Raw genomic sequence first — 144,179 nt, 5'->3', positions numbered from 1 at the left:
GCATTCTGGGTTTATTTTTCCTTTTGTCCATGCATAACCAAATAATAACCAGGGGGGTAGCTCCAGCAGATGAGAACAAGAGGGAGACACTTTCTGCCTGGCCGTGAGCAGATGTGGGGAACAGTTTTCTCTGGTGGGAACGTTCAGGTTCAGTCCCATTGTTTTTGTCTTTCAGGCCACGGGGTTTGAACTCCCTTCTTTGGTAAAAATGCCTTTATCACCAGTGCCATGGGTGTTTCTTCTCTGTCTTATTAGGCACGAGGCTGCTTCTCATACCTGGTAGGATATTTTGACCCAAAACTCATTTAAACCCGAGAGACTCTTTTTTTTTTTTTTTTTTTTTTTTTTTTTTTGGTGTGAAGTCTCAGGTGGGTATCAGCAGAATGTATAACTGGATAAAATCCTCTAGCCTTTCTGGCTGGATAACTAGACCTGTAAGTTAGGAAGTCTACAGGCAAACTCTGCCTTCTCATAAAAGAACAAGCTTCAGCTTAAATTCAGAAATGTGTTGCTTGAAAAGGCTGTACTTCGTCAGTGTAGAAAGTACAGTTTTATGATGATTAACTCTTAGATCTACTTCAGAGCAATTTTAAAAGAGGCAGAATGTGGGCAGGTACCAATTACCTGTCATAATTAGTGTGCATCTTTTGTACATATTTAAGAAATTAATGACAGTGGGTGGTTAGAACTGTCTTGTTACTACTAATTAATATGATAAGTCTTTAGTAGGCCATTGGCAAAATAAGAATACCAATTAAATGTGATGTCAATAGAATCATTAATTATAGGAGAACAGATATACTTGAAGTCCAGTAACAATAGAAGGAAACAATCTGAGCTTTTCTCAGAGACATTTCAGTTCCTCTCCTACTTGAAAAACAAGTGTATATTTTATCTTAAATATTTATTGGAAATCAGGCTTAAGAAGTGTATTCAGTTATTCTTGAATACTAAAAAATGGAATTTTGTGGCTGCTTGATAACTTTCTAATCCTGCTTCCTGTATTCCTTTTTAATGTTTTCATCAATAGCATGGAGTAGCGTATATGGAGAGTTTATACGCATAAGGGTTTAGCTTATATTAACTTAAGATGATGTTTCTCAATGTATCTTGAGTGATGATCTCCTCTTTCTAGTATTCATCTTTTCTTTCTCTACAATAACTGCTATTCAGAGTAGAAGGAACAGACCTATCCCTTCATGTGAACTTTGGGGGAGTATGCATACAGATTGTGTGAATTGGCCAAACATGAAAAAATTACTACAGAAATATTAAAAATCAGAGTAAGACCAAGAATGCTAGGAAAAAAATACTTGGAGTTGTGTGAATTATCTGTTAGCTTTGGATCAGTGGTTTTGAAAAATGAAAAATTTAAAATCAGGTGAAACTGAAATCTAATTTTTATATTTCTTTTGCTAAGCCACAGATTTAGTTAAAATGAAACAATTAATTTAGCTAAAAGTGAGTTACTTTAAGGCAAATTTAAGAATTGTTAAGTCTTCATTTTTAAAGGAAAGGCTAAGATTCAAATCTTTCTTTGTTTCATTCAGAGGTGGGATTTAGATCCAGATTTTCTACCTCCCAAGTTAGTGCTAGGAGTGCAATTGTCTCATTCTGTCTGTTCCTTTGAATAAGCAGCAGGTGAATATTCATTGTTTACAAAGACTATGCCAAGTGAGTTGTCCAAACATGCATGCCACTCGTTCATTGGACAACAGTCACATTCAGGCTGGAAGGGACTGACCGGGGGTCTAATTGAGCCCGCAGCTCAAAGCAGAGCTAGATGTGGGGTCAGATCTGGCTTCATCCAGTTGGGTCATGGAAGTTTCCAAGGATGGAGACTGCTCAGCCTCTCTGGGCAGACTGTCCTACTCCACTATCTTCATAGGGAAAAGGTTTCTCATTATATTCAATCTGAAACTCTCTCAAATCAGTTTGTATCATCTGACTCTTGTCCTACAACTCATGACAGGAGAGTCTTGGCTCCATCATCTTGGTAAGCTCCTTAGAGGTATTGACAAGCTTTTGTTAGGTCCTCTTGAGCCCATCTCTCTCTCAGGTTGAACAAGCCTCTCCTCGACCACCCTGATTGCCTTCTGCTAAACTTGCTCCAGTTTGTCAGTGTGTTGGGTTTTTTTTCTGTGTCTATATGCAGTTACTATTACTAAGTTGAGCGGCTTAACCAGATACCTTTGAAGAATTGGACACTTCCAGTTAGAGTGCCTCTTCAGAGTCATGGGGATTTCAGAGGAGCTTTTAACTTTTTTTTCATCTTCAGTACCCAGCTCAGCATCTCACTGCTGGATGGAGACTTTACATTCTGTGAACAGAACTTAAGTCCCTTTTGGAAGCTTTTGTTCAGTGGACTTTTTCTTTTTTTTTTTTTTTTAAAGTACGGAAAAATCCATTAGCTCAGTATGGTATAGAACTTCAAAGTAACAAAAAATATAATTAATGAGTATTTTTAAAAAAAAAAAAAAAGAAAAAGCTGGCCGTTCTATTGGATATTTTACTTGACTGGTCTCTGTTTTACTATTCTCCAGGATGGAGATTTTGAAATAAAATATCGATTTTTCACCCGTGAGCGATATTTGTGTCTGTTATACAAGTTAAATATCTTTTGCAAGTATGGAGTCTTCATTCAAAGAAGCTGGGGGGGGGGGGGAAATCATCTGGAAAGTCTGAAATTCTACCTAAAAGCGGAAAGTAATTTTTAGCTGTCATGTTGTTTCAGGACTGGAAGCAAGAGCTGTGTTTCTATTGGGAAAATGGAAAACGTCTCCTTTCCAATTATCTGTATTTCCCCAACAGGTCACGGTTTATTGGATTTCAATTTTACCATAATTTTCATACTTCTAATAAATTTTTCAAGGTGGGAGACAGCAATGGAAAGGAAAGGTTTGCAGGTGTCAGGAAGGAGCCAGGGGGTGAGAGAAGTATTTCTTCTGGGTTTGGAAGGTTTTTTCTCCTGTAGCTGCTGCTCCGTCCAGCCCCGTTGGCACCAACTTGAGCAGAGACCTGGGCACAAAGAAAGAGGGAAAACAGCGATTTGGACAGCAGCCTACTTCCGCCAGCTCATGTGGGTCTCTTCCAGCCAGTCCCAGGCAGATGCCTGCTTGTTCAGAGCTAAACATTGGCACCGTCTCATTTTAAACAAAACTGGTATTTGCAGTTGCTTGTGAAATTGAAGAAATCCACAGGCAAGCTATTATTAGGGACCCACCCCTTACCTAATAGTTATTTGTTCTAAAAACTTGGAAAACGACACAGGAAAACAAAGCATTGGAGACAGAGAAGCTTAGGGCTTTAGCATACAGGGGAAAAGACTGTCCGCTGTATTCGCTATCATTATCTAGAAACTGCAGGAACATCTTGCAGGTACTTTTCTGTGAGGGCTGCATGCATGAGTTAAGTGAAACATGGCTGGGAGGAGTTTGGGAGGCTTGTAGGTTGGCCAAAAGGGACCTGCAAGGTGTGTGTGGTGAAGCTGGAGAAACAGCTGCCTGTGCTGGTCTCCATTTACTATTTAGGCGGGTCTTAAGGAGCACAGCCATGTGGGGGGGCTGCAAAGCAGAGTCATGGGCATGCAGGGTGTCCTGGATGCTGCTGTTGGTGCTGGTTTGCACCTGCTTGACCAAACCTGGTGGGTTGGTTCTGCTTGACAGTGTGGGACTCAGCACCTAGAGGGGTGGAGTGTCACCCTTCCGCAGAGGCCTGTACCCTGAGGGAGCTGCCAAGGAAGGACACAGCCCTACAGGGCTGGGGATGCAGAGATGCTCAGGGCCTCTTGCTGAGGCTAGGGCAGAGGAAGATCTTGTCCTTGCCTGCAGGAGGTGTGGACTGATTGAGATGTGTCACCACACTGAGGTCAGTCTGGAGGAGGTCAGCTGATGTGCACCATCAGGAAATGTGAAAAAGCATTTGAGAAGGATCTTTGGAGACCTTGCAGAGATGAGAGCCTGAACTCCCAACTGCACAGAGGAGAGGCAGCCAGAAACTGTTTGGTTTTGGGGTAAATAGAGACTCCAATGATGAGAAGGCTGGAAGCTTGGTACTTTTGGCACCAGGAGAGTGTCAGCTTCTGCACCTGCAGATCTGCAACTGTGGGGCAGGTCCAGTGCCCTAGTAGCTGATGAAGGGCAGAAAGCCACATCTGAGGAAGCATTAGAGTCACCTGAGACTGAGGCAGGCAGTGGCACCAGGCAGAAGCATAGCCATCACTTGTTAGACCAAATCTAGAGTCTCATCTTCCTGCTCCACCTCAAATATAAGAAAGACGTTGATGAACTGGAGCAAGTTTAGCAGAGGGCCTTTAAGATGGTCAGGGCTGCTGCCCTTCTCCTGTGAGGAGAGGCTGAAGGACTGGGCTCTGTGCAGCCTGGAAAAGAGAACTTCATGAGGACCTAATAGCAGCCTGTCAATACATCTGAGGAGCTTATCAAGTTGATGGAGCCAGACTCTTCTCTAGCCAGTCATGTAAGGACAATACAGCAGATATAAAGTGATGTCTCTTCTGATCTTAATTTTCTCATGATCTGTCTTCTGTGATCATAAGCTTCCCCCCCACCCCAAGGACCCATCCTTGACATAGTATGAACTTTTAACTGCGTGCCTTGTGCTGATGTACAGAAGGTGATGGTGGCTCTGACAGAGTATAATAACTGTTGGTTTGGAAGGGAGGAGGAGAAATACTGAGGCAGAAATAGATGGATGAATTGTGAAGTTACAGGGAAAAGACTTGCAAACTGCAGGATTTTGGAGGTAGGAAGAGAGTAGGGTAGTTGAAAGCCATCCAAGGGAAGTGAAGTATTTCCTTTTGAGAAATGCATGCTCACCCCTCAGTCTCTGTGAGTGTTATAATAACCTCAATTGTAATATTTGAGACTGCATTATTAATATTCTGCTGTATGCAAATGATTTGACATGAGAGAAATAATTGAAGAACTGCAAGTAGCATTTCCCGATGGAGGTGGAGAGGCTGCCTGTAAAGCTGCATTCCGGCTGGTGTTATAGATTTTATGAGGGTGTCAGTTCATGTAACGGGGAGATTCTGGGGGTTTGTCAGCTTATTTCATCACTTTGTTTTCATTCAAGAGCCCTCCATTTGGCTTGGTAGAAGACTAATCACCTCTCCCCTTTGGTTACTTACTGCACATGGTTTCGAATGCTGTTGCACAATGTTGATGCCTCTTGTATTAATGAAGTTTCTGCTACAAGGGCAGGCAGCTCTGTCAAGGTGCTTTTTAGCATTTGATTAATTGTCGAGCAGGGCAAAAGCCATACTTTTTCCAAGGGCTCAATGTATAAATTGTCATTCCTTTTCTGCGTTAAATTACAGCAAAGCCATTATTATTGGAAGAGGATCAGCAGCCTCCTCCCAACATCTTGAAGAATTGTTTCTTTACTGCTCTGACCTCAACTACCACCCTCAATCTGTCAGGTTTTAAAGGATCAAGTGTTGCACCACTTTCATGTCTGCTGTTCTGTGCTGCCTTCAGTCTGATGGCTGCAAATATTCCCAAACACTTGCAAGATAGCTGGCTACTGCCATGTTAGACATATGAAGTGAAAGAAGTAGTGAAAACAAGACATGAATAATGTAGGGAAGTAATTTAGGGGACAGATTAGAGAAGAAGATGCATCTTCTCTTATTGCTGTGGCTGCAAGCCCTTCTGTCTGTCTGAGGCTTTGAATGTAGTTCAAATAGAGGCATTGAAAGCGGCAAAATGTGACATGGAATCTGCAGCTTTTGTGACCGCTGTGGAACTTGTTTTGTAGGGCAAATAGTAGGGTAGTATCAGGAAGCAAGGCTGGATGCACAGACATTATTTTTCAAGCAGGAAGTCAAACTCAGATGAAGTTACTTCTTAATGAAGGCAGAAGCCAGTGGACTGCAGGACAGCTGTGGAGATGAAACAGACTGAGACAATATGTCAAAAATATGCTGCTGCTCCCTGGACCAGCTAGAAACCAAACAATGTTGGCTGAAGTTGTTTGACTCTTTCTTACCTCCTTTCTCTTCTTCCACGTGCCTTCCTCCATCCTTCTACTAATCTGCTATTTTGAATTTCAAATCCAAACAACACTTGGGTATAATCTTGTAATTGATTCAATACATCACTTTCAGGGTGACGTATTACCAAATGTTGTTGTTTTCATTGGAACTGCATTTTCTTTGGGGCTCAACCTGAAATACTGGGACTGAGCATCAGACTGGGACTGAGCCAGAAGGATGCTAGCAAAAGGAAAAATTTCAGATAAGACCCTAGGAACACTGAGTTGTTTTTTGGCTTGTTTTGTTTGTTTTGGATTGGTGTTTTACCCCCAGTGCCCCAAACTAAAGATGTGTGTTTGGAAATTCAATGTAGGCAACAATGATAATTTTCTCTAGTAACTAACAGTGTCAGTAATCTCTCATTTAGTCTTAAAATTATATATAAAAGACTTATTTCTGCTTAGTCTCAAAAGCTTTCTTCAGAGATTTCATAACTCTGAACTACATCACATAAGAGTAATATGTTCTATATAATTTGATTTTATATTTTTCTGTAATGCTTGTCTTATGAGTATGCAATAATAACTGTTTCCAGTGTTCCTCAATTCACTCTTCGCCATTTTCTTCCTCCCAACTCAATGCATTTTCCAATCCTACTAGTCACTTAAATCGACAACAATATATTTGTGAAAGGGCATGTCTGTCTCAAGATTGTCAAATGTATCCTTGATGCCAACATAAGAAGTTTCTTGGGAGTATTTTGGACTGGCAGCATAATTAATTTTTTATTGAATAATGTCCAATAGATCACAGTAAATACCTAGTGTGACATATACAATTTCTCAGTGTTAGTGGTAAGACTAATGAAATAAGTAACGCCGCAAAGAGCATTTTGCCACACGGTATATTTACATTGTTCTGCAGCCTCCTGTTCTCATTTGTTCTATTTACCATGCAAACGTGCTTGATTTCAGCCACTTCCATTAACTTAGTTCCCTAATATTTGCTTACATAAATCAATCTATGTACTGTTCTGTTACATGAATTATTTTAAAATGATTTTAAAGCCTTCCCATGGTCTGCATTACTTTCTCCTTTCTCAGAAGGCTCTTCTGATCGTAGGCTGAGTTCTTATGAGTTGCTAATGCTCGGTCTGACCTGAGCTTTTCAGTGTTTCGATTCTTAATAAAGTCAAGCCTAGGCTAAGTGTCTAGCTAACTCGTCCAGTGATGCATTATAGTTTCCATCTCCTAATGTAATCCAGAAGCCTTTAATCTACTTAGCTATTGTACTTATGACCAGTAAAAGATATCGCTGCCTTGCCTTTCTCTCAATCTCTTCCTCTCTATGTGATCTCATTACTCTTACTGAATTGCAGTGCTGAGTCTGTGAATGTTTTGGATCCTTGCCTATTCTTTTATGCTTGTGTGAAGCTGCTTGGACTTCTTGTAAAAAAAAAAAAAAAAAAAAAAAAAAAAAAAAAAAAAAAGGCATTTGTTATAAAGTGACTTAAAGATGGTCTCCTAGGTCATTTAGGGAAGGTTTTTTTTCTCTAGGTCTACGTCACATCTGTCCAATCTATGCCTGATGCTTCTTTCTGTGTGGGCTGGGGGACCCTCACTGGCACTGAGTGACACAAGGCTTTGGCAGGTGGGTCTGACGTGGTTTCTTCACTTGCTTGGTACTTGCTCACTGGGACAAATGAGGATGGTTGCAAGGCAGCCTGCTCTGTGCCGAGCCTGAGGGGAGCTCTCAGAGGCTGTAACCACGTCTTTGAAGGGAGACCATGAGAATTTTTTCCTCTTCCCTTGCATGTAGTGTGGCTTGCTTCTTGTGACCCTTTTAGTTTGGCAGCTTTTTCTGCTCTAAAATGAAAGACTCTTGTGAGATTTCTTTTTCTTCCCTTCATCAGCCAAAAAAAGAAATAATCCTGAGAAGATAAAATACTGTTGGTTAATATGCTTTTCTAATGGGGACTTAGTAAATGGTCTAGAGTGGCATTGTCTTTTACTTAATTTCTACATCCAGTGACTAACAGTTAATAATTTAACTGCTGGACAAAAAAAAAATTACTAGATTTTCCCTAATGTTCTGTCTTTTATAAGTGTGATTTCTTATAAAGATATATTCTCTTGGTGCAGCCATTTTTCTCTGGCTGATTAAGCGATAACATTAGGCTAATGTAAAAATGAGATAATTACATTAATGTTAGCAATGAAAAATCGGTTCCTAAACAGCTTTAGGATAGCTAGTGAGCTTGACTGTGGAGAAGTTTGTGATGTTATTAGCTAAAACTTGAAAATTGTCAAGTGCCTGAACTTTTGCTTGCACATCTAGTGCTAGCCTGGAATTACTGGGTAGCTGATATGACATAAGAAACTGAATCCACTGTAGTCCCTCTTCAACAGAGCTGTGCTCCAAGTGTTGGAATAAAATTGGAATTGAGTCTAAAAATCAGTTAATATTCTGCATAATATTAGCTAGTTAGTGTTGTTATCAGATCCTTCTGTTTCTATTTGTGATTTGTTCTTTTTGGCACTGTTTTCTCTCCAGAAGCTCTTTTAAACTCTCCCAAATCAAAACGTTCTGTGAAGGGCAAAAACTCTCATATCCTGGGCTCAACACTCCCCTTGGCAATTATTCACTGAGTAACTCCTGTAAGGGAGCCCTGGGTTAAAAAAGCACTTAAACATTATTTATATGCTTGAATACTGTCCAAAACAAAAATGCTCATCGTGAGCATCTGAACTGAGAAGATAATCTTTGGTTTGCTCACGAGCCATTGGCACTTCATCAGCGCCCTGGTTGTGAGGAGTGTAGCTGAATGGGTACGTGCTGCTGGCTGGGGGAAGGCGTAGCCTGGCGAGTGCCGCGTTCTACTCGCTAATCTCACAAATATTCTTTGGTGTTAACTTGAATGACTGCAGACATAGTAGTTTGGCCCTCTGCTTGCTATTGGGAATTCACTAAGGCAAAACTTGGTTCAGTGGTGACTGAATTGCCCAACTGATCCTGCTGAGTTGGAGGGGAGAGGCAGGGGTGTTATCTCTGTGCTGACAATGCTGAAGCATGAACCAAGTGTGCATAATACTTTATTGGATTCATATGGGTGCTGAATACAGTGCTTGACAAGATTAAAATGCTCTATTGCTGGAAGGCAGCTGCTCTTAGGGCAGCTGTAAAAATCAGCCAATTTAACCTTTTCTTAGGGAGCAAGACCTGCAAGCATGGACAAATTGACTAGGAATACATTATGATTGATGGCACTTAACAGGTGATTACATGTCTGTCACTGTGTATCGTTGGTCTTCGGGGCTTACTGAAAAGATAAGAGACCTACTGGAATCACTATTGTTTCCAGACATTTTTAGGAAATCTTACTATATATATACACGTATTCAAATCCAATATACATACCGACTGCATCTGCTGCTGCTTTTTTCTTTTTTCTTCTTTCTTTTTTGTTTTTTTCTTCTATAGAAAGAAGTATGAAGTTCCCAGAAAAGTAAAATGGCACCTGGGATAGGGCAAATTAACTTCAGTGGATGTCATTCACTTCGGAATAATGTTATCTCTCTTTTTAATACAAAGTCATTAATAAGTGCTGCAGTTTTCTTGACTGTCGTAGCTTTACTTGGTGCATACTGTTTCTAGGCTGCAAATAAATAACAGGCAAAGAACACATTCTACGCGCACATAATTGACCTCTTTCTGGTGTTAATTAAAACTGGTGACTGAGCTATTGAAATACTATAGAGTATAGAATTCACATTAATCTGTTTAGAGTAATAGCTTTGAATTCTATGCCCATAAGAGGGCAGCGACAATTATACCTCTGCATAAATGGTAACAATTTTTACATGAGTGCATACCAAGATTGTAGTAGAAGTTGCAATAATTCTGTGTGCTTTAAAAAAATTTCTTAGCCTTAGAAACTTTGGACAAGAGAACAGGTGAGTTTTGACTGAATGGGTTTCTACTTCTAGTATGACATCCACAGATACGTATTCCTCATCATAGTAAGCAGTGTTTCTTGCACAATATGCCTGATATATGTTCAGATGTACCAAAGGGAAAAGGATTGATTGGAAACCTTGGCAATACTAAGCCATTATTAAAAAAAAAAAAAAAAAAGAAGAGGGGAAAAAAAACAAACAGTGAAATGTCTGGTTGAAGGTAGACGGAAACATGATCTGCTTTCAGAATAGAAATTAGAGAGATAACCTTTCCAAATGAAATTACTTTCCATGGTCTGGTATATTACACCCAAGTTGACTCACTTGTGAGTTTGAAAAAACCCAGCTATCTGGCAAATATTCGCCAAATGCCTAGAGAGGCAGGATAGAAGATGATGACTGTTGTTGCTATTGTGACAGTAGGAGCTCAGTATTGACCAAAATCCATGGCAGCTCTGAGCTAGGAATGGCTCTATGGCAGCGCAGCTAGTTGGTACTTTGCTGGAGGTCCCTCTGTTCTTGAAGTGTATGCACACACTGAAAAATAAGCAAAATTAATTTTAAAGAAGCTCTTTTAACTCTGCCTTTGTTGTTCTTTTCCTTTTTTCTATTGAATGCACAGGGAGGAGGAGAGGTGGCAAGAAGGCCATAGGTGTTCAGGAGGATGCTTCTTTGGCTCACCCTCTTGCAGAGGACATCGGTGTTTATGAAACTGTTAAAGTACTGCAGCCTGTTCATGACTTTCATTGAGGACTGTGTCCTTGAGCAGTCCAAAACACAGCTTTCTACTATTTGAATTTCTGCAGAAAACTGTTTAAAGCATACTGTTATACCCAGAAAATTTTATTCTACCAGGGCACATAGTCCTTTATTGGACCTCTATTTTAAAGCAATTTAAGACACTTCTGCTTGCTAAGGACACCCAGAACATGCACCGTTTTTTAAAGTATCTGCTTCTGTAACAGGAATTCCTCTGTATGCTATGTAACCCGTTTCTTTAGGAGGTGGAAAGATTGTAAGGACTACCCTAGCACAGAAAGGACAGCTTTTTGCTTTGTTCATAAGTAACATGCCCATTCTTCAGGTGTTGCTGCTTGGGATGGATCTGCGTGCTCATGGCCGCTTTCCACTTTGTTCCAAAAAGCTGTTTCCCTCATGTGCGATGGCTAGAACCCAGCAGGCAGGCTATGATGCCTAAACTTTAATGATTAAACATTATCAGATCAGTAGAAATGCATGGTGAGGGTGGGAACTGAAGTTTCAATTGTTTGTTATTTAGCAGTTTTTGAAAAATGCTCTAAATCCATCTACTATTGCACTGGGGACCCACCTCCTCCACAGGCCAAGGCTGAAAAACCAGCTGTTTGAGTTGCTGCCTAAATCTGAGAGAACTAGTTTTGTTCTCATGCCTCACTGAACTTCTTGCTACATTTTTTGTAATTCCATTTTCCCTTGTATTTTGCTTCTATTCTGCAATTGTGCCTTCTGTTCTTTCTTGTTGCCTTATATGCCTCTTTTTCTGACTCAGCCCATTTATCCCAACCTTTAACATTAGAGGGAGGCCGTATATTGTTTGGGTGTATTTGAGCATGGAGGCACCATTTCATACGAACTCCCATACAATGATATGCATCTGCAGAGACTGCATTAACTGTCTTATGCGAAAGCTGCTTCTAAGTGCATCACACTTGATCCCCAGCTCTTGTTGCCCACCCGTGCCTTCCCTTTCAGTGCCCATGTTACTGCTGGTAGCGCTTGTCCATCACTCGTGATGAACTGAAAACTTAACAAACCTTCTGTTTTATTTCAAGATTTTGCCACAAACCACCTTCATTCTACCAGTGTAAAGTTTCTTTGGTCTGGCATGTCCCCTGAGCATGCCACGCGTGTGTTGATGGAACTAGTGAAGTAACTCAGGCTTCGTCCTCCTTTCTCTTTCTTGCACTGGATATGGTGCAAGCTCGTTTGACTTGCCTTGGCATGCCCAGGTTTGGATGAATACCAGTTCTGAGTCCTCCTTCAGCTTCAGTAGGAACTCTGTGGCTTCTGCTACTCAAATTCCAGTTGTGTGGATCAAGTATTAAAGTTGGAGCTTGGAATTGATCTGCCTGCCAGGTCTGCCATGACGGGGTTTCCCCCTGAGCATGCTCAGCCCTTCTCCTCACTCCCTTTTGCATTTGTGAGATAGGCTCCTAATCTCTGTAACAGTCTGTGTCTGTTTTGTTCTTATTTTGTGTGTGTTTTCTCCGAAATGATTTGTTTTCCAGTAGCGTGCAGTATTCCTCAAATTCCTGTAATTCTGTTGCATAGTTTTGCCTCTTGCCTGACTTAAAAACCTATTAAGAAAAACAAAACAGAGCAAGCTTTTATGCACCAGCTACTATCAGAAATGAAGTTATCTCTGTGTTTTGTTTTTCTTCTTGCTTAAGGGTACAGTGCTGTTCTCAGTCTGTTCTTGCTGTCCTGTATGCTTTCAGAGACCTTCAACTCTCATGAAGGTTTTTACTGCTCAGTGACTCTAATAAAGCTGTTTCCTTGGCTATGTCTAGACTATGCAGCAGGGAGATGCCTCAGAGTCCACCTCTCGTAAGTGAGACTGGTGATGTGGCATGTACCATGTCCTTCTCTTGGCCTAAGAACAGAGGTTTTCCTGACCTTTGAAAACAAAGAAGGTGGGAGAGGGAAGGGGAGGAATGCTGAGTTTTTAGGTTTCATCTCATCAAAGAGTTGGGATGTCCACCCAGAGTTTGGCTGTGTTTCTGGGTTCTGCAGTTAGCTGTAACCCTAATCTTGTGTTAGGCCTACTGTGGTAATTATCCTGGAGCTGGGGACCATTTCCGAGTTTTACTGGGTTATCATTCAGGTACCATCTGCAGAGGGTAACAAGGCTTTCAACTGACTCCTGCTACAACCTTGTGAAGGTAATGTTTCTTCTGACTGTCAAATATGGTCACTGGCAGATCCACAGAAAGAAGTTTCAGAGTTGCCAGTCCTTCAGTGCAGTTTGTAGCTAGTGCAGATGATGAGGCAGGAGCACGACCCGCTCCCTGGGTAAGCTTCAACTTGGCAAGGAGCAGCTTCGTGTGCCCCCTGCATGCTTCATAGACCTTTCAGTCCAGCATGGTGCAAACAGCTTTTGGAGCACTTCCTCAAATCCAGTCTTAAATGAAACTTTAAAAAAATGCTGCTGGTGTTACTCTAATAAAATTAAATTGAATATGTGAGTCTCTTCCCTTTTTGCATGTCCTACAGATATTATTCTTTTTCTTCCATATGGAATGAAAACAGAAATGTGAAGAGCAATTCAGTTCACTTATTTTTTTCTTTATAAGCTGCTGGAATACATATAAAATCACTCTTGAAGAGCACTTTTTGCAATTGAATAAATTTCTGAGCAAAATTGGAGATCTGTTGCAGTACCTGTTAACTTGCAAAAGTTCCATTTGAGGGGAGAGGACAGGCTCAAATTCTTATCTGTTATAGGAAGAGCTATTTGCTGTTCTTGTAGTTAACGTTTCTAACATCTCTCATCAGAAATAATTTTTTTTGCCTTCTCGAGAAGCTTTAATACAACCAGTGTTTGCTACAGCTCTTGTAGCATTGTTTTTAGCTAGAGAAGTACTTTCCCTTGTCCCACAAAATGTTGCTCAGATACAAGTGAGACATGCGCTTATTGCTTCCCTTCTGGCAGTTATATTCTCAGCAGTCTGCGATGCACTGGTTCACTTCACTTCAAGCAGGTACTGAAGTAGAAGTCCATGCTCGTGCCAGACCACGATCATCACTGAAGAGAATCCCACTAGGCTTTTCCTTCTCTTTCACGCAGAAACCTCCCACACCTGCTGCTAGTTCTCTGCATTCTCACAAGAAATAATGGTCTGCTCTTGCTGCTAGTTAACGAGGATAAACCTTGTATCACTTGCTGTTGTGCAACACTCCTCTGCAGGGCATCAAGCCTGTTGATGACTAATGATTAGAGTGTAGTGGGGGTTTTTTGTTTTTTGTGGTTTTTTTTTTTACCTTGTTAGATTGTAGTTCTGCTTAAGGTTGAGAGCACAGAGCACCTTGCTGATGCTGAAGAGAGGACGTCTAACTTTTTCTGGCCGTGCAATTTAGCCTCATCCTTTCTGCAGCAGCCCTGGCGCTCCCTGGATCCTTTGCTGAGGTAACGAAGGGGCAGAAAAATACCTCTTTTCCTTCTTCCTCCCAGATCAGTTTTAATTAAAACAATTTGCTTAATGGGATGAGGGGAGAGGATGGATAATGCCCTTTCACCGTATCTCGTGGCATCTGCAGAGGGTTACATTTTTAAAGAAGCAAAGAACAGTGGGAAAGCATATGCAGGGCAGTATAGGAAAGGAAAGTTATTTACGTTATTAAACCAGTTTTACAAATGTTATGGTATTTAAAGTAGGTTAGCCTAAATCTCAAAAGTTTTCCCCCTTGTGCATGTGCAATGATAAAATTACATGGTCACATACTATGTATTCTGGGGCCTCCTGTTCCATTCAGCGCATGGGACAGGCTAGATAAAATACGACGATTGTACTGGTGAACTATTTTGTACAGTGACTGTATCCTTGAAGGAAAACCAGCACTGAGAACACGCATGGTCTGTTGTGTCCCCCAAAATCTGAGTTTGTTCGCTAGCTAAGTTTGCGGGAAAATTGTGCTTACCTTTATTGCATCATTTACCAGATAAAATGGGGTAAGGGCATTATTCTGCTGACTGCTCATTGCATTATTGTAAACCGTTCAGAGAAAGAAGAGAGCTGCTGCTTAAATATAAAAAAAATTTTTCTTCTAATGTATCATAAACAGCGGTTTTGGGGTAGTCTGAACTACAAACTTAGATCATAATTTATCTGGAAAAGATGCATGTTATATTATTGCAGACTGAAGGTAGATTCAGTGCAAGTGTGCACACATGTAAAATGTTACTCATTCCCCTTACTTGCATGTAATTTGCTTATATATAACTATTTGTATTGATAAATTAATGATATGTTGGAAATCACCAAAAGCAGACTTGACAGGCAAGTGATAAAGATCTCTTACAGATATTTTGTGTGTCCTATTTTCTTTAAGAGCATTTTGATATGGAAGTGATATATGCAAATATTTCAAAATTAGTGAGGCAGAGTTGAATGGCTCTGCTGCTGTTTTCTAATTTTTTGTGCAGTTTTTCAAAAACAGTAAATGTGTTTGGTGGTGTTATGGTATATTTTAGGCTTGGTTCTTCTGCAATTCTTCTCTTGTTATTTTCTTGATTTGGCTTTTAGGCGTCTGCCTTCTCAAAACATGACACAATGCAATATATATCCATTTTGGTTCCTTCCAACTGGCTCCTCGGGGCCCTCTTGCTGGCAGTGACAACATCGGCCAGAGAGATGCTTCATATCTGCCCTGTAGTCTGGTGATCTCCATTTTTCTGGGAGTTTTTCCTGCTTGAGAACTGCTCTAAGCCATACGTTACGTTGATGCTTAGAGTAACTCTGCTGGGGCAGACCTTTAAAATTTAGGTCTAAAGGTCCCCTGTATTGAGAAAGCAGGTAAGAGACGAGTCTTCTCTCCCTTCCCAACCCTCTGATTTGCTGCTGTTGTTTCTCAGTCCCCTCTGGGCTAATTCTGGCCCTGTTCTTCCTGTATCCCAAGCAGCAGAAGACCAAAAGGAGGATGAACAGGTCAGGTCTTGATCTCCCACGAGCACAGCTGTACTTTCCCCCTCCCCAGCCTCCCAGCCAAGTGCCATCACTGTGCCTGTATCACCAGCAATGCCACAATCTGCTGTTTTAATTGAGTCGGAAATGTTGTGTAAAAGACTGTGAATGACTGATTCAAAACCATGGGGGGCCACTGTGGGGTTTATTGCTGTCTTTTGCTAAGCAGAAGCACTTGGTGCCAGAGGCTCCATGGGCTCCTTGCCCATCTCCTGCAAATGCATCCATGGATGTTGCATGCCACTATTAGAATTGGGCAGCAGGTGGTGAATTAAAGGATTCATCTGCCAAGAAGAAAAATGACGTTTTTTTTTTTTCTTTTTCTTATTGCTTTGTGACTGGTGAGGAAAGAAGATGTGGCAGGTGCTAAAGCTGCTACTGCTGTCTTGGGGGCTCTTGTCCTGCTTCTATTACTGCCCTTACTGTCTCTCTTGCTGTTTCCTTGTTCCTCCTGCTTGTACAGCAAAGTCTTGTGCTTTGCTAGGAAATTGTCTAACACATTTTTGGGGGTGGAGAGCTGACAGTATTTTGGAGCTGACTGAAAGGCAAGAAGGTAGTAGTAGCCTTTTCCGCTTGTCTCTCTTTGGTTTTGTGTTTCTCTTTTTATTTTTTTTCTTTCCCCCCATATGTCTCCTCTAGATGTTTTTGTTGTCACAAGACTGTCTCACACTGTCCCCAGCCAAATTCATGTTCTCTTAAGATTTATTTCTCCAGACACAATAATGCAACTGAGAGAGGCTTCCTTATAATTTTGCTTTCCATCTGAACTAATTTCTAAAGGCCAATATCAATGCCGATATTAATTTATCAAATTAAATTCTGTATTTTCACTCCCTTTTCAATGCATGTTTCTGAAATGTTCCCCAATATTCTGAGCAAATGCTCCCTCTCCTTCCCTTCTCTGTTTAGGCTAATGGTTAAATTTCTGAATTCCTTCCTATCAGAATATCTCCAGTCAAGTAAGAAGACTATTTTTTTTCTTAGAACAGCTGTCTGATTGTTTTGGCTGGTGATAGCTATAATTATATTCCGTGGTCACAGTTACAAGTAAGCGTAATTAGATTTCCAGTTCCATGGTATAAGTTCATCACCATAGAAATGAGGAAAGACTTCCTATGTGTAGGATGTTGGGACATTGATTAGAGTAGTATTTTATTAAGTATTTAAATGTGGTAATTCCTGTCCTGTTATAGCTGGTGCACGTATTTATCTTACTGAGTCAGATGCTATAGATGTTTGTGGTGGCGTATTCTCCAGTACTCTTCTGGACCCTGTTTAATTGCTAGTGATCATTTTGGATTGGGATTTTAGGCTTTGCATGAATTGATGTCTTTCTAACATCATCTTCTACAGGAAATTAGCTCTGATTAGTAGCTGATTTAAGTCCATAGAAGGGGTGGAGAAATAGAGGGGTGGAAAATCACAGGAGCTGACACTTTCTTTGTACTGTACAAGCGCAGCTTTCGCCTTGTGCAAAGTAAGTCTGGACTTGACAGAGCCTTGCAGGCATCAAGAGCATAATGCAGAATTAAATCAAACCTTCCACTAATCCTGAGGTTCTGGGATGGATCTGGATTTGAATGTTAAAACCCCAGTGATGTTTAGATGAAGGATTTAGCCCTTTCTGTTTATGGACAGCAATCAAAAATACTCAGTCAAGTTTTTTAAAATTAATAACTCTGCAAGGACACTTAGTTTTTCTATAGCTCTGTTCTAAATGTGCCATTGCACAACTAAGCCTTTGCTTTGTTTCCAACACTCTGCTAACTTAACCTGAGACTAAGATATCCCTTGAAACATCAGGGCAACTTTCCTGCTCTTACTCCAATGAAAAGACTGATAAAATATCTCTGACCCCTCTGACTTAAAAACAAGGCAGCCTGAAAAGAGGTAATATATAGTGTTAGTGTATAGTTTATTGCAGATTTGTTTGTGTTTTAGTGATTGAAGTTTTCAGACTCTTACGGGAACATAAAATGAGCCCCGAGAAAGATGAGAGCTCTGTTTCTCTGATGGGATGAAGTTCCATGCTTTTTTTGGCATTGGTTTTACCAAGGTAATAGTCTTCTGTGGTGGTACGTAATGGCAAAATGAGGAACCTGAAGCCCTGTCTCCAGACCTGTTCAAAGCAGGGGGGCCTGAGGGTTTCCTCCTGCTGCAGTGATGTATTTTCTTGTCTATTGCTGGTACAAATCTTCAGAGCTTTAGCATGCTGATGGTAGTGAAATGAATGCCAAATTGCATGCATGCAGAATTTGTAATGCCCTATAGCATAATTGGCCAGATTGTTAATTTTAAGAATACATAGTGATCTCTTGACATAAACATGCCTTCCACTGAGAGTATCAATGAAAGTAAAATCCCTTTAGGCCTAACTGTAATCTGTTATACCCTAAGGAAATAATAATTTAAAAAAACCCATAAAAAACCCTCAAAATGAACCCCCAAACAAAAATTGGCATTATGAGAGTCCCTGTAAATCGGTACCTGCATGCTTGGGTCTGCTTCAGCATTACTTCCTTGAACTGGCAGATGCCAAGATGTAGGAACAATGGCAGGAACTGTTCCTCCTTTCCCTTGTTCCAAACTACCCTGGCCACCTCTGCTTTAGCGGGCTGCAGGGAATGCGCAGCCTGTGAACTAAAGCTGGTGTATGGTCAGCGAGGGCGCAGGGAATGGCGTCCTAGGTTCGGCTTAGCAGCTCTGCTCACCGGCTGATGAGTATGTGTGCGCTTGTTGTCTCTAGGGGATAAATGGAAATATTGACCCTCATGTTCCCTCCCCATGCTTGCAATCCTGTAAGCGGTGTGACGCCACTAGCGGCTGGAGACCTGTTCCCATGGCACTGCCCACAGAAAGGTCACCTCGAGGAAACCCCTCCTGTGCGCAGACCGGTGCCCGTGCGGTGGAACTCCCCATTGGAGGGGGTAAATAACCAGCGTGCTTATACAGGGCTGACATCGTCTACGTGAATTTTGGTGAGTCCTTATTATAATTATGGAAAGGGAGGTGGTGTGCGGCAGGTGTGAACTTGCGTCTGTCAGGTTTACTGTCTCTGATAAGAGAAAGATTGTGCTTTGGCGGGCTGACGTGCCCGTGTTGGGGAATTAGCATGCTCTACTGTCTGAAGGTGGCAAACAAGCACAACAAAGATACTGCTTTACCAAAAAAAGTCCTGCTTAAGCATTAAAGTGATCACAACAAATATGTCTGTAATGGAAACTTAAGGCTATCTTTCTGTTCCCTGTTCAATATTTTGCCCCTTTCTCAGGGTCTCCTCAAGTGTTCACCCAGGTTGGCACAGGAACTTCTTTCCTGGCCGGTTTTCACAGCAGAGACAAAGCTGGAAGCCAGCTTCAATTATTCTGCATCCAGGTGGAGGCAACAACTATTTTTCCCCTGTTCTCTGTCACCATACTGACCGTTGTCTGTTGCAGTATGAACAGTTTTGCAAATATATTAAATGTATTGGGTTCACAAATTCTGTCTTTTTTTATCTGTTTGAATTTGTGCCAAGTACTACCTGTAGAAAAAAAAATAATTCTCATTTCATAAGGCCATAATTTAATTTTACTTAAGACTACTTTGAAATTATAAAAGTGTTACTGATGTTACTAGCTGAGGGCAAAATTAGGCCTTCAACAAAGCTCTGAAACTTTCGGGAAGAAAGAACGTAATTAGTTTCTCTTTTCTCTTGGTTCTTCTGCAGTAGAAGCAACAACAAAAAAAATCACTTAATTAGAAAATTACATTTTGATTCAAGAGTTTTCAACAGCAATACTGAGCCCATGTCAGTGGACTTCATTGTAGTTTATTGTCGAGAGTGGAAAGAGAAAGGTCTTTTAGGCTTCTCAGCTGCAGAACTGTGACTGGGGGATATCCAGAAAAGCTCACTCATTCAAACACAGTGATGCTATGGGAGGAATAAACAAAAGAATTGTCCCACTGCAGGAAGACTAGGGCAGCTTTGTAGTAAATATTTAGTATTTTTTCATGATTAAATATATTCTTCTTCCTAATGTTGTTTCATAAAAACCCAATAAGCTGGAGTCAGCCCTATTTTAAATAAATTCAACTACAGAGGCAAAGTGAAACAAAACTTTGAGTAACCATTTTATCAAATATAAAAGCTATAAAAAGGACTTAGCTGCTTCTTCAGTATAGGTAGGAGTATCATCAAGGAATATAACTCCTTGAGAATTTGCTTTTGATTGGTACAAGACACTTTCAATTTAACGTACTGGTGTAGCAGAATTTAAGGGCACAATAGATTGTAAAGAACAGATTATTGTTGAGTTTGTTGGCAGATCTGAAAAACAGAAAATACATTTCAGAAATGAACATTTTAAGTGCATTGAAAATTCTTTGTTTCAGGTCCATCAGTGCTTCTTTTGATCTGATATGAATTTTTTGATTCTGATTTTTCTCTTGAGTACTTTTAAAAACAAAGTGAACTGTTTGATGTGAAGAAACTGTTATTTTTGATGGCTTTTTTTCATATGAATAATTGAATAGAATGCTTGAGCTATTCTGCTTGCTCTGTTAAAACTTATTCTCTGCTCACTTGCTTCTGTGAAGGAAAAAAGTGAAGTCAAAGTGAAAGCAATACAGTGGTGCTTCATGGCAAATGGTCACAGAGGACCAAGTTCTGTGCTGGCTCTGTTTAAAACAAAACAAAAAAAAAACCCAAACGGAACAAAAAACAGAACACCACCACCACTCCTCCCCCACCCCCCAAAAAAACCCCCAAACAACAAAACACAACCAAACCGCTAACCACAACCAAAACCAAAAAAACCCCCAAACAAACAAAAAACAAACTACCCCTTAAACCCCCAAGAAAAAATAATCCCTTGTTGTTAGATTTATTTTTTTTTTTTGACCTGTATTTTTGACCTGTATTTTGACCTGACAGTGCCATGTTAGAATATATGGAAAGGATCGAAGTGAGGTAAAATGGAAAAAATATGACTACTGAAAAAAGTGAAGGGTGAAAGGTGAATACCAGAGGGGAATCCTCTCCCTAGGGCAGTAGTTGCTAGTGTTAGATTTGGAGGTCCGCTCAATGCTTAAGAACTGTGGAGTCTGGGATTTGCTCCTGAAATGATTTGGGATAGAAGCCTTTTATTTTAGAAGTGAGTGGAACTACAACCTGTATTTGTGTATGCATAACAAATCAGCTTATTTATAGTGCTTCAGTGTCAGTTATGCTTAAAAAAAAAAAAGCAAGCTTAATTTTCTTGGCTTAAAAACCATTTACTTAACGGATGTCCTGATTCTTAGCTACACAGCCCAGGTTAACTGTTCCAGAGCTCGGAGTGCCATGTGTGTACTTGTAGCAAATGCCCTTTAGCCCTAGAAGGGTACACAATACAATGTCAGTAACACTTATTCACCAAAGTATCTATAATCTTTTGGAAATGGATTTTCTATAGCTTGTAAGGCACAAAATGCATTCCTGCATGGCATGGTGAGAAGGACATGATGACAACTACTTTGTGTGACTTGCCTGTTTTTCTCATGGCTGTACCACTTTTGACTTAGTAAGAGATGGTGAGTCATCCTGTTTCACGTGACCATTAATTACATCTTTGGAGCGCTGCTCTCTGTTACCTGAGCCAGCTTAACATGAACAGCTGTATGACTCTTTCACAGCACCTACCATAGAAGCAAAAATAGTCAGATTTAACCACAAGTTAGCAGAAGTCATGTTAAAAAAAAAAAAAAAAAGTGTAATTTAGTTGAAACTTTGATAACTCTAAGTGGTCTTTTAATTTCACTTGATGCATCCATCTGGATAGATTGAAATCTCAGCTGTAGTTTTCACTACATCTCTCCACATCACTCTGGCTCTCCAAGCACTTCTGGCAAGAGGGGAAAGTCAGCACCCAGAATGTCTGCTCAATAGAAATTGTTGGGTTTGTCATGGTCCTGCCCCAAAAGGATGCTCATATTGCACCAGCAAGCCTGCATATATATATATATGTAAAATATATATGTTTATACACACGCACACTCTGTCTATATACATGTATTTAAAAATGTACTTCAGTTTATTTATCCCTGTTAAAAATAAACCATTTCTGGTAACATAATTTTAAACAGGTGAATTAGAACAATGTGTGTATTTTACAGTACTCTGTGTCAAAAGGAAAGTAATGAAATTCTTCTCATATGTCAATGTTACCAATATTGCATCATTTCTTCAAATAGTTTGTGATATCAGGGGAAGCTGGGATTGGGGAAGAGGGGGGATCTTTTACTGGGATTCTAGGGACAATCGTATGCAACTTTTTTTAGGAAAGGGAAAAAAATCATCCCATTGAGTTTCCCTCATTATCCTTTCTTCAAATGTACCTACAGTTACTTAATCATTGTTATGTATTGTTTCAAAACAATATGTAATTCCTGTGCTGAAGGCTGTTTTTTCTCAACTATGTTTCATGACATTTAATTTAAAAACAATTTGAATATAATTATTACAGATGTTTAAAGTATATCCCTTGTAAAATTGAGAACAGATACAAGAAAATGAAGTTAAGTGCTGCTATTGCATTTTGCATTTGGTTGAAACTTTGCTGTGTGCATTACTCCTGTGGGAGCACACTAAATGGAGTGGAATTTTCATTTCATTCATTCTGATAGACAGTCGGTTCCTCAGATACTTCTCAGTCTACAATATGCTTTGTTTTACCCATTGGAGCTACTGCATTGCTAGAAATAGTGTATTTCGTTTGAACTGTACAATAGAAAAATCATACTTGAGGTCAAAACCACTCCTGATGAAATGATTCTTCTCTCAAAAACCATTGTCAGTAATAAATCTTCCTTCTCCTGCAGGGTTTTAAAAAAAAGGCTCAAACGCCTCCGTGCCCTGGAAGTTGAGAAATCTTACTGCCTGGCTTCTGCAGCAACCGCCTCCATTCCAAAGGTGACTCTGTCTTAGCAGGATGAGCATTTGTCTGTACTCCTCAGTCAGCTACTAGGAAAATAATCAAATTGTATGGCTGCAGATAGGTTTTAAATTCCTGTTTCTAAGTTAAATGAGTATCCCGTTGCATTTGGAAGAAATGCTGGTAGTTACAGCATTTATTACTGTCGTTCTTTTGAAGTGGTGCATACCCTCTATAAAATGGATTCCCTCTCTAACTACCTTTGTGTGCCATAATAGCTCAGACGGAGAGGCATTGTGTAGATGCTGAACCATTGCATGAACAAAGCACTTTCCGGAGACAATATTATCATTCTGTACTAATGGAAAAGTTCTTAAAAATTCACCAGGAAACCTTTATGAAAGGTTATTTTGTAACCATCCTTTTAACTGAACGAGGATTTTTATCTCATCTGTGGAATGGCTCCAAAGATCTTATAAAAGGAATGAATTTTGCATAAAATTCTTTAAGTCTTGATTAATGCTTTTATCCCAGTGGAACTTTATTGTCTTCAGTGGAGTTATCCATATTTATGTTGTGATGATAAGGATAACCTCTTCAGAAATTTCTCGTTTTTATAGCAGGTGATTAGTTACCTCCTTGTTAAATTCTGCAGGACTTCTCCCTGAGGTGTGGGCAGAGGGGGAGGGAGAGGACATTAGTAACTCTGTCTCGCACTCCCGGTACTAAGAGACAGTGCTCTAGAGAATATAAAAGAAACATGTTCTGCATGTCATCTCTGCCTCAGAAAAGGAGAGCTTCCTCTGGCTGTCTGACTGTGACCTGTCTGATACCTGCTTGGGTCATCAATAACAAGAAAGGGCTGATGGGCCTGGATAGACAGACAGACGGGTTGTAACGTTGGTACTTTGCCTTGAAATATAAACATTTTATTTCCAGTGTGTATAGAGACTCACTGGACACAATATGAAAATAATTTGGCTGATGCCTCTTTGGTGCGCTGGCATGTCAGATGTATAATCAGTGGTCTTAGTTTTTAATGTGAGAATAAGGAAGCCTCTGAGCATAGGAAATGAAAGACTATCCCAGTCTTCCCACACTGTGTCCATCTAACAGGAGAGTTTGCTGTGTTGCAATGTGCTTTTCTGACTGAGGTTTGGTTCTGATCAGTCTCTGACATCTCCTGTGTGCGTGAGCCGTTTTCCCTGTAAAGTATTATTTAGTGAGCAGAAACCAGTGGGAGTGAAGGGATGAAATAGGCTGTGGAAGGCTGGTTGCATCTCAGTGACTCCTGTGTAGGACTGCTGAATTGAAAACTCCTTGGAAAATGTGTGCTTTTAAAACATCTCTTACGTTCTTTATTTACTCTCTTCCCTGTACCTTAACCTCACTGGAGTCACCACACGCTGGGCAAAGTGGCAAATCTTTATTACGAAGAGTGGTGTTATTCTGGGTTGTGATAGAGAGAAGACGATGATGGTGTACACCCCCTGACTATCCTGGGAACTACCTCCTGTCTGATATTTTTAAACAGTTAAATGATGATGATCTCTCCTTTCTTGCCCCAGCTCTCTGCTTGTCCTTACGTATTGGAAAGGATCCTTCATGGGCATTGCTCTATGTTCTGTTGACCACTAGCAACCAAGGTACACTGTGGGGAGTGTGGGAGCGGTGTGCTTAAAAGGACATTTGTTTTAGGACACTTGTGCCCTCAAGTGAAGAAACCAAAGGAAGGACAAATGGCAGAACTACTGGGGACCAGGTGTTGCAGTTGTTCATGATGGTGGATATGCTTCTGTTATGAATCCACAAATTAGAATGCTTCTCTGAGAAACAGCATGTGAGATGGAGGCAATTGAATATGGAAGTGTTGCTTAATATGGGTGCCTTGGGCAAGATGACCTTTAAAGAGGGACTTCTGAAGGCTGAACCCAGGCTCTTGCTACTGTAAACGTCTTCCACTGCTTTATTGCAAGGACTAATTGCAGCATGATATCATGCTGTGAATGTAAATCTTTGTGAAATCATTCAAAAATAAAATGTTTTGTTCTAATGTGGGAACCGAGGAGAAAAGAAAAAAAACAAAACCAACAAGAATAGTAAGATGTTTAGAAACCTTGGCCTGATAGGAAAGATGAAAGGAGAATGGGGTTTGTTAGCTAATAGCTCCTTGGCTGTTTCTGTTACAGACTGTTGAACACACAGAGGATACTGAGATGCAATGTTCAATTTTTCTCTCTGCTTATGGGAAGGAGAAATTAGCTTAACTTATATTTGTATGGTAGAAAACAGTACACTTTGATTTAGTTCTGATAGTAGGAAAAAGACCTTTCTACCTATTAGGCTGGTGAAGCACTGAAAAAGGCTACTTTGGGAGTGTTTGGAGAATGTTTCACTGAAAAAAAACCAGGATCATGTTGGACAGATATTTTCTGTGTGTACTGTATACTCCCTCAGAGCAGAGGGGTGCTTGGGTCATGCTTGGGGGCTTTTCCATTTCTCTGAGTCTTTATTTGCTATCTTCTGTACTAGCTGAAGTGGTTAAATCATACTTATTTGACAGCTGTGGCTCTCACCTTCCATTACACTTTGGTGAAAGGAGGAAAGGGCTATGTAGAAAGTCTTTTAGAGAAGACACGTTAAATAAATTCAAACTGTAAAACCAGAAATAATCAACCAGAAATTCAAAATCAAACTTCTCCATCTGAACTGCTGCTTTGTTTGGGATGCACTACTACCAGATAAAATCTTACTTGTGACACTTCTCATCCTAGGTTAAGTTGAAAACCAGGGTCTGTGAAGCATTTTTTTTTTTCTTCCACCAAAATTTAGATTAAATTTGGATTACTGTCTTTGTTGCTAGGGTCCTTCTCTGTAACTGACTAATTGGGCTGACTTGTTTGCCAGATGGTGAAAAAGAGGCAGACTGTGTGCTTAAACTCATCCATTAAAAAAAGGGTAAAGAGAGAGAGAGAACACATTATCTGGGCTCTCAAGAAGAAGAGAAAGTAACGTAAAAAATGTCAGTTGCCTGCTAGTTTTGAAAGGTGAGTGCCTCACACATTCCCAGCAGCTAAAGCCTGATAATGAATTGCATGTGAGGTGCCTTTGGCAAGGCTTGCTTAGAAAGATTATCACTCTGTATTGGATGCTCCGCATGTTTAGTATTGCACAGATGTCGGGAGCACGGAGTTGGGCGGCTGCGGGGGGCATATCAGCGTGCGCATTGCTAACAGTGGCAGAAGAAGGGGTGGGAGAGGAGGTTCAGGGAGGAATGGTGCAAATAAGGATGTAATAGCCTTTGTGTAGAGGCTTCGGATAATTCAGCAGAGTTTGGATGTAAACTAAACGCGGAAAATTGCCAGTTCTCTGGAAGCAAAATAACAATTTGAAGAGGCAGACTAGCTGCTTCTGGGTTACAGTCTGACACGAGTAAATTGCAAGCTGAGATAAATATGCCTAGAACTATCAAAAAGAGAGATGTACAACACGCCTAAGGTATGATTAACCATCGAGTGCAATTCATGCAAGTACTGCAGCAGTGAGAAGGGCATGCTGCTTTTGCAGTCAGTCTGTTTATGGGGAGCAAAATACGAGTGAATGTTTGGTTAGCAACTTAGCCTCTATGTATGTTAAAAATTACAAGGGTTTCCTACAGGGATAGCAATAAGGCAATACTTACTGAGGAAAAGGCAAGTGGCTTTTTTCCGTGGTATTGATAACAGCAAGAGAAAATACCTTATGCCTTGATTCAAAATGCCCGTGACCTGACAGGGCCATCTTAAACAGCACATAATGCTTGTACTGTTTACATGGCAATTTATTTTAGTGAGTATCATTTAGCATAGGTATCTGGGAAATGATTTGGGTTGAAGTGAGGATTTCCACAGGTTTGTAATCAAAAGCAAAAAGATTCACAAAAATATCCTGCAGAAAAGAAGCCTTTTGCTATGAGTATATATGCCTGAACCCACTCTTCACTGCAGTGTGGGCTGTGGTAAAAGAAAAATCTTGGAAACTGCTAAATAGAGTGCTGGAAGAAATTAATGGAATAGAAAAGATGTCAACTACCTTCTTAAGGGAAGCCAAACAATTTTTTCTACCTGAAATAATTTATTTTTTTTCCCCCAGACAGGATGCCAGCTAGACTGAATGAACCATGACCAATTGCAGTGTTTTATTTAAATGAAAAATCCCACAGATTCTTATCAGTACCAAAAAAACCCCCCAAATCCCAGAGCATAGCAATGTTGGGAGCAGGTCTTGCATGCCCTTGGCAGGGGAGCCGGGAGATAGTTTAATTCCATTGCTCTGCAAAAGTCTGTCTTGTTTACTACCCCTTTTAAGTACCCAAATCTGTGCATCGAAGAGGAACTTCAGTTGCTGTGAGCAATCAGATGAAATAATTTTCTTTGCTGGGAATACCAGCAGCTCTGATAATGGACAGCAGGGCAAATCCAAGGTGGGGATCAAAGGTAGCAGGGTAGGAATCATATGACTTCAGGAAAATGGAGCAGAATAAATGGAGGGGCGCAGGTTGCCAAGTTGTTACTGAAAGCATTACATAGAAGTTCAAACATTTGGCAAATAAATCTCTGTCTAGAAAATCTGATTATTGTGTAACCTTGCTTGTAGAGAATGAAAGGAATCTGAAATAATCTAGACCCAGTGCCTTACAGAGGATATAAATTTGCTGCTGCCAGTCAAAGGGAAGGCTTGCCAGGTTTCTTCTGGTACGGTAATCAGACACTTCAGTCTCTAGACAGAACAACTCCATTTTGGTACCAGCAACCTGGGGACTTTTTTGTATTGGATGCAGTAGTTAGAGCTGAGGGGAAAAAATGATTATAATTAGTGTGAGAAGATTATATTAAATTACTTTTCTGTTAATTTATGGCAAAACAGCGTATCTTCATCTTTTGCCATCCTGATGCCTACAAATCTCAGGTTATGTATTGCTTTTGGTTCAGTTGCTTTTCTTTTGCTGACCCTCTGTGGTTTGGAAATTACTGCCTGAAGCAAACATTAAGAATTTAAACTTCTCTTATACCAGAGGAATGGTATCTTGGCAGCAGTGGATAAAAAAGCACCTGGTTTCCAAAGGCTTAATGGATACTCAGGATTTTGGAGTCACTCCAGTATTGGTACGGTTAACCATCGGTGAAGTAACAATCACTTCATTTTATGCAGGTGCAGATGAGATGTATGTACTTGCCTCTCAGTAGCTGATATAGGAGGCTATCAACTTTGACAGAACTAATTTTAAATTATCCCAGTGGCTGAGTGCCTTACCATGCGTATCCCATGCTTTAAATGTCGTGTTTTTTCACAAATCTCCTTCAGTCTAATTCATGAGCTGAAACTGGAAGAGCAGGGTAAGTGAAATCCAAATATAGTCTCTTATTGACCTTTCGAGTACATCTATTTGTAGGTACTGAAAAAAGGAATCAGGACTGACAGGATTCTCTTGCGTTGTCATATGGTTGTCCTGAGTCATGTTAGCAGTCAGGCACTGTAGGTGCTACTGTAACCTGTCGTAATGTTCTAATCCTGAAATAAGAATTGCCATATGTTGTCTTTACTTTAAATATCAACCATTCACAAATGAGACGCATATTTTTCTCAGCTTATTGCCCACAAAATCCAGTGCTAGCTGAGACGATATTCGTATCTGTAGCTCTTCTGAGAACTGTTATCTTTATTTTAGGCAAAATTTGGCAACGTGATCACATTGCAATTTACTTACTAGGGCAGGATACTGACTTTTTTCAGTGCCCTATACTCTTTATATCTAGAAGATATAAAGAGTATGGGGCACTTTTTCTAGCTAAGCTCTTCTAGATATAGAATCTCTTGTGGTAATTTCATCACAAGCTTCTAACCCATCAAGCTGTGAAAGCAATTTTCCACTTTACAACACAGGGTCCTGCTTCCTCTTCCGTAAAATGGCATTGCAAACGTTTGAGGTGCTGAATAAGTGGACAAGCCCCATGGTGGCCTCTGGTGCAGTGGAGGAAGTCTTTAGAAAGTGGGGATTTCTCAGGGTGGCCATATAAGAACTGTGTTTAACTGTAGCTGTCTGAAATCTGTGATTGTTTTGTGGCAAGGGCTATGAGAATCAAGTTATAAATAAAAACATCAAGTTTGTTCTGTTAAAATTGTACCTAGGTAACAGGGCTGTGCCTGTGAGCACACCTGCGCTTAAGTCATTAACAGCCTGGGTGGTCCAAGAGCTCCCTGGCTTGTCATCTGCATGGATGAGATAATGGATTGGTTTGGGACACTGAACTGATTTGAAACTCAGTGATTGACTGAACTCCTGGACATCCTCACAGCAAAGTATCTGACTGATATTTGGAGTAATATTTGACCAAATATTTGAGCCACTGGGTGCAGGAGCTCTCCTCGTCGAAATTTCAGACTGTCCTGAAGATTTTGTTTAGGCAGACTTTTTTGAGCTTTGTCCAGTTCCTCATGTTGAATACAATTATTAACATGCTGACAGGAGAAGCTCGCTGTCCCAGGGACACCCAGGTGGTTCCTACTGCAAAATAGATCAAATTATGGATAGATAAGACGCCTGTACGCAGTCAGTAGAAACTGTTCCTACAGATGCAGAAATGGTCATGCAGTACAGTGTTTTGTATGTAGGTAAGATGGTTGGGGGTCTGCTGTATGCAATTTGAGATAATAGCAATGGATCAGGCATGTACTGGAGTGGTCATGTGGGGCCATGGGCCAGCCAGGTAGAAAGAATCTACAGAACCACAGCTTGGGGAGTCCCACCAGACCCTGGTGAAGGTGTCACTGCAAGGACCCTTGCAACAGAGTGCCATCGCTACTTGGAGAGCGACCAACCAGCCCCTTTGGCAGACTTAATGCCCAAAGTGCGGTTTACCCTATGCCAAAACCCCAGTAGTAAACTAGTATTTTTCTTAACAAACACTCTGTGAGTGTCTGAGCAACAGGTTATTTTTGTGAGTCTCCTTAAATTTCTCAAATTCAGATCAAATCCACAGTTGACAGGTTTGGTTTGTTCCCCCCACCCCCCCGCCACCTTGTCTTGAAGGGAGTTACCAGTGTAGGTTCCAGAGAGGTTGCTCTGAATTTTCTTAAAGGAGATAATAACCTGCTTTCCACCAGCTTTAAAGAAGTAGTGAATTGTTTTAAACTCCAGGTGCTGAGTAATTAAGGAGCAACATTGTACATGTGTAGAAACAGTCTCAGGCTAGAGAAGAAATGGTAGTCGCTGTTTATACAAGTGCTTGCTTAAGTATTCAGACACACAGGTGGAGAAAAAGCATGAAGAACATGAATCTACTTTATAAGCAGGATTATCGTGTTCTGTTCACTGTTGAGAAGATAGACATGACTGACTAGGGACAAAAGTCGAATTCCTATATTTCCAATGAATTTTGCATCTAGACTCCAAGGTGTGGGTTTTATGGTTTATTGCAATTGTATTTTTTTTTCAATTACTAAATACATTTCTGTCCACTTCTAAGTCTTCCTTGTATTCTCAGAGCTTAGCAAAGCTCTGCATCATTTTAACTGAAGGTCTGGTATTCAAGTGAGGGCAGTTTAGTGTATGTTCTTATTTTGGTTTAAATCTGTTTTCTATTTGTCCCAGATAATGCGTTTTAAAATTATAGCTACTAAACATTAATTATTTCTAATGGCTCTAAACATGACAGAATTAGTCATTACAATGGAGCTTGGCAAAGTTGTTGTAAGCAGCAACATAGGAAGTTAGTCATCCAAGTTTTAGATGGAGAAAGCACGGAGAATACACAATCCCATGCTGCTAATCTTCCCATGAGAGTTACTGTTCTTGCAGAAAAAAGGGACCATTTTGTTTTTGGCTTTTGCTAACCTGAGCTGAATTCACAAGAACAGGAGGAGAGACTTTCAGAGAAGGCTTAGATTATGTTTTAATTTTCAAGGCTGTAAATTCCCCAAATGGGCTACAGTGTCTTCAGACAGATTAGGCAAGGACTTTCTGTAGGGGCAGAAGTCAAGAGCAGGACTGGGCTGGAAACCGTAGACTGTTTCTGTGCTTTTTCTTTACTGTCTTTCCTTCAAATAGTCAGTTATTGAGATGCTTTCAGTAACATTCAGATAATAATACTTGTCTCCAAATTGTATGCTTATCCCATTCCATTAACCAAACTCTTGGTAACAAAGGCAGTTGAAATAAACTGCAAACAGATTAAGGTATTTTTAGAATGTTTTTCTATGTGGATTGTTTGTAGACAGACTCCCAGCATTCCTGCAGAGCAATTGTAAATCAGATGTGCACTAGAATGTATAGGGATAGGCTGTCATTTTTTTAATCTTTTTTTAGTCCTTTAGCTGTATCAAATCACTGCTTATGATTTAAACTTAATCCGTATTTGCATAATTCTCTGTGGTAGGTTTTTCTCCATAATGGGAAAATCTAACTTTTGAAACAGGGAGAGAACAAATAAAAAAATCAAACCCGAAACAGCACCATGGAGTTTTACATGTAAGAAATGGATATGTTTTGTTCCTGAATTTGTTAGGTAGGCATGTTGTTAACAGAGGACATGCACGTTTTCAACCAGATCAATTTTTTGACAGGAAAACATTGCCTTCACAGAAAAAAAATCTTTTCACAAGTGTTATGGCTGCATCAGTGCTGGTAGCTATCCAAGACAAAAAATCCTTTCTTATCTGTTAAAAATGTTATCTTACCAAAGAAACTTAAAGAAACCAGAAACATATCAACATCTGTTCTTGACATTCTTTCATCCTGAGGTTGGGATCAAAAACCTGCTGCAAATGCTACGTTTTTCATTGGAAGGGGTTTCCTTTCTCTGTCCAGTTCTGCTGAACAATTTACTGGTAGTGTAAACTGGTTTGTTCAGTGTTCAGACTAGCCAGGCACTGACTCAGGGATGAGACAAAAATGATCAAATCTGTGAAGCTGACTTTCTCACATGGGACATATTAGTTGCAACTTTTCAAATACAGGAGTCTTCACTGAGTGCTCTCTCTTGAATAATTCCTGAGAGATTTGCATCCTGTAGTATAACCTTATAAGCAATCAGTGAAATTGTCTGTGTATAAAATGCAAGGGCAAGGAAAAAGAAATATTACAATTCTTAAATATAGTTTTGCCTCTTCTAAAATTTTTTTCATCCCTATAGTGTGGAATCTCAAACCTCTTCCTTCTTAACTATCTACAAAGAACTTATAAATCTGAGGCAAGAGGAATTCAGAGTAGGAAAACAGTAATGCTGCTTAGACCAAATGTCCATGTAGCAGAATATCCAGTTTCCAATACAGATTAATGATGGGTGCCTTGGAAAGAGTATATGAACTAGACCAGTATATAGTAACAACTCGTTGGCGTATTCTCCCAGCCCTGCTTTGGCTCAAGTTTCAGATTTGTTTCTATTCCTTACATGCTCTACTATCTCCACTTTGATATATGGAGAAGGAACGCAGCACATAATCCAGTAATGCTGTTTGGCATAGTCCATTCAAGTTGAAATTTCTTTATGTTTTTATTTCAGTTGAAGTGATTTTTGTAATTTTTTTTTTTTCCTAATTTCTGTCTTTAAGTACATCTGTTTTCTTTACTCCCTGATAATTTTTCTCATAAATTCTGCTCTGTCCCTGGGGATGTGTTTTGTGTGAAATAGTGGGACTCAGTGTACACTTTTAATATAATCTTCCGTATTACGTGAGCTCAAGAGACTGTCTGTCTTAAAGATGCTCACTGGGAATAGGCAGTCAATGAGTATGTGTGCGTGAGAAACTTTGCAGACTCTCTTGATGTTTGAGACAATTCACATAGGTAATAATGGAAGGCCTGAAGAGAGTGACTAAAACAAGACACCTATTTACCATGGTAATTCTTGAAGTGAATAAAGGACCAGCACGAGTGGGTCAGCACAACAGGCTGATGAAGGTTCAGAGGAGGACAGACTTCTAGGTGATTAGCAAGTATTTTGAAACAGGGGATCCAGGATAAATGTGCCCCTAAATGTAGTAGTGGCAGCTGATGGATTTACTGTGTTCCCTCTGTCATACTCTTAGATGCTGAGGTGCTTTTTGAGTCTTCAGTTTGACTATATGTTTACATATAAATGTGCATTCATTTATTGCCTGCGGCCCTGGGCAAAACAGTCCCCTAGACTTTGTCTTCATTGTATTATGCCAGTCCTACTTATTTATTTTAAAATCGTTAATGTTTGCAAAGTGCTTGGAAGATGACATAAATACCGAGTGAAATGCTATGAACTGAAAGGTGAGAGGCAAGCAAGAGCGCTGTGGAAAGTGTGTAAATGCTGAGCACTGCTACCTGTGATAGGAGCCCTACTTAATTGTGAAATGGTATAATTTAGTAATGGCGGTATTAGTTTAACAGTTGCATGCTGATTTACATTTGCATGATTTTGCATAGTTCAACAAAAGCATCCTGGAGAAGTGGGAGCCCACGCTCTTCTAACTCCATCAGTGAAGGACTGCCCAGTGCTGAACCGACTGTTTGGGGCTTTGTCCAAAGTGTGAAATTCCCACTGCTGGCAATGTAAATCCCACAGATGGGCTATCCCGTGAGAGAGGACATGCATGCTTTCTCATTGATGGTTAACTTTGTGGTTCTTTGGGTTTCGGTGGCAGCTGGAAAAAACTGTAACATGTGCTTTGCGATTTGCCTTGATGTATTGTCTGGTGACGTGCATTGGTTGCCACCTAAGGCTGTGGTGACCTATTCTGTTAACTGTAGAGGCTGTTGCTGCCAGACATGCACCATGCTTGTTTTCCATATGCCACCTTTCCCTCTGATATGTCCGCTCGGTGCTTAGCCCTGCCTAACTGCAGTCCAAATGAGCCAGGGTAGCAGAAACCTAGAGTTTGAAACAGTCTCAGTAAACCTGGCTCATTTGACTGAAACAAGGTTAAGAAGCAGCTCAACAAGTTAAGGTTCCTAGTGCCTCTTTCTTGATTGTCTTTGCTCTCAATCTTCCTTTTTCTTGCCCTTTTTTGGCCATGATTAAGAGAGACCAAGATGAATCTACTCTTTCTTTTAAAGCTTATTTATTTACTGTCAACAAAAAATACTTACAGGACTGGAGGAGTTTTTGATCTTCTGAATGAGAGAAATGGCCTCTTGTTAATTTTGTTAATTAACTCTTGTTAATTTTTTATGTCCGCATCAAAAGTTTTGAAAGCATTACTGCAGCTGTTGAAATGCATCAACGTGGCAGTGCCTTTTTCTGCTTACTTGATGCAACAGTTGCTTTTCCTTCATTACTTTTTATAAAGGATTTTGTTAAATAACAATTATAAACTCATTAGTCTCATTATTCTAAATGGAGCAGATAAAGGGTTATTTCTTCTGACAAGGATGCATGTAGGAAATGACTGATAGATGGAGTTTAGAAGAGGTTTTGGTTGAGATATTTCGTAGTAATTAGGCTACTCGAGAAAATAATTTACTCAGTCTTATCGATGGGAAATTGGAAGCTTCCATTCTACTAATCTATTATGTAATATACTTAGACATGTTGATGGTGAGATTTTGCTTCGTGTGTTTTGTCTAACCATTTATGATTAAATTGTGCAGTAATGAGCTTAATGACGATAATCGAAAGAGATGACCCTTTGCAGGCCAGATAGAGTAAGTAGAATGGTTTAACAGTCTGGGCCTTCTGACTCTTGCAAAATTAGCAGAAACTGATTCATGCAACGTGTTTAAAAAAAGAAAAAAAAAAAATAAATGTGGGGGGGAAGGTTTCTTGCGGAATGTGAATCTGTCTTTTATTGAACTTTGCTGGATTTTAATGGCTTTGGATAGGCTCAAAGGAGAGTCTTCTCATATTTTGATACTCCTTCATCTTTTTAAAACATACCACAGCACCGCCTCTGGGAAGTGCAAAGTCATGTCTAGGCATAGAGTAGACACACAGTAAACAGAAGTGATAAAGAATTCTGCAAAATATCTAGTCAGTGGAGGCAATTGTTGACAACGAGGGAAAACATTTTGTGAGGGGAAAATAGCAGAGAGACTATTTGAATGAAGAGATATAGGGAATGGGCAGCAGTAGTTTTAACCAAGAAGTCTAACGGGGGCTGTAGCCTCCCATTAGCATTGTTATGTGTGCAATATACAGTCTTTTACTGCATATTGTGGGCATGCCTCTGAAGCTCCTGCATCCAGATGTATTGACCTTGCCTTTAAGGCTGAGCCTTTTGATTGATGATTTGGCTGATTTAAAATTGAGCTATTGATATGGCTTTGCATGGATTGAACACTTAACCTTCAGAAATAGAAATAAGCTTTCTTAAAATTTACATACAGACCTAGGTTTATGGCTTCAAAGAGCTATTACTTCAATTTATATAAAAAGATTGTCCTAAGCTAGTGGGATTGCTGAAAATGGCTTATACTGCGAATGAAGAACACGAAACTGAGACCAAGTTGCATATTTACACTGAGACAAGGAGTTTTCTGATATGTTAACTTTTTTTTCATGGGTGCGTGTGGTGGTAGATGTCTGTCTTATGTTCTGCTTGCTACGTTTTCCCTTTGGTAGAGTACGGAAGGTAGAATCCGGACAAGGCCTGGAAATCTACAAACTTAGTGTTTTGCTCCCCAGGTGACAGTCTGAGAGACACCCATCCAGCCCCTGGTCTGACTCTGTCCACTCACACTGGAGAATCGTGTGGATGATCCCAGGCAGCCCTTTGGCTTCCTTTGGTGAGACTGTTGTTCATTAGCGTAGGACTAGGGCAGTGCAACGGGCAATTATGCGCTCTGTCCGTAAAGTGATTGTAAAGTTGAAAGTGTTAGTAGATTTTGTAAACTGGGGGAAATGGGTATAAATAATTGATTTTATACAAAATAAGGGACTGGTTTTGTTCCTGCCTGATTGCTGTGTCCTGAAGGAGACAGAGAAGAGAGGGCAGGCTGGTGGGTACCAGGCGTCGGGGAGTGCTGGCCTCTGAGGCGGGCACCTATGACCAAGCCCTGTGGAAAGGGTTCAAAATTTACCCCCTGGGTGCAGAGGGCATGGAGGGAGCTGTGTGTCTATCTCTGGAGGCAGATGATGACATTTAAAACCCTGATGGCTGAATAACAGAGCCAAGACCGTGCCAAGCTTGACTTTCCTGGTCAAGGAGATTCATGGAGCAAGAAGGCGGCATAAACTCAAACTGCACAACCTGAGTGTGATTTATTAGCACATACTGCTTAAGGCACAGTCAAAACAAAGGTCCACAAACTCTCTTTTTTTCTTAAACAACCTGGTGGATTAGTTTTGCAGATAACCGTTTTTAAGTGATGGTGTTATGCAAGATCCCTTTACAAGAAGGTAAATAAATACCCAACCCTTTTCTTAATTTTGGCCATTGCTGACCTTCTCTGCAAGTGTATGTGCCTGTTTAAGAGGATTGTTTTTGCTCTTGTCCTTCCTGTCTTCCCTTTTCAGAGACAGCAACATTAACTATGTAACTGCTTGTTTACATGCACGGTTTCTTGACCTGGAACAGATATTTTCCAGCTTTTATCAAAGTGATAGAAAGGTCCCCAAAGCCGTAATGGAGTCTGAAAATTCACATGAATGACTTGAAACTGTAACTTAAAGACTGTGGACATTTCTTCCTGAATTTCTGAATCATGTTAAATGCTCTTAGGAAAAAAAAAACCCGACTCTGCTATAACATGGAAGCAGACTATGGCTCTTTTAATCTGAGAAACTGGGAATTTTTTGAGCACTGGGGAAAGAATTCTAAAGGAGGAAAAGCTTCAAGTATTTTCTGTTTGGAATTACAGATGTGTTCATCCTTTCATCTTTGTGATTATATTTTTTAAATTAGCTACTTGGGTTTTTACTCAATTTTTATGCAGTTCTGTTTAGATAGTACTAGGGGAAAATCTTTTCAAATGTGTAAGTTGGAGGGTCTGTTTGCCTGCGATTAAACTGGATTCAGCTAATGAATAGTCAGCGTGCTTTGCAGGACGCTTGGAGTCGCTGCATCCTTGATTTGAGAAAACCGTGTCTGGCCGTGAAAGGCAGGGTGCCAGCAGGTCTTTGAACTCCAGCTCCTGAACCCCCTTTGCTGCCCCTCTCTGCTCTGGGCAGATAAAGGCCCTGCTCTCCGGGCCCCCGCAGCTCCCAGTCCCGCTAGGACTGGGAATACCACTGGATGGCAGCATTTTCCCATGCAACTCCGCAGAAAGGCGGGGGGAGAGATGATCATTAAGGGGGAAAAACGGTTTAAAAAAAAAAAAAAAGTGAGTGGGGAAGGAAGAAGAAACCATGTTGGAGGTTGCCACTTTGAAGACCAGCATGCATCTTTGCTTCAGTGGAACTTATGCAAATCTCCTTTGCAGTATTTGCCTCTCTTCTTTTAATTCCCTTGCAGATAGGATACGTAAATTGAAATGAGGAAATCAAAGGCAGGGTCTGACTTAATCTTTTTTTCAGTGCTTTTCTAATTAGGGGATCCATTCTCAAGCTGGAAGCTGGCTCCTGTCTCTGAGATGATGAGCAGTGTTTGTGGGTTTTCTCCATTCTTTTTCTTTACCATTATAGCCAATACTTTTTCAGCTGTTTTGGCTTATGCTTCAGAGAGCAAATTCACTCGCTTGCCTTCTGGTTTGCCCAGGCAAACTTATATGCATGAACTTTAACGCAAGCAACTCTATTTCATTTCCATCAGCTTTTCTGTTTACCTTGCCAATGACGTGATACGTTCTCTCCCACTCTTGGCACATACTGAGGGCACCACAGCCCTCTTCTTTCTCCCTCTGCCCTTTGGGAACAAACACCTCCAACGTGTCTTGCTTCCAGCCTCCCCTCAGATATATTGCAGGCTATTACCTAAGATGACTTAAAACTCTGACTTAGGATCCCCAGATGGTGGTCCATGGCAGCAGTTCCTCTGTGGTCAGTTCCTGGTTTGCCTTCTGAGGTTGACCCGGCTGCTTCTGCCCAGCTGTGTTTAGCTTTTCTGTAAGCTCCCCATCATGTTGTGAGTTGGAAGGCAGTGTACAAAACAGGAGAGAGCTCACGCTAGTAAACTTAACAAAGGATTGGCAAAATAGATTGTTATAAGCTCTGTGGTGTAATATTCTGCTGAAGATTTATGGAGAGTTAATGATTTGAACTGATTAGATTAGGGGTGTGTGTGTGTATGTATATATATAGAGATATATAAAAATAGATATGTATGTGTAACTAAAAAAAAAAGGATCACATACGCTGACCTAGATAATGGGAAAATAAGTAGCCTCAGAAGGAGTTAGCAAAGTCTTGTGTTTTGAAGGTATTAATTTTTTTATTATTATTATTTATTAATTTTTTTGCACCATCTTGTAGTTGGGAAGATGTAATTTGGTCTAGTCCAGCAGGGGAAAAAGGCAACATTCAGTCAGATCAGCTCTGCTGGCCACGATATCAGGTGTAAATGGCTGTGGCTAATCAGGGGAAAGTATTTCAGAATATGTGATCTTCTCTAGCTTAGGCCCACGCTAACTCGTTTATGAATGCTTGAGCAAAACTGTCTTGCTTCTCTTTGGAGAGCTGGAACTCATGGTCTGTTTCGGCATTACAGAAAAAGCTCTTACACTGTTTTAAGGTGTGGTTTTTTGCTTTTTTCTTGTTTTGTCTCCCCCTACCCCTCACCATGGCCTTCATACACTTGGAAATATTTGGTATTAGACAATGTGGTTTCATTTGTGGTTTAGAGGAATGGCACTGTTTAGTTGTTCAAGGGAAATTGAAAGGTCAGAGAGGGGACATAAATGGTGCCTCCTTGCAAGAGTTTTGGTTTGATTTTATTAATTTTTCTGTGTTCTAGTAAGTTAGCTTTGCCTAGCCAATCTCTGATTCCACAGGTGTACACAACTGATAGGCGTCTGCCAAGCATTCATTCCTTTGTCATCTCCGAAATGCTCTGTTTCTTCATCATGGATACCTACCCTAATTTTAAAGAAAGCTCTGCACATCTTGCTGGTTTCCAGGTTGTGCTGTTCTGTCTGGTGTGGAGAGCATTGCTAGCATTATTGCTGAGCATTCAAGACTGTCAACTTACATTCTCAAGCTCCTTTTATTTTCCTCTTTCATCCTCTGACATGTATTTGGTCTCATTTGCTCTCTGCTCTCCTTTGCTTTCTCTCCAAAGACATGCATGTTGAACTGGCCAGAAGTTATTCTGCTCCTGACCTTATCTGGGCAGCTATTGAATCACAAATACCAGAGAGAGAGTGTGCTGCAAATACCGGCAACAGTGTGCATCTTACTTGATCATTAGGATGAAAAGAGAAATGAGTAGCGTAATGGTACGGGTACCGGCGTTAAAGGGAAGGAGACTGCAATGCATTTCGTGCTTTTTAAAAGTAAAGAGCAGCCCAGGATTGTTTTTTATAGAAATGTCACTTGTGAAAAGAGAAGCCTGTGAATGATGTGTTTGCTGTGCTGCTTGACATCAGCTGTTGGTGGCCCTCAGTTCCTTAAGCACCGCTGGCCAAATAAATGCCATGTGTGAGGGAGCTCCTGTGCCACGATAGGCACTGGCTATTGCAGGGCTTGACTTGCCTTCTGAGAGACCAAGCCACTGATTTCTGAGAAAAGCAAAGGAAAGTGGACAAATCTTGGTCATTAAGGCAGCTTAATGTGTACCTGCCTGTTGTGCCCTTAAAGCGCAGTAGGCTGCTGGAGGGAAAACTAATGATATTTTGGCTGGGCCATTTGTAGAAGAGTGGTTTGTGGTGAAAATAAAACACCGAAGCAGCTGTAAGAAAACTGTGGAGTTAAAAACATCTGCCGTTGTCTGTGTAGTGAAACCCCAGACTGGGAGGAGAAAAATTACAGATACATTCTTGTCTCTAGAAAAGGTTGCTGTTGATATTTAGTGATCAAAATTAAAAAGGAATATACTGGGCATTTTTAAAGAAAAATAAATGATGCCCTATATAGATAGATAGACCACGTTCCTATCAGCCACAATATGGATAAAGCAGGTAAATGTGCACACAGGTGGTTAAAGACTCCTTCTCCTCTCCTCCTCTTCCACCTATCGTGTTGGGGAGGTTTATAAAGCCACATCGCTTGCAAGGGCATGCAGGGAAATTTTTACTGCAAAAGCAAGTGACCTCCAAAAATAAAAAAAAATACTGTAGACTTTGATTACAACAGCACAGTTTCAGGTCTCTGAGACAGCTAATGCTATACCCTGAAAGGATGGTCTGTACATACAGTCAATACTGTCTAGACATTGTACATTAAGTACAAGTGTGATATGATTAACATTTTTGAAGCAGACTCCTCCGCTGTTAGAGTGACCTGCTTTCCACCCCACGATTTAGACAAGGTGACTGGCGTGTATTTGTTCCCCTCGCTGCTCTCTACTGGGTGAGATTAGAATTGTCCAACTTGGCGTCATATTCATAGCCTGCGACTAACGAATCCACCTTTGATTGACGGTGTACAAGGGGTTTGGAGCAGGGCAAAACTAGGTCTGTGCCCAGTATGCGTGGGAGGTATGGAGCAGCCTCAGAGCATGCTGACTGGTGTAACGCCTTGGCAGGGCTAGCTTTATGGCATGGGGTACTGTATTGTTGTGAGTCTGCTTTGTTAGCCAGGCAATCACGCACATGATGATGTCCCCTGTTATAAGGCAGTGTGTGAGCAAATGAATTATCAGCCAAGGCATGGGTGTGATGGTACTTAGGCAGAGACTGCTAAAGCACTTGCATTTGTTTTATTTATGCCTGTTATCTCAGTTTTATTTCTCTCAGTTGTGTGCAAGATCAAAGCAGAAGAGGCAAACATTCTTAAATGGTAGAAAAATGTAAACAAGAAACTTACCCAGTATCACCATACTTACACTGCTCACTTGTCTCTCCTTTTTAAATCTGCAGGGCAGAAATCCCATTTACTGTTCTTGACTATATCTCCACACTTGTTTAATAGCTAGCAAACATCCTAACATGCAGAAATATAAAGACTGAACAGGAAGGCAATGTCACAGAATTTACAGTTTTCTTCCCCTCATATCCACTGCTTTTTTTTTTTTTAACAACAAAAAAACCCCCACTCCAAACAACAAAACAAACCAACCCAGAAAATCCTGATGATTTTTATGGGGCCTGACTAATGACTTTGACCAAGCAAAGTAAATGACACTGGAGCAGGGAGGCACTTTTCTTGTAGCATCCATGTCCCTGGAGTCCAGGTATCCTTGTCTACCAAGGACGCTGCTCTCCCCTTGCAGCCACCTTGAGCCCAATTCCAGAGCCTGGCAGCTCCCAGAAGCATTCACAGCGTGCAGCAGAGGTGATGCTACAAAAGCAATGCCTTGTATTCCTGCTCTTATTGCTAGATGGTGCTCTTTGCATCTAGCACATGCTTTTCGAGCCTTTTTGAAAGCAGAAACTCAGTCAAAAAAAGTATAAGGACTGAAGCGATGGCTGACCTGTGCACTTTTGTGTAAAGGCAGAGAGGTCTGTGCAGCCCCTTCACAGCACAGCTGTAGTCTGTGCCTGAGAGTAAATCAATAAATGCACAGATATAGTAGCAGGCACAAATTCTGTGACTTACTTTAAACCCCTGTTTGTAGCCTTGGCAAAACCTTGTAATGGCTGATTTTCCTAACTCTGGCCTCCCTCTTTTGCTCCCCTTGTGAAAAATGAAGAGAGGGGGTTGGAGCTTGCTGAGAAAGGTTTGTTAGAGGGGAATGTGCCTGTGGCCAGCGTCTGGGAAGCAGCTACAAATGCGGGCTGCTCCTCGTACCGCTCTCTGTGCGGCGGTGCAGCAGCCAGCCGCTGTGCAGCTCTTCAGGAGCCATCCTCGACGTAACGGTATATGATGAAATATCTTGTAGCCTCACTTGGACTCCTAAGCCTGCAATAGTTGTCGGTGACTAGTGAGAAATAAATTACGTGTTTTTCCAGTGCTGCCCTTTATAACAATTATGTCTTAACAGTGGGAGGAAAGGGGATAGTTAAAAGTAGGTTTAATCCCAAAGGGATGGTTCATTTCCTCTAACTACTAGTGCTTGCCAGTAGCCATGTTCTTCTTCCCTCAGCCTCCTTCCCTCCGCTCCTCTCTTTCCCCTCACTCCATCCCTTGGCAAAGTTACCTTTGCAGTCATGGCCTGCTCGTGGCAAGGATTAATGGTTTATTGGAATTTGCACACCTTACAGGAGTGTGGCAGATATTCTTATGAATTTTATTGCAGTGCACCACAGTATATCATTTCATTAAACTGCACGTGTCGTGGTTATTTGCTGTTATTCCCCAGACCTCTATATGCAGTTTTATCAGTCTCAAATGGCAATGAAATAAAAAAAGAAAAAAAAAATGGAATAATGTCTAAATACATGCAGAGGGGTCAAGGGACCCTATATGCTGACTACAACAACAAATTTATCGTCTCATTTATGTGTGGGTAGGGGAAGGGAGCAGTTTCTTCACTGTATTTTAATTAACTGTGTTTCACTGCACGGCAGTAAAGATAATAACCATAACATTAGTGCAACTACTACACTATCAAATGCTTGTCACAGCCTAATATTCTCCAACAATATAGCTTCTACAATGGAAACATGCACAACAAAAGAGCAGCTTGTTTTATTAATTTACTAGGGCTGTATGTTTTTGGAAGGCCAGTATTTATTTCTGGGAGACTGATTAAAATAGAAAGAAGTGTACATGGTAGAGAATAATATTTTTACTGGTGTGGGATTCATTTAACAAAAGTGTTCCTTCAGGAAAACAGAACTAAGATGCTAATGTTATACCTCATTTATTGCCAGCATATTCAGTGACATTTCATAATGTACATCTGTCAGCCAGAGATATAAATGAATGAGGTGAACCATGCAATTTACCCTCAGGAAGTTCCATTAGAGCCCCCAAAGTATAATATTTATGAGGTCAGAATCAATTAATCAGATAGCTGTATTTGCTTTTCAGCTCAGCATGCTCTTCTGCACCAGGCTGTTGCATTGCATTGAGTCTTTCCTATTTGGTAAGAGGAGTCAGTTTGTATGTACTGCGCGTAGTCTGCTTTGTAAATCAATTGCTTTCCCCACACAGCTTATACTCAATACAAATACAAACTATAAGTTAAGGGAATGCAAGCTAAATCTCTGTCAAAATACATATCAGAATAGAAGACTCGTACATCTCCTGCTTATTGCTGCAAATCTGTTGAAAATGAGAAAACAACCTGTGAGAGAAGAGTGAACCTCAACCAAAGATAATTCCAGTAAACAGAAAGTCTTGTTGGTAAAGGAAGAAAAAAAATAGTTAATGTAAAAAAAGTTGAAAACTACTGATTTAATCAAAGGAACTCAACTTTATCAAGAAACCCCCCAGTACATTTTGAGACATGTTACCAAAATGGTTTTCCTTTGCAAGCATGTTCTGAGTGCTCATTTCTCGATTTGATTGACTGGTTGTTTGCACATGTGAGAATGCGTGTGGTATTATTTTTGCTGTAAATTGCAGCCGTTTCCTGGGCTGTATTCAGATGTCTTACAAACGGCTCCTGGCACTCAGACACTGGTGGAGCAGCAGGCTCTTGATCCTGCCAGGCAGATACCTTGTTTTAGGGCTGAGCTGCTGGGAGGTGCAGGCGCGCTGTGGTCCCTCTGAACCACCAGTGATGGGGTGCTCTGGCTTCTGCAGCATGCTTGCTTCTGTGCTGCCTGCCAGGCATCGGCCTGCTCAGGGTCCGAGGTGTGGACTCTGGGTTCTAAAGAAGCGGAGTCTTTCTTTGAGAAGAGATTTTCAAAAACTTAATCATAGTTTAGATCTGGGGAGGTTTCATGCTGCATACGGAATGAATATTGATCATGTTGTGATTTTTCTTTCCTTTTTTTTTTATAGACAACAGATGCAAAAGATAAATTTTGGTTGTAAAATCTGTGTCAATATGTTTGCACTGTCATAACTGATGCCAAGATGTGATCCAGCATTTCTTAGTTCCTTTGAAAAGGAGTTTATTTAAGATAGTTCAAAAATTTCCTGCTATCTAATAAAATAAATTTTCTCTTCCCAGAACTTTCTTGAGGATGAAAGCGAAAGCAGGAAGGGCATATCCAAAATCACTGATAGAATTATTCCTAGCAAAGGATTAACTGGGGAAAAGTCCCAGAACAATGCTTTGCCTTCACAATCTTTGAGTAAAATTCATAACTACTGATGTATTTTGTACGTAAAGCTTCCCATTTTGTTGTGGGGAGTTGAATATTTCATACTTCAGATTTGGTCTATTGCTCTTGAAGAATGAGGACAGCAAGATATAGCTGGGATTTTTTTTTCAACAAAAACTATTATCAGAAAATGCTGATAGATCCCCAAATCAATACACCCCAGGGGTGGGAGTTCTGGGCAGGAGAGGAAGGGGGGCTGAGGTCCCTATGTACCACGTAGCTCCATATTTGTAAGTGCTTGCTTCAGAAATGAAGAGCGATGCTCGACACAAATCGGAAAGCCAGGAGAAGGCCCCGTTTGGAAGAGGAGCTTGAGTCTGAACCTTGCGTACCATGGTTAAGGGCACTCAACTCATCAGATAATTGCTGGCCAAATGGAGAGGAGGGGGGAAAGTGTGAAGTTTACAGTTTTGGTAGCTGAGTGTGACAAGAGAGCTATCAGCCATAGAAGAGATCAGTGGTCTAATTTATCGGGAATATAGAAAAGCAAGTTCGAGTACTTGTTTTATACAAGTCAGTGCCAGTGAACTGAATGCTGCTGCTTCCATTCCTAAGTGAGCATCTCAACCATCCCTTAGGGAGTTTCTCCTTTCTTTTTGGGCTCCTGTGCATCAGAATGAAACAAATGATGAAACCCTGAACCAGAAATCTGTCTCCTTGTGGCAGCAAAAAGTAGAGCTAGGTGTTAAGGCATTCTCCACTGTGGTAGACATGAGTCTCTTTATCAAGCAGCTAGGTTATCAGCAAATGCCGTATTTTTTTAAGCATGACGTGTGCAGGGTCTGATTGTGTATATTCGTTCTCAATACCTAGTTGTATCAAGACACAGTGAGCATCAGTGTGTTTCTGTCTGCTTACTTTGACTTTCTTTGGACTAGCAAGCATTATTGATGGGGTATCATTGACCAGCTGGAATTCATGATGTTTTTCTGCTGTGTGATTTTTGCTAGTGACGCCTTGTAAACAGAGGGCAAACACTTCTGGAACGAGAGTGAATACCCTTGTTTGCATGTGAATGAGTATTTGTATGGCCCCTTGTTCCCAGCATTTATGCAAATACAAACTCATACATGTGAATGCATGTGGAAAATGGAACAAAAAACCAGAATCACAATGAGAGGCTGGATTCGTGAAGATGTTTATTTTCCACTATTTGTCCTGCTCCCTTCATCTCTTCTGTTGGACAAGGGTTTCAAAAATTGCTCACACCAAGTCTGAGAGTGTTTGGGGTATAAGGCTTTCTGACATGACCAGCAAGCAGAAGAACAAAAGAAGGACTAGCTAGATGAGCATGGAAGAAATGTCATGTAATTGTTCCCAGTCAATATTCCAAGTCTTCCTGCACCATCTATCATTGTAGGGCAACTTGGGAGTGCAAAATCATTGACGATTTTGGAACAAAATGAGGAAGTAATCGCTTCCTTGTCAGGAGTATTATTACAGGCGACTCTAGGCTAGTAGAAAAGGCAGTTTGGACTTTGCCCTCTTTTCCTGAAAGTGGCATAGTAAGTACCTTTCTTACCTGTCCTGGTGAACTCTCCTTCTGCAGCCAAGCAGGACTATCTCATCCTCCTGTCCATTGATACAGTCCCTGCCACATACTATCCTGCACCGTGTAGCTGGGACCTGTCTGGGATGCTGCTGGCTGGCTGGGACTCAGGCTGCAGGGTGGTGCCGGAGGGCAGTGTGCTTGATAACCAGTTTTTACAGATCACTGTTCTTGTGCAAGAGCAACGGAATTATGAATTAGCAAAGGAACAAAAGAAGCCACAAGTGACTACACCTGATATTTGCACAACGCTTCATGGCAAGACCTGAAGCAAGTGAGGTAAGGTGTTGCCTCTTGATTTTGTACAGATCCTTCATCTCCCACAGGCCCACTTCTTGGAGGCCTCTTTTAGACTAATTTATATGTACCCCTGTAGGCGTTATGCACATTTATTATGGAAGAGTTTAGTTTTTCTTATCTAGACCTGCCTTTTAGGCTTCTACTTTTAAAATTTTATCTGCTTTAAGTTTTCATGTTAGCATGTGTGGCAATTAATTACTGAGGTACTACCACGGGATTCCATCCAGTAAATGAAGATAGTGCTTCCTCTGTTTAGATCTATTCCCCTTTACCATATTAAAATCCCTAGTTGGCAGTTGATATATCCTGTGACTGGAGATCAGATGCCCATTACTCATGTATGCCATGACCCCTTTTAACACTTGGAATGACTGGTTAGCTGCTTGTGTTACAGCAAAACCTATGACACAGTCACCTTCTCAAATGTCCTCCAGGATCCCCCTTGCATACTGCAAGTAGTTCCTGGTGGCTTCTGCAGAGCCTCTCAAGCTGTATCTTAAACTAATATTTGGCTTATAAATGACAAAGAGGAGAGGCAAAAATGAAACCTCTATAGAGGGAGAGGAAGATAGGAAAATCTGATCATGACACATTCTTTAAACAAGACCCCAGAAGGTTAAATGATTGTATTTTGCTTGACTGAGAAGATTTATGATCTTTGTGTAGAAGAAAATCTTAACAAGACCTTGAAAATTAGATAAGGATATTATTTCTGATCATTTTTCATCCTGAACAAGGATAGCAGTGCTAGAAAGTTTGTGAAGGTAAGAAAAGAAAGCAGCAAGCAACAAAGTTATTGCAAATGAACATATTTTTGGCCATCTGGGATAGGGTATGGTATCATAGAAAAGGAGAATCTGAAGATTGAAAATCAAATAATGCATGACAGCAAGCTGAAAAGAGGAGTCAGGGAGTTGTTAAGAACAATCAAGCAAAACCAGGGAAACTAGTTACTACATGCAGAGAAGGATGCTGAACAAAAAAAAGATATTACTCAAAGGTTCTTTGAAACGAGAGTCACAAAAAAAGCCCTTTCCACATCTAAGGTAGTGTACAATGAGATCTAGGGGGAAGAAGAGGAAAAATAATTCTATGAAATTTTGTGGGGAAGATAATTCACCTGACTGTTCACAAATTGAAGACATTAATACTGTAAGGGAGGATATCAACTCAGTCTTTGTGCTATTGAGGGCAGTCTAGGGGCTCTAGAAGGAAAAACAAACAAAACAAACAATAAAAAAACCTGAACAGGAAAAGAGCATATGGTCTGTCCAACGTGATGAACGCAGGAGAAAGTGCCTGTAGGTTTGCTGTTCTTCAAGTGGTTTGATAGTGGAAAGCCGGAGGGAGTGCCTTTCCATTCCAGTGACTCTAGAGAGACACATGAGGTTGCAGAAAGTGGTAATGAAAGAAAGAATGAAAGAAAACAAATCTAAATGCGATTAACGCTGTGCTAAGAGCTGGAGGGACGTAGTAGGAGAACAGTAACTGCACTAACTAATATGTGGCTTCTTTAGTGGAGCTGATGTGTACCTGGCACAGAGTAAACATAGTCTGTATATACAGTCTGCAAAAAACTGTATGGATTTGTCCTGTATTGTACCTGTATATATACCTGTGTTTATCTAAGATAATTGCAAAAGCAAAATACAAGGGAAGCTCTATGGAAGTTGTGCAGAAAGTTTGTGTCTCTTTTCAGTGAAACGCATACATCTTAATGAAGGCTGTCAAAAATCAACTGTAATGAGATTAGCATATGATATTCTTAAAATTAAGTAAATGAGTTTCTCTTATGCCGATTTATTTGAATTGGGATGTAAATAGAGCTATGTGTTTTCTATACAGGGAGGTGAGTTCAGGTTAGCCTGTAGTTTGAATTTATTCCATGTTCTTTAATGATTTGCTGAAAGAATAACCTTATTCCAAATTTAGTTTAATTCTCTGTGTGAAATAATTCCATGGCTGAAAAAGCTTGTATTTGAATCAGTATTTACTTATTTTTTCAAAAAATTAGACTATATATGAGAATTTCAGTTGTCAGGGGTCAGAGCAGGGTCAAGAAGAATGAACTGATTTGTTGCTTCTCTCCTAGTTGAAGGTAATGTGGAAGGATCTTAATAGTCTAATGAAGGTTTTTATAAAGACTGCTTAAAGCCCATCAAAAAGTGCCATTATTTGATAGCTGGTTGAATGCATTTATTGTCCTGTAAATAAAATTGTTAAGCAATCAGCTAGGTTTTCTGAGTGCTATTATTACCAACTGCTTTTCCTTGAAATGAAGCTCGTTTTAATAAATACTCTCATTCCAGGACTATCTTTCCTCTTTTTTTTTAATGTTTACACTAGCAGAAACTCCATTGAAATCTAAGAAGTCTCTGTATTTAATCTGATGTAAGTAGGAGAATAGAATTGGGCTTGATGTCTTGATGTATCATCTGAGTCCCGTACAACTTGCACTGCTATGTAATACATCAAAATTTGTCCTGCTAGATAAATCAGGAGAGGGGAGGAAAGGCATAATAGATTTCATGTTTCCAATCTGCGTATCCAAATGCAACCTTCTATACCACAGCTGTAGCTGGGTAATCCAGAAGGTTGGTGCACCGCCTCTCTCTCCCAGTATTTTAAAAGAGAAGCTGGTATCAGTGCGATGATACCTTAATGAATGGGACAGTTAATTGTTTTTGACAAAAGCAGGGCAGTGGGGAAGCTTCACTGCAAATGGTTTTTAGCACGTTTGGGTTCTGCGGAAACAGCAAGACCTCTCTCTGTATAACATTACTGACTGAATACTGCAGCCAGTTAATATCGACTCTTATTGGCCACTGAAACTTTTTTTAAAATGTCAAATGCTTGGAAGATTTTGCAGAATACAGATCTTTTGAGAGTCTTCATATACTATTCATTAACTGGTTCATTCTTGATTGCCGAGTTCTTTACCTGGTACTGTATTTTTAACCATTTCTTAAATAAACCTAACATGTCCTGTATCAGCAACTTCCCCTTTAACTTGACTCATACTGTATATTTTTAGATGCTTTTTATATGTATCTATTCCTTTCACAAATAGAAACAATTCCCTTGGCTTTCTAATAAGAGTAAAGGTTTTTAAGTAGACAGAGCTTAGAAACTTGAGTTCATTAAGACTCTAGGTGTGGATACTGCCAAGCTGAATCCCAAGAGGTTTATTTCAAACTGTTTACATATTACTGCTTCAGCTTTAAACTGAGGTGTAATGTTCGTAGTCCTAGTTTCCAGATCCTGAATGGAGCCTGGTTCTCTTTTCTTTTACTTATGTTGATGTGTGCCTTACAGTGGTGGCTCCCCTGATTTCTGAGGTGATTATATGCAGAACAAAGTGGGTTTTGGAAAGTGTGGAGCCGGTGGCGTCAGACCCTTGTGGTGATTTGCTTTTTTTTGTGCAGCCTCCAAGTGCACCACCTGCCTTCCTCCAGCTCTGGAGCCTGGGATGCTACAGCATCGCACAGTTAAACTGAAAGGGGATGGGGGCAGGTCATTTTGCTGATGCTGCAGTGGCACCAGCCACTGTGGATCACTTTGTGGCCTCTGTATGTTGCCAGAGGAACACGTTGCCCAATTCGTGTTGAAGTCACGTGAGGAGGAGGGTAGCACAGAAGCCAAGAGGCAATGGGGCTAGGAAGCATTTCCTGCAAGCTTTTTAATCTGGGCTGTGTGCTGCAGCCTGGGGAGAAGAGTAAACTGCCAGATGGTATGCTTGTCACCATCTTGTCCTCCTTACCCGACTGACAGGAATTCTTTGCGGCTCCTCGCTTCCCTGATGACAGGCTCCTTTGATTTGATCTAGCCTGTTTTAAGGGAGTAGGATGTCTGGGAGGTGGGGTGTGCGTGCCTGTGGGCTGGGTTTTAGTGAACCATATTCAGCATCGTATGGGTATGGTGTGTGTGGTGCCTTTGCCCCTTGAATAGCAGCTTGTATCTGAGACAAAATGCTGGCACCGTGGTTTGGTAATTCATTGTTTTCGTCACCTAGGTAGGATCACTTGCAAATACCAATATTGCAATATCTATTCAGAGTGTAGTCTCAGAAGCTTGCTTTGTGGAAATCTCCTTTTTCCTCTTAGGTTTTCCATGCTTTTAACAGGAAAGTTATCTTGAATGGCTCCCTGTCTGAGGGAGTTTTGGGGTCTGTTTTGGAGAGGCGAGAGGGTAAATGTTTCTGTTCAGGCTTCATTCTTGCTGCTGCTACAAAGCAGATGAAAGCTTGTGTGGAGGCTGAGGAGTGATACCTGGTTCAGTGGACTGTATAGCAAATAGATGAATCTTTTTTTTTTTTTTTTTTTTCATGCAGGGGCTAGCCCTACTGTGGCATACTGTGTAAGGACAATGCTGATGCTATAAAACAGCTTTTAAATTCATGGCCAAGAGGGTTGTAGCACGTGATAGAATCTTGCCAGGTGTTAGGTGAGGCTGAGGGGCTGCTGCTCCCCACATCCCATGGCAGCTGGGGCTGGCTGTCCTCACTCACCCTTCAGTGAATGCCCTGGGCTGTGTACAAAGTGACCCATCTCCTCCTTGCTGTCCTCCTGTTGCATGGCACTCAGATTAAATTGGCCAGGTTCTGCTTTATCAGACATGGAGAAGGAAAGACCTAGAAGCGTGCTGGACGGTGATTAAGCCTTGCTGCAGAGGTTCAAGGAACCTTAACGTTTAAAATAAATTATGTGAATGACATAATTGGTTTCCAGCTTTTCCAAACTTGTAGGAATAAAGGCCTGTGTGTGCAGTGGCTAGAGCAGGGGGTCCTGGTTCATGGTTCAGTCTGCTGTAACGCAAACAAGAGATATTAATGACAGACAAACCGGTCTGGACGTGTTTCAGGCACTCATCTCGCCCATCCCTCACTAACCAGTTCATAAAGCTCTCCAGTGATGGGGATTCCACACGTTAGGCAGGGGTTTTGTGGTCAGGTCCTGGATGATCTGCCCTCCGTATGCTTTACTTTCCTATCTTTTGGCATCCCTGCTAATATTTCCACGTCAGTATTTCTTGGAGACATTGTTGATTTTTCTCAATCTCTTGTAGGGCCGTTTGATCTGTATCTAATTAGAAGGAAACCTGGTGTACATGTTTTATACAGTGTGAACAGCTCAGTGCACTTTAATGATCAAGATAATAGAATGTTTTTCTAAACAGGAAGAAAAGAATAAAGTAACCTCACATTTCTTTTTAATTTCCTTGAAATGTGCCCTCAGAAAGGGTAATAGTGGTCTTAGTGTATATAACTACCTTAAAAAAAAGAAAAAGAAAACACATTATTTCTAATCCTTAGTTTATCCTTGGATTTGTATGATGAGTATTTCAAAGTGTTCTGTCAAAGCTTTTCTGACAAGCAATGATATTTGCTGTGAATCTTAAACTTCAAATGATAGGAGTATTTAGTAAATTAATTCATTTCAAAGGATTAGACTTCCACTGCAGATGTTTTTTTTTCTGCCTTATTTCCCTTGAATCTTATAATTGCATCTCTCTCCTGTACCTGCGACACATTAATAATCTTCGTTTGCTTTCATCACACTCCAGTAGCTCTGGTTTGTTTTTATCAGCTGCTTCTGATCCTTTTGGCTTTCTTTACTTAAATCAGAAATGGAAGCTTCAGTGGCAAGGTAATATAATAAGTGATAATAATATGTAATGATGCCTTCATTCCCCTTTTTCCCCTCACCTCCCCCCTGCTCTAATGACATTCACATGAGAGCAAAGTAAACAAAGGGCACATGTATACAAAAAAGGGAAAGATCTTTATATTTTGCTGAGCTTTCTTATTGCTGAAATGATAAATGCTAGATCAATGGTGGGCTCTGTGTACACGCTCAAGGGGTGCGATAGAAGAGTCTAGAGATCAAGGGCTGCAAGATGATGCTCGTGGCCTCTGTAGTCTGACCTCCTATATAGCTGAGGTTATATTGACGTTCTCACGCTAGCCTGGAGAAGGTGGTAACTGGGAGCATGTGTTATGTCTTTCAGAGTTGTCTTTTTCTCGCTTCTTGTCCTGGAGAGGCCAGCTGTGCTCACCACCGGCGCATTTCCAGCGCCCTCAGAGCAAACGCTCTGCAGCCCAAGAGGTAAGCACCAGCTGAATAACCTATATATCACAGTAATCTGGGACTGTAGTAGGTGTAGGTAAGGTTGTTACAGCACCTGATCTTATCTGTGGGTGTGGCAGCACTGAACCTCTTTTTCCTGTGGCAAAGCACTGACTGATGGTACAGCAGGAGGCATTAAGATTCGGAGTGAATGAATTATTTCTCGGAGAGGGGTGGCCCCTTCCAGGCATGTGAGATACTAGGAGCATTGCTCGTCTGAGCAACAAGAGCTGCCTCTGCTCTTTCTTTCTGCACTTTCTGTGGTAGGAGAAGGCCAACCTCAACTCCCTATTTCTGCAGTCACAAAATTTTAGATTTACGTATATTGCTGAAAAGTGGTGAGCCAACCCTGGCAATAATCATATTCTATGTTTGCGCCTTCAATTCCTGGCTGAAAATGAGACACGGCACTTCTGAGAGGTGGAAACTAAGCGAAAAGTCTTTTGCTCCCTGTTTAAACTTCTTATCGGACTGAAAAGTGTAACATGTTAACCCTCTGAGAGACGGAAGTCCTGCTGCGCTTTAGCAAGAGCTACTTGCCCATCCCAGGAAGGAAGGAATTGAGAGAAACTTCTTGCTACAGACAATTCCATCAATATTATTTATAAATGGTGATCAGACACAGACAACATAATGATGCAAATATATCCCTTAAGAAGTAACGTGGAGAGAAAGCGAACAAAGGTCATTGGTCTTTTAAGACAAGTGAAGTATAAAAGAGATGTCTCCTGTGCTACAATATAGACAAATTAATTGTGTGAATTTTTCAGTGTTAAATAATGAATGATACAGTCTCAGTCTGTCATGTGGCAGGTTTTTTTTAAGGTTTGTGTGTACTCAGTGGATTGGCTTACACCTTTTTCTAGATAATAAATGGACCTGAACTACAGAGAAAACTCACTGGAATATCAGTTTTCCTCTTTTTAGTACAGTGCAGGCAGGTCTAAATCTGAGCAGACAGTGGGAAATTATTTTTTTATTACAAAACTCTTCTCTCAAACATATCACAGTAACAATAACCAAATTAAGAATACGCAGTGTGGTCATTGCTTTTATTCACGTTGCATCTGACTAGGCTCAAACACTTTAGACTAAAAGACTTCTGTCCCGCAAACAGGAATGTTTCAGAAACACTAAGTTAACTTAAAATTCAAACCTGTTTCAAAAGATGAGCAAATGCATTTGATCAGATCATCCCGGTACTGCTGAGGGAGGGATTATGTTTTCCTCTGTTCAGAAATCTGGAGTCAGTCAGTCAAAGGTGCGGCCTGTATGTACCACTTGAGGGACTACAGAAAGTAGGAGGAGCTAGGCTACCTGTGGGGTGTTTATATGTCTCCTCAGTGCATCAGTGTGATGGATCTCCACTGTTGTATCTTCTGGGTTGCAGACAGGAAAAGTAGTAGGCAAGTTGGGTATATTGGGCACCGACTACAGGCAGTGGTCTACGGTGCTGTAGCACTGTGCTTTCAAAGTCTGCTGCTGAATTGTTTGTAAATGAAGCCTTTTGTTCGATGAGATTTACAGACATGTTTGGGCAAATAAAACATCTAATTTGAGTGGTCTAATTGCTGACTCTAAAATGCTGTTTGCACATTACACTGTTTAATTACTTCAGTCTAGTAGTTGTCTAGCAATGTCTCAATCTGTTATATCTGCCAGAATTAAGGGGGGGAAAAAGGATTTTATTTGGGTGTCATTCACGGTGCAACAATTGTACAAAGCCATAAATGGAGAAGCAATGTTTGTCCATTTTAATATTTTTTGTGACAGTGCCACAATAGCATAAAATAAGGAAAAAAATCAGTGGAGCTTCTCTATAAAGTTTTATGGTTCTTGACAGCACTAATATGTAGTCTGAGAACACAGTTCATAAAATAAATGCTAACAAAATATAAACTAGCATAGTCTCTTCATTGTTCCAACACAGTTCTTAAGATGAAAGGAAATTGTATGTGATCATAAAGGGAAGAATATATGCAATTAGCCACATTGTGCACTCCACTCTACTTAATTCAAATTGTAAGTGAGAGCACAACTTGTATTAGGTTTATATATAGCTCCCTATAACTCATAACTCTCAGCAACCCTGCCGCAATCATGTATGTTCTGTACAAGGGATGAAAAAATAACAAGGCTGGCTATCTTTTCAGGACATCACGCTCCCTAGTGTATGTGCGCGTTTGTAATTTGTTGTCCTCTTGGTAATGACTGTCTAAGAAAAGAGCTGGAATGGAAATAGAGTCTCTATATAAAGCTGCGCATCTCAATCTTTTTAAATTAAAGACTACCTAACCCTGTGGGGGAAAAATACAGATCATTACACCCGTATTTTCCCTTTGACTTCTTAGTTGGTTATGAACTTTGAATATTCATTTATTACTTTCATCCTTTCCGATATCAATTGTTTGCACTCGTGGAAACATACCTCTTCAGCAAAGGTTCCATGAGGCATCATGCAATGTCTCAAAAGTTATTAGATTTGATGAAGAGGAGGAACACCAATTCTTTAGAGAATGTTTTCTTGAAGAACATTATCTCACATCAGCCACACCACTACGAAACCTGACATGCTTGGATTGCCCCTTTGTCGCCTTCTCCCATTTAATGTGATCACCACTGTGGTAGGCACAGAGAGCGCCAAAGAGAAGCATTTCTTTCTTTACGCTGAGTTGGATCTTGGTGTCACACTCTTCTCTCTACAACTGGCTTCTGCTGCTGCTTGGGAACTTTGGATATGAGATTATAAATGCTGCAGGAACAATGTTATTTATATTTTTAAGAGTGCCATGTGGCATTGGTTTGTTTTGAAAGAGTTGTATGTGTAAGGGAGGTATCTGACCTTTCTGTAATTTCTCAAATCTTGACTCCTTTCCTCCCCTCCTTCCAAAACCTCATCTGTTCACAGCTGAAATCCTAGCCTTTGCTACAAGTCACAGTCTGTGTTTGTTTCTGAGGGATCTTTCCTCTGTTGCAAGACAAGAACTAGCAGAAGTATAAGCACTGAAGTATATTCCCTGAAGCTTCTCTAAAATGTTTATGCTAGTGGCAAAGGTCCTGTTTGACATTTTAGCACAATGGAGTTGAATGCAAGAGCTACAGGCAACTGCCACACATGCTGCTGACATTTACTTGCACTAGTTGGAGGAAGAGAAAACTCCCACTGCACTTGGTCTCTGCTCCTAACTCGCCAGACACTAAGCTCCTGTCTTTGTTAGGCTCTGCTTCTAAACTCAAACTGTTTCTTGTTCGGATTGCTTGGGGTACACCTCAGGTACCAGACACATAGGCATTCCTGGGCTGTCAGGTTGTGTGCTGCTCTGTGGCCACGTCTCAAGTCCATACCAGACTGCGCAGGGCACACACTAACCACGCTCTAGATGTGATATACTCTTGCTTTCTGTGCAAGGAAATTTGGGAGCATGGCCTGGAAGAAGGGTGTGGGATTTTCAACCAGATCTCCCATCTGGAAGACAGGGAGGCAGGGACCCCAGAACATGCTGCTGTATCACGTAGATATAAATGGTGCTTTTAATAAGTCCTTCTCATTTCTCCAGTCTAACTGCTGCTTAAAAGAAACACAAAAACCAAACCAAACCAAAATAGAAACAAAAAAACCCCAAACTGAATCTGCAAATGAAAACCTGATGCTGATTCACAGGTGGGTCTTCTGTGAACTTCAGTGACCTGCTAGAATAACTTCAAAGCACCCATGCTCCTTGGATATAGTGTTTAACTGAATTCTGACTTGACTGGTCCTCTCTCAGACCCTTTCTGCATACATCTAAATCCCTTCTAACACCCCCTTGCATCAGTCATCTCTTAACCTGTGTCTGGGGAGTACTTTTAATTTGAGTTGGTTGGCCAGTCCATGGGAACAAATTAATGCTTGTCTTGGCAATGTTACCAGCTACTAGCATGATCACTCCACACCAAATTTTATCCATGTTCTTTTCTTCTGAATTTTTTTTGACAGCTGTGAACGGGGATGTCTTTGGATCTAAAAGTAGAATATATGCCAGTCATATTGTCTCCTCATATGACCTCTAAATAATTTTTGAAAGCTGCAGAAGTTTTTAATTGGTAGTGGAGCTGAACAAATTAAATCCCAAATCAGACCAGGACTTTTCAGACCTGGAAGTAATAAAGATAAGAATGTGGCTAGAAATAATAGTACTGTTCTGACCATATTGGAGACTTGGAGTCTCTTTGCAGTCTTAATTTTGATACAGATGTAAACTTTCTCCTGTGTTGATTTTGGACTTTATTATTTCTCCTGTACTTAATGAAACAGAGCCCTACTAATATGTATCACACTCACCTATTCTTGCTGCTACAGGGAAAGATCTTTCACTTCCCCCTTTTCTTTCTTCTCTCTAAACAAGTGAAGGAATTCTCAGTCGTTTGCATTCTGATCACCTATATTTATTTTTATTGCAGTGTTAGGACTGTCCCAATTGGTTAAACATACTACAGAAATGCACTGTTGTTCTTTAAACAAGAATTATTTTAAAAGTCCCCTGCTGTTTATGATATGCTTTTGCTTTTCTATTGAGCATAATTTTAACAAATCTCCGCCAACTTTGTCACTTGGGATTTTTGTAATGTACTAAGGTACTTTCCAGTCTTTCTTTGATTAGGTTAATTTTGAGGTCTCATAGCCATTATTAGCAGTTCTCTGTAGCTTTGGTGTGGTGCAAAGAAAGCAGATATTAGAAAGTCTCTTTCTTTAAATATGTATTTTAAGAGGTACTAGTAATGATGAGTTACATGGTTTGGACAAAATAGAAACTGTTTTTTCTTTATAACTTTTTGCAGTGTATCTTCTCCCAAAATATTTTTGAAAATGTACAAGTTGATAGGTTTTTCCCTTTTATCTGGTACTCCTTTTATTCCTTTAGGCCCAAGGAATCCTTTCGGCCTAACAGCAAGAGCTGTTCTTACAAACCTAGGATTTGGAGAGTTGAGGTAGGTTCTGATATTCCTTAGATGTTTAGCCATGTTCAGCAACAGAATGAAAGCAGCACTAGAGCAAGTAGTATTCTGTTTGGTGGATGAGGAACTGGTTGTATGGTTGCTTCCAGAAGGTAGTGGTCAATGGCTCAATGTCCAGATCAAGATCAGTGCCAAGTGGTGTTCCTCAGGGGTCCATATGGGGACCAGTACTGTTTAATATCTTCATCAATGACGTAGACAGTGAGATCGAGTGCACCCTCAGCAAGTTTTCAGATGACAGCAAGCTGAGTGGTGTGGTTGACACACCTGAGGGATGGGATGCCATCCAGAGGGACCTGGACAAGCTCAAAGTGGGCCTGTGTAAACCTCGTGAGTCCTGCACCTGGGTTAGGGCAACCCCTGTTATCAATACAGGCTGGGGGATGAAGGGATTGAGAGCAGCCCTGTTGAGAAGGACTTGGGGAGTACTGGTGGATGAAAAGCTGTACGTGAGCCGGAAATGTGCCCTTGCACCCCAGAAAGCCAACTGCATCCTGGGCCACATCAAAAGAAGTGTGGCCAGCAGGTTAAGGGAGGTGATTCTACCCCTCTGCTCTGGTGAGACCCCATATGGGTCCAGCTCCGGAGTCCTCAACACAGGAAAACCTATTGGAATAGGTCTAGAGGAGGGCCACGAAGATGATCAGAGGGCTGGAACACCTGTCCTGTGAGTATAGGTTGAGAGGGCTTGGGGTTGTTCAGCCTGGAGAAGAGAAGGCTCGAGGAGACCTCACTGTGGCCTTTCAGTACTTCAAGGGGGCCTACAGGAAAGATGGGGACAGCCTTTTTAGCGGACTCTGTTGTGATAGGACAAGGGCTAATGGTTGTAAACTAAAAGAGGGTAGATTCAGACTAGGTATAAAGAAGAAATCTTTTTTTGTGGTGAGACACTCTAACAGCTGGCCTAGAGAGGTGGTAGATGCCCCATCTCTGGAAACATTCAAGGCCAGGCTGGATGGGGCTCTGAGCAACCTGATCTAGTTGAAGATGTCCCTGCCTATTGCAGGGGGGTTGGACCAGATGACTTCTAAAGGTCTCTTCCAACCCAAGCTAATCTATGATTCTATGAATATTCATTGCATGTCTCAGATGAATTGAGTTTGAGAAAGTGTTTGCAACTGATTTATGATCAAAAATGTCAGAAATGTTTAACAAAACAAAAAAATTTCATTGCAAATGTTGCAGAAAATTTCCAGAATATGAGGTATTTAATTTTTTTCTTAATTAGACACCGTGGAAACCCTTAATATCTCTTCTATTTCCTATAAATAGCTTGTCATTCTGATTAAATTATTAATATTGAATAAACAGAGGAGCGGAAGAAGAACAGGCAGTGATCGATAAAGGATAATTCACTGAATATGCTGCTTTAGCTCATTCATGAAGCAGTTTCAACTTGCTTATGTATTCTTTGAAAATTTTGATCAGTTTAGTGGGAGTATGTGATAAAACAGACAAAATTCAATAACCATATTGCAAAATAGGGATAGTCTGCTTGGATTTCCTTATTAGCCAAAATTATGTCAGTTTTTTTTAAGGGAAACATAGGGTTTGTGACATATGGGATGGTGGCTTAGGACTGCTAGATCATAACTTTTCCAGTTTCATAGACTTTACAGAATTTGGTTTTTTTCTGAATTTAATTTAACTAGCATTATTTACTGCTTAGCATAAAGGCAGCAAGCTATACACGGATTGGGATAACTAGAATAACTTCTCAAGGCATTGACTCTGAAATTGCGTAACCGGTATATTCAGTGGCATAGCTACCATTAAAATAAAAAATGCGTTTCATAAATATGTTGTTAGATGGGTAAGACCAATACTCCCTAAGAAATGACATTTTGATTCAGGGCAAAAGTTAAGTTTAAATCTAATTCTTCTCTGATTTAGGGTTTTGTGCGTTGCATCTTGTACTGTTGAAATCGGTTGCCTTTCTTTTCTTGGCTTCATTACATGTAGGTACGAAGTTTTCCTTGGTTAAATTGTTAAACATGGATACTGGTCACGCACAATGTAGGATTTCCTGTGGAAAAAGAAACCTGTTGCTAATAATTGAGTATTGCATAGAATACTCCAATGTGTCCAAGGCTGAAATGTGTGTAAAAGATTTTGCTTTGACAACTTGAACTTACGCTCACTGTATATGTTTTAAAATCTGTGAGGAAAAGGATAGCAGCTCTCACCTCTCAGAGCTTGTCAGTGCTGCTCCCTAATCTGCCAGAGCTTCACTGGTGTGAGCAATTTACTATGATCTAGAGACTACATTGGAAATATATTGATGGTGGTGCACATAATATGCAAGCAGACAGTCAGCAGTGACCAGATTTGCCGAGTTCTGGAATTTTCCTACTGAAACGATTTTATTTGTCAATAAATAAGAAGCTGCTTGAAAGCAATGATCACAACTGAATATTTATTTTGTTTGTTTTCAAGGTTTTAACTCTACGCTCTTGTTTTTTACTGCTGTTCCTACATAAATATACAAGTCGTGTCCTTTAAGAATTCCTCTAATAAATCTTAAACTAGATCATAGTTATGCTGTTTAGATATTCCTATTGTCAGTCATGAAGATTCATAAGGAGAGGCTGGGATTATTAGAGGGACCTAAAAAGAGGTGCAGAGACCTAAAAGAAAGAGCCATCTAGTTTCGGTTTTGAAATTAGTAGTCTAAAAGAAAATGGTTTTGTGCTTAAAAATACACACAGGTATTGAAATTCCTGTATTGAATTGTAGTTAATATTTAAAATGGAAAAAATTATTTGGGGCCTCGGGATTGAATTAGACTCTGGAAAAAAAAGGATTTTGGGGGAAGGAAAGAACTATTTATAATGTGAAATTAGAAGGGATGGCTTTTTATACCAATAAAGATAATGAATTTTGTAGTTTTCAAACTAATAACATAGGAAAAAACTCACAGTTGACATCAATCAAAAATTGAAAAATTTGGTGTATGAGCAGAGGCTAAAATGCCTTGTGGATAAGACAAAAAAAGGTTGATCCAGGTAATACTGTGGGGTTTTTTTCATTTTATTATATCAAAACCGTTTTCATTTCCTCAATAAATAGCATGTATGTTAAAGCATCTTTCTTTTAAATGTGGAGGGCAAATTGGGAAGAAAGTAAAGAAGGAAGATGAGGTGGACAACAGAGTTCCAGAGCTCCCCCAAACACCTTTAGAAGGTATCTTGAGATAACGGACTAAATAAAGACAAAGATTGCTTCTTTGTGACATGGTTCTTCTCAGAATAATAGTGAAATAAGTTTTAGAATAATGTCTAAACTATTACTTCACAACTGTAAAATGTTTTCTAGAATTGCTCCAAATTTTTAATTCCCTTCCTTCAGAAGATATAAGCATTCACAATTTCTATATGCCATGGGCAAATTCACTGTCCTGTTTAATTTTATGCATTGCAGTGACTACGTATAAAGGTGCAATCTTTTTTCCTCAGACTTTGACCCTGAAACTGCAAATTTCTTCTGTATCAGTGTCAGCATTTGGAGTTCTATTAATATGATATTGGCCAACTCTGTGGGTAAGTCTTCCTTTTAGCTGATAAATTAACAATACAGCTGCTGTCCATTTTCAATGCTTTAATTTTGTACCCATTTTAGAGATATGTCTAGAGGCAAAATCCATACTTAGGCCTTTCCTTTGCAGCGTTGCAATTTCTTGGATATTTCTCAGAGTTAAAAATGAAAAATATGTATTTATTTACATTCTAAACTTACAGTTTACACTGCATGCTAATGTAGCTCTGCACTTTATTTTTTTTTTTCTTTCATGGACTCATTTTAATAAACGATTACCACTGCTTTCTTTTTACACAGATTTTCTTCTTTTTGAGAGGAAAAATTCAACTGAAATTCTTTCTTTTTTATGTCTTTGAAGTCACTGGAAATCTTTCTCCTCTAAGAGTGGGAGGCAGTCATTTTAGAGATTGCTTGAAGTTTCTAGAAAATTGAACCGGGTAGGTAGGAACAGGCAGTTATGAAAAATAAAATGCCCGCTAGAGAACGTCTGAGATCTTGCAACACGACCTAGTTCTAACTCATTTTGTGCATCTGGGACACGGTGTTGGAGGGACAGAGTTGAATCCTGCTGCCGTAGGTGAGAAGCATCCGTCATCTCTGTAATGAACAGGTGCAAGAGAGGAGTGTTTGCCATGCAGACCGATCTAGTGGTGGTTTGTTGGTTGTTCAGCCCCTGAAGGTCCTGCCTGTCCCCAGGCTGTATGCATGGTTCCTCTTGGAGTTGCTCATGTTTTGACTGCTGTGCTCATGCTGCTGCCTGATATCATTACTCATTTAATTGTCCTCTTGACTTTCACTTCATAAAACGTGAGAGCAGGATGGTTTTGACTGTGAGAGCCAGGGTCTCCTGTATTTCCTGGTGATCGACATTGGTTTTGACACAGCTGGTTTATATCCGTGGCTGGTCTGTGCTGCAGAGCTGAGGGAGGGATTTAGCCTGTCTATCTTTAGCTATCCACGAGTTTGCTGACTCAGGGGTTTCTATATTAAGTGCAGAGAGAGAGAGGCACTTCTAGTCCCATGCTAAGAGGAATGAATCACCTTTCGACATGCCAGCCTGATGCACAGTCAGCACTGATGTGTAATACTAGGTGTTTAGCTGATGAATGAAGTTTTGTAGGATGACTTCTGTGAAGAACACCATGTCTGCAGAAGTACGGAGCAAATTCTGCCTGCCAGTTTGCTCTGGTTTTCTTTTATTCCCCACGCAACTGTTTGTATTCAAGGGGAGCGAAAACAGCATGAAAAAGTACAAGTAAATATTGGCATATGTTTGCCATCAGGTGACTTAAATGTGTGCCTTCTCGTCCTTCATGGCTTGGTACATAAAAGAAAGAGCAGAGTAATAGGTCAGAAAGTTAACTATTAGCCAAGTATCAACACTTGCTGATGAGTGATGTTTGGCATTTCACTGGTTTGGCAGCTTTCTTGTGGTACTGGTGAAGCAGGTGTTTTAAGCCAGTCATCAGCATCTGATACAGCCTTTAAATAAACTCATCTGTCAGCAGTGTTCATGTTTGGGCATCAGTTGCCCAGCTGCGCTTGGACTGTGGCACTGAACATGTCAGGAGGTGGCTAGTGCCACCTTGCACAGACAAGCCCGGGGAAAAAAGTTCCCCCAGGGTTTTTAGTATCCTCATCAATGCAAGTGAACAGACATCTCTTGACAAAGTGGGGGCAGGGGGTGGGCGAAGGTAAATGTGCTGCATGAGCTAATATAAATTCAGACTGTGCAAAATCCCTGTGGGCTCCAAAGCAGAACCAGTGTTTGAGGAGGATTGCAGGTGGTCCTGTGGTGATGGAGGATGAGAGGGATGAGCATCTGACCAGGTATAAAGGGTTTAGCAGATCAAATGCTTTGCTTCTGTCAAACAAAAATGAAAAAAGGCTTTTAATTAACAAACTACTTAATGAAGAAGCACAGAGAACAGAAACATTGAACCTCTGCCCCCTCGCGAGGGATTTTGAGTCTGTGTGTGTTCTTGCTTTATCTCCGCAGAACAGACGCAGTTCTTTTGCAGGAAAAAACTCTAGAGATGAGGACTGACTACATTAAAATGTCATGTCACAAGCAGGGGTTTTAAAACGGTATTTTAACAGAGAATTGCCCAGGCAAGCCATGAATAGTAAGCAGAAATATAATGCCAAAGGAGACCATCTTACTTAAACGAAATGGGTTTCATTAGGCAACCTTTTAAACACGCTAGTTACAGATAGACTGAAACTATTCATAAGCATTCATAAGCTTGTTTTTCCTAGTGGGTTTCTTTGCTTTTTCTGCTAGAGATTCACAGTTAATGTAAAGTTTTCAGAGTCATTTTAGGTTTAGATGATTAAGCATTCTTGAGGGGGAAATAGATACTCTTTTAATTTAAAGGGTAGTATGTCTTATTGGCATCAAAATATAAAATCATGGAAGGCGATAAAAGTGACATCAAGATAAATAAACCTGGATCTTCAGTCAAACTTGAATTCATTCAAACAGTCTATCTCAGTGAATCCCACTCTTGGTACCTCTGCTACGTTTTTGGTTTTTCTTTTTGCCTTTTTAATATTTATTAGGACTTAAATATTTATGATCTGTAGCCTGATGGAGGCCTTAAGTTTTGTTTGCTTCATTTCCTATCTCTGAGAAGATGATGGTACATTTGTGTCTTCCTAGGACACTCTGAAGATAAATTAATTGGAATGTGCTGTCTGGACTAAAAGACATAAACCACATAGATACTAAGGTAGCACGTAATTGGGTACTAACAGAATCATAGAATAGTTTGGGTTGTAAGGGACCTTTTAAAGGTCATCTAATTCAACCCCCCTGCAATGAGCAGGGACATCTTCAACTAGACGAGGTTCCTCAGAGCCCTGGCCAACCTGACCTCGAATGTCGCCAGGGATGAGGCATCTACCACCTCTCTGGGCAACCTGTGCCGGTGTTTCACCACCCTCATGGTAAAAAATGTCTTCCTTATAGCTAGTCTAAATCTGTCCTTGTATCATGGTATGTTGTACTGGACACATAGACCTCTGGCTAGTAATGTCCATATATAGAAACCTCTGCAGGAGCTGCAAAAGCAAACTTCACCTGTGCTGTACTGATTTCCAAACTGTTGCCTGTGGAGGCATTTGTTTCTTTCTGTGATATTCCATGGATCCTGTGCTCTCCATTTGTTTGAAGCATTTATCCTATGCTGTGGGTGTTGCTAGGTGTGTGGAAAGGGTGAGAATCAAGGGAAGGAAGAGAACCATTACTTTACATTGATTAAAAAGTGCACTGTGCTATACAGAGGTAAATGTACTTAACTATCACCAGGAGGAGATTCCTTGTGCCAGAGTTTTTAAGTGAAAATCTGAAATTGCACATCAAAGCTATCTGTCAGTAGTCCCCTTGTATAATAATTTGTCTGCTTTTCTATTAGATGGGCTTTCTCTTTAGGATTTATGGATTTTCTTTTACACTGAAATATTTGTTTTATTATCTTTTTTAACATGTGTATTAACAAGAAAAACGGAGATCTAGATCTCTCTAATACACCAAAGTGGGACCGTTTAGGTCAGATCGCAATCAGTAAAGCTGATGCCAGAATTCAAATACAAATTCGGCTTCAGATTCTAAACCATACCCAGAATAAAACTCCCTAGAGTTTAAAGCATATGCTAATATATTCATACTAATTTAAATGGGAAGACTTATTTCTGTCTTTGGGCTGAGAGTCTTAAACCAATAATGTAGCCAGGGGATTATTGTTAGTTGAAGAAAAAGTATCAGCTACAGTTACACAGGCAACTGAGAACTGTGAAATCTAGAGGAAAAAGCCCAGTAGAAGTATTATTCGGGAACAAAAGAAGGCAGGGGGGAGGGGAGGAAAAAAGCCCCCTTAGCAGTATTTATGTATTCCATGTATAACATCATGTATTCTGTTGCCTTCTTAAGGCTTTCTCATATTCCTCCTATCCTATTGCTTTCTCTTACCAATATGGGCGAGATGTTCAGATGTTGCCTAAGCAAAACTACCAGTTTTGATTTACCGATTTCCCCAGATGTCTGACAGCTGAGAATCTGGCTCAGGTTACCTTTTTCTGAAGGTAGGTACCTGTGAGTATCTTGACTTCTGGGGACTTCAGAGAAGATCAGACCTGTGCAAGCTGAAGAGGGCCAGAAACTGGAAGTCCTGATTCTTATTTTCTCATGGTGCAAGCAAGACTCAACTCTATTCAATCAGGGGAATTAACCCTTCTCTAAAACTGCAAATGAAACAACAACCAAAAGTAGCTGTTTAGTAATAACCTAGATAATGGATGATTCAAAGTATGAGAGAGGCCATTAAAGGGTGAATTCTAATCTCACAGTCCCGAGAAAATAATAACCTTTTGTGATAAATGCTCAAAGAAACCACAGTGAGATAGGAGTTGCTTGTATGTCTGCTTAGATACTAAGATGTGTTATTGAAAGTGTAAACACTTGTCTGTCTGTGGATACAGTGCAGTTTGCATAATTGAAACACCAGAGGGGACAAATTTGGTTTTAAGGAATTGGCAATGACACAAAGTGTTCAAGCCTCAATGTTCAAAAACTCCTGAAATTGCCTTAAGAATGAGACTTGACAAATAATCACGGTTTTCTTACACTTGCCTTCTGAGCCATTAGATTTGGGTCACATATTGTTTTCTGTCGTATAATCCCAGGGCTCTAGTCCCTGCAGTTTGAAAAATACCTGTTATTGTCTGCCTGACAATGAAACTGGGAGAGCTGGCAATAAGCTAACAGTGACATTGAGTCTTAAAGAGATAGAACTGAATTTTATAGTTTTTCAAACAAAACTGCCATTCAAATCAATGGGACTTCAACAGAGCAGATAATTAAAAAGGGAAAAAACCTAATTAATCTCTTGGTAGCTGGAAACTAAAATTGATGCTTAGAAACAGAGATACAAGGGGAAATTTGGGTTGGCTTTCAGCTGCAGCCTGTCTCCCGTCTAATCCGGTAGCTGGTAATTCATTAGGATAACCTCTGAGAGGATTAGTCTGTATGAACCTGTACAGTGGCTAGGAGTGGCACTTGGTGCTGCGTTGCTGCCTGCCAACAAAGGCAGAGGGATTGCAGCTCCGATGGGGTTTCCAGGGCATGGAAACCCCATTCCTCCTGGCATGGAGCAGATTTGGCTTCTCTCTGTCTTTACAGCGTCACTTCGGGATGAAATGCCTGATAATTGGGACCTCCGCAGAACGTGGTGTGTTATGGTTTGAGAAAACCCATAACAGTTTATTGTCGTTTAGACAATTGTTCTATCACCCGATGACCCCTCCCCACCTGGAAAGGGGAATCGGGGAAAGTAAGGAAGCACAAGGGTTGAAATATAGATTTAATAGGATAAGACTAAATAATTAACAATAATACTAAAGAACCAGTATTAATCCCGATACTAATATAAGATATACAAGAATTATAGTCAGCCAATTATATTATCAGGAAGCTGTGCACTCCCATCAGTGGACAGCAAACGTGGGACACTGCGAGTGCAATGGCTTCGGGAAGAATGGAAGGGCTCAGGGGTCGGCATCGGGGCAAAGGAGTTCCCCTGGACTGCCGCCATCAAGGGAGAGACAAACTACGCAGCAAACTTTCTGATTTATGTAGAATGTGATGTTCATGGTATGAAATAATCCTGTTGGCCAGCCTGCATCAGATGCCCAGGCCTCGCTCCTCCTCATCCCTGCACCTCGCAAGGCTTGAAAACACTGAGACCTTGAATCCTACATCGCTTAGCTGGCTATAAAGTAAATATTTTCACAAATTCAGACATTAGAGTCTTCCAAAAGTGGAGTTTACCCCAGCATTAGAAGAGAAATTAGTCCTGTGTCGCTCAACCCAGGACCTGGTGGCAGAATAAATGGGCGGGAGGCACGACGTCTCCCCCTGCACCTGTTCCCTGCTCTCGTACCCCAGCTCCGCTGAGCACTGGTATCTCCTCTCGTCCCTCTGTTCCCTCCCACCTCTACTTTTTTTCCCTTTGCTTTTTAAATTTGATCTAATCCTTCCAACACCTGTCCCCAGCTTTCGTGAAGTTGTGGCGAAGGGGAATGAAAAGACAGCTTTCCGGTTGTAGCAAAACCCGGCGCAGGCACAGAACAGGCTACGGGTAATTAACCAGGGGCTGTTGCCTGAGCGCTGGGCAGGTGGCAGAGAAGTGTGTGTGCACGCACGCACCACGTCCCGCATGAACCCTGTAGGAAATGCGAGGATGCGCATTTGTCAATGATAATCTGCTTGCAAGTAGATGGATTTCTCCTCGCATGGTTAAAATTTGATCCAGCTTCTTCAGACTTTATGCCTTTACCTGTGTGAAGCCACTGCATTTTGCTCTCCCGGAGTCTCTTTTAGATGAGTGTATGCTCACTGCGTTTCCGAACAATATTTCTGCTGCTTTGATGTGTCAGAAACGGTCTGTTGAGGCTGATGAAGGGGCTGACCCAAAGTTACAGTAAGCCTGAGGCTAGCACCCGTTTTGTCCCTAGCCATGCTGCTCTTCCCCTGTTCCTGGTGTACAGGTTAGCAGAGGGCCCTGCAGATCTGAGAGCTCCTCAGATACCGGCGGCAATCCTTGGCTTTAGTGGAGCCCAGTCCACTGAGACATCTGTTGCTTCATCTCCTTCAGACTGTTGTGGGCTTTTTAGTGCCCCAAGAAGAGGCAGAGTACAGAAACACGTGTTGGCTACTGAGGTAAGTGGGAATAAAGTTTGGAAACAGAGATGGAGAAAGATGAAAGATGTAGTGGCATTTCTTTGTCAGCTGGAAAGCAGGCACAAATGTGAGGAGGACTGAGATTTTGAAGGGCACCCAAGAACATGGTTGTGGTTATCAGTCAAGACTTGGCAATAAAATGAGAAGTTGAGTAGAGGGGACTGATAAACTGGCTTGTGTGGGCATCATGGCCGGCTGACTGTGGGGATGAGGAGCAAGTAAACGCTGAGAGGGGAAAAATGGGCAAGGAGGAAACTGACAAACTGTGGGAACAAACGTGAGAAATGCAGGCTTTGGAGAACAACTATTCTGATGGTTGTCCGAGCTCAGATATTAAGTCTCTTCACAGCTATTAACAACCCTTCCAAAATTCAGTCCTTGGTAGGGACTTTTGTTTTTATGTGGAGTGAGTAAGTAGTTGACTAATCCTCTGCTTCTTCTGTTGTTCTTTGTTTTGGGGCTAATAGTAAAGCTTGAGAGGAAAAGGTTTTGATCAAGTCACTGGTCTATTAATTGCAATTCAAATTTAAGTGCCAGGGCATAGTATTGGCTGCATACAGTTGCAAAAATTCAGTGTGCTGTGAAGAACTGAGGAAGGCACCTGACAAACATGTAACTTTTCCTGTCTTCCGCAGCACTGTGTAAATTATGTATAAGCAGCACGACATTATTCCTGGCAAAATATTCCTGTCAAGATACTGCTCCTTGTAAATCATCACAGAAGGTGAGAAACAGATGCTTGTGTTGCTAAGACAGGCTGTGCAGGTCTCACTTAAGAAAAAGTTGCTCTGAAACATCTTGACACTTTTGGGAAGTTTCAGGTTGCTTTGTACCTTGTGCAGTGAAGACACAGTGTTTTGGGTGCAATGTACCCTTGTATAAAATCGTCACCTTTCTCAGTTCATCCTAACGAGAATCTGGGGCGGGGGACTGTGTGCTACAGCTGTGACTACGACGTGGCTCTCACAAGGGTCCCTAGGTCTGCTCAGATTCCTTCCATTCACGGTTGCCCTTTTCCTCCTCTGGAGGAGGAGCTGTTTGTGGAAACAAGCTCTCCTTCCCTCCCATCCATCCTTTCCCTAGTCGTCAGCACTGTAAAAATCCATAAACAAAGCACTGCCTGCTGATTCCAAACCTGCTATGCGCAGCACACCAGCAGGCACCCTTGGTGCAAGATGTTTTAGCTCCAACTGATAATTCTGCTCCATTGATTTTTACATGTGATTTGAGGAGAAGCACCGGCCGCACTACATACATGGGCTAGCTCCCCGTCAAGAGCAGCGAGGGCACTGGTGCAGAACAGCAGTGGCTGTTGTGCCTGGTCTTTGATACCTTTTCTTAAATAATAATAAATTCATTTTCAGGAGAGAGAACAAACCTGGTAGGGCCTTGTTAATGGGTTTTTAGTGGCCTTATGCGGCAGGGTCTGTGCTGCCTGAATTCTTCCCGTTCCAGCTCTTTCCCTGAGCTCTTGCAGTCATTAGCTGTTTGGGGTGCCTGTGATATTTATAACACAAAAGCACATCGCTTTCCCTACAGAAGGGCTCCTCCACCTCCCAGTGGGAGGAAACCCAGGGCCCAAGTGCCTTGACCACTGTCACAAGGTTGGCCATCCAAGAACAATCGATTTCTAAATGTGCCTGAACCTTGGGTGACCTGAAATATAGCAGCAAGTATTACAAGCTGGGACATCTGGTGGACAATAAAACTTTTTTTTTTTATTTGTTTTTACATGAAGCAGCTGTACTTGAGCAGATGACCAGGGGCTGTGCAATCAAAGTGTGAATAGCTGAATTAGCGAATTATATTAGGCTTCTTAGGCACTTATTTAAATGCTGCATGCTCTTTTTTAATTTTGCTTTATTAACATCTACCAAAAACACAGCAGTGTTGGCATTATGGTTATTAGTGACTTATTTGCTTCGTTAAAATTTACAGCACGTTTTACATTCACCATCTGGGACAGCTTCTCGCATGTTTATGGTTAAAATGTAACTTAAAGCCAGGCCTAATAGTCTGAAATAAAAGATTTTATAGATAAAACTCTTTCTTCGGATGCCAGTGTTACCTCTTTTCTCTAGCGTCCTTGTGTGCAAACAGAATGTTATTTTGCCCAGTCACCGTGGTACAACATAGTGCTAGGATACAGACAAATATTTCTGCTTTCAATAAAAGATGTTGAATCAAAGGAAAAGGTCGATCGTGCTATTACTTGGAATGCTGCAGCTTATGGAGTACGGCTGGGGAGGGAATTAGACTACTCAGAGGAACTTCAGACTAAAAGACCTTCTAGGTCACCTAGCCTAAACCCCTGCTATTGCAACTAACTACCTTGGATAATCCCTTTCCAAAGGATTGGAGGAAGAATAAACAGTGCAAAAGAAATGTGAATGTGTTGAAAGGCAGCACATAATATGAGCCCAGCTCTGAACCCGAGCTGATGTACCCCTGCAGTTTCCAGGCTTGAATTGCCTTGCTCCTAAGCGTTTCAAAGCATGGGCAGAATATGTTCATGTATGTCTTCGCTTAACTGCATACACATAGCTTTTAATTCTTCCTCCCTTTTCCTGCTTTTCTTTACTGTTGAGTAACGAGGCTGGGAAATCCACTTTCTTGTTTATTCAGGCTGGGAATGTGGAAAAGTTGTGGTGTGTGGAGAGGGCAAAGTGAAGGGAGGAGAAGTGTGTGATGTACTACGAACATGTGCTTTCCCCACCATTTTGAGTGTGAAGGAGGAGTTGATTCAAAATCCAAAATAGTATTTTTCTCAGTGTTACCACTTGGGATGCTAAATGTTGGAAAACTTGTTCACTGTTTGATCTCTCCCCTTCTCCCCCCCGGCTTTTAAATTCTTCAAAATAAATGTCCATTCTCCACAAAGCAAAACTTTGAAACAAACAAACATACATAAGAAAAATTAGAGTGCTTATCGACTCTGTGAGCGCTCAGATCTTCCTCGGCTCACCAACTGAAGGTGGATTTCTTATGTGGGACCTCTGGACATAATTCATGGGATTTTCCTAGGATTTTACGAGTTTACAGTGCCCTTGTGACTTCTCCCTCATCTCATTTGGTTTCTAGATGTGTATCTTGTGTGATAGAGAAGTGACGATAACATGGATAATATTAGAAGTCCATTCCCTTGTATGCGTGTTATTTCATACTGACACCTCATTGTGACAAATATTTACAGATCCTTTAGATTTCAGCGTGATACTAGAACTGCTACAGGAGTAGACCTTTCTGCCTTTGCTGCTACAACTCTCCCTTGGCTTCAGTGTAAAGTCCATGCTACCTCTTTTCTTCTTTAAAGCTGTTGTGGCTGATGGATGGGTAGTTTTTCATCTTTCCTGCTTTTCCTTGCATCTCACAATGAGTCTTTTCAATTAATGGTTTACAGATGGAGCTGCCTGGAATTAATTTAGAAGGGTGAAAATGATGAATATGAATGCTTAACAATAATCTGATCAAAATTTCTGAAATTCTTCTGTTTGAAGCAGATTTTTGCTATCTTGCTACCCTTCAAATTCACATACCAGTAAATTATGAATATACAAGAATGAAATGTGTAAAATACATGTAACATTAATTGTCCTGTGTAAATTCAAATGGGGAGCAGATTTCAAATGTAAGTTCAACTTTTCTACTTTTTTGAGTACATTGAATTCATCTGGAAAATGGATACTGAGTTTTTTTGGTTTTCACCTGCATGTGTGATTTCAGACATTTAATTTTCTAATTACAATATGTGGTTACTCCCCCTACCTACAGGTATGTGCCAGAGCTACTGACACTACTTTACTTCTCTGTAATTTTTGTTGACTCCAAAATGGCTACAAATTCAATATTTTACTTTCACAAACCTTGCTTTTGCTGAAATAAATGACAACACTTTTTCAAGTTCCTGGTAGGCACACTTTGTCTCTGCTTCTCTGCTCTTTAGCCTGCACATAGGAGATGGGCAGTTCCCGTATAATCTCTGTTTAGACGCAGTTATTGGACGTGTGGAAGACATGCAGTAAAGAGGGGGAAGATCATCTAAACCAAAAGGGAGCAAACGTAAGGTCACAATTACGAGTAAAACTTTTGCAAGTATTCTTTTTCAAAGTGAGAAAGTTCAATCTGCCAGGTTCATACCTATTCTTGTCATTCACAGAACAAAATATAAAGGCACTTCCCATCTAGATGAATTTGAGTATGGTTTAAAAAAACCAAACAAACCAAACCCCAGCAAATATAAAGTTGGCATAAACTGTCATGCTGTCACCGTGATTTGGCAAATAAGCTACGCAATAGAAGGAATGTGGGAGAGTGCAGTAGGCGGTCATCCAGATGCTGTGCTTGCAAGGAAGATGGTCTTGTCTCGATTTCTTTGTTCCTGCAAATCTCATGATCTTTTAACCTGTAGTTAAAAACTCCCAAGTGAACTGTTGAAATTCCCATCTCCAGAGACAATCTGGATGAAAGATTCTGGTAAAATGTGAATTTTCAGCTTCATGTATGAGTAATCCCACCTCTTTTTGATACAGCATTTAAGCAAGTATATAAATGAATTCTGGTGTGCAGTCCCATTGATTTTCTGTTTAAAAAATTGTGCAGATGTGATAGAGTTTCATTGAATAATGCTGATGGTATTTGAGAAACAATTGTTTTTATCTTTCCTTTTAATATTTATAATCCTATAAACTCTGGCATTGTTTGCAAGTTCTGGCTTTGTAAATACCTGAATACATCAGAAATCCCAAATATGGGCTTTATATCAAAATATATGGTGTTTACAGGCTTTGACATGCATCTGTCTTCCCTCACTTACGACTGTTTTCTTTTTCAAGTTCCTCCCTCTTCTTTCTGTAGTAGTATGAAGTCTTTCCACTCATTGTAACTCACTTTTCAGTGAGAACTTTTCATTTTTTAGTATATAAAGCATGAATTGTGCTTGGCCATGCATAAGGATAAAACTAAGGGGACAGGCATTTTATAATTCCTTAATCCCACTTTAGTATTACAGAAAGCACTGACTGATACATACTGTTTTTTTTTTCTTTTTCAACATTTGCCTTTTGTGCTCCAAAACCCTCAAATTCCATCTTCATGTGAACGCTAATTTTAGGGGCAGGGGGAGAAGCACGGAGGAATTGCTATATGGAAAAAACCTCAGACTGGATCCTACCCCTTCTCTAGGTTTGGTGTAATATAGGAGCCAGGAGATTTCGAGTTCCTCCTGCGCCTGCCACAGCTGTGATCTTGGACAAATCATTTTGCTGCCCAGTCCTTCTCTTGCCTCCCACTCCTTTCCGTTTCCTTTATGTGGACTTTGAATTCTTTGGTGAAGAGATGTTGTGTATTTATTTCAGAATTGCGTACGCATACGGAGGCAAAGTTTGCCCTGTGTCAGAGGTGACTGCTGGGTGTGCTGTCCTCCTCCTTCATACATGTAAAAAGTAAATACTCGCATCTTATCCCTGCCGTGACCTGTTGGCACACTCCTCCAGCTCTGCCTGTTTTATTCCCTTTAAAAGCTCCAATGTGTTTATTTAATACCCAGATTTTAAGAAGTCTCTTCAGCTGATATATTAGCTTATTTTCTTTTCTGAATGTTCCAGAGCTGTTCTGCCATTAAACAGGTTAAGAAAGGAATTACGAGCTGTCACTAATATCCCAATACTGAAGAGCCTTGTAAGCAGCTCATATTTTTTTTGCGAAAGAAAATAAACCAACCCCCAATGACTTGAGAATCTTATTCTTTTGGAAAACATACTTCTTTCAGCAATTCGTAATGATATTCAGAATTCAAATATAAAAGCACCAACGTACAGAGGCCCTTGTGACCGTATCAAAGATCTTGAGAGAAAGGCTACTTGGTTTTCAGAAGTTCAGAGGACTCCAGAAGACAGCAGCCTGCTTAAGATCTGAGGTGAAATTCTGGTTCGAGTCAAGTCAATGGGAATTTTGCAACAAAGACGTAACATGAAAAATCACTGTCATCGTTAGCCAGATTTTTTCCTTGAAGTGGTATTAGGCATACCAACAGAATGCATGGTCTGATGCGTGGGGAAAACTTATTTGCCTGTTACATAGGCATATTTTCCTCTGCCCTCGTCTCATTGTACTATCCACATGTCTATTTCTGCAGAACAGTGCTTTCTTAATGCTTTTATAGAAAAATATGAATGTCTTAAATGAAGAGTTAGACTATACCGGTAACTTTTTTCCTGTTATGTTTTTGGAAGAATTATACTTTCTCTCCTTTGTACACTATTACCTCTAAGTGAGTAAGAGAAGAAAGACACCTTTACCCAACTTTTTATGCATGACAAATGGTTCCACAGCTAACAGTGGCCTGGAAACCAGTGCTACTTTTGTCTTTTCCTCATCAGATAGATATTATTTTTTTTCCCCCCTCTTCTCTCCCACATTTTAGCCTTTGCTGCAGGGCATTTGAGATAGGGTGGGGAAAAATAAATTGTGAGATTCTTTGCCATTATTGGAAAATGAAATCTTGGAGAGCTTTACTACGGGGTCTACCAGCAGCTGTTAATGAGGCTTTATTAACCTCAGACTATATAGCATGAAATATTATGGTATAAATAAATGTGGTGCCAGGGCCAAGCTGCCTAATAAATGGCATGATAGAGGGGACTGGTGCCTAGGGGGTTGTGACATAGAGCCTTTCCCTTCTAAGTCACTATTTTAAATTCAATGTGGGTTGGCAGTGACTGAAGGCCATTATTATCCGATGGCTCTTAAATACGCTATGCGAAGTAAATTGGAGGTCTCGGTTCATTTCCTTAGGGATAGAGGTCTATGTTCCAGCTGACAGTAATTGACATCTAAGTTCAAGGCTCAGCACAGGAACTGCGCTTGGAAAGGACGTGGCCACAGAACGGCTCTTTCGCATTGTACCCTGTCCCCTTACTCAGGACTCTAGAGCATTGCCATGCTGCGGTGTGAGAGTTAATACTGTGGGCTCCTGCCAAGGCTCATTCGTTGGATAAGCAAAAAGCTTTGTTTCAGACCATTACCAATAATATCCTCTAAGGGCTTCTTTCCATACCCTGCTCAGATAAATTAAGACTATGTTTAATAGTACTCTTGATACAAATAAATGAGATAGCTTATGAAAATAGGTATAGCTATGGTGAATATAATGAAGAAAGAGGTCCTTTGTAATTACTAAATTCAGTTATAAGGAATAATGATTTATTATAAAGTCTTGCTTGGTAGTGAGGAAGAAGATAGGCAGTTTGTAAGTCTATTTCTAACATTTAAGCGGATTCTCATCTTCTGGTCTAATTAAATGGTATGCTATTAGTTTTTAATAACCTGGGAAATGAAATTACAATTGTATAAACCATTGACTAATGATTTTTTGTACAACCCCACCCCAAGAGAATTAAACATATAAACCTATAAGAAAACTATTTTAACTTAAAATAGGAAGCAAGCTGCAAGGTAGACAAATGAATGGACTGTCTGCTCAAGAAATCAGAAGTAACATGGAAATATTAAAAAGAAAAAGGAGTGTGTGTCCCCCAAACAAACATTGTGATTTCTTTCTTTTCAACTATGCTCATCTTTGTAATTTCATCTCCGTTTTCCTCTTTGTTTTCAAGTAGTCCACTGGCAAATGGAAGAATAAAGAGGAGTGGGATTGCTTCGAGAGGGATTCTTCCTCTCGAACCAAAGTAGACGGAAGCAGGCTGAAAGTTTTAGTCTGAAATTTCATTGAGAATGTAGATTTAAAAGGTAGATTTAAATTTGCCTTTGGAGCCTTCTTTTTTTTTTAATTTTTTTTTTTTTTTTTACAGGGACTAAAGTTTCATTAAAAATATCAAGGAGCAGAAACTTGTAGATCATTGTACAATTGAAAAAAAGTGAGAGAGAAAAAAGATGTGTAGGATTGTTTATGAACTGAAGTACACCACTCTGGAAACTGGCAGTATAAATAACCACACAAGGTGCTATGACACCAAGTCCTAGTGTTGGGACTGGGTATGATATTACTTTGTTGAATACTAAGTATCATCATCATACGGAGACACAGAGCAAGATTAAGGCCGAATTTTTCCTGTGCTCTCATTCTTCATCAAGTATTGAGTTATAATGTGCAAAGAAAGCCTAAAAGGTACCTGGAAGGCTTCAGAGTCAGTTAGGTTCCACAGTGTGAATGCTGTCAATTAATTTCAAAATAGGACAGTGGACAATTACTAGACAGAAAAAACCTAACCAACCTCCTCAAATAAAAATACCCACAGATCTCTGCAAACACCTGGCCTTCCTTGCTTGGAGAGGAATTAAACTTTGTGTATTTATTTATTAATTTATTTCCCCCCCTCCTTTGAACTCAAGGCTATCGACCTGAACAGGAGACCTCAGCTGGGACTTAATTAGAGGAGTTTGGACTGGGAAATGACAGTCTCAGTGCTATTATGCTGCTATGCCACAGCCTTTCCTTCTGTTTCTGCTGTGAATATAATTAATGTCCTGCACCTAGCCTTAATAGTGACAGTAAGCTCTAGCAGAGACATTATTGCTTCGTGGCCCAAGGAGAATGCTCGTACATTTCTGGGTTTAGCGTCATCCATCAGAGATATTGGCCTTGTCTGTGTGACGGGGCATTATGCAGTCAGTTAAGGCAGTTGTTTCCATACTTCTTGTGGGAGAGCGATCATTTTTCAGAAATACATTAGATGGATGGACTCTTTTTTTTCAGCGCTCTGTTGCTCTTTTTCTCTCCCCATGTATTAACCACTGTACCATTCTGGCATTCCTAGTTTTTGCAGAGGCTATGGGGAATCTCTTATTATGTCTTATAGGCTACGTTTTCTTCATCTGGGACACAAAAGGCAGAATATTTGCTTCCTGATGTGGAGCAGCAGCAGCTGCAGAGCACCTGCCAAGCCACAGTAAATGGCAGTGTGGCAAGGTCTGGAATGCTAATAAAAGAGCAGTCTCTGGGAGCTACTTTGACTTCCTCAGCAGTAAATTAGCCACGAGGCTCTAAGCCCCATTCCCTGATTTGTAACTCACCGGGGGGACAGGGAGGACATGGCTGTAACCTTCACGGATTTCCCCTGATACAGCGTCAGTAGTGGACTCGTGATACGGATCTTGCAGCAAGGAGGGACTGCTCACCAGGCTGGCACACTGTGTTAAGTGTGCACGTGGTTGGCTAGTTGGATTTTTGTCACTTCCAGGTAAAGAGGTGACAAGTCTCCAGCTTTGGACAGCTTTGCAATGGCAAGTAAGATCAGGAGCCACTGCTGCAGGTGTGAGGAGGCCTGGCAGAAGACTAGAAACTTTCATCGGCAATGTGCATGTTTTTGAGGCAACTGAAACCAATTCCTACTGTACAAAGGGTGAGTTGTGCTGGTCTGAGGGAGAACAGGAGTTTCTTCCGCTTTAAAAACTATGGCTGGTATAGAAAGAGCTGGGCTCGGAGAAGTAATGGGTGGGTACTAAGACAGCAGGTATCTGCCAACTATGGATCATGTTTAGAAGAGAAAAGGCAGAAACTCTCATCATTTAGCTTGATTTCCATTTGTCCCCCTTCTCTACTGCTCCCATTGTCCAAATTCTCAGAGACCAGGATTAGCATGTAACCAGGGATTATTTCTGGCTAAACCGAGGTTTAGTTGTGGACAACCACCTTCTCCCCAGCTATCCTCACCGTCCAGGTGTTAATGAATGGTGAAGTGAAGATAGATGCACGTGCATACACAAGGTAAAAACTGTGGCAGTGCTTCTGTCGTGCTTTAATAAAGACAGCATTGCTGGCTCGGGCTGCTAAATGCAAGTTCATCAATTGTGCATGAAATTACAGCATTTGTATGCAAAGTTGTGAGAACATCATGGACATATGGCTGGAATAACTGCCAAGATACTCTGGTGATAAGCACAGTGCGTGTGCCTAGACAGAAGCTGATTGAAGTCGACAGGCAAACTGGTATATTACTTCTCTCTCAACTTCAAACAGGACAACCTTAAAATACTTCCCCATGTATTTCTTCGATGCTGTTGCGCTAATAACTAGTCCTGAAAATAGCTAGGATTTTTGGTAGAAATATATGGTGCACATATAAAAACAACGAAAAAAAGTCTCATTACTCGTGCTAACTAAAACATTTTTCTTCTTTTACAGATTTATTTTTCTGTAGCTTTTGAAATACCTGGGAAGTAGGAATGGCCTTTGAACTTTCTCATATGGTAAGGTAATACTTTCTTTTTCTGCTAAATTTTACAGGCAGTTTCTGGTAGAATCACGTAAGAATATGGCCCTTTGTTCATCAGAGCAGAATTGATCAACTCCTAGTGCACATATGCGACATAAGCTATTTTAATGCTCTCTTGCTGCAAACTACTGGAAGTCTTATTCAAAACGAGTAGCTTTCTCTTGAAGAAACACAGTGTAGCACCAACTTGTGTTGCTGTTGCTCTCAGTTAATTGGAACATATAAAATCTGAATTTTATTTTTGGGCTGTGGTGTATTCTTCTTCCCCGTGCCCAAGGCATGATGAAGAACCCCAAGGTAGTGTCTTCAAGGCTAATAATTATGAAACCAAAGTAGCTTCTCCATCTCTCTTTGAACTAGAAGTAAGCTGTGGTTTCTGGAGGTCCGTACTATAATGACTGATATACCCAAATCTGTACAGACCAAGGAGGTGATAGCTCCATCAAGCAACCAAATATGAGAATGAGATGCCCTCAAAGATTTTTACTCATCAGCTTCTAGAAGGCATTATTTGATAGAGGTGAGGAAGTATTTATGTTTCTTTGTCTGAGTGTATACCCTTCACCACGTGCATGTAAACCATGTTAAAAAGTCATCTCCGTGTTCTCATATTTTAACGTGTATGTCATGTGTTTGCACTGCTAATTCCTTTTTAAAATTGCTTTATTTGCTCATGTTGATCCACATTTATGTTTAATAGTCAGTTTCTTTACGTGTTCTGCATCATCTGTTCTCTAAACGAATGATTTTAACAGTACTGGGACTAAACTAACCTGGAAAATTGCTTTTGAGATGAAAGAGAAAAAAATGGTCTGTAAATTAGTCTTTTGCAATCTCTGGTCAAAACAGAGTCTTACTGAGTGACTTTAAAGAACAACTGGGCAAGGCAGAGACCTTGACAAATAAGCTTTCAGAGACAGTCCAGATGTAATGCCTCTTCTACTCCATTAATAATTTTTCTAGAGTATTTACTCAAGTGTTTTTCCTGATATAATCACACAATTGCTTTCAGCCTCCTGTTAGGCCTGACTCAAAGCAGATTGTCAGAAAATAGCTAAATTATTACCTTTCATGTCTAGCAACATTTGGTTGAAAAAATATGGTTAAACTGCTGGTTTTGTGTTTTAGCATAGCCCAGGAAAGAGCAAGGTTTTTTTTTTTTTTCTCAGCTGAAGCACAGGATTTCAGCGGTTTTGTCAGGACTGCTCATTTTGATGAATGTTGTTGCAACCAGGTTTTTATATTCGTTATCGTCAGTACCATATCCAGGCACTTGCATATTAGTATTGTGGCTGTAGTGCTGATCACCTGAAATAGCCTCCACTGCTAACAAGCCAGTCTTTTTCTTTGGACGAGTATATCTAAGTCATAAATCACTATGAATTTAGATAGGAATGACTGTAATGGTTGTTTCTGCTTCCTATTCATAGTCTATATTCCTCCTATAGCTTCCATCCTACCTTACATTCCTTGTGTATTGCAGGAAAAGCATATTTGCATCAGAATTTACGGACTCAAATACATCCAGTCTGCTTAATTATCTATCAAATGGAATATATGCTGCCTTTTGTAAGCTGGCTTCTCTGCTCCATTTTTATTTAAATCAAGCCTCAATTTAGATTAACAAAATTAGCAGGTGCACTGCACGTTCTACAGACTCGCAGGTCATTGTGAAACCTTCTCAGATTCCAAATATGTGTAATATTCATGCACTGCTGTTGTAACATTACTTACCAGATGTATTTTGGCCATACGAATACGATGAAATTAAACTTCTTCTGCAGTTATTGGCCATAAAGCATTCTTTAGACTTTTTATCTCCTTGATACTGATGGCAAATTTAGTAGATAGTCATCCAGGCATTCTTTGTGCTGACAGAAGCATTTCCTGCAATTTGGAAGAAGGTGTAGTCACTAGTTAATAAGTTTTTTTTTACACCATGTTGTTGTTTCAGTGCTCAGCTCTTCACCTTGCTAGGAGAGATTTTCTGTGCTAAATGAGAACGGAAGCACTGCATCAGTTCAGATTAAACAGTACCTGCATATGAGACAAAACTGTAGTGTCAGGGAGCACCACTTCCACATAGCAAGCAGAGAGCTGCTGGCAAACCTAGAGGCTAAATGCAGACAGAAATGTAGCCAGCAATATGGAAGGTTCCACTGAGCCCTATGGAGTCTGTGCATTGCTGCCCCTCCAGAGAAGGCACCTCTGAGATGTCGCTGTAATTTGGAGGAACATCTTCCCTCATCAACTGCCACACCAAAATGATGGGTGCGCAGCTCCCCCTGCAGCCCAGCACCTTTTATTCAAAAACCCAATTATTTATTGGGGGTACAAGAAAGGATGCTTTTGGTGACTTGGTCATTGAAAAAGATGGTTTGCATCTGAGCCCTCCTCACCAGTGGGGACTTGTTCTTGCCTTTAGTGAACTTGGGGATTGGCATCAGTGCTCTCAAGTGCATTAGGGATTCCTCTCAGCTGAGGGCTTTTGGTGTTTTTTTTTTTTTTTTTTTTCATTTCAGTGTCTCAAGCCAGAGCTGGCTCCCTGCCTGCTGCTTGTTGGAGCTCTTCCCAGGCCACCTCATGTTTTTGATGGAGGAGTATATTTGTTAACTTGAAAAATACATATGAAGATAACTAATGTTTCTCCTCTATCCCCTGTCTTCCTTCACCATCGTGTACCCTCTGGTTAGTTCAGTGCTAACTAAAATAGCATAGAGAGGATTCCCCTGTTTTTGCTTTCCATTGAAATGGCAGTGTTTCTCTTACCTGTGTCTACTTTCTGGCAGCGTTCCACTCCTTTAGTTTGTGCCAGCTTTTCCCCCTCGTTTCTGAAGCTCGTTTGTTTTGTTTTGTATCTTTTTTTCCAGGAGAAGAGTGTCTCAGAAGGTGGAGGTTGAAGACAGGCACATAGAATTTGGGAATTCAGTCCCCAGTATGGCTGTACAGAGGGTCCAGGGAGCAGCTTGTGGGTGGAAAATTGAGAATGGTACTTTGGCTGCTCTGATTTGTTTCATCAAGCAACCCGCCCTGTTCCTGAACTTGCACGTGTAGGAAAATTGACTTGGACGCTAATTCTTGGATTGTAAAAGTTTGCCTGTGCAGGCTAACAGAGGTATAAACTTAAAGTACCTTAGATAAACCATATTACAGCCCTGTGAAGCCACATATTTAGAAAAAAAAGTGGCCTAATTTAATTCTGATTAATTTGTTTCTGCAACAAATTAAACTAAACCAAATTCAGGAGGCATCTATTCTAGGCTTTTGATGTGGTTCAACTAATCCACTTGAAAGGATAATTCAGATGGATTTTCCTGAGTGTGCCATGTGGACAAGCCGTGACACACAGCACCACGCTGTCAAGTTATTTTCCCTCAGGGGACCGAAACGTATAGTAATGAACAACAAGTGGCTGCACACAGAAAAAAGCATCAGTTAATCAACAGCAGTAGAAGCATCGGGTGCAAATCAGAATCAGACGAGGCAGAAGAAGGGCTGTGGTGTATGTTTTGCTGGGCAAATCTCCCACATTATGGCCCTCCTGACAACGAGCAAACCCACCAAAGGGACTGATTACTGACCGGCTATGTACTTGCTGCAAGGTGTCTCAGCTGAGGGAAAGAGCTAAGAAAGGTTGGGCTAGATGATCTCCAGAGGTCCCTTCCAACCCTACGATTCTGTGAAAGTAAGGGTTTGGGGGCAGATGCTGGAATCTTTGTTGTGATCAGGAGAAATTGCTTTGCACAGGAGAAGCAAATAAAATGCAGGGGATGACTTGGAGCCTGGGTATGTTGTTGGCATTTCCTGAGGGAAGAAAGTAGTTTGCAGGGTTTTTAATGGACTGTTTAAGACATCTCCACACCCCTTCATCCTACCAAGTTGGGGGATGAAGAAAACCTCATGGGCATTGCCTTTTTGAAACACAGTTCTTGTGCTTTCAGCTAAAGGTACTGAATATAAATATCCAATTTGTGAATTATATGAAATATGTTATATTTTGATGTTCATTATATAAAGAAATTAAATATGATGCATTTCTACATTGAAGATGAGCTTAATTTCACTTCACTAAAATACTGTTTTACTAATTATCACAATTGCTTCATCTTTATAGATGGTTACCTCTGCTCTGGAATGGGGCCCATTTAAGCACAAGTACATTTTTGCACTCCTAGAAGAGGTAGCTGCCATTTTGTGACGAGCGACCAATGCGGCCTATCAGAGAATTATGATATTCACACTGTTTACTTTTTCTCATATTCCTGGTAAGTTTTCCCCTCATCTGCCATTTGAGATACGCTAACAGGAAAAGAAGAAGGTTTATGGTGGTTTTGTATCAGAGAAACAGCAGGAGATGGACTTGCAGTTAATCTTAGAGAGGTGACCGATCAGGATATCTTGCCTTGTAAGCTTTGTTTATACTAAGTGAACCTTTGCACAGCAATCTGTATGATGGATGAGAAAGACCGAGTTGTTTTTTTTTCTCTCTGTGTACACTGTACGAATTTTGTGTTTCTTTTAGAGCTTTTGCTTTTCTAACAAAGGACAAACAACGGAGGATTAGAAGGTTTGCCAAATCCGTTGTGACAGCATCCTTGGAAGCTGCCTGCTGGGGAGAGACAGGGGTTGAGAGACACATCCGACTATGGTATCTTCTGTTGTAGGTCAGCAGAAGGCCACTTCTTGCAGTAGGGTCCACTTACCGATCATGTTTGCGGACTGAAATGGCTTTTAGTTTGCACAGGTATTCTGAGTGGGCGTAAAAGTCCACCTCCTAATAAGTCACGGCAATAAATAAAAAAAATAGAAAAAGCAGGAGTTAAGCCTGCTTGCAAATAATGTGTAACTGCGGGTACATCTTAGCAGCTAGATAATAAGCAGAGTATTCTTTCCCTGGAGACATAAGCATAACAATGTAAGAAGACAAGACAAAGCTCCGTGCATGTGTAATGCTAAAAATATCAAGTTAGAGTCCTGGGGCTTTAGGTCAGTTGTTTGATAGCAGTTAAAAGGAAATCCCTTCCCACCTCCTGCCCCATATTCTGTATGGATGTGTTCTTACACACATACAGAATAATGATGCCATGCCTTTTAATTAAGGTCTATAAATCAAAGTTAATTGACTTTCTCCAAGCAGGTAAACTATTTTCAGTAAAGAATCTACCCAAAGAGGAAGTTATACAGCCCACCCTCCACAATTAAACAGCAAAAAGTGCAAAAAAGAAATGAAATGATATATGGAGGAGTTAGAATGTCCTCCTCTTTGATGCAAATACATTTTTGTTTTTTCAGAACAATGGGAATAAATTAAAAGAGGGGAAAAACCTCAAGCACTAGGCTAATATTATTAACCCCCTCCCAGCTTTTTACATTTTTTCCATACAACAAAAATCTCTTTTCTCCCCTCTCCATTGGAGTAAATAGCTGCGGGTTTTTTTTCTCTACAGACTGGAGATCGTGAATTGAAACAGCCGTAATGAGAGTGGCAGCCAAAAACAAGGGCACTTACAAAGGATAATTATTGCTTAGATTATGAATATCAACTTTCTATTGACATGAAAAAATTATATCTTACAGAGATATTATAAGCATTGTCATTCACAATGAAGCATGCCAGAAAAGATTTTACTCTCAGCTGCCTGTAGAATCAAATCACGTGAGCCATTCTTTCTTCAGAGAAATGTGAAGCTGAAACTTAGAAGGATGCAGATTTCTACACAAAAATAGCAACATTTCCCTTCCTCAGATGTGGTGCAACACTAGTGTGGAAAACTAAAATATAAGAACCAGAGGTGGGAAATGAAAAGTTCTCTGGGCGCTGAAAGAATTTCCAATTCCCCACACACTTGTTACCTGTCAGCCTCATTTTTGATTAAGAATGTCCCTGCCGGGTAAGTGGGTTGGATACTTCCAAAATACTTCCTCCAACAAGGGACTGAGATCCTAGACCTGAACTAGCATTTGTATTTCAAATGACAGCAGCAGTGGCAACCTCAAAGTCCTAAGGACTGAGAAGGAAAAAGATACACACGCGTAGCCTTACGGTTCAGTTGAAAATAACGAAAGTATAATTCATATACTACATTTTGTATATACGATATTCTGACATTCCTTTTGTGTGGAAAGTAAAAATAATGCATTTCCCCTGTCCTACTTGTGCTTAAATCTTGCCGTGACTGCTTGCATAAACATCGAGCTTATTCCATCTACATAGATGTTTTTAAAGGCTGCTATTAAGAAAAAACATGCTGAATGTTGTCATCCATAACAATTGCACACAAAGTTTGTCATAAAGTTTATGGCCTCTCGTTGTCTAAGGCAGCATTCTTTGTGTGCTGTGGTCCATAAGGTATTATACCTTGACTATGATGTCAAGAAAAAAATCTCACAGGAAATTTGTAGGCTCGTATATAACCACAAGTTAAAAATAGAGAAAATAATAATTGAACATTCAAAGCAGGGCCTAATTTTGCTTAGAAATGAGAAGCAACATGACAATACTGCTTAAGTCGGTCTCTGGTTTCCTTTCAAACACTTAGGTGGTCTTTCAAATGAAAGTTGTGAAATACTGGTTTTAGTTTACTTGTATTTACAGCTTGAATTATTTATTTGTATTTACTGCTTCTAGTGCAGCATATTTTAGCATTTCCTGATCTCCAGAGAATATAATCTGGCACGTTAATTTTGCTGATGTTTTCACTGCTGGCATTTTGAAACCTTGCAGATCTGGGAATGGATGTGCAGAAGTTTCTCTCCAGTTTGTTCTGTTCCCATGGTGCTGCACTTTTTGTCCACTACTCAGAAGCCTCTGGGGGGCTTTGGGGTCTTTGGATTCCCAAGGGACAGAAACAACCAAGAATATGCTTGCCGTCTGTGTGTGATGTGGTCCTGACCTTTAGGTTTTGGGTATTTATCTTAACTAAGTAGGAGATGCCTTTGCTGCCTCAAAACTATTTGAGCTCAGCTGCTCTCTATAAAATTTACCTAAATCCATCTGGGGACTCCACCTAAGTCTGTGTCCAAAAGTGAGCAAGAACTTTCTCCCTGCAACGTGCACATGCAATAGCAGTTACGTGTGTCCTGATGGAGATCGGTGGGATCCCCAGCATGGGTTGTTTTTTTCTTGGCGTAATGTTTTATGGTGCTGAGAGGACTGGCCTGGGGGAACAACGGAGTGGAACTATACTTTTCCTCCTAAATGCTGTTTGTTGCGGCTCTGTTTAATGGATTAAGTTTCCTTCCAGTAAGTTTTTGCGGCCAATTCTGCGATGTGAATTTTTGTAAAGGTTGGCAAATCTTTTTTCTGTCCTATATATGGAACTAATTTTCTGGACTTCATGGCTATGAGCTGTAATTTCACACGGTTTGATGCTTTAGATGTGGGACAAAGAGGATCTGCTTTATTTGCTGTATAATTTATTTCTCTTTCCCACTTCATCATATGTATCGTTCTGTAAATGTGTCCTTCTGCCTTTGCCGTCTGCCTGCGTGAAGTCTTTAGGAGCAATTAGTGTTCATCTGTGACTTTCTTGAGGTGAATATGTCTCTTCCAGTTTGCATTTCCATCATAACTTTTTAACCAAAGTATGCTAGGCCGTGTCAGTTCTACATTTTGCATTCCTTAGGATAGTTACTGTTCTTCGTTTTCTCTTGATTATTTTATAAGAAAAAATGAAGCAATTTCTTTCTAATGAAACATCATGATACTGGGAATTGTTTTTGATATTGCCGTGCTGTTTTTTCTTAGCACAATTTATCACTGAGGGAATAGATATTTACTGAGTCGCTGGAAGTCTTAAGCATGTGAATAATAGCATAAATTACCTGCTTGAGAAACATCAGTGAGACAAGACGTTTAGAGGGAGTGAAAATGTCTGCTTTGATAAATTAAAGTTGAACAATTTCAGAAAAGAATTTGTTCTCTAATTCTGTCCTCAGCTGTCTGTATAAATCTAGAGTGCAATGGCAATGGCAGTGGTATTTATCCACATTTCCGATGCATACTGAGAATACCACTGGCCACTGCTGCAGGGTTAAATACAACAGGACTGAATCCATGGGAGATGTCCCGTCTACCACTCTGTAACTTTGGTATTTGCCTGGGTGATATTAGAAATACTGAAGCTCTGACAACACATTTTTAATGCTAAACTAGGTATTTTTAATTGTAGAAGAGCTGCAGTCAAGTTAAAGAAAATAATTTAATGCTGGAAATAGTCCTAGCAAATCGCCATAGGAACTCCCACACTTCTCTTTAGCTATAGATTGACAGATGTTTTTCTAGTAGAAAACTGATACGCTGGAGTTCTTGGGGAATGAGAGTAAAGATTATTTAAGATTATCAAAGCACTAAAAATATCAGTTGTGAATTTAAATTCTTTAATGTTTTTAAAGTGAATATTTTAACTTTAAGCACTTATGCTCTTGGATGGTTCTGAAAACAGTTGTTGTACATACAAAATCAATAAAAATTAAAATGAAATGAAAAAGCAAGACTACCACTATAGGCAAATCAAATATTTTAACCATTAGGTGTAACACTATCTCTTTTTCTTCTCTTTCCACCGTTAGTTAAGAGGATGTTCCCTGCTCTCTCCCCACTTATTTTCCTTAGGTTATCTGATGTGAAAAGCATCTCATACACTTTGTGACAGGGGCCTCCCAGATGAAATTCCTTATTGGTAACGGACGTATTGTGACCATGTTGTATGCATAATCTAGCCTCTTTGCTTTTCACTTAGTGAAATTTAAGATTCAAACAGATTGGGACACTTGTGCTGTATAGCAGTTTGGCTGATAATATCTGCCTAGTTTCAACTTACACCAGTCTTACTGAAAAAGCAGTTGAGATGAGCTACGCCTCCAGCAAATTATGAAAATGCTGTATGTTGGATTACTCACAACCTGCCGCATACGTGTCTGCCTTCCAATTACAGTCGAGTACATGTACACATTACCCTAAGGAAGGAGGGCAGCTATTATGGAAAGATAATAACCACACTTCTTAGAAGTCATTGGAATATATAAAAATGTTCAGCACTGAAAAATGTTGCCCTGAGCGGCTTTAACCTTAATGTTTGACAATGAGGATGAATAGGTGAATTAATACTTTTCTTTTTCCCTAAAACACTTTTCAAAGAGGAAATCAATATATTTGTCACAAACACCATCCATGTTTATTTGGGAGCTGATGCAAGCCTTATATTTGTAATAATCCATGATAATCCACAAAGCATAATCCATAGGCTAGTTAAATCTCCAGTACTTTTGGTGGCCTGTGGATGAGGCTCTTTGTTACTCTGTTTTCATATGTGTTACTTCTGTCAAAAGAATTAACTTATCTGGTGCAATCTGCTGTTTGTCCGCCAGAGCTTTCTGTAGAGCCTTGGTTGGAGCCTCTCCTGATCGGTGCTGCATGCAACCAGTTGTGCCTGGCTGAAAGGTAAATAAGATATTTTTTAAAAAGCAAATATTTACTTTACCTTACACTTTAAGAATCATGGCTCTAAGGCACGCTAGGCACTTGAATCTGAAGTTGGAAGTACAGCTAGCAAGAAGAAATGTATGTAAATCAGAATCCTCATTTTGCTGCACCATGTTGTGGATTCATGTTCACTAGCTCCAGCACCCAGCATACTTTCCCCTTTGATTCATATTTGAGTAATCCCTTCAAAACACAACTTTGCAGCAATTGAAGCTTAAAAGGCAAAGTTTAACTCCTGTTGCTTTCATGTGACTGTGAAATACCCTCATTGCATTGTAGCCTGGCATTACAAAACACACCAGTGAATAACACAACATACGACAGGTTGTTGAAACAAAGGCCATCCCAAACCAAGCTAGGAGCTTTTGGATCTGCATCAAATGCTTCTCAGAGGACAAAATGAGATGCTGAGGAGCAGCCTGTGGTACCCTTTGTTCTTGCCATGGAGAGCCGTGCTATTTCTAATACCTAATGTTTGGTTCCTGAAGAGACGTAAGAAGGAATGGGCTTTAACGCAGCAAGTAAGGTTCTTTGCCAGGGCTCGATGTGTAGCACTTCTGTGATTTCAGCCGGTCACTTGTTGGACAGCCTGTTTGTAGCTTCTTGAAAAAAATAGTTTAACACTAGTGTCTCCCTGCTTCACGCTTGTTCTTTTTTACTACCATTACAGAAGCTAATGTCACTGTTACTTTCAGTTTCCCTGCTGAAACACGTATCTGAATCTCAAAAGGTTTGTATCCAGAGAATTGGACAAGTGGGGTTGGCACGTTGCACCTGCTAACAGAGTCGTATGAAACAGGAAAAAGATAACTGTGGCAGGAAGATGATGGAGGCAAAGGTTGTTTACTGAATTGGTTTCAAAGCTAATTGCCTCAAGCCAGTTCACTGAAAGTAAACTGCATCAAAAATAAATGGGGTTCATGAATGAGGAAGGCAAAGAGGCATTGACTTCCTACTGTGTATTCAAAGCACCCATAAATTGAGGCATGGGTAGGAATGAAGAGGATGGTTAAGTGGATGCTTTGTTTCTGCAAGATTTGTATCCAGGCTTTTAGCCACTGTAAAACAGTGAAGTTGCCTTGGTATAAGTGTTTTCGGTGGAGTTATGCTGATTTACAGCAGCTGAGTATCTGACCCCATGTAGCCTTTCAATGCAGTGGTTACTTAGCTAAGTTTTAAACTTTCCAGTACTTAATGTCTACATTAAAGGGTTATTTAATTCTACCAGAAAAATCATATCCTGGAAAAAACGTTGACAGGAAAAATATCTCTGTGAGCAATTTCCTTCTGTCCTTTGGGACCTACTTTGTTGCACGTATCCCAAAACTCTTCTGAAAAACCCCCTCACAGATCCATCATTTTCATCACATATCAAAAAGACCTAGTCTTTCTCCTCCCCCTTTCTCAGAAAATAAACAGACGTTGAAGCACACAGGCTGAGCCTCATTAAAAAAAAAAGACTGTGTGGGTTAGAAAGGGTTGAGATAATTACGAAAACAGTTTTCTTTTAACTGGCATAATTTTTCAGACAACAGAATGCTTAATATACAACCTAGATATGAAGGTCTTCTATCAGAATTTGAAATACTGGTTTCTGCAAAGCTGATATAAATACAATCCTGCTTTGCGATCAAGTTTTCTGGGCCAGATCCCAACCCTCCTGAACTTCAGTATGTTTTGATACAAGAACTCAGTGGGTATATTTCTTTTTAACCCTGTGGTTTGTCTTCCATTTGTGATTAGAATTTTCTCAAGCAAAAGGAACTTCAGTGTTGCTAAAGAACGTGGAAATGCTGGGCAAATATAGAGCCATATCCTCCTGCCAGCAAACCTGTGGGAGGGAGATAGAACCTGAAGAGCTCTGGGAAATTTACTTTCCAGATTTCTAATTCTTATACTCTTCACTGAAATGGATCTGAGAATCATTAGAGGTTTCAAATCAGAACCTTTTTTTTTTTTTTTTTTTAAGATCTAACATATGATTTCAGGTATCTGAAATGCAAATTCCCTAAATCCTACTCAGTTGTCTCTGCAGCCATGGAGGCAAATGATATTTATAAGAACCTCTATTTTATGTTATTTATTTTATTTGTATTAAGATAAGCCTTGGGCTACTTAAAATTTGGTTTCCTGCTGTGCCCAGAAACACCTTGATTAAATACTTCTGTTCGGTGGGAGGGAGATGTTCCCTCCCACTTTGTGCTCCATGCTTGTGGTATGTTCCTTCATTCTGAGACCTACACATTGCATCTCCCAGGATAGAGAGGGAGCCCTGCATCTTGGGCGCACCAGGCTAGAGTGTATTCAGTAAACTAAAGTTACTCCTTTTATTGAAGAAACGATGGGTGTGAGGAGCCCCGTTTGATAGCTTGTTTATGAACATGTTCTTTCTTGAGCTGCTGTGCTTTGCTGATTGAGAGCAGAGTCTGCTTCCTCTGCCTGGACCGCCGCAAAGTTCTGTGAAAAATACACCTGGGGCCAGGACCTGCTGCAGGGCCAGCATGGCTTCTCCCAAGGAGCTCAGCCATGGCAGCAAAGTCAGCGTGAAGGTTTTGGCAGGCTTCTTGCAAAGATTAGCTTACTTTGGTGTCTCTGTTGCATTCCTGCCTTCATTCTTCTGAAGACTTGCAAAGGGAGCAAGGCAACACAAAGTCCTGTGGGCTATAAAGCAGAGACTGATTGTACACAGATCGTATTTGAATATGCAGATATATTAGGCGTACCTATAAACAGGTAAATCTAATAGCTTAGCAACAGCAGAGGAGAATGTGGGAATGTGGCCTATGGTGACATTCTTAGTATTAGTGCTTATGACAATATAAGGTGCAATGCTCATATTCCCCCTGGAAGTAGGTCTCCTGAGATGTTTTGTGCCTAGATCAGATTGCTGCCTTTCATTTGATCTTGCTCTCCTTTCTCAGGAAGTTGTTTTTAACTTTCTCCTGAGTTAATGCTACGGGTCTGGTGTAATTTAGGAAGTCTTATGCCTAATGTGTGTTGGATAAATAACGTTGCTGAGGGCAGCACCCAACTTGGGACCATTTAGTTTTGCATCTGTGCCTTGGGTTTTCACTCCAGGAGGTAATGCTGAAATCAATGCTACAGCGGCCGAGGGTAGTTTGGAAAGCAACTTAAATGGTTGTCTTCTGTTTATAGTCCTTCATCACCTCCTTTTAGAGCTGTGGGCAGTGATGAAAGTAGTGAAAGAAGTGAATGCTTTCCCCAGAACCATATAATGTGGAGAAAACATCACGTAGCCAATAGCCCTTATTTTCTTTCATCTTCTTTTTATTATTTGTTCTTTAATTTGGCAGCATCTGCTTTTCAGTGTATTAGACCAACTGTTGGAAACTGAGATTTGTCTGAAATTTTGACTTGCAACGTTACAGTGTTAAATGCATCATAAGGATGAATATTGAAGTCATTGAAAAATCTGTTTCTGAATGTTAAGGTCACTTAGCCTCAATAGCTCACAGGCTTGCTTTCCAGATCTGATTAGTGCTTGTTGACATTGAGGAGGAGGATACTGCTTTATATACAAACTCCATTTTTTTTCCTCCCTTTTCATCATATAGCATAAAGCCATCCAAGCATAAAATGACAGTCATATGCCATTGATACGTGATGTCCAGTAACTGCTATGAAGTTCATTTTGATAGGAAGCATGTTAAAAATTATATTGTGAATCATACTATTGAAGGACTTTGTGTGATCCAGCTGAAGGTCAATTATATAAAATACAGTATGCAAATGCAAATTCTTTCACAATTACTCTAGCTGTTAGAATATGAATTCTAATTGAATTAAACTTATTTTAAAAAAGTGAATTTTTTTTTCTCAGTTCTACGTAGCACAATTAAGACATTACTTTAAACATAGAAACATTGTAAGGCACTTAACATAGAAATTTTTGAACCATCCATCACATATTTCTACTACATAATTTTCAGGAATGCAGATATTGGATCTAGTTTTTAACCTACTGCTATAACGAGATGGAATTATAAAAGCTGGGCACTGGTATGATAAGAGACATCACCCATTTATGTTCTTTAATAGCAATGAGTTCAATAGAGTTAGAAAGGTCCTTTTGGCAAGAATCTCATGATATAGAAACAATCTTAATTCTCTACTAGAGAATATAACTTTGCAACAATATCAGGAATATTTATGGTCACTGTAATCCTTTCTTCAAAGTGCTCCATAAATACTGGTTACGTAATTCCCATTAGATTCCTGTGGGGTAGGTATTTCTTATTCCCATTTTGTAGAGGGCAGCCCTGAAACATTAAAAAAAAAAAACCAAAAATAATCGTACTCGTTTTACTGTCTCTTTTTTCCTCCAGTATGAGAATGGAGCAGAATCTCTGAGAGAGAAAGTCCCACATTTCAAGTCAGGAATACAACTGTCCAAGATAGTTTTCGAATGAGAGAAACTTTTTAATTGGGGGTAAAAAAACCCAACCAACAACAAAAAAAAGAAGAGCCTTACTTGTTATTTTTTATAGAATCTGCACTAAGTTTAATCATTAACACTGGAAATGTGTGAGTTGTAATTTGCTGGAAATTTGGATTTGGGTAAATTAAAATATATTTGTAGGTATTCCCTCTCCCCTTCCTTCTTCCCCACTCCCTTTGTTCCTTTCCTCCCCCAGTTAAAACAATTTCACAAAAAATGGGTCTTTAAAAGCCATAGAAAATAGAGCACTGTTAAGACTTCTGATTATTTTTGTAAAGATCTTTGTCTGTGTCTCCTAAAGGATGATACTGTACATCCACAGTGCTGAACTGTTCATTTTTTTTTCTGAGAAAAGTAAATGCACTTTTAGGTCAAGCTGCTGCTTTACACACAGCAGCGACGAAGATTGCTCTGGTACTCATTGTTACCATTGCTATGCACTGCCACAGAAATTATATGGGCCCTGAACCATAACTTCTCAATTGGTATTAGTCCCAGTTGCTTCACAGGGACTCTTCAGCGTGTAAAAAATAAACACCTAGATTTTTGCAGAATGAGGGTCTTAATATGTAACTGCGTATGACCGAATCTTGCCCTGGCCTCATGAAGGAAAATAAATGACACATAAGCACAGAGCTCATTAATATTTTCTTGAGTCCTTTTAGCCTGGTTCAGTCACTGTCATTAATTTGTTATGATTGCGGTAACATTTCAAGAGTTTGCATATTTTTATTTTGTCTGAATGACTCTGTGGGGTCTTGGTTATTTTATGTTACCTTGACCATCACAAGGAGAATCAGACCCAGTTAAAATTATGTAAATGTAAATGTCAGTAAAATAAATTATTCTATTTTTGCAGATGTTCTTCATCTGGATTGAATTTGATTGTGGATGCTTGTCTCCATGCATAATGATCCAGAGCTAAAGGATGAAAGTGTTCTTGGAGCAAAGAAAACACATTCTGAATCTTTACTGTAAATTATACACTATACAAAATCAGTCCAAATTGTTCAAACCCTTGGACAATTACAATGTTATTCTACTCACCATGCTGAGTACTGTGTAATTATCATGGTTAGCAGCAGTTCGCTTGCTCTCAGCCCTGAAGGGAGATGCAAGCTTTACTGAACAAAAATAAATGCAGATGTTGGACCTTATTTTGTTTTCTGACTCAGCAACTGAAAATACCCACAAAATGTGAAGGATTTTTTTTCTACTTATTTAGTTGATATAGCATTAACAAAAACAGTGCTATTGATCAAATATGCACTGCGCTATACATAATGGATAGTGTGGTTACTTGCATGATTAAGGAATTTGCTAGATCGCAACCCCAAAATTTATTTGTAAAATGAAAGATTAAAAAAAAAAATAAAAATCAGCGAGATTGTTCCCAAAGCAGGAAGATCCACTTATTAAGAACCGTTCCTGGTTCCATTAGCTTTCTGGTTTATAGGCTCACCCTTTACCTATTAAGTCAATGACAGATTTGCTTGCATAGTTAATCACGCGTGAAATGTACTTCACATTAAGTCCATTGTTTTGTAGGGTTAGTTTACCAGTTCTCTTCGTAAAGTTGATTGGTTTTCCAGTCTTCCTGACTAAAAGCTTTCCAATAGAATTAAATTCCAAGAACTTGTTTGGCTTATGGGCCAAGCTTTTGAACGTCAGCAACTTCTATGTAATTGCTGCAAGGCTTTAATAGAAATCCCAAATACTTCTGCAAACTTTGGGTGGACCTGCCTTCCACTTGACATCAAAACTGGGGGCATATGGCTTGGTAAATCAGTTTTAGAAGACACCTTTGGCTTGACCAGTTAAAGGATAGATGTGGGATTCCAGTTGGCATCAGGCTGTTTTGACTAGAAGATAATATTCTTTGTTTCTTTTTTTTTAATGCCTTTATGGTAAGTTCTGTCTAATAAAATCTAAGAAGTATCTATAACATGCCCACAAATATGCTATCAGAATATTAAGGAACAGTCTGAAAGATAGCAACATCTGTCCTTCTGCTTGGATGCCTCGTTAGGTATTATAAAGTCTTTCTTTCCCAGGAGAGTTGGTCCCTGAGTTGGGAACTCCCCAGTGGTAGTGTTAGCTAAATTTAGTCTTAGCTAAATTATGCACGTCTACTTCTTGAATGTGTTACTGGCCATAGCACGCTGCCATAGACACGTGGAAAACTAAGGCACTAGTCACTGTGCACGTGCCCTGGTCTGAAGGGTGGCAGCCGAAGGAAGTAGAAAATAGGATTAGCTGCAAGTCTTTGTCTCCTTTCCTTTGCATGGTACAACATATGTATTGCAGGAACTTGTAGAAACTTAATGTGTGGCCTGAAAGTGCTTCTTCCTATAGACTGACCCTCAAAGGTATGCGAGGTTAGGGGTGGAACTGTTGGTTCTCAGTATTTAGATTTCTGTCATACCTCTTGGAAGTGTTTTCTTCTGGTTAATGGACTTACAGCTTTGCCTCTGTGTTTGGCACAGATGTGCTCACTTTCTTTCCCATCTTGCCTGTGTCTTTACACATTTATTTCAGCAGCTCTTGGCACTGGCTGCATGTCTCACAGTTGAAAGATCTTTTTTTCCATGGAAGCCTTATTAGTTCCGGGGATCTGATTGCTTGCCTTACTTCCACATCTGTCTTCCTAACTTCTAAACAAGTGCGATAGTAGAAGTCTTTCATTCTAGGGAAATTGTGTATTCCCAACACTGATAGCTTGGGTAAGTATTTCACCTTCCCACTAGGGAAGAAAAAAAGAAAATTTTCCATTAATTTCAGTGGACTTGGACTAGAGTTTTAATGCTGTATCCTTTTAATGTTACATGTAAATGGGATTGGGCATTCAGTTGTTTAGGTTCACTTGTGTTCTCAGTGGGATTAATTTGGGTAATTCTTCCATGTGCCAGAGCAATCAAGAGCCAAATTAGGCCTTATGGGTCGTCTTTTTTTCTAAGTGCGTTTAAAAGGGCGAGGAGCACTTTTTAAAAAATGTTTTATAAGCAAGCTTTGTGCGTTTTTTAACTACTGAACAACACTTACATGCATTTACATTAAACAGCCTTGAGGTCTTAAGATAAAAAGCTCTGCATAAGTGTAGTATTATTATTGTAATAGACTGTTTCCATGAAGCCAAGTATTGGTTTGATTCTTAATTGCAGTTCTCAGAAAAGGGCGCTTTTCCTACCTTTGATATATCCTTGTGCCAAGTCAGTGAACAGGGCTCACTTTACTCTGTACCGTTCTGTTCCTTTCTCTTTTTTCTTTTTTTTTCTTCTTGAGATGATATTTTTCTTCAGCTTAAAATTCTTCATTTTCCTTTACTGTAACATAGTCTGTAAGTGCCAAACAGGCTGCGGTGCAAGGTTGTTTTCTCACTAATGTATTTTGTTTCAGTCTCCAAGAGAACAAATATATTTTCTAGAGGAAAAAAACTGTGTTAATTGGTACCTTGGTGATATATTCACTGTATCCAGTTTTCAACTTTGACTTGCTTAGAATGGAGCACTCTAACTTCTAAATGGATTTTCTTTTACCAAAAAACCCCAAAAAAAGACCTAATGTTCCCGTGTATGTGTATATTTTAGAAAGAAATGGACTGAATGCACACCACCACATTCATTGAGTGAATGGCTGTTGTATAAGATGTTTGCTTTGGAGTGCTGCAATTAATCATGCAGAACTGAAAAATTAACCTATCACGTGCATGCTAATAACGAACTGAATGGAAAAAAAATGCTGTAAGGAAGTAGTTTTATTGCAAGGCTTTACAGGTGCTGTGAAAAAAGTCAGTCATAGGTGCCGCAGTTTAATACTCATCTCCTATCCAAACTAAGTTAGTGGGAAACATTAAGTCTTTTTTCAGGCCAAGGTTTTGAGCTGTAACTTGAGAACCAGACAATAGTCATGGGCTTTTTGTGGGAGAAGCCAGCCCCATAGAAAACCGTGAGGAGCTCAGGTGGGATCTGTTGCCCCTGTGGGGACCCTGAAATAAAGTAACCCTGCAGATAATGCTTGCTAAGGAAGCAAAATAGCTCCTGTTAGCTATCTGGGGGTATTTTCATGCCCATGAATGGTGAGGGTCCTGGATTCACAGCCTCTTTTGTGTTCAGGGATCAGCTGACAGACACCATCACTCATTGTGTGCAACTCTTTTGTATCACTTTTGGCAAAAATTACTCATTCAATTAAAAAAAAGAGATGCGGAGAATGCCTTGAACACACAGGGAAGATTTCCTCTAGATTCTTAGCTCCTTCTAAGCACAATAACTGCCCAGAGTTGATTGGCACATTGCACTGCAGGAGAAATACAGAACATCTTGGCTACTGCTGAGCTTGGAGTGGCATTCCTCAGGGGATGCTGTTGGGACCATCACTGTTCAACATCTTTGTTGGTGACATGGACAGTGGGATTGAACGCACCCTCACCAAGTTTGCTGATGACACCAAGCTGTGTGGCAAGGTTGACACGCTGGAGGGAAGGAATGCCATCCAGAGGGACTTGGACAGGCTCAAGAAGTAGGCTTATGTGAACCTCATGAAGTTCAACAAGGCCAAGTGCAAGGTCCGGCACCTGGGCCAGGGCAATCCCAAGCACAAGTAACAGGCTAGATGGAGAATGGGTTGAGAACAGCCACGAGCAGAATGACTAGGGGGTGTTGGTGGATGAGAAGCTCAACCAACATGACCCAGCAATGTGCACTCATAGCCCAGAAAGCCAAGGGTATCCTAGGCTGCATCAAAAAAAGCATGGCCAGCAGGTCAATGGAGGTGATTCTGCCCCTCTGCTCCACTCTCCTGAGACCCCACCTGGAGTCCTACGTACAGCTCTGGGGCCCCCAACATAGGAAGGACATCGACCTGTTGGAGCAGATTCAGAGGAGGGCCACAAAAATGATCAGAAGGCTGGAGCACCGCTCCTATGAAGGTGGACTGAGAGAGTTGGGGTTGTTCAACCTGGAGAAGAGAAGGCTCTGGGGAGACCTTATAGCAGCCTTCCAGTACTTAAAGGGGGTCTACAAGAAGGCTGGGGAGGGACGCTTGATCAGGGAATGTAGTGATAGGACAAGGGGTAATGGTTTTAAAATGAAAGAGGGTAGTTTTAGATTAGATATTAGGAAGAAATTCTTTACTGTGAGGATGGCGAGACACTGGAACAGGTTGCCGAGAGATGTTGTGGATGCCCCATCCCTGGAAGCGTTCAAGGCCAGGCTGGATGGGGCTTTGAGTAACCTGGTCTAGTGGGAGGTGTCCCTACCCATGGCAGGGGGTTTGGCTAGATGATCTTTAATATCCCTTCCAAACCAAACTGTTTTATGATGCTATGATCTCCACCTTTTTCAGACCACGGTAATGTTGCTAAGGAGTACATAGTACAGCAGAATGCCCTGAAACGTAGGATGTGAAATTGCACTCCCTATTGCGTATTCTACTTTTCTCCAGATGTTTTCTCTAGATGTGTGATCAGTTGGTTGCTTTCGATATGGATTTGGAGAAGTCCTGTGAAAAGTTTAGCTGAGTTTAGGCACCCATAGCTGTGTAATCATGGAGGTGGTGGCAGAACTAATCAAGCTTCTCAGATACAGCGACTTTTATTTCTTCTGGTTTGGCAGCTTTTTTCCATCTGTGATACCAGAAATCTGTAAATGGAGCAACTGGCACGCGTTTCTACTTTTCTACCAGAAAACAGGTTGGTGTCCAGTGGAGCTCAGTTCACCAGGCGCCTGTGGAATCTGGCATGGCTTTGCCTCCGAAAAACTCGGTGTTAGTTTTACTTGGTTTTAGCCAGCTTTAACAATGTCACCCAAACTCTGCCTTCTGAGATTTCCCCAGGGTATTGTACAAAGACTCCCGTGCTGATCTAGCTGTGCCTGAGCTCACTTACAGCATTCAGGAGCTGAAATTTCACACTGATAAAGCTACTTGTGATTGGGCAACAATGCCTAAATTCATACAACACAGTTTTGAAATTCTCAAGCAGTCTACCTGGAGTAAAACAAGATCCTTCAGTGGTATGGTTCTAAATCCAGCAAACTGGTCTGCAGCCACACTGAGGGCTTGCTGTAATGTCATTGAAGTAGATTCTGTATTGAAACACCGAAAAGCTGACGTTCGAACGTCTGTTATTGCTAAGTAAATATTATTAATGAAGAAGTAGTTCCTCAAAGACTTGTCAGTGCTTATGCTTCATACTTTTATCAATCTTCTGTATATTTGTTTTTCGTTCCTTCCTCCTGCAAAGAGGAAATAGCTTCCTTCCCTGAACTGTGGGTAAGAGAAGAGCTCTGAGGAATCACATTAATAAACTCGCACCCTGCATTGAACGGACAAGAACCTCTCTGTGGCCCACAATTTTCCCAAGATAATTTTTTGTTTGTTTTCCACAGTGCTATCTGGTGAATAAACATGACTGTTCCCCCCTTCCCATCTCTCACAGCTCGCTGTAGGTGACCAGTCAGCTAGTGGGGGCCAGATTAATGACAGAAAGCAGATTTTATTGTCCAAGTCAACTGTGAATGATGGGACTCTGCTAATTCCCATGAAAGCTAACTAATCTGCCAATTGAAATACTGCATTTACAATCCAGGCTGTCACTGGGAGCAGATTTTTTTTTTTTTTCAAGAGCAAAATAAACCACACACAAAATCTTTTTATTGATCGGGGGCAGGGGGGCATGGGGGGTTGAGGGCGATTTCATCTATTTTCCTAAATTATGTACCATGGAGGCCACTTCTCTTTTATCCCAGTGGAAATGAGTGAACGCTGGATCAGCCTTTCTTCTCATGGGTATGCACCAGTTTCTGCTTTCTCCTTGCCATCTCCATCAAGAGCAAATTTAAAATAAAAAATAGGGAGGTTTTGGTTGGCATTTTTTTGTGTATTTTTTTTGTTTGTTGTTTTTTTTTTTTTTGGCGAGAGCTGTGCAAAACTTACTGAAAAGTTGGCTGGAATTCAGTGATATATTTTTGGCAGAAAATATTACAAACTAAACTGTAAAAATTATTCAAAAAGTGACCAAACCATTAACTTCACTGAGCTGTTATTATTTATCTTGGTAATATTACTCATCTGTGACAAAATTATAGATAGTTATATATATGCAAATATACTTTTAGGAGTATTATCCTGTTTCAAATGTGAGTGTTTGAAAGAAAGAAAATACTGGCCCACTACTAATGTAATTCAGAGCTAAGGGAAATACTATTTGTATATATCCTTTTTATACAATATCATCCTGTCTTCTTTGGAGGTTTTTGTTTGATTTAAGGCAAAGCAAAATCATTCTTACTGTCTGGGTATTGGAGAGGATCCCAGGGAAACTGTGGCGAATTGTTTGCCCTTTTTTTTTTTTTTCTTAAGCTTTTCGTGGGGAAGCAAAAATCTTGTATAACCTGTAAAGCAGAAATACAAGGTTTACTGACGGTGGAGTTTATTTCTCTTTCACAGGAATGGTTCCAGCTGTGAAGCTAAAATGGATTCAAGCTTTAAGCAAGCCTGTCCTTTCCCCTTCTGCTCACGTGTGGAGAAATAGGTACTATGTTTGAAGGAGCAGCTTTTGTATATGTGTGCCCACATACGTTTATTAGGAGCAAACTATTCAGGCATGCCTTTTAGAGACAGTTTTGGACAACGAGACAGTTCTGGCAAGCAGGCAGAAGAACCGAGTTGTGTGGAAACCTGTTTCGTAAGAAAAAAATGAAAACATTCAGGATTGTTAAGGATTGGCTGTGTTCTTGTGACACATCGAATATCCCATCAGCTTGCAGTGAGAACTAGGACCCAAGAGCACAGCCAAAGTATAACTTAGGTTGGAAGGGCAGGATTCCCATTTTGCTATATCAGTGAACAGAGGAGTTGGCCAGTGGGTCCTCAGGAGTGACCTTCATACCACACTTGGCCTGACAGGTACTCCAACCACGTACTGGACAACCCTACTCATTATTCTTTTGTTCTTCAAGTCTCTAAGCAGCTGTGGGAGGCTCCAAAGTACATGCCGTTTAATCTGTTCGGTATCAATTTCTTATTTTTTTCCTGCCTTGAGGATTGGAGAAATCGTTGTCTGACAAAGTCATTATTTGGGATGAGTGCTGCAGGTTTTGTCTCTTGACCAGCTCCAGCTCCCTGTGCCTAACTTGATGACCGTTTGACCTTGCATGCTTGTTTTAAAGGCAACACGCAACAAAATCGAAAAGAAGCAAATAGCTTTGACTCTTGCAATGGGCAGCAGTGCTGGAGGTAGTAAGCTGCCAGCTTTACCCATGCCAGAAAGCAAACTTTAAGCTTCCTGAGCAGCCGTTCCCTGACATCCTCCTGCATAGACCTGTGCTTCCACTGTCCATGTGGGCACGGGAGGACATGCTTTTGGGAGGGCGACAGCATTTGTGGTTGCTCTATGGCCTGGCTTTCCCTTGTGTACGTTAGGAGAGGCCCCTGTACGGCTGTTTTCTGTGGACCCATCCATCAGCAGCACAGGGAGGTGAAGAAGGCAAGTGGGGGCTGCGTAGGAGGAGAGGGTGGGCGGCGGGGTGAGGGGTGTCTGCTTTCAGTGGAAAATCAGAATGGGTATGCGCTGGGTGCAGAGCAGGAGCAGGCATCCGTGGCTCCCAGAAAGGACAAAGGTTATGTTCAACAGAAGGCTCAAGGTGCTACAGAAGACACCAGCAGAATACAAAGCCTTCTTCTAACACGCCAAATCAGTTTATCGGGTTAATGTATGCAATAAATATATTTTCTATGTAATTAACTCCAAGTACATTATTGATACATTTTAATTACTCTATTATTAATGGCTGAAGCTTTTGTAGAACACTTACGTATTTAACAGATAATTAGCTTATAGAGATATACATATATAGATAATTAAGATATTAATCATTTAAAGCATGAACTATAATTTAGGAAGCCTGTTAATTGTCATGTAACTTTGTAAGCTATCATTTTAACTGCCAATGACATTCATTTGTATTTCTCAGCACTTCACTGCATATTTTCTATTAAAATAGCTATAGGGAAATTAGTTCATAAACAAATGCAAGACAATGATCCTTTCATCTTTAGGTTGCAACTTGCTGATCCAAACCCAACTCAGTAGTGACTAAAATTTGTTGCTACAGAACAATACTGGCAGAAGAACAAATGGATCCCATGAATAAATTGAGGCTGATAATTAGAAGACAGTTTCTAACCATCTGGAATAGCAAGCAGCCTGCAGAAGGTTGTGGAACAGCCTTTAGAAGAACAGTGGAATGAGGTGGTGGAAATTTTTTGAAGATGAAGCTTGATAAACTTCTGCATGGGATTGTTCAGGATGATTGTCTGCAACAACAGGGGGCTGAAATAAAAAAGTTCATGCTGTTGTATTCAGTCCTTTGTGCAATGGGAGGGAGTGCGATCTCAATCCATAAAGATGAACATCTGTGCTATGAAGTGAGGATGATGAATGCGGAGACCGAGGACGGGATGGACATGGATCACTTCTCACTGAGCAGAGGTGAGTTGTTGCCCACCACAGACCTGCTCTATTGCAAATCAGGAGGAATTTCCACTGACATCAGTGCCAACAGGAAGCTATTCTTAGCTGACAGTTGGCTTCTAAGAGTGCCTTTAGGATGATTTTGTAAGTCCTTTCTAATGCTTGGACTCCTAGATGCAAATGACAACTGGATTAGGATTAAGTGAGGAAATAGAATCTGTGTTGTCACTTTAGCTAACAGTGGAAGAAAGGCTGTATTTCCCAAAGTCTTGGCACCTAGCACTTTTTCCCCCCAAATCAATACTTTTGTATCAATGAAAGTTATCAAAGGTAGTCTGGATACAGAAGTGTCACTGACAGGGCATGGACACCTCATCTGCATCTTCTGTTCCAAAGCTGTCTGAAATTAAAAAAAATAAATGTCAGGTGGTGAGAAACTGGAGGGCTGTACTGAATTCAGTGAATTTGTGATGATTGGCATTTGCTGGTCGTCTGTTCCAAAATGGATACTCATTGCTTATTGGTTTTGCTGCATGAATCCTTCCTCAAAATGAATTCAAAAAGAGGACAGATAAATTCATTGAGATTCACGTTGGCAGCTGCTGACCATTGCCCTGAATATCCAACTTTCAGCTCAGGAACTCTTAACCTGCTGATTAGTGAAATTTAGAGGACAGGTGAGCCTAAAGATGCTCAGTAGTCATGTTCCATTTCTTATACGTTTCTCTAAACATTCACTACTACCAGATATCAGAACTGGGCTCTGAAATGGATAGCCTACAAGCCTCGCTCACCGTGAAGCCCCCCTGTTCATTCCTGCTCTTCAGATACCTCTTTCTCTCTGACATTTTTTGTTCTGAAAGAAATATACATAAAGAGTTTTGAAAAATCAAAGTATCGATTTACATTTTCAAAACTGTAGTTTGTATTACCAAATAACATAAAGGAATATAGGTGATTATTCATCTTCCCAAGTTTCATTTGCATGAAACTGCTCCAGATAAAAGAAATCCAATGGAAAAAAATCTATTAATATTTCACCATATATAGGATTCATTTATCACATAGAATATGTTAATAGTTTTTAGTGTGAACTTTTCTTCTGGTAAGTTTGCCATTTAAAATGGACCAGTCCATCATAATCTTAGGACCAGTTCAGTTAGGTGCTAAACTCTCACTGATGTTGGCAACATCAGTATATCATAAAGCTGAGTCTTTTATTTACCTAATAAGATTAATATTTGATTCAGATCGTCATTAGATCACTAAATGTACTTAAAATATTGTGGCTGATATTAAAAATGTCATAGAAATTTAAAAGTTGAAATGCTACTGAGTCAGGCCTGACCTCCTGCTTATCACAGATTGGTACTTTAAAGCAGAACTTCAAAAGCTTGTGGTAGGTCAAAATGTTTTTGTTCTTCTCCCTCTCCCTACTGTTTGAAGCCACGTAGGTGGTAGAAAATGATGTAATATTTTCTTATGCCCTAAGCTATTATTTGCTTCTGTTTACTCCTAGTTTCTAGAACCATTTCCCTAAATCTATGTTGCTTTTCCAATTTAAGGGAAATATTTAAAGTAGTCTGTTAATTTGAAGGGGATGCTTTTTTATAAAGAAAGTTCTTCATGTGGAGGGGAACCGCGGTGGGGGGCTACATGTTTTTCTTTACAGGCCACATAAACTTGGAGGGGCAAAGCCTGAGAGCAGCCATTTGTTTTCTCTGGGTTAATGGCTTTCAGCTGGATGTCTGTCTGCTGAATAATGACTGAGCTGCTACATCAGCCCGTCTCTTCCACTGCAAAACATGTGTTTGGTTAATGGCATTGACATATTGGAAGTTGGAATGAGCCTCCCCGCTTGAGTTTTTCAAACGCTATACATCCTACCAGAGCGAAATTAAATAAGGCGATGTGACAAAAGAGGAGGATTCAAGGAAGATGATAGTGTGTTCCGAATATGCAGCATCAAAGAGACTTTGGTTTTGACATCGCTTGGGCTGCTCGTTATTTAATCATTCCCATCCTGAGTATTTATTTTCTAAAGGGAAAAATTGGTTTTCAGATTTCGAGTCCTATGGTTTTGATCTTTAGTATATACTTGTACTACTGGGTGATGTGGAAAAATAATAAACAGTAGAAAGCTTGGAGTACTCTCTCTAAAATTGCTGAGAGCAAAACTTGACAAGTACTTAAGCAGCACGTAAAATTTTCAGGTCCCTCTCTCATTTAGTCATAGGATTAAGTTAGCTAAGTCACAGACACTTCTAGAAAATATCGTGGTGTTTCTACAGTAGGGACCAGGGTCTGGGCACATGGATACAAAATAAGTATCTTGGCTGTCCCACGAGGTATACTGGTTTGTGAAATTGCTTTTTTTGGTGATTACAGTTGGGAAAATGCATTGTTAGCGGCTAACAAGGAGGCAAATAGCGTATAACAACGCAAGGATTGATTTGAATAGTTATTGATTTGATTTGGTTCTGCCTTTTGACTCTGGTTTTGTAAGATGAAGCCCTCTGCTTGCCTCCGTGTGCCTTGCCCTTCGTTGCTGCTAACCTGCATGATGGAGGCTGATTGTACTGTGAAGCCTGAAACTGGTGATTATTGGTGTGGTACATTTCCATTTAGGCAGGCTAGCTTTTGCTAGGCCCCTTTTGTTTTCCACTGAAAGGCTTCTGTCCCCATCTGCCAGCCTCCTAGGTGGGCAGAGGTTTTCCAGAGAAGGTGTGTAACGGCATTAAATGTGCAAAAAGCAGGAGTGGGAATTTGTGAGGTCCCATGTGAAAGTTCATTGGCCATCCAGAATTGCGTTCCAGAAATGACAAAAGCTATCAGTCTTGCGGGTGCAGACCCTTTCGATTCTCTGACAGTAATAATTCCACCCCTAACTCTTTGGTAATGCATTAGCATTAACTGTAATTTTTGCCTTTAGACAGGCTCTGCAGTACAGCATGACGGTTCCTACCCTGTAATTGTAGGATCCTCATTAATCAAAAAGAATATTATGACATTGTGAGCTCACAAGAAAGACAATTCATGACTGACACAATAAAGGCCTAAATTATACTGCTTTGATGATTAGAGGTGCAAAATGGCTTTTTTATTTTTTTTTCTCTTGTGAAAATAGGATTTAGCAGCTGTAAGAAAAAACTCTGTATAATGAAAGTAGGGAGCGTTCAGAGGCAAGCAACACCAGCTCTATCTAGAAAAGACCTTTATTTCAAAAGGAAATTAAAATTTCAAAGCTGTTTCGGTAGTGCATTTTTATTGATAAACCTGAATTTAAATCAGGATCTTGAGGAAGAAATATACGAGAAGCACATTGCTGTAGCACTGTGTTTAGTAGTTTGCTGCTGTTACCCTTTAAAATTACAGAAATTTATATATGGTTTTGGCCAGCTTCCAAAATGTGTTTTGACATATATGAAATGATTAATACTCAAACACATCTCATAAATTGAATGCAGTTATATATATTCTCCTTTGTTCAGAAGGAGCCAGAGATTCTGAATGATAAATGAAGCAGAGAGGAAAAAAAACGTTAAAGCCAAGTTTCTTCCACTGAATGTAAGCAGGCAAACCCATCGAGTTCCTAGAGCAAACCTGGAGGCTGTTTCAATAAGCACTGGTTTAAGTGGAGCCGGTCCAGTGGGAACTCTTGGGAAGACCCAACATGCCCTAAAGACAGAGGACTGAAGGGGTGCTGAGTAGGTGGTCTGCTTCCAAAGGAGGACCTTGTCCCTGTCTAGTTGTGCATGCCCTGTGTGTTCTGAAGTGCGGTGATTAACAGGGAAATTAATCAAAACCGTGTTTTCTCTCCAGGGATTCCTTCCTGCAGAACTGACTGACTGCAGCACTCGCGATCCAAGTAACTAATAACTTAAACAAGCATTTAAGACTCTGGGAGAGTCCCCAAAAGTGCCTCCTGATTTGGGCTCCTCACACGCATGGGAGTTAAATGACTTATTCCAGGCACTCTTGTCTATCTGTAGGTACTTACATATGTTTTTAAGCACAGCCCTGACTGTTAAGACGCCAGATTTTTTTCTGAGTGTGTCAGAAATTACTCCCCTTTCTTTTCTGGAAAAAAGATAGTTGAGGGAATGAGAAAAAAAACTTCTCTCTGAATATTACCCAAATCCCAGTCTCTTCTCCAGATAAAGCATTTTGCATGCTTCCCCCATGTCCACTGTTTTTGTTTGGTTGGGATTGTTATGCGTAGGATGGTCAAAATTAGCCATTAAGAGTAATTGTTGAGGAAAATATTAATTTTTATTAAAAAATATTTCTTGAAATAATATACGTTCCTTCCTTTTTTTAATGTATAAATGATTTAAAACAAATGTTTATACAGTGTCTTTCAGGACTGACCCCATAGCAGTTCATGAAACCCTTGTTTTCTTCACGTTTCCTGCCATGACCTATACAATATGTGCACACTATGCTATTACCTAGGAAGTAATCTGCGAGGGCACTTAAAATTTTACTTTTCCTTTGAATTCAGGAAGGCTAGGCCGAGATTCGGAGATGAACTCGCTAAGGCATTCATCTTCCTATGATCGCAGGTGAGTGATCAAGTAGGAGCTATAGAAGTGCCAGAGCAAGTCAGGTGTGTCCACATAAGGAGTTGCTTGCTTTGCCCTGAGCGTGCTTTTGAAGGGAATCTCCCAGCTGCCCGCCTTGCTGTGCTTGGGTTTGCATCGGGGAGCGGCCCCGGAGGGTGCAGACTGAACCTTTCCGTGAGCTTCACCCAGAAGTTGAGCTTCCGTGGGTTCTTCAATACGCAAGGCCAGGCTGGAGTTAACTTGATATAAACTTCCCCTGAAATTCATACAGTGAGGGTGTCAGGTCCTCAGCACCAAAGGTTTTGGCCTGTAAATCTATTCCTATGGGGATGTGCTACTTGTTAAAAAAGATACTGTCTTGGCTGTTCCTTTCCAGCTGAAATCCAGTGGCGCTTAGCGGTGCTGGGTGTCCTGGTAAACACCGTTCAGAAAATATCCTCAATAGCTGAGTATTTTTTATACATAAGTGGTATTTATTGATAGCCCAGATTCTTGTAGTTGTGTTTTTGCTGCCTTCAGGACTGGGCCATGGGGAGCGATCTTAAGTCTCAGCCGTTTCTTTAGCTCAAGCATTAGTTCGTTCTTTCGGGAGGGCTCCAGAAGCGCACGGCATTTGTGCTCTGGGACTCCTCTGCTTGTTTCAATGATCACATACAGATGGCACGAAAACACAGCGATCCAGATGGTTCCCACGGTATAAAGACAAAAGTATGTGGAGCAGAGAATTCCTTCTGAGAGATTAAAAAAAAAAAAAAAATTAAAATATTTCCACTAAAATCTCTGATTTTTTTTGTTATATTGGACCTGTCCTAGCAATACCTGAGTGAGACTCTTGTGACAGGTGGCCAGTGTTACTGTCCCCAGTTCTTCTCCTTAGAGGAAACTGCTACATACCATTGCACTGACCTGGGGTCAGAGAAACATAAGACAAAAAGATGGTCATCTTATTCTGCTGCATCTTGAAAGAGTCCTGCGGCAAAGGCCTTTTATTCAAACTTTTATTTAGAAAAGTGGATTTGCTGAAGAACCGTGGAAAGGGTGAAATCTAATCCGAAGATACCTGTAAAACCCAGCCTGAGGTAAAGCTACGTAGAAAACATTGTGTACAATACATATGTTTATTAGTTTAAAAACTATTTAGAGTTAAATATGCATAGAGATTTAAAATCTCCAAAATGAAAAATAATTTCTGTTATTGAAAATGATGATTTTTTTGCTATTGTCCAACTCTGCAGACTTGCATAATGTCACTAGAATAGCCCAAATGAAGACTTACAATGATTGATGCAGTTGTGTTGTTGTTTTCTTTTTTTTCTTTGTTAGTGGTAATTGGTCTTCCCTGATCTTTATAACTGGATTGTATGCTGCCTTATGAGCAGTATTATTGATGTCAGAGAGAGATTCACCAGTGGTGAAACCACAGAAAGGGCATAAGAATTCAAACAGAAATGATTCATATTAGGTGGTGTTGGCTGCAGTGTCTGTTCTTTCCCTTCCAGACATTGAAATTCAAGCTATATTGATACACACGAATTTTTATTTTTTTTTAAATGGATTGTCCCCCTTCCTAGTCATGTTTTAGTAATATGATTATTTAATTTTATCCAAATATTCTGATGTATAATATTAATTTATTAAATTATATTGTCCTAATAAACATGCTGACAATAATCGTATGTCCAAAATAATAATGACAACAGCAAAAACAACAATAAAAGTAATAATAATAAACAACCAGAAAGACAGCCCAACTGTTTTTATCATCAGCTGGACAAGTTTTCTTCTTCTAAGTCTTATCGGCAGTAAAGAGAAGTTAATGAAAACCTTTGGAGACTTACTGGTTTCAAAGAAGGAATTATTTCCATTGTACACTGCAGAATGAAATCCATTTAATCTGTTTTAACTCCTGGCTGCTCAACAACTTGGATGGGTTGAAGATTTCCATCTACATACACAGTACAGGTACTGTTCTTGATTTCATTAAATGTTTCTGCTTTTCAACGGACTGTGTCTACCTTGCCCAAAATTTAAAATTGGCTTTATAAAAACCACTGCCCTAGTAGATACGAATCTGACAGGAAAGGACATCATTTAACAACAATTTACAATGATGTAAGTATAGAAATACTAATAGAGGTAATTACTTGCCAATAGCCCTTATTAAATCTTTAGTATATTAGTCTCCATAATTAGTCACCCTGTATGAGGACAGCATCTGGCTCTTCAAATCTCTTCCCAAGAAAGGCACTGAGTTAGAAGCCTAGGTTTGTACAGACTCAAATTTTTATGGTGTATATACACTTTTTTGAAACCGTACTAGGACAAGTTTTTTTCCTCGTTGTTATTTAGATATTCAGGTTTATATGGATCTCCAGATCTATTCATTTAACTATGATATATTAGATACCCCAGCTTATTCTCACTTTTGTCTTTCTGTCCCGGTTCTTCCTAGTTCCCTGTCACAGCAGCCTCAAGTCTAATACTGGTTTATGACATGAGTCCCAATTACAGCTAATCTTATTAAAAGCTCCAGTTATTTGAAAACATGTTCGTTGGCAAGGACTGTAAAATGTAGAAAGTCCTATGAGGAATTTGTGAAGCCTTTGCACAGATTTTTACTTTACTCGTTGGTATATCATTAAAAAAAAGCTTTTTGGATAATTCCACAAAAAAAAAAAAAAAAGGATGTTAAGTTTTAAGGAAGTAGTTTTTCACCCCCTTTTTTTGGTGTTTTGTTTTAGCCCTGTGAACAGCAACTGGACAGATGGGTCAAGCTTGACTTGCCAGTTCGCCAGACTAAAGCAGTACAGAAATATTCAAACTCTGCTACTTTCAGCACAAAGCTAGGCTCCTGTATTTTCATAACTCAATGGTCATGCTGAGTTAGTTTACAAATCCAGATTCCTCCATTGTGTGTTTTATCTTTCCACAGCATTGCTAAGGACAAGAAAATTATCAATTCTGAGATGGGTAAGAGGCAGGATCAGCAGTGAATTGAACACAAACCATTTCAATACGGGTCTTGCTTGCAGAGACCTGCCTTGGAAGCACTGTGTGACAATGACAGCCTTTTAGCCGCATAATTACTGCTCCAGAAGCTTCATCATCTCATTAACAATTTCTATTGTCCTTCTGTTGTAAATATATATTTTTTGCCACGATAAATGTATTTTACGAAATTTCATAATAGAGATGGCACTTCATCGCGCAATAAAAGATTTGCTAATATCAAGTCTTGCTGAAATAGCTAATTGAGTTGCATTATCATATTATATTAACAGCATTTTGGCATTTAAATAAGGAACTCTCGTCCGTACAAGAGTGTGTGTTATTCAGAATTAGTGTGGTGTTAGCTGGAATGCCCGGTTAAATGGTTGAGCATAAATAATTTTAGCATCTTTTCTTTGTCTCTTTCCCCTTCTCTGATGTGACCTGGGTAGTGGCAGGGAAGAATGGAGTTAAGAGATCTGTCCTTCCACTGCAGTTTGGAAAAGGAGTAAGATAGAAGTGTTTTTCCATGTTTCCAATTTAGTTTTTACTTCTAGCTTGCCCATCTGAAAACACATCACATTTACTAATGTAGTTTTATCTAAAAGGTAAGATTTAAATCAAACTGCTCCCAAATAGTCTTTTTTTCTTTCATTGCATATTCTAAGTGTAAAGTGTTGTAAATTAGAGATGTTTTGTAACCCCCCCGCCATATATTTATTTAAATCTATTTTGCGACAATGATATGTAGAAAAAAAATACTAGGTAATGACATCAAAGCTTGGTGATAGTGATAAAAATATAGTCATTTTGAAGTTCTGAAACTCACAAAATTGCCATATCCAGTTTATTCTGCACTCCCCAGAGCATTAAGCTGTTTAGCAGAAATCTAATTTCCCACCAAACAGCTCAAGGCAGTTAGTGCTCAGTTTGTTCCAAAGAATTAAACACACTGTTATAAATTGTGATAGTCTGTGCAACTCTGTAGATAAACCCATTTTCCAATACATGTGTACCAAGCATGAAAAAATAAGAGGCTGCTGTTGTACAAGGGGTGATTACAATGGAAATAAAGGTGAAATTAAAGGAACATTTGCTTCAAGGCTAATTAATAACAATTAATAAGAGAGAAAGCATTTGTAAAGCTCAGTGAGTAAAGGATAAATTGAAGGAATTCATAAGTAAAGAATATTCAAAGTCCTAACCCTTATGAGGTGTAAATCTTACTATGGAGATGCAGCAGACTACCTCTTTGACTCTAAATTTCTCATGTCACAGTGATGTGGAGTGAGATGGATTTTCTAGGCCACCTAATCTGCCACTATCTAAAGTTGGGAAAGGGGCCATGGTAGTTGTGAGTTCAGTGTATTAATCTGGACAAAAGAGACCAGATGAGCTGAGAAACTCAGTTCTGCAGTTCTACTGTTTATGTAGATCCAGAAGTATGGGGGACTTAGGAATCTGCCTCAAATCGTACAGCGTGTATGGGCAGAGAGATAAGAATTTCAGTTTTCTAAATTCAGGGACAAAATGAGCCCAGGAGACCAACATGACAATAACATGAAAATTGAAATGGAATTTTTGCCTCCAAAATGCATACCATGTGACCTTTAGGCGGGAGGGAAACAGTGAGGATGACTCACTACTATATATATAATAACAAATTACTGTATGTATTCTATAATACAGAAGTAATTGCGGCCATTACACTGACATAGAAATTTTTCATAGATATTTTCAAAGCTCCATTTCAGAAGGAAAAGTTAAAAAAATTCAGAAACTTTAAAAAAAATATATCTGCAACTTAGAAATGCCTTTGAGAGGTTGAGGGGTGTTGCACCACTGACTTTGGCAAGAATTAAAACCAGACTTTTACCCCTACTGTTTGTCATGAAACTGCTCTTTCGCATTTATGAGTTCTCTGGGAAGAATAAGCAGAGGGATTTTGGCTGTGGAACCCTGGGATCTCTGAACGTCAAATGGTTGCTCACTGGTAGGATGCCCTTTTAAAAGGTTACCTATGGGGGAGCTTTTTTTCCCCCGTCCCTCACTTAGGGATGCCTCTGATGAGCTCTGGTGGAGGAAGCTGTCTCAAAACATTCTGTAACACACCTGCTTTGTCCAAATGACAGTCTGATAGCTCTAGATTTGCTAAAGGTGTATTTTCTTTTTCCCCAAGGAAATGTGTGTTTCACAGCAGTAGGATCCCAATTAAGAGTATACCGCCTGTCTGAGGGAGGAGAAGTCATCCAAACCTCAAGAGATTTGGAGATTGCCTTACAGAGTGATGGTAGGTACCTCCATTGTCGTTATTTATGTTACACTAGTCCCTTGATATCAGAGCTGCTCTGTGCTGGATGGTGGGAGGAGACAACCGTCCTTTGAAGAACTGATGCTCCTAAATCAGGAAGGATGGACGAGAAGGGAGGACGTCCCCAGGGTGACGTTACATGCCAGTGACGGAGCTGACGACTCAGCCTTGTGCTGTAAACCTCCACGTTCAGTTCCTGTGTTCACTGCTGTGCCTGCAGTGAAACCGGGCATGCCTCTTTGGGCCCTGGGAGGTTTAAGCTAGTCTTCAGCGGGTTCTGTGTAACTGGGGGCATGGATAAAATTCACAGCGTGCTGAAAGGCCACTTGAGATTGAAAGACTGTTGAAGTCCCACTGTATAAATAGGAAGAGCGTATGGCGGATGCTTTGCAAAAGGGGGAGTTTTGCAAATCCCATGGATCAGGCTAAATTCTTTGAATGCATTCTTGTTCTTTAATTGTTTTTCCCCTGAGTTGCTTCCTCCTCTATGCTGTTCTTCCTTAGTTAACCTATGATGTCCAGTGCATCTTCGTAGTGTTTATTAAACTTACAGGCCAGGAACATAGAGTTCTGGTTTGTACTTTACATTTCAGGTTTCTAATGAATCCAGTGATTTCCACCTTCGTGCAGCTGAATTACTAATATTCACAACAGTAAGGAGCACTGCTAACACACTTCATCGCTGCTTCCGCGCCAGTGTCAAACTCCTTCCAGGCCAGATGGCCACTGTGTGTGTAGTCCCACACCAGACTGAGCAGCCAGGTAGATGCCTCTGTTTGGGGCGTATAAAATGGAAAGTCACCGAAGCTAGGTCTGTGGACTTTATTTCAATTTGTACAGGAGTTTTCAAAGGCAGTTTTCTAGATTTTGCATCAGAATTAATCTGTCACAGAGAAGAGTGTAAGGGAAAGTCAAGATTTTGATGGACACAGACAGCATGAAGCTTATATTTTCTTGTTCCTTAATGTTTTTCTCTTCACTTTCTTCTAGAAGTTTTTCTCATAAGCAGATACTTCATAGCGGGGAGCCTCTGTGTTGTACTGGAATATATGCTGTCAAATGTCAAAGAAAATACACATAAATTCCATTTTAAAGCTAACCCAGGATGTCATCTGAAGTATTTACTGTATAGATTGTCATTGTCGCTCTCTTTATATCTCTTCTCAATCTTGCCCTTTAGTAGGAACAAAGAAACTGGGTGAAGGCTGAGTTTTGCTCTTTGCTGGTGTATTGTCTGTGAAGCTAGAGAAGTGGTGAATCTTGCACTAAAAAGAAACAGTTTTATTTTCTTGGTGATGCATTTCCTAACTTATTTTTGAGGATAATTATGTTGAAATGTCAATGTCTAATCCATTCTTCTACTGTACAGCAGGAACAGAAAAAAAAAAAATAGTGCCAGACTGTCTGATCTCCGAATACTCTGCCTTATGGTCAGAATTGAACAGCCTAATTTCTGCTTGTATCCTTGAACTCCTGGCTTTTACCAAGCAGGTGCCTCTGGCATCTTGAAACTGCAATGAAACTTAGGTGGTATTTAGGCAGTCTTAACATTGCCCTAATTACATTCAAATGAGGAGCAGGTTTTCAGAATGCTGCACACCTTCTGTGAGCCCTTAGAGTTTTTAAAAACTCAGTTCCCCATTTCTGACAGCCTTGCCTGTATAAATAAGGCTTGGGAGATGAGGTGTGATTTTTTTTTTTTAAATTTTATTTTTTTTTTCCAGAAGATATGCAGCATGGCAGCAAGAGACAAGCTGAGGTGGGCAGACTGGCTGTGCTCCTGGGAGGAACCGTGCTCGGGATGGAAGGATGCTGAGCAGCCAGCTCCAGCCAGGCACGGTCAAGGGGAAATGTTTGAGTCTGAAGGGAACGTTGCTGCCTCCGGCATAGTAGATTAATGGATTAAGACTACCAGGCCACCTGGGAAGGTATGATTTAGAAATGCTCAGAACCATTGTCCCCACTGTGTATTACAGCTCAGGTTTTTCAAACTGGGCTTCCTGCTGGTAGTGCTGGCTGCTCGAGGGTAAATCACATTTGCATTTTGCTAGCTGCAACCTAGCTGCAAAGCCTTGTCTTTAGATGCCTGGATGAAGGTAGCCTTGTTTCTGCAAAGAACTGCGACCGCAAAAAATTTACAGAGGACATTTCTTTTAAATGCAATATTGTGGATGAAAGAAAATAATGTGAAAGGAGACTCGGTTCAAAATCATATAGTTTTATGGTGTTATAGTTAGAAGAGAAACTTTGTCTCTTTCTTTCTGGAATGCGTAGGCCTGCTGAAATGCAATTGTACAGGGTGGAAAGTGAGAAGAGGGAAGAGGGAGTGTTTCGGGGCACTGATGTTCTCTGAATACACAGAGTGCTCTGTGGAAAATAAAACAATCAGGTTAGCACACGATCGGCTCTTTGACCTTTCCATTCAAAAGATCAGGCATGACAGAACAATAATAGTAATAATAAAGGCTTTTGGAAACTCTTGAATTGCAAACTTTTATTAGCCATACTTAGGTCTAAGTAGTTTAAATCTCCCCCAGGGACCACTGCTTTATTCCACTTGATTAAGCATGCTTCGTGCTTGCCTCCAAACCATTCTTTTTTAAGAAGAGATTACACAGTTCTGCTTAGTAATATACTGCATGTTTCTTTACAGTAGATAACATTAACAGGCCACAGCGCTAGCAATGTCTCTTAACAGCCCCCCTCCCGTACTGGCTCTCTTTCCCTAGCAGGTATATTTATCATTTCTACCACTCTGACATTTCCAGCTCTGCTTCCCAGGACCAGCTTCTTTCTCTTCTCTTCTCTCAGTAGATTAGTTTGCATTCTTCAGCATTAAAAAGGTTTAGAAAGCAATGGGGAGTTGGCAGGAAGAGCATGAGTTGTTTAGAAATGTCAAAAAGTGTCAAACCGGCAGCCATGTGGGGGACAGCAGCACTTTTCAATCAGTCTGAGCCAGAAATAGCATCCCTAAGAAAGGGCCAGGGTGCGCCACGGAGATGGTAATAAAACTTTCTTCTGTTCTGAGCCGAGAAGGGAGAAAGATTTTCTCACTCCTTGAGGCAACCAAGGCCCAATAAATCAAGTGACAGAGCTTACAATATAATAAATAGCTAACCTAACTAAAATAGCTCCATGGGGGTGTCTAGAGGGGTGGACAGAGAGAGCAGGATAAGATGTCTCTTAGCTTTCATTTGGGTTATTCTTTTTGCTGTCCTACCCTTCTCTTTTCCTCTGCTGTTTTTGGCTCTCCTTTTAGAAAACATGCGTGACTTGCTCATAATGTTACGAACTATACTGCTTTCCTCCCATGGCAAAGATTAACAGTGGTATTGCTTGCTGTGGCACAACAAACAGCAGCAGTATCTTGACAGGCCTCAGAGTTAACCTCTTGGCACTTGGGCTTCAGGTATAAATTCTTCATAGTGGTGAATTAAATCCCCCGCCTCTCCTGTGCAACATATGTGTTGGTTGTGGCTCTTTTATGGGCGATAAACGGGACATGGAATAGCATGTTGTTCAACGTAATTATAACTTGGTGGGAAAGGGAGAGAAGGGAAGAAAACCAGTGAAGGAGCCGTGAAGGTTCCCTAGAAAGCCAAATGTGCGTCTTGTTTTCTTTTCTCACTGAGGCTTAACCGGGTCCTTTGCTTTTGCCAGACCTGATTCCTCACAGCTCTGATGGAAACAGGCCATTTCTGTCTGATAGTCTCATCCTACTACCAACAAATTTCCTCCTTCACTCACTCCAGCACTCCACTAGTTCACCCTCTGCCTAGTGACAGTTAAGTTACAGGAGAGGGTGATACAGCCCTCGTATCTATTTTGAGGACAGAGTCTTGTTTATATTTATTCTGTAATTTGGGGTCACCTGATCCAGGGATCTGGCAGAAGAGCTGCCTCAACTTTTTGCTCTGAAAGCTGTTCTCATTTCTTGCTTTTTAACAACATCACAACTCAGTCCAGGTTTTAGAGGTTGTTTTATTCTCCTTTGGGTGAGTGCCATCTGTACTCAGCATATAATTTTTAGGCTGATAAGAGTTTGGAAATAGTTTGCTTTCAAGTGTTTGGCATCTACAGTTTGTTATTCAGGGAGGGGATGTGATTTCTCACCCATGTTGGATAGAACAGGGACTGTTGCTTTATCGGTTGATTTAGGGGAAGCTTGAATATTAGACTATGCTTTTTTTTCTTTTTTTTCCTGAGAAAAAGGCTGAGAATTATCTGTGAAAATGTCACGATTTGCAGACACTTTCCTTGTCTATAAGGTGGTCGGCCAAATGAGGTACTCAGAGATATTTTTCTATAATATCATAGCAACACTGCCTTAGATCCTCAACTTAGAAAATACCGTCCCAAGTCCTGCAAAGATCTACATAGCTTTTTATTCTTGCCATCAAGTTAAAGTGTACTAGGCTAAGAGCACGATGCTAAATCTTTGTAAGCTGTTGCAGGATCAGAGACAAGAGTGAATCCATATATTAAAAAAATCCCCAAAACTTTGGCAGTGTAAGAACACTCTTATTCCCAGATGAGCCTGAGAATAAAGGAATGAAACAGAAGACGACTGTTTTCTAGAAGACCAGTTATCCCAGTGCAAACCAAAAGACATACCTCTCTAACGCAGTCATTTCTCCATGGTTCAGACCTACGAGCAATCAAGTCAGTCAGTGGGGAATCCATAAAGCAAGAACAGAAATAAAGATTGCTGAATGGTGTAACTTTGATCCAGGTTACAGAAAATCCTGGAAAAGTTGGCATTTTAAGTCTCCAAGATGATGAGCCATGGCTAATAACTAAGAAACCACTTTAAGTGCTTTCTTTTCCCATCACTTCTCAGACATTTTAGCAAACTAAATTTTACAGTATCATCTTTAGGTCTTTCAACATATTTAGGAAAATATGCCAAATGTCTGCATCGCAAGATAACCATGTGTCTAGGGCTCCCTGTGGAAGAACTGCTTTGATGTGCCGTGGGTTGAAGCAGAACTCCCAAACAAGCACTTCACATGCCCAGGCCTCTGGAGCTTTCATTCAATAGCTCTAAAACTAACCCCCTTCCTAACTTAACACACTGTGCGGCCATTCATGCCTTCCCTTTCCCACATATGTATATTTGGACTTCTTTCTAAACTCTCCTGTCTACCCCTGAAGTGGGATGTGAGTCCAGGAGGCAGCTTGGGGAAGTGGAGGTGGGCCACAAGGAGGTGGTGTAGACAGGGCAGCTTCGCAAGGTTACAGTCTCCTTGTGTGACAGGACATGGAGCCCCTCCGAGACTGGTGCCTCTGTCCTGGGATGCTCAGTTCCTCCAGTGCTGGGATAATACATCTGAATCGCATGGCTTTCTGCAAGTAAAGGTGGTGACTATGTGAACTTTGAATTTTATTGTTCTGCTTTTTTATTCCTGCCTAACGTGGAGTGATCTAAATCTCTAGGAACTGGCCATAAGTTGGGAGAGAGAGCTGTCTTGTGGATGGGAAGGCTTCCTTTCTCCCATGGAAGTGCTTGGCGGAGAGAAGCTGCATTTTCTTGCTCCCTTTGACTGCAGGCTGCGCTGCCAGGTGTTGGGGTCTGCCGTCATGATTCCTATGCAGTGCACAAATTATTGTCCTGTTTTGATTGCTAGTATGGCCTGAACCGATGGCTTCATATACAGCCTCATATGTATATATTATGTATTGCCTTTGAATTGATAATGTTCAGGCATTAGCAGGCTCTCTGACAGCCTCTGTGAACCATCCGATCAACTGCTTTTGTACAGGCTGTAATCTCTCTGTACTGCAGGCTTCACTTCGGGGAAAAAAGAAAGCACCCTCGCTATATACCGTGTGGGACGGCTGAGCTTTAAACCTGCCCCTTTGATTTCAGAGGGGCCCGATGCTCCGGCGCTCCCTGCACTCCCTGGACAAAGCAAACACAGAGGCCCTGCCTTTCTCCCACCCGGCCCCAACCGAGAGCTTGCAGAGGGCGTCCCGTTAAAACCCTTCTTGTTTCGTTTCGGGACAGGCGGCCAAGACCAACCCTTCCCCCCCGGGTGAGGGGTCCCCGCGGGAGGAGGGAGCCTGTCCCTCCCGCCCTCCCTCCACACGCCTCCGGCTCCCCCGGCCGGGCAGCACCGGCGGGGGGGTGATGGTGGTGGTGGTGGTGGTGGTGGGGTGTCAGTGTCCCTGGGAGGAGGCACCTCACTAGATGGCAGCAACGCCACAGCTTTCTGAAGTAGCCTCTGGGCATCCTTCCCCTCCCCCAGACCGCTCCTGTCTACAACAGCAAGGTAAAAAAAATTATATATATATAAAAAAAAAATCTCCAATAAAATCCTTCTGCTGTACAGGGCTCGAACAGCAAAGCTGTGATATGCTGAATTCTCCACAGCTTCACCATATCTCTCTCTATATATACACACATATATGTATGTATCCATGTGTGAATGTAAATATATATATATATGTGTGTGTGTGTGTATGTTTATGCCTAGGCTTTTCTTATAATTAGAAAGCAGAATGCTAATAGCTGAGACCAACTCCCCTAGAGTCACAGGAAAGGGAGAGTCGGAGCTGGGACGGGCCACCTCTTGGCTTGCAGTCTCTCCAGTGTCCCTCCCCAGTGGCAGCCCCCCAGTGCCCTTTGTCACAGGTTTCTGCACTGCAGTGCAGGAGTGGCTACTTCGGTCCCACAAATCTGTAGGAACCAGTCAGCCAGGAACGGGCCGTATTGCCTACTCTGCTGATGACACTTCATGGTAGGAACACTCGGTAAAGGAAGACAACTGCTTATTTGGAAGATGCTAAAATTTGGTGGTGATTGATTTTCTTTCTCAGAACCTCCCCAGCCAGTTTCCTGAACAGGTTCACAGTCACTTGCAGCTGCAGCCAATTTCTGCTATTGTAAGATGGCTCAGCTAGTTAATAAATATTGTGCCATACATTTCATTGAGCCGGGGATTAAACATCACATCAGTGTAAGAGAATGTCACTTTTCCTGCCAGCTGCTGGCCATGTCCTCATTCCCACTGTGGCCAGTTGCATATGGTGAGTGTGATGCCCTGAACCTTCTGCAGCAGACAGGCACAGGAGTGCATACATCAGGAGAAACACACACGTTTAAAGGAAAAAATGCTCTTGGGTTGGCTTGGCTGTGGTACTCATCCTTGTGGGGCAGTGCAAGGGCTAGACGTTGAGCATCACAAGAAGGAAAGCCAGAAAAAGAATTTCTCTTAATAAGTCTGTTGGCCTCTCTAAGACAATAGAGATGATAAATATACCTTGGGACAGGGACTGTGAAAAATAACTTCAGCTGTCAAGGTCGCATGTAGCCCTCTACTCATGTGTGCCTGTGAGTCTGCTGAGTTCAGATGAGAGCTACCACGTTTTTGAAAACGCTGCACCTGAAATTTGAAAACAGAGACTTTTCGGTGGCCGTAGTGACCTTTGTGTTGTGAAGGCTATTTGAAGCTAAAGAAGGGGAGGTGTAGTGAATCAGGGTTATTTCCTAGCCGTAACTTATCACCAAGCTGTCCAAGATCTGCTAACCCTGCTTGTGTGAAGCATGAGAGAAACAAGAAAAGAGCAAAAGCCTGGGGAGTACCGCTCTCGACACGCAGCACCCATATGGGTAGAAAGAAAAGAAGTAGTTGTGGAGGCTTTGTAGCACAGCGTGCCCTCCTCGAGAAAAAAGATCCTTCGGGACGCTGAGGCTTGGAGGGGTCCCTTGTCTGGGTGAGGCTGAGGATGCTGCGCTGAGGGGCCAGGCTCCCTCGCTGCCCTTGGTGCCCCTGCCCGGACTCACCTGCCTGCGCAGCAGCAGCACCGACCAGCTGCACCACCCACTTGTGTTTCCCCAGTAGTCCCTTAGGGCCCAAAGCCAGCGGGTTTATATTTAACTGGGATTAATTCATCAGGAAAAAAACCTGAGACTACTCTTGTCTTTTAATCTGGTAGCTGCAGTAGTGACAGTGCACTGTTATTTGGCTGGGTACAGGCATAGAGAAGCATAAAGCCTTTCTTTCGTAATGTGAGGGTGTTGTATGTATGACTTTGTTACATGAGGACGTGTGTGTGAGGCATTCTTGCGCACACTGCTAATCGCGAAGTCTGTTATTAGTCTGTTCAGCTGAACATAGTTTGTGGCCTCAGAAGACTAGGTGCGTGATGTGCACTTGTATGGGTGCTCGTTCAGAGGTCAGAACTAAGGAACCATATTCACTCTTCTTCATTATGCTTTAGAAAATAAAATATACTGTACATACCACTCTCAGTCCATTACGCTACTGCAAGCTTAACTAGTAGTGAAACAGCAGTGGTGTTATGGCTAAAATTGTGCCTGCATTTCTATGTCATTACATTTTAGCTGAGGTGAAGAAGGTTGAGCTGCTGGAAACACTGGTTTTAATTTTTTAAGATCAATTCCAAATACTTTGAGTAGTTTGTGAGTTGTTTCAGTATCTGTGTTAACTTGTGGTTTAAAAATACTGTAATATTGGTTATGACTTAAAATTTCTCTTTGACTAAAATTTTTCTGATGTCTGATATATTTTCAGATTTTCTGACAGTGAGGTTGAATGTGTGTCATTCTTTGGTGTGAGCAGGTTGTACGAGTGTTTGTTTAAAGCACGTTAGTTGAATAAATACTTATTTAAGGTTGTGAAAAATTCCTGTGTCTGATATGGTGTGACAGCAGGTCAGCATCATTGTTTGTGATGCAAGGTAAAATGGCACTATCCAGGCTAGTAATTAGTTTAAGAACTATGCTGACAATTATATCATGTTTTATCATGACTTTATGACTTAATGTCTACCTGATGTCCTGGTTACTACCCACAAATGCACTTGTATCATACAATGAAGACCTTTGTTCTCTTATAGGAAGCGGAGCCTAGAAAAGTCAATTAATAGATTTGCTGTTATCAAAAGATCATGCTCAGAGAGGATGGCTAAACACTTGCTAAAATGCACATGAATCTGAAAAAAAAGTACAGATCACTTAATCTTGGGGCCATCTTCTTCCCCACCCAGAAGTAGCTCTTGGTTAGCCAGTATTGTCCTGAGCGTTTATAGAAGTTTATGGGTTACCTACTGCCCTTTGCTTCATCCACATGACATTTTAACAGCTGAGACAGTGGTTTATGTCATGCTTACACAAAACAGTCCGTGGGGTAAAAGGCTGAGTGATTACTCTCACAATTTCACATGGCAAAGAAGCTGGGACACATGTTGCGTGTTGATAGGCACTGGAAAAAGCAGAGAAGTCTCTCCTGGCAACTTGTGCGGGTGATATGAAAGTGGCAAGGAATCCTGGAAACTTTCCCAAAACTTCTTGTTTATAGATTGTGACAACATGGGGATTCCTACAGTCCTGGACTGTGTCTCTGTCACTTGTCCTTTGCCAGAAGGCACTGGTTAGTGTCTTACTGGAATGACTCTTTCCCTGTCTTGGCCCTCGATGCTTTTACCCTTGAAAGACCCTTTAGCAGGTTGGTGGGAAACACATCCCAGCTGCTAAGGTACTCCAAATTTGTCTTGGTTTCTAGGCACCAAAGGGATTTTTCTGTAACAGTGCATTATTAAGATTTTCTGGAGGTTTCTGGGAAAGAAATGTGCCTTGTGCTCACAGCATTACTTGAAATCTTCCTCAAAACCTGAAACAGAGTTTAAAAAAACCCAAAAAAGTGCGTCAAAGGAGTAAGCTCCTGATGACAAATTTGGAAAGACAGCTATAAGAGAATACTATTAAGAGCAGGAAGATGAAGACTCAGCAAGTGTCTGATGTGAGTCTCCTGTTCCTGCTGACTCTGAGCGTTCCTCCAGGGCATCTCTCAGCTGCAGGAGCCGAAGGGACACCATTGCACTCTGGTCTCCCAGGACTGCCTGTCAGAGCATGCCTCTCTGAGACACAGCCCCGCTTGTAGGGTTTTGTGGACACCTCTGTTCCAAATGTGTTCTCTCAGATGTATGGTACTAATTTGAAAGCTAAAAGCCGAATTCCCCTAGAATCAGGTTGCTTAGCTTTGAGAGCTTGCTGGAGATGCATTTTCTTCAAGATGGCCTGTGATCCTCTTTCTCCATGTCCCATAGCCCCATGAAGGATGTCACTCTGAGTATATGCCAAGCATGGCTCGGTTTTACTTTCTTGCATTCTTCAGGATTGGAATAAAAGGAATAATTACAGAAAATAAGATGCTTCTCTGAAATTATACATACCTGTATTAAGTAATCAGGCTGGTGCAGCTTGTGAAATAAAGGGACATCTTTGCAAATCTGTGCTGCTGAAGGACATTGCTGTGCCCTGGTCTCTGCCTGGGACTGCCGGAGATGTTGTTAAGCGTTGGAGGTGACATTCGTCGCTCAGAACAGGGGGGGAACGGCTTTGGCCTGGGACCTGCTAATCTCACAAGGAGGAGGGTATGAAAGTGGGGCTCAGAGGTGGAGGTGGCATCGCAAGATCACAGGAAGCCATAGTCAATTTGAGGAAAAAAACCAGGAGGACCCCAAAGTCCCAGTACGCAATCACAGTTAAGTAAAGACAAACAAAACTGAGCATTAAAACGGACGGGCAGAGTTTGTTTAGGAAGGACTGACTGGCAGAAAAGAAGGAAATGAGGTGTGAATAAAAGGATGCCTACACCAAATATTCCAAGATGTGAGGGAAAATATTCCTCTTGATAGTCTCAAGGTCATGGAAAAAAGAGGAAAGAACATGGCTATTGTCATGGATAGTTGTCTACTTTGAATCTATAATAAAAAAAGGGAATTTCCATCACACCAGAAGTATCAAATGGAGGTAGATTTAACATAGCAAAATTATCCAACATCTGACTCTCAACAAAGATTTTTTAACTACCTGTCAGGGACAGACTGCAGCTGGACAGTAGGGATTGACCAAAATTTTATCAGACTGTGCTGGGATAAGCTTTTTTGTATGGATGGGAAATAAAGGAATTAACGGGGAGATCTACCAAATTTGATTCTGGCAAGAAAGTCTTGCAGAGAACATGAAGGAAAAAAGGAGAAAGGCAGCAAAGAGGAAGGGATGGTTAAAGAAAGTCAATTGCAAGAAAGCAGACTTCAATAAGTTGTGGAGTTTGATTTATGTTAGATCTTGGGAAAACTCTTTAACAGTGGAGATGGTTAAGTAAAGAGGTAGAGTGCCAAGGAGGAGTGTGGCGTGTGCGTTGCTGGGAGATTCGAGTGGATGAGAAAGCTGGGTTAGGGGGCAGGTGGTCCTGCACTGAAGCAGATGTTGCCCACCTGTGGCACCTTCTATGCCTGTTTTTGATGATCTGGTGATAAAGAGATGGTTATTGAGTTTAGAAGGTAAGTCGCATCCCTGCTTATGCCTAATTGCCTATAATAATATTCTGTGTTCCTAGGAATGTAACTAACTGCTTTGTAAAGCACTTTGAAACATCAGATTACACAAAAAATGCCATTAGCATGCAAGTTGCTCCCTCACAATAAACGCCATTAAAAAAAGTAGTAAAGTTGCCAACATTTTATCTGATATCCCTAAACTGTTTTTTTTTTCCCCACTGTACTCACCAACTGTTGTTTTTCAGACCACATTTGATGAAGAGACAAGTCACTATTAAAATATATATTTAAGGAAGGGACAAATCCATATTAAAGCAGTTGAAGAAAAATGCATAGCACATTAAGAGAAAACCGTAAAAAGTGGCCTGGAATAGTATGGAAATGCCTGACAACTGTGAGTCTGCCAACATGGAAGGACACTTTTAATGCATTATTTATAGGTATTGCTTTACCACCACAAGCTATTGAGATCAAGGTCACCCAGTGGACTTCTGGGCAATGGGTCAAGTCTTGAGAGGCAATATTGATAACAGCAGCTGACAGTTTCTTGGATACAGCTGGTATTTTTCTAAGCAGCAGCCTTTTCTAACTTCGAATGAACAATGGAAATCTGTTTGCTGTGAAACTGCTCGTGTCTGTCTTGGTCAGAACTCATTAAATGTGGTCAGTCCCAGGCTTGGTGTAACTGCTCTCTCTCTTCCCTGCATCTTCCTGTAAATCAGCCAAGTAAATATATCTAATGAATAAAATAATTCTAGGTGGGGTTTTTTTTGTTGTTGTTGTTTTGTTTTTAAGGTCCCCCAGACCCTGGCTTTCCTCTCTCCCATTTCTCTACCAGTCATATTTTCTAATATTTTGAAGTCCCAAAGCTGAACACTTTTAGTGTGCTGGGATCAACAATAATAAAATGTAAGCTATGACTGTGGAAATCAGGAATAGTCTCTATGACTCCCAGCACAATGATTTCTCTGCCTGGTTTTAAAGGTTTCCACTCCCTTTATAACCTGTTCTTCCTATTGATTGTTATGACTTGTGCAGTTTTGTTTTGGTGGGTTTTTTTTTTGTTGTTGTTTTGCTTTTTTGTTGTTGTGTGTGTTTGTGGTTGGTTTTTTTTCCTTAATGCTATTTAGCATAATTTCTTCTCGGGGTAAGATCGGAACAAAAGCCATTTTGATCTCTTTAGCCAAATCACATTCTTATTTAGTAATCCAAGTGACATCTCATCAGGTGTGCTGTGACATTTTTTTTCCCCCAAATGCTTTTGCCTGACAAGGCGTCCTGACCATTTAGAAGCTTGCTGCAGGCTTTGTGCTTGGAGGCTTGTATCTTCTTCCTGACCTGCTCCTATTCTTTCAAGGGTCAGTTCTTATTGCTTGCCTACTACATTGGTTTACAGTCTAAACCAGTTAGTAAACTGCTGATGGAAGGCTTGATCAACATTTTATTAAATTTAATTTTTTTTTGTGATTCCGTTTGTGTGTTTCTCTTACCGTTACGTTTTCAGTGGCATCAAACTAGCCATGTTTATATGTTCATCTCGTATTGGATAATGCAGTTTCCTTTCCAGAACAATCCATCAGCTTTTGTCAATATAAATAATGATTTTCATTGAGAAAATAAGCAGCAAACCCAAGTGACCTCTTTTTAAGAAGACACTAACATACATAGATAGTGTTAACTTTCTTCTGAGTGACTGGACTGCAAACTAGCTCAACATCTAGTTTTAAGAAAGAAAAAATCTTGAAAATAACTTACCTCTTATAATCCCCATATTTCTTTAAGAGACTTTGGAAGGACTTCATTCAAAGTAAGTAATAATCCCTAAGAGTAACCAGAGTGAGGTGAAAATTGATGGATTCTCTCTGTACTTTCTTTAATCACTGGGAAAAAAACTACGATATTATACAAAGAAAGCTGAAATCTGGGCACTGCATCTGCCTGAGCTACTGAGTTTCCATTAGCTGCCAGACATTGTGGCATATTTTGCTCCTAGTAATAGTGGTGTAAATTATTCCTATTGAAATTGAAGGACTTACACTGAAATTAATCTGGCATAATCTAGTGCAGACTTCCTTTCCTTCCTTTTCTGAAGCAATTTGGTTCACATAATGTATATACAATAATTAATTTAAACTAACATGAAATAGCCCATTTATCCTTGAAAGGATTGGAGATTAGACGACTTCTAGTCTAATTTTCAGGATGATTTCTGTTTATATGGCAAAACTACTTGCAAAAATAAGCCAGGGCAGCAGAAAAAAGAAGAACCTCCACCAACTGGACTTTGAATAGTTGTTTTGTAGAAGTTTGGCACATGATATTGAATCATTTCCCTGTATTAGTTAAAAAAAATAAATCTTTGCTACTCCATGATGGACGATATGGCTCTAACAGTCAAAAATGTCTGTAGTCTGCAGGCACGGGTGTGTGTTGTGCTACTCATCAATCAGTGATTTTGTATTGCTGCAGATAAGATCAATATTTGTCACTTGTAAACTGTGGCGCTTCTAATGCAATATTTACATCAGTTTTAATGGCTAGTGGCTACGTGCATGTCTACAGAAGAGAGAGGGCTCTTTGTTTGCTGGGGCAGTGGGGATCTGAGATTGCCTGGCAGGAGCAATGCATTGATAATTTTGGTGCCACTGGGCTTTGTAGGGGATTTAGCGTAGGGAGGCTTCAGTGTCTGTGAAGAGACAGGGTGGGTGCAGCCATACATGTTGGGTCCAGGTCCTTGGCTGTGGTCATGAAAGAGCAGGGCTGGCCCCCACAGAACTCCTGGGGTGTGTGTGCAGCAAGCCCCAGCTTCTTGCAGGAGGGAGATCTCATTTGAATTGGCACAATGCAAATGCACGAAGCTCGCCCTGGCTGGGCATGGCAGCAAGGCTAACAGGTCGTGTGGAAATGCTGCATGCTGGGGATGCAGACAGTGGTCCCGGTGGCATCAGCCTGAATCCCACATGCTCAACTGGATTTACATCCAGCTGCACGCCCAGAGCATCTCTCCGCCGTTCCCTCTGCTTTGGGGATGCAATGCTGAGACACCAGCCCTGGCTCTGCGTGGGCGTTGCTGACGCCAAGCAGTATTTACCTCTTCTGGCGCCGTGCTGCACCAAAGCCGCTGTGCTCTCTGCAGAGCTGAGCTGGCCTGGGAGCAGTTTGCCCATGTTTACGTGGCACTCACACCTGCAAACCTGACCAGGCGAAGGTACCCCTGCAGCTGGGATGCGAGGATCCAGCTGTGGGCAACTAGGAGTAAGCAGGTCCTCATGTGCTAAGGAATAAAATGTCCCATCCAGGAATTGCTTAACAAAACGTACTTTAAGTGGCAGGTGAGAGGTAATGATGAGTAACAGCTATGTCATCACGTAGCACGTCATCCCAGCACTGACTGTCTCAGAGCTGAACCTTGGCTTTCCCCACACACCGGTGTCATGAAATTGCATCATCTGGCATCAAGTTCCTCCAGTATTTCTTTCGTATATAACATAGAAATGTGAAGGCTCTGTGAAACGGATGGCACCTACCTAAATGTTTCTCTTTCTTTGTCTTTCACAAGTGATTTCCGTCCTAAATGTCTGGGAAAAGAGAAGGTGAACCTTTTCAGCTGCTTAGTTACACCACCAAACAGGAACACATCCCTTTGAACAATGTTTAAATTAACCTTGTTCAATTTAATTCCTGCTTTTAATTTTGCTCCAACATTCATATGAATTTTTTTCGATGTAATTTGGAAGAGACGGTGATCAGTCAGTGTAGTGAATTCGGCTGATTTTCATGAGTAGAAGTGTCAAATGTTCCTTCACTGTTTGCAAGGTGATGCTCTCCTCTTCATAGTCCTGCCACTATGAATGGGCCAAGTATCTGTATTAACCACTGGAAGGGGAAAGTGTTTGGGATAATTTTCAGCTTGCTTTGCTTTAATTGATATTATAGTTTGCTGGGTGTAATTACTTCTTCATGATGAAGTGTTTTTTTTTAAACTAACTCATATATAATAATAAATCCAAGTTGTATACTAAAACCTGGAATCTGAATGAACATATCCAAGCTGAAGGTATAAGGCTTACTCTCGAAACTGTCTGGAGCTGTGCCCAGCTGTGTGTCGCTGTGAGGAAGAAGAGTTACCTTTGTACTGCTTTTATGCCTTTCTCTTCCCAGGGCTGCCTGGGAACCTCCTTGCAGTAACCTCAGAGCTCTCGTCTGTGCCGCATTACCTACGGCTGCGAGGAGGATGATGTCCCGGAGAGGGCTGTAGTATTACCAAGGCGTGGGCTCTCTCTATCTGCTATTCCTTCCTCTTGCTTATGCCTCTTGTGACAGAGGTTTCAAGAAGATTTTGCATCGCTGGGAGTCACGCGTGTGCAAGGCAAGGCGTTCTCCATCTGAGCCGGCTACTTTATGCTCCCGGCCAAGCACAGAGCACCTGGGACAGGGCGGGGGGGTGAGGTTAACCCTCTGCAGCACAGCTGGGGGTGTTACCTGAACACGCCGAGTGGTGACGGCCCCATGTGTTGCACAGGGACCTTAGTGAGAATTCCCTGTAAGGAATGAGGCTTTGCAGAAACTTGAAGTGAATGCTGCCAGAAAGAGCGTCTTAGAGTCTGATGGATGCTGAAGTGAGTGGGTAAAATATACAAAGAGTGACTGCAGTTCCCGGAGGCGATAAGTGCAGGCTATCATTGGAACCTGTAACGTTGTGGGACGATTCCCGTTTTCCCCTTTTTTCAGATCCTCGTTTCACCATCTTTGTTTCATGGTATTTCAAATACTCAAATATTTAAAAGAAGTGAAAATCATAGAGATTAGAAAGGGGAAGGGCTGTTAAATCTTGACTGAGTGTTGAATCAGAAAACAGAGCTCAGTTTTTTTAATCCGAATTTTAATGTTGCATCACTGATCTACCTGTAATAAGAGCACATGATTCATTCCTATGCCAAGGCAGATTTATTCTTACTGTACTATACGTTCTGGTGTGCTTTGTCCTGTCTATATGCAAATACCTTGAATGATGATATTTCCATCTATCCCCTCCAGAGGTTATTCTGTGGGCTGATACATTGTATTGTTAATGCATATTTTTTCCTAACAAATAATTCTCCTTGAGGTTTACTTCCTTTCTTTTTTTTTCTTTCATTGTATCTATCTCAACATCTTTTCCTCTCTTTGTGATTATTCTTGGACATTTTATCACGTATATTTGCTATAGCAGGAAAGAGATCATTCTGAGAGTGGATTTCCTATAATAACAGAGTGGACGTATATTTCCTATGCTTGTGGTGGAACAGCTAATGACCAAGTAGCCAATAAAAAGTGTCTTATTCACTACTCATATTGTACCTACTATGTTTATTTTTAAAACCATTGACGCTTTTCCCACCAACCATGTTGCTCTTGCAGTTCTTGTGACACTCTGGGATCCTGAATGGAGACATGCCAGCTGCAACGCAAAGGCAGGACAAGAGGAAGGTCTTGTTCCCTACCATGCTCTGAGGCAGGAGACCTCTGCTGCGAATGGCGAAGGGAATGCAAGGAAGAGTAGCTATGCCTTTCACGTACCGAGTCTGAGCCCTCACGTTTTGCACCATAAGTCTGGGGCCAAAAGCTTTTACCTTACTGAAGGTTAAAGGTGTGAGAGCTGGCCACACTATTCCATCAACTATGAGCTGCTTCTCTCTGCAGTAAGTTGCTGACGAGTCTGGGTGGCGTGCGTTTAAACACCGAGCAGACTGGCTATAGATAAATACAGAGCACTTTAAAACACCAAGCCCTTAGAAAAGATGAGTCTGGGGCACTGTTGAGGAGTGGTTTCAATTGGTACGAGACTGTCCAGCACACGGTTCCATTCCCAGTCTGTGTCTGTGTTAGGCTTGTGTTGAGGAGAGAGGAATGTCCTTTTGCAAGCAGCTGGACTCCCTGCAAGGGGCAAGCACTGTGGCTGAAGTTGTTTTACCTGATGGAACTTCAGATGGACAAAGCAGAGAGCAAGAGGCACTCCTGGATACATTTTCCATCAACACTTTCAGGTGGATCGATCCAGAGGCCGGGGACTAGACTCCAGTTAAAAGCAGCTGGAGCTTTTTGCTTTGATTATTATGTCAAGAGTTACGTTTAAGCCAGCTAAAGAGTGGATGTTTGAGCAGTGGCTGACATGATTGGCAGGATGGTTGTAAAGTCAGGACCGTCTGAAAGTGCAAATAAGCAGTCCCTGTCAGATGTGACAGGGGAAGGGAGCTAGTGAAAGATTTAAAGGATGGATAAGTGTGGTCAAAGCAGCTTCAGAGCGTGGTGTTATCAGTAGCGTTCTGGAGAGATCTCAGCTGTGCCAGATTACGTTGTTCAAGGTCAGGCATTTTTCAAGGAGAGCGTAGGAGCTAGACGTGGCATGAGGGGAGTTTCACCTCTGCAGCTGCATGGGAGGAGAAAAAAATCCAGGCGTGAGCACTGTGACTCAGACTATAATAATCACTATGAGGCTGAAGAGGCTGTCATCGGAAGGGACACCCCACTGCACGTTCCTCAAATTCCATTAGTTTTCATGGAGCCATGCTGCCAACAGGGTTGGGGAGCTGATCCAGCTCAAACCTCACCCAGGAAAATTGAGTTACGCTTTTTGTGGCAGCTCGCTCTTAGGCTGGCTTAAAATGACGGAAACTGCCAGCTCGGACTGCTCTCCAAAGACGATATCCATGCTGCAAGACTGAGTGACAAGCAGAATAATGGCGTTGTCTACAGAGATTGAGAAAACCAAGTAGGGGAGGAGGAATCGCAGCTCTGTTTTAACCACCCCGAACTTGATCTGACAGCTGAACACCCGTGAGGAGATGTCAGGGAGACAGGCCCAGATTTTAGCCTATAAAGCAGGAGACAAGTCTGGAGCAGAGAGAGAGGTCTATAGGTCATCAGGATAGAGAGAGCAGATGAGTTTGGATTGGCGGATAAAATTACTTGCATTTTTTTCTTGCCTTTATCAGAATTCTTTCCAATATGTCAGTTGATATCTTTCTGTTACAGAATTGCTTCACACTCAGCATATTGCAGCAGATTGATCTTCATCAAGATCATGATGTGATGTCCTGTATCTGGAGATCTAAACTGTGCTGGCCCCTCCTCTGAGTTTGGGGTATTGTAAATTCATGCTCCATTTGCTCTTTTCCATGCTTCTGCTCTGTGTTTCTGTATTTTGGATTAATTCTCTTCCAAGAGATTAGCTGATCATTTTCCAGGGTGCATTTTTTAATTTCTGCATTTAATTCTCCCTGGAGAATTATTTCTTGCCGTCCTTGCAGTGATGTAGGCAGCACTTCTCGTTGTGCGAGGGAAATGAGGTTTGTATAACCTCATGGTACGTACACACCTTACTGCCCAACCCTGGTGAGACGACCACATAAAATGAATGAGCATAGGAGATAAGATGTTCCTTTTCAGCGATAACAATCGTCTGAGTATTTCAGATTATATAATTTGTTGTTTAGCCTGTCTGGCCTCTTCTGGTCTCTGTTTCCTTCCCACATACACCTTGTGACATTGTAAGGGTTTAGTTCCTTTTTTCCTTGATGGTAACAAATCTTCTGAATTTTGTATAAAAGTTATGAGGAGTCAATGACATGTTTAAAACCATGCTGTCAGTATCGTACAGTGACTTAAACGTCTTACAAGTAATTTACAATGCATTTACAGGACATCACAGTTTTATTATCAAGCATCACAGATAACTGCAAACATAGACTGTATACTATATTATAAAAATTGTCCTTTTTCATAAATGGCTTAGACGTGCTCTGAAAACATATTTAATAAAATGAGTAGCCTTTATCATCAAATAAAGGTAATTTGGCTGGCTGTTGACAAGTTATAACTATTTAAAAAGCCATTCAAAATAAACAACACTATTTGTGGATATACAATGAACAACCTAGTAGAATATTAGTAAAATGCTTTGCACTTGAGACGGTATTTTTCTAATCAAATATAAAATCGTATTTCTATTATAAAATTTCCAACATCCTTTAAAAAGTATTTGGAATAAAAACTACCTTGAAATTTGTAGATTGCTTTGATGTTATTTGAATATGTTACAAGCAAATAGAGCCACTTAGAAGCGGTGTTAAGTGTTTGCAAACGTTTCAGTTTAATATGAAAATTTAAAAAGTATATGACATGCTAGGGAAAAATATTTAATAAAATATTCACAAGTTTCCCCCAAAAAGTTTTCAGTGAGGAAAACTACTGTATTTTATCCCACTAGAATAAGATAGTGTTATTTTATGGGATAAAATTAACTGAAATTTTATAGAATAAAGTACTCCCTGGAATAAAATAGTGGAAATAAAAGCATTATTTTCTCATACACTGGAGGAAAGGTTAAAAAGTTAATGAATTGAAGGCCTTCTTCCTGGACAAACCGAGGAGTGAGAAACACCAGGGGAGAGAAGTGTGAAAGCAAGAGAGAACTTTTTCATCTTAATTACAAAAAGTTTCCATTTTGATTAAGCCCATAGTCCAGTCCAGACTATTTTGCTAGGAGGAATTCTAACTAAAGTTGCAAAGAATGGATAGCCACCTTACCTGAATATTAGGTTAACCCTCTGCTGTTTATTAATAGACGGAATTGAAAAATGACAAATCAGTTGTCTGTCTTGGTTTAATTGTGTCTATTAAAGGTATTTATTAGCGTTTCCAAGAAGAAATCAGAGGTGGGCTGGGTTTGGTTTAATTGTTTTGCGTAGACTGATGAAAAAGGATCATAGAATCATAGAACGTGTTGGGTTGGAAGGGACCTCTTTAAAGGTCCATCTAGTCCAACCCCCCTGGCAATGAGCAGGGACATCTTCAACTAGATCAGTTTGCTCAGAGCCCCGTCCAACCTGACCTTGAATGTTTCCAGGAATGGGGAATCTACCACCTCTCTGGGCAGCCTGTTCTAGCGTTTCACCACTCTCATGGTAAAAAAATTCAGCTGAAGAAGCTGATAGCGTTCTTACTATAAGTATTGTATTAGTATTATTTGATATGTTGTACTTACATATGCATATATGGTATTGATATATTGCATATTGTGTATATTAGTATTCTTTGATATATTGTACTGTAGTTCTTTCCATGTTTCCAAATTGTGTCAAAATTAATATCCTGTCACCTAACTATATATATTTAGTCTTGTGTTCTCTCTTCTGTCTGGCACTTTTCGGTGTGGTCTGGAAGTAAAGCACAGAAATGGTAGCTGGCTGTTTTAGAGATCTGAGGGTGGGTGCTTCCTCTGCAGAAACAATGCTGCTCTTTTGCCCTCTTGACATACAACTAAAGTGCATATTTGCAAGCAGAGCAGACTGGGACAGAAGACCCTTCATTAAATTCGTTTATACACTTCCACAGGTGCACACCGTTGCAGAGCACTGGGATGGACTGAGGCAACCTCTGTGCCCTGGGGACATTCAGAGGTTCCCGGTACAAGTCGTAGTACAATGGCGTGTGGCGGGCAGCATCCAGTTATTGCCAGTTCCTCGTGTCTGTGTATTTGGGCCCCACGTTGCTAAGGTGCCCCAGGAGCACTCAGAAACTGGATCTCTGGGTGTACGGTATTTTGGGCCAATGTAGCCAAATCTGAGGGAGAAGGCAAGATGAGGAGAGGGCTGGCACATAATAGTTTGCCTGCCCACTCCTGACCTTGCCTGCTCACTGCTCGGCTAATCTGTCCCTGCATGTATTTTACAATCCAAATTACGTAGACTAAGTACTCCTATATTTGGAAAGACCCTCACCTCCTGCAGCGCATGTCATCAAGAGCTGCAGAGCAGTGACTTTGTACCACCCTGTGTATGTAAACGTAAATTTTATATGCAGAAAAGGATGATAATACCTTAGAACTGACCTTGGGAATTGCTTTTTTTTGGTTTTGTTCTGCTTATTTTTTATTCTGTGCAGGTTCTGAGAGACAAAGGCAGCTCTCAGTTTTTAATTACTGTAAGTAGCTTGTAAGTAGCTGGAACAGCTTTTTATGCAACCTGATTTGAATATATTCCAGGCTGCAGATAGACACCTATTTTAAAGGCACAGCATGCTCATCGTGGCTTTCTGCCAATCAAACAGTTGTCACTTGCTAGACAGTCCCAAACAACTTCTGCTCCTTCCTCAATTCACTGTCTGTCTGACTGATGGAAACGGCAGGGCTTCTCCCCTCCCCCCTCCCCTTTCTTTTCCCCTGAACCAGTGTCACCACATGGCAGGAGAATTCAGCCACTGCCGCTGACAACAAGGCACTGTTTGTGCTGCTGGCCCCAGGGCTTGGGTAAGGACCCCCGAAACGGAGTGGGGCAGATTATCAGTGTAATTCCCCAAGAATCCTCCGCTTTCCACAGCTCCTTGGGGTGGATGTGGAGGTGAAGAGGGTTTAGTTGGTTTTATTTTGCTTTTTAAACTTTTGAGGCTGTTTCAAGACTGACAAAAATGAAATCCAGATCTGTTTTTTCTTAACTCTGTGCAGCCAGATTATGTATAGATTGTGTAAGTATTGTGGTCTGGCCCTGTAACAATAACACTCAGAGACCTAATCTGAAGCAAAGCTAACATGGTAAGTGCATAGAAATATTTATTTTTCTGTTTTATCTCCATGGCACAGTTATGGGGAAGCTTTGCTACTATATCAGATCAGCGGTGAAGTACCCAGCGTGGCTCAGCAACCCTACAGAAGACTCAGCTGAACCTCAGTGTCTTTTGCTCCATCTCCTCCCTTACCTCTTGTTGGACTGCTTGCTTGCTTGCTGGGCTATGTGCTCCAAGCATTTTGAAGAAAGTCCTAGAAATGTTCTCTCTGGACTATGGAAAACATTCTAACGTCTGGTTCCTGATTTTGAGCCTTTGACCCTTTGGGATCCTTTATGGTTTTATCTACATTTTAAAAATTTTTCTTTAGCCAGTGACTATGTCTTAATTCAGTCAAAATTTGGATGCTGGCCATCTGGGGCATAAGCGCATAGTGGTATCAATCCTGCATTTCATGGTTCATTATTTTTTGTGGTTTCTAGAATGTTTTTCACTTAAGTTTCAGGGAAACTTTGCACAGCCAGCTTTGCTAAACTTTTGACCCCGTGATGAAGATAAAAGTATCTTAATACTCATGGTTGGTATTCTTAAATACATCCTTAATATTGCTAAATGTAAAATTCTCTTTTCCCTTGGAAATAGAAGTCTTCCATAGCCAGCCATCTTCTCAGTGTCTTTGGGTGCAAAATACTTTTTCTTATCTCTTCGTTCATCCTTTGTTTGGCTTAGGTGAGATGCATTTGTTTTCTGCTTCCCTTTCTAAGTCACAAACGCTAAGGTAGTGAATTTTTAACCTTTTCCATTTTTCTACTACTATTAGTAAAATAGACGTCACCCACAAAAATCTACTCTGCCTCTCTGAGTTGCTTTCTTGTGAGGCCACTCCATGATTATACGTCTCCATAATCTATTCTATGACAGCACGCGTCTAACTACAGAAATCTCTCCATGCTTTATGTTTATGCAGTTCAAATATGTTTAAACATCTATTTGTCTTTCCATCTTTGTCAAATGTTTGCCCTCAGCTTTTTCAATTTTTCCGTGCAAGGCAAGTTTTCCAGGCCCTGTGTCTTTGTGTTTGTTTTTGGCTTTTTCTCAGAAGTCACAATCTGTCAATGGTAGAGCTAGTTGGAAATTTTCCAGTGAAAAGCTTCTTGGTTTTGTTTTTTAATTGAAAAGTAATTTTTGCAAAATTGGAGACAATTCTCTTGCAGAAGGCATTTGCCCCTGGATATGTTTTAGGTTGGTATGCTCTGAATAGACACATTTAGTTTTTTGAACTTTTGAATCCACTTTTTGAAACCAAGCGGATGCTTCTTGCTTCTGGTTAACTGGCCAAAATATCTAAATGATTCTTAAACATTTTTTTGTGGAAGAATTCAGACAACTAATGACACAGCAGCCCCTCATCTGGTTGAAACGCTGTGTTGAAAATCCCAACAGTGGAAAACAGTGGAAAGTCATGGGAGATATAAATTGGCTGAGGCTTTCTTCTGCAGGAAAAAAAGCCTCTGAGCATTACGTATAGTGGCCAGTAGGGAAGAAAGGGACAGTTATCAAATGGAGATGGATATTGGTGGTATTGGCTGCCTTTCCCAGTGGCAGCGTTATGGAGTAGTAACGATCCAGGCAGCTATCGGTGTTCCCCAGTTTCGAACTCAGAAATGTTCTGAATGGCTTCTTGCTGCTGCAGGTCAGCAGCAGGTTCATTCATTACTATTATTACTGATTTCCCAGAAAGATGCGCTTAATTAAGCTGGCTGCTACCACCACATGAATTTTAAGGCAAACTACTAATGTGAGCTATTTATTCCATGCACAATTGAACACACTGCCAATACTGCCTATAATAATACAAAAATGTTGTTATGATTACTAAGAGTGTGTGCTAAAAGACTGAAGACATTTTGTCACTTGGCATCCGTAAGGTTTAAAATATGTTGGCTAGGGTTTAGCATTAAAAAAAGCCTAAAAAAAAAAAAAAAGGAGAGAGAGAAAAAGCATAATTGTTACTAAAATATCTCACCACTCCTAAACACATTGTGTTGTAGCAGAGCAACTGGGTGATTGTTTTAGCTGGCTCTAACACCTCTCTCCAGGCACTGTGTTTTCTGTGTTTCCCTCTTTTGCCTGTATTGGGTTCACTTATATGTATTTACCGCAACACAGGGTATGCTGGGACCATCCAGAGGAAAAAGCAAGCTGGGGGATGGAAATTCAAAGCCTTAGGATTAGCAATAACAAATTCTCAATTATATTGCGATGTGTTTCTTCAGAAATCCCTTTGCATACACAAGGCTCCTTGAGTGAGCTCATTATCTCCTGGAATGTAGAAATGTATTTCGCCATTGCTCAGCCAACACTAATGTATTTATTATTCATCTGATACTAGACTAGGCTTTAAGCTGTGTAATGCTTTCTTTACCATTTCATTGTGTATTTGTTTTAATGAATACCCATGAGCCAGAGTCTGAATGCAGACCTGTTGTTTTACTCATGCTTGGCAGGAAAGACTTCAAAAGAAAACGTCTTTTATTTTTTTCAAGGTGCTAAACTCCTAACTGGAAGTTATTTAAATGACAGTATTATTTCTTTTCCTTTTCCAGATATTCATGTGCGAAGGTATTGGAGCACTTTGCAAAATGAACCTAAAAAAGGTGTTTTATATCAATGTGGTAACACAAAACCAGGCACCATGGAAATCTTTGTTCATCGCTGATTCAGTTCACTCTAGAAAATAAATGCATCCGATCATTGCTAGCATTGTTTATGAATTACCAAATTTGAAATTAATTCTTATCTCCGAAAACAGTGCCTCTGAGAAGGGCTCAAAAAAAGAACCAATTGAACAAGGTGTCCATGTGTGACACATGATGTTGGAGGTACAAGAGCCAATTCAAACCTTGGAAACCAAAGCAGGGAATGCCAAAAAGTGAAAACAAAGTTACTTTTCCCCTAGCTCATTCTAGTGATACCTAGAATGGGGTATTTTATATACCATTCCGTAGTCATCCAGTGGAAAAAATGCAGGAAAATAGACAACCTAATTTCCCATGGTATACCTACGGAAATTCAACCTGTTGCCTGTGTAAATAAGAAGAAATTATTTAATCAAATTCCAGAATACCAAAATGGGAAGAAGATTCTTGAGAAACAGAGGTCTAATCAATAGATTGCAGTAAGGCATGGTACAAAGCTAAAGCACAGGTGTGACACCATAAAAAAGAAAGCACAGGATTGTGGCAGTTAACAAAATCAGCCATTTGGACAAGTGACTTAGTGATGCTGCCTCATTCTGTCTTTCACCCAATCTGCTGTCTAGCCAAAGGCGAGAGAACAGATCAGGCCATCCGAATGGCCCCATTCTACCACCACGATCCTTGAATCTGCCATTCGGCGCCGGCCGGGCTGGGCACCAGCTCCCCGCTAAGGCTGTACCTCCCCGTTGGGCTCAGCTTGGAGCCAGGCAGGCTCCCTGCAGAAGGGACCGTGATCCCCGAGCGGCAGCGTGGCGGAGGAAAACTGGGCTCCTTTCCGTCTGAGGCTCTTTCTTACTGAAAAAATATACGACCACTTTCATTTTCCATTTCTTGTGCAGTTTGACTGACTGGTCTCACAGTTGGGACTTTTGAGTAGATTGTTTCTGTGTGAGCAGCTGAATTATCCGAGTTTGGCCTGTATTCAGCTACAAGGAGTTTAAAATAAAATATTGAGAGAAATCAGCGGGAGAATGGAAAAATCATGCTGTATAAGTCAGAACATGTTCACCCTCTGTGAAGTTAAGGCTAATGATAATAGGCTTGCACATTGGTAAAAACAATAGGATTTATTTACAGTGTGTTAAGTTTCTGTTATTATAACGCTAGAGCATATACAGGCGTGTAAGTGTGGTAAAGTGACACGAGCCAGGCCAAACCTTGATAGGCATGTGAATTCTGCCAAAGTGCTTCAATATGACAACTGGAAAATGTAGATGATGAGATGGAACTGAGGGAGAAAGAAGCAGTGGAGAAAGCAGTGCTGGAGCTGCACTGGCTGTGTGCTCTGTAAAACAAAAGCAGCTTATGTGGGAGCTCCCACACTAATGTTCCTGTTGGGTCAAATTCCACATACTTTGTTATTGCAAAAAATCCTGTCGAAGTTGGTCTTCTATTAAGACAAGAGGCAGGTAGTGATTGATAAAATATGCTGAGTCTGACTAGGTATTCTTAGGAAAATAATAGAATCATAGAATTACCTAGGTTGGAAGGGACCTTTCAGATCATCTAGTCCAACCATCAACCAAACACTGACAAGAACCATCACTAAACCATATCTCTAAGCACTATGTCTACACATCTTTTAAATACCTCCAGGGATGCTGCCTCAACCACTTCCCTGGGCAGCCTGTTCCAGTGCTTAATAAACCTTTCCGTGTAAATTTTTTTCCAAATATCCAGTCTAAACCTCCCCTGGCGCAACATGAGGCCGTTTCCTCTTGTCCTATTGCCTGTTACTTGAGAGAAGAGACTGACCCCCACCTCTCTACAACCTCCTTTCAGGTAGTTGTAGAGAGCAATGAGGTCTCCCCTCAGTCTCCTTTTCTCCAGGCTAAACAATCCCAGCTCCCTCAACCGCTCTTTATAAGACTTGTTCTCCAGACCCCTCACCAACTTCGTTGCCCTTCTCTGAAAATGATCTCCCTGGCTACATTTTTACTCGTAAATAAAATAGATCAGGGATTGTTTCCTGGACTTAGGCTAGATCATGACTTGTGTCCAGAGAGTTAAACATTTGTTCCTAAAATAGGCTGGCTGAATCTGGGCCATCTGTTGGCATTGGCCTTGGAGCTGGGCTAGTCCGTGAGCCAACACCAACCACGGCTCCCATACAGAACTTCAACACGTCTTGTTCACTTGGGCTTTTTGAGGAGCAGCAGGACAAAGGACCTTCTCCAGTTGTTCATGGCTGGTCTTCAGGTGAAAGGTAAAGCAGCTACGTATGCTTTTCTAAAAGGATCATAGGATATTTTCAAATACTATTTTCTCAAAAAAGAAAAAGGGAAAGACAGCAATATCAGATACAATGTGAAACAAGTGCAACTTACTGAAAATGAATTTTGAGGAAATATTGGGTTACTGAGAAAAAAAGATTATTGCTTTTTTTTTCCCCACAAAGCAAAGTTCATTGTTCTTGGGTCTCTGCATCTGAGTGGAAGTGGGGTGAGTGGGACTCTGAGTCTTGCTGTGCGGTCCTCAGCTGTTTGGTACTTTTTTCAGCAACTCTCTAATCCAAAAATGCACAAGCAGATTCTTCATCTGGGACCAGAAGCCAGGTATCCCCTCAAACCAGACGCTGTACTGTTAGCTAGGCCACAGAGTCAGGCTCTGCCTTTCTTAGTCTCTGTCTCTCACTCGCCCCATAAAGATGAGGCGTTGCAAGAAACGGAAGCAGTTTGATCCCAGGTCAGTCTTGGCTGCCTCTTGGGATATAGGAGCAATCACATCAAAGCCCCCTCGGGCTGAGAGGAGCCTCAAAACAGTTTCCAGCTCCCTGTGTGAATGCTGCACTTGAGAAATTATTTCACGAAGGTGGAGAGTAGCACAAGTATGCCCATCACAATGGGCTTTTGGATTGAAATGTCTGTGTGAATTAATGAAAAATTCAAATGCACCAGGCCAGTCTGGGCTCTGAAGTGGCCCTGGGGAGTCCCTGCTCAGGGGCCTAGGGGGCTCAGTAGTCAAAGTGAAGAAACCACTTCCAGGTACTTCCAAGGCTGAGGAGATGTCTGAGAATAGTGTCTCAGAACTCCTCTCCAAAGATGAGGTTCCTAGTTCCTCTCAGGTCAAAATGAGGCAGAATTTAAGTGAGAACAGTCAGTCTCCAAATTTTTCTTTTTTTCTTCTTTTTTCTTCTGTCTATTCTGGTATTCTGCCCTCCAAAAAGAATTGTTTGTAATACATGAAAAAAAATGCAAGTTTCTTTTTCCCAGTAACTTAAGGGTAATGAAGAAACCTGAACGTGGCCAGCAAATATCTCAGAGGTGTTCCCAAGATTCATCACAGCCATGAGAACAGCAAATTGCCAGCTCAGGACAACCTTGGGTGAGATTGTCACGCTTGTTGTCACTGTTTTATAATGGCGTTGCACTGAGCCCTACACATTTCTGTTTGCAGCCCCGCAAGGTCTCCACCAGTGTACTTGCTGCAGCAGGTAACCCCGCAGTGTCCTTCTCAGGATCTCCTGCTCGCCTCCCCAGCCTGTTTACACTGCAGCCTGCTTTGGTGCCATCCATCCGGCGCAGGCAAGATGGTCTTAGCTACTGTCTCTGAGTACTGATGTAATAGAAAATGATGATAATGGCTGTGGCTTTGCATGTGGCCAACAAACCTCGATAAATAGGCTTCATGAAAATGGGTATGTTTAAAAGGCTTCTGCAGTTTTTTTGAAAAAGTCAAGATATTTTTTGTGAAATGAAGACAAATCGCTTAATCTGTTTTTTTTTTATCCACAGCTTAAATGGAGGCTTCAGAAAAATGAAAGGGACACCTTTAAATGAGTGCTAGTCATTTTCTACTGACCTCTGGATATTTCAGTCCTGCTTTGGAAAAATAATAATAATTATTTTTTTATGATTTCTTTCTCAAGTGGCTTTTTATTTAAACAGATGCTTTCATTTGTAAAATGGAAACCTTTTTTTATTTTCAATAAAATGCCAGGCTCTAGTGAAGAGAAAATGCGAATCTAAAATCACTCATCTCCTCTTTCTTGCAAACACAAAAATCTTTTGTTCCTAAACAGAAATTAAGTGGGGAAGAAAAAAAATCCCAACCCCATGACTTGAAAGAAAATGTAGCAATACTTATCAAGCTCTCCCTCTCTTTCCTTAGTATTTAGAAGGCTCAATTATATTTTCTTGTTGGCATTAAGGTTCTTAATTATGCAGTTGTCTGTTTATTTTGAATAACTGAAAGACTGTGCCAGAAAAAGGAGCAGAGAGGGAAAGAGAGAGAGGGAGAAGGAAAAGATAGAAACTCATTACCTCTTGCAAACTGCTAATCATTGTAAATGGCCACAGAGGCCAGAGGAGACTGCAGAAAATTGCTATCAAGCGTGAAGAAATAAAAATACCCTAGACTATATTACCAAAAAAAAAAAAAAGGAAAAAAAGTAAAGAAATCTTCTTGGTACTAAAGCAACTAGACTGGAAAGAGGAATGGAAATGAAGCACAGTAAGGGGTCCTGGTAAGTCCTGTAAACAAAAAAATAAATAAAGGGAGGTAGGAAATGGGGAAAGAAATGGATTTTATCGTTAATGCACTGAATATATTGGCAGAACCCATATCTGTATCAGAGGGTGCTCTTGGTCTTTTATTAGCGGGGCTCTGTGAAGCCTCTTTGTTGTTTGGTTTTTCACATCTGTTCCCCCTCTCCTTCCTTCGCTGGTGGTGAGCTGCAACGGGGAGAGCAGCTCTGCTTCCGAAACTGACTGGCAGCAGGCCCCTCTGCTGAGTCAAACCAGCAGAAAGCACCAGCCTGGACACCTTGAAGTGAGCAGCTGTGATTTGCAGCTCTGGCTTTAACCTCCAGCTCAAACTCTTCGCCCACAGCCATGCTTTTGAGGATGGATCAATGTCAAGGATTACAGAAGAGGCTCGGCTGGATGCAGATGGAAAGCTCCAGGCGTTGAAAGTAATATCAAGGTAGCAGCCTTTGCCGGCCCTGCTTCATGAATTCTTCACAGGGCTGGACCCAGTGGTCCCCAAGCCATTTAAGGGTTTTATTGCTTGCTCAGCAGCCCTGGCTAAAGTCATGTTGCTACCAAGTGAATTCTGTGCTAAATATTAGCACTGTAGCTAAGAAAGCTTTCCCTCTCCGGTTTTACCTCTATCAATATTAAAGAAGATAAAGTAAGTCACTGGATGGGAATATTACTCCTAGAGTTCAACGGAGAGACCTGCTGAATCAGAAGAGCATAATTTAATGACTTACATTTCACAAGAAAGAAAAAAGAAGTATCTGTGCAAACAAAAGAAAAATAAACTTCATTTTGCTAAAGAACAGTTTAGAAAAAGAGGCTCAGATTGGAAAAAAATTGTGTCCTGCAGCCTGGGACTCTTTTCCTAGTTGTGTTTATGTATTTTTATAGTTAGAGTTAACTTACATTCGGGACTTTCTTTGATTGGATTCTGGTTTTGAGAATGCTAAGATGATATAAAATCATGGAAACAATATGTGATGTCCTCGAAAACATAAAAGAAACATTTACATCGTCTAAAAACCCTGGAAATATACATTGACTTTTATGTTAACATTCAGCTAAGTTTCCAAACGGAGTTCCTAGCGTTCCATATCCAAACCCTTGCATGTACAGATACTGTTTATGCGTACAAAAACTAGAAATAGCCAGTTGTATGGGTGTCTTGGCAAAAGATAGTAATCTTTCCTTTTTTATGAGAATTTATTTGATCACTTTTGTGTTTTAAGAAGGAATTTGTTTAATCAAAAACAGCATTACCTGTTTTGACACAAAGTTTCAGACGAACTAGTGCCTAAATTTGACTTAGCTTAAGGCAGCAATGGATTATACAAGACTTAGCTCAGGCCCTGCTTAGCGTCCACACTATCCTCCTGATGGTGCCAAATCATATTGATTCTGAATACTCTATCCTAAGTCCTGGGTGTGCAAAACACTACTCTGGCCAAACTAAAAGCCTCTAATTCCTTCCTTCTGCTATCCTGAAAGAAGCTTTATTACTGTGCCCCTCGTGGTTGCTGGGGTTGGTGCACAGAGCCTGGTATGGATGGGTGAGTGGTCCTTTCTAAGGGGTTGTCGTTAATTCTCTGGGGTGTCATTTTGGATGTGTGGGTGGGTGGGAGTCCCACATGAGACTAATTCTTCTGTGAAGAAGGAGTTTCTTGAAGAATTTTTGATTCCATGGGAGTTAAATATAGAGGAAATATAATTGTCTTCTCTATTTAGCATGGAAAACTAGGGTTTTGAAGTTGTAGGTTACAGAAGAGTTTTCTCTACAGTTCTTTCCTTTTCCCTACATTCTGTGCAGTGCTGAGCACTTTCAACTGCTGGTGTCACACTGTGCCGTGTTCAGCAGCTCACCGTGCTGAGGTTTCTTCAGTGAGAACATGGAAGATGGATGCTTGCAAATGGCATGTGTGAGGATCGTGTTTTCTGTACATGTGGCAAGCTAAAGTTAAGTAAACACACATTATGCAGATGTTTTATGTTACCGGTTTCTAAAACAAAAGGCTCCTGGCTGCTCTTAGCACCTATGTGTTGCTGGAAGCAGGTTGTGTCCAGCACCAGCGTCAAGACCTCACCCAATTTTCTTGTGAAAACTAAATTATCTCATGATGTTCAACCCAATTCTCTTGTGAGTACCTAGGTGAGAAATGTATTGTGTGAACACCTCATTCTGTATTGTCTGGTTTAGCATAATGCTAGTTATTATTGTGAAATCTCTTGGGAAAAGGGTGAAAAGATTTAAATGGAAGAATTATTAGTATGGAGTAAGGGGAGAGCAAAATTTAGATTTTCTCTAATTCTCGAGTTTCTGCTTATGGGAAAAATGCATATAGCCTAGAGAGTTGAGCATGTGTGTGATTTAGTGTTACTTTTTATACCAGTGGCCCGTTGTTCGTTATTCTTTTAGGAGGCAGTTGACATGTTTTTATAATGAGAAGGAATGGGAAATGAGGCCGTTCTGGGGAAGCCCTTGCTGGTCAGGTTGGATTCTGCGCTCCCTCTCTGGGGACTGTTGGATCTACATTGCCATTCCAGGACTTGGGGTAAGTGCTTCCATATCGGCTCATGTATATGTTGATCTAATGAAAACCATAAGAGGTTCATTCCTCAAGTGATGTTCAGTTCTAGGCCAAGTTTAACAAATGCTGGACCTGACGCTTTCCTTTGGCTGATTTGGCTTTTTCTTAACCCAAACCTACTGTGTGTTTTGCTTATCAAAACAACAGCACATTAGAAAGCTCCTTGGACACATACCTAGGTCAGGAGTGCTAATAACATACTTACCTGATCCTGTAGCACATTTTCAAACACACATCTCTTTCCTTTCCCTTCATTTGTACTTCTTCATTCTCACCCTCTTTTCCGTGTTGCGTTCTGTGCTTCTGGGCACTTTTTGCCGGTCCCAAAACGAGTAAGGAAATGGAAAAAGTACAACTCTCTTGTAATTTTCTTGTTGTTCAACACTTAATTGTGATTCTATGGGCTGACATCCTCTTACCTGGGAAAAGGGGTAAAAAAATCAGAACATGAGTATATGTCATCAACCCATCACAAAGGTGCAATCTGCTACTTCATTCTGAATCTTGCTATCTCCTTTATCTCCTCTTTTTTTTTCCTGGCTGAGCTAACATTGCTAGTTTCTTGTTTATTGCTGGTACAGATTTGCTTTTACATCTTGATATTTCTTTGGCTTCTGTTCTCATGTGCCCCGTGCGCTGGTTATTATGTGTTGAGCACAACATCCCAACCAAAGGAGAAGAACGATGCTGTGTGGCAGCGGTGGGCAAGCAAATAGATCTTGGGTCATTTTCCAGTGTGCTGGAAGTGAAGTGCCATGGCTTTGTTTTGGAGAGGTGAGACACAGGTCCTGTGCAGCTGATCATCTCAGAGTCACCATACATATTTAACCGGTGATGTATTAAGACGTGGATGATAAAATGAGCACTGAGTAGTTCAGATTTACTCTTTTATTTTAATCATCACACAGCTCATTACAGATCACCTCGGATACGACTGATGCTTTCCATGAACCAGTTATTTGACAGTAATCTTTCTTTATTTTACATATCTCAAGTTTCAAGACATTTTTCTAAAATTGTGTTTCCCAAGAGAAGTCTTGCTTAGAGATGTGCAGCCTTGCCAGAGATCTGCTTTATGTAAATCTTAAACTGACAATTCAGCCTCAACATTTCAGATCTGATATCTACTTTCCTTAAAAGAATAAAGAAAGAAAAAAAAAGGTGTAGGTGGCCTTCAAGAAGTTTCCATTCTGATACGGTGCAGAGCACTGCAAAGAAGCAACATGACCTTCTTTTAGCCCTTCAAGAAAGTTGCTCTTTTCTTTCCAGATTGGAAGCTTTCCACCAGTAGTAGTAATCTGGGCTGAGTATGTTTGTGTTAGACCATGCAGGAGTAGAACAGAAATATTATGATAGCAGAAGTGCAGTGGTGTGTTCCTTGGCACAGATACCCAGAGATTTATTTGAAGAGCTTAAGGCCGTGTCAGATGCCTGGTCTGTATTCCAGGAGACCGTGCCCACAACGTGTATATGGGGGTGACATAAGTCACAGTGCTGTCGGGTTGCTCGCAGTGATGTCGCGAGATACAGCATGACAGCACCAGAGCCGGTGAAGCGCTGGGCTTTGAGCACAGCGGACGTAATGTGCGCCCTGTGCTGATGTATACATATATCTCCTCTGTGTAGGACTTTGAGCTTGGATCACCAAGCTTGGATCATCAACTGAGCTTGGATCACCAGCTGGAAAAATCAGTCTTTTTCTTTCTTCCTCTCTCTGGAGGGTCCCCTGCACGCACCCTGGTCAGAGCCTTATGATATCCTCATTACATCCCCCTTTAATTTCATACCCTTTTGCACTGCGCTGTTCTTGAGAAGGCAGACTAAACTTGGCTCTCCACATTGTGTAAGTCAGACCTTTTGGTCGACTGGAGAAACTGAGCAATGCCCGAGCTCTCCCACTCTTGCTGGCACATAGAGAAAGGGAAATTGTGGTCAGCTATCAAACTCCTTCCTGCCAAATCGCAGTTGAGTGCAGCACCGTGAGTTTGCCAG

This window comes from Rissa tridactyla, chromosome 2, assembly GCF_028500815.1.
Source record: "Rissa tridactyla isolate bRisTri1 chromosome 2, bRisTri1.patW.cur.20221130, whole genome shotgun sequence".
NCBI classification, from domain to species: Eukaryota; Metazoa; Chordata; class Aves; order Charadriiformes; family Laridae; genus Rissa; species Rissa tridactyla.
This window is presented reverse-complemented; position numbering follows the sequence as displayed.